Source organism: Onthophagus taurus, chromosome 10, assembly GCF_036711975.1.
Source record: "Onthophagus taurus isolate NC chromosome 10, IU_Otau_3.0, whole genome shotgun sequence".
Classification (NCBI taxonomy): Eukaryota; Metazoa; Arthropoda; class Insecta; order Coleoptera; family Scarabaeidae; genus Onthophagus; species Onthophagus taurus.
In genome coordinates this window covers 1,847,233-1,952,781 of record NC_091975.1, presented here as the reverse complement: position 1 = coordinate 1,952,781, position 105,549 = coordinate 1,847,233, and the positions used below count along the sequence as shown (strand labels likewise).

At 33.1% G+C, this 105,549-nt stretch overlaps 17 protein-coding genes and 1 non-coding gene across 25 annotated transcripts; 8 read left to right on the top strand and 10 right to left on the bottom strand.

The window, feature by feature from the left end:
* Positions 1-817: 817 nt before the first annotated feature.
* LOC111428302 (Leucine zipper and EF-hand containing transmembrane protein 1) lies at positions 818-4,216 on the top strand. The gene is made up of 4 exons (XM_023063766.2): positions 818-1,062; positions 1,128-1,613; positions 1,686-2,090; positions 2,366-4,216. The coding sequence occupies exons 1-4, from the start codon at positions 1,008-1,010 to the stop codon at positions 3,784-3,786; spliced, it is 2,367 nt and encodes a 788-aa protein (XP_022919534.2). The 5' UTR covers positions 818-1,007; the 3' UTR covers positions 3,787-4,216.
* Positions 4,217-6,036: 1,820 nt separating this feature from the next.
* Positions 6,037-9,901, top strand: LOC111428138 (RAS p21 protein activator vap). Its single transcript, XM_023063548.2, has 3 exons — positions 6,037-6,685; positions 6,815-8,326; positions 8,388-9,901. Exons 1-3 carry the CDS (start codon positions 6,203-6,205, stop codon positions 9,180-9,182), a joined length of 2,790 nt encoding a protein of 929 aa, XP_022919316.1. The 5' UTR covers positions 6,037-6,202; the 3' UTR covers positions 9,183-9,901.
* Positions 9,902-10,274: 373 nt separating this feature from the next.
* Positions 10,275-11,731, bottom strand: LOC139431491 (uncharacterized). The gene is made up of 4 exons (XM_071199355.1): positions 11,715-11,731; positions 11,013-11,597; positions 10,728-10,885; positions 10,275-10,680 (listed from the first exon to the last, which is right to left on the bottom strand). Exons 1-4 carry the CDS (start codon positions 11,729-11,731, stop codon positions 10,541-10,543), a joined length of 900 nt encoding a protein of 299 aa, XP_071055456.1. The 3' UTR covers positions 10,275-10,540.
* Positions 11,732-12,219: 488 nt separating this feature from the next.
* Positions 12,220-13,932, top strand: LOC139431490 (piggyBac transposable element-derived protein 4-like). The gene has a single exon (XM_071199354.1). The coding sequence runs from the start codon at positions 12,220-12,222 to the stop codon at positions 13,930-13,932; it is 1,713 nt and encodes a 570-aa protein (XP_071055455.1).
* A 511-nt stretch (positions 13,933-14,443) lies between these two features.
* On the bottom strand, positions 14,444-18,690 carry LOC111428137 (androglobin-like). The gene is made up of 4 exons (XM_023063547.2): positions 18,260-18,690; positions 17,206-18,208; positions 15,137-16,618; positions 14,444-15,084 (listed from the first exon to the last, which is right to left on the bottom strand). The coding sequence occupies exons 1-4, from the start codon at positions 18,536-18,538 to the stop codon at positions 14,444-14,446; spliced, it is 3,405 nt and encodes a 1,134-aa protein (XP_022919315.2). The 5' UTR covers positions 18,539-18,690.
* Positions 18,691-18,967: 277 nt separating this feature from the next.
* Positions 18,968-20,981, top strand: LOC111428140 (uncharacterized). The gene is made up of 6 exons (XM_023063549.2): positions 18,968-19,053; positions 19,435-19,838; positions 20,057-20,192; positions 20,247-20,371; positions 20,449-20,665; positions 20,716-20,981. The coding sequence occupies exons 2-6, from the start codon at positions 19,494-19,496 to the stop codon at positions 20,790-20,792; spliced, it is 900 nt and encodes a 299-aa protein (XP_022919317.2). The 5' UTR covers positions 18,968-19,053; positions 19,435-19,493; the 3' UTR covers positions 20,793-20,981.
* A 387-nt stretch (positions 20,982-21,368) lies between these two features.
* Positions 21,369-30,022, bottom strand: LOC111428394 (protein CutA homolog). Its single transcript, XM_023063895.2, has 3 exons — positions 29,963-30,022; positions 22,461-22,507; positions 21,369-22,406 (listed from the first exon to the last, which is right to left on the bottom strand). Exons 2-3 carry the CDS (start codon positions 22,502-22,504, stop codon positions 22,019-22,021), a joined length of 432 nt encoding a protein of 143 aa, XP_022919663.1. The 5' UTR covers positions 22,505-22,507; positions 29,963-30,022; the 3' UTR covers positions 21,369-22,018.
* On the top strand, positions 30,005-31,605 carry LOC111428393 (Seryl-tRNA synthetase, mitochondrial). Its single transcript, XM_023063892.2, has 3 exons — positions 30,005-30,097; positions 30,186-30,821; positions 30,880-31,605. Exons 2-3 carry the CDS (start codon positions 30,225-30,227, stop codon positions 31,549-31,551), a joined length of 1,269 nt encoding a protein of 422 aa, XP_022919660.2. The 5' UTR covers positions 30,005-30,097; positions 30,186-30,224; the 3' UTR covers positions 31,552-31,605.
* A 2,300-nt stretch (positions 31,606-33,905) lies between these two features.
* On the bottom strand, positions 33,906-42,450 carry LOC111428569 (Zinc-finger protein 72D). Of its 5 annotated transcripts, XM_023064145.2 has the most exons (17): positions 42,286-42,395; positions 41,891-42,000; positions 40,819-41,108; positions 40,640-40,766; positions 38,474-38,669; positions 38,160-38,314; positions 37,758-37,874; positions 37,588-37,691; positions 37,348-37,530; positions 37,118-37,294; positions 36,777-37,063; positions 36,226-36,566; positions 35,436-35,527; positions 34,828-34,923; positions 34,517-34,771; positions 34,362-34,464; positions 34,103-34,311 (listed from the first exon to the last, which is right to left on the bottom strand). In XM_023064145.2, the coding sequence occupies exons 1-17, from the start codon at positions 42,333-42,335 to the stop codon at positions 34,217-34,219; spliced, it is 2,778 nt and encodes a 925-aa protein (XP_022919913.1). In that variant the 5' UTR covers positions 42,336-42,395; the 3' UTR covers positions 34,103-34,216. The 5 variants fall into 5 exon arrangements, 4 of the variants coding, with proteins under 4 accessions (XP_022919912.1, XP_022919913.1, XP_022919911.1 ...); XM_023064144.2 differs by having other exon boundaries at positions 33,906-34,299; positions 37,588-37,874; XM_023064143.2 differs by having other exon boundaries at positions 37,588-37,874.
* On the bottom strand, positions 36,616-36,747 carry LOC111428617 (small nucleolar RNA SNORA79). The gene has a single exon (XR_002708082.1). It is a non-coding gene; the product is annotated as a small nucleolar RNA SNORA79 (small nucleolar RNA).
* A 150-nt stretch (positions 42,451-42,600) lies between the features above and the next one.
* Positions 42,601-43,115, top strand: LOC111428437 (transmembrane protein 167A-like protein ksh). Its single transcript, XM_023063945.2, has 3 exons — positions 42,601-42,682; positions 42,737-42,846; positions 42,898-43,115. The coding sequence occupies exons 1-3, from the start codon at positions 42,680-42,682 to the stop codon at positions 43,001-43,003; spliced, it is 219 nt and encodes a 72-aa protein (XP_022919713.1). The 5' UTR covers positions 42,601-42,679; the 3' UTR covers positions 43,004-43,115.
* Positions 43,116-43,463: 348 nt separating this feature from the next.
* Positions 43,464-54,484, bottom strand: LOC111428436 (uro-adherence factor A-like). 3 transcript variants are annotated; one of them, XM_023063942.2, is made up of 9 exons: positions 54,395-54,484; positions 53,783-53,921; positions 51,730-51,843; positions 49,026-51,676; positions 48,669-48,975; positions 47,705-47,922; positions 46,929-47,468; positions 43,770-46,874; positions 43,464-43,706 (listed from the first exon to the last, which is right to left on the bottom strand). In XM_023063942.2, the coding sequence occupies exons 2-9, from the start codon at positions 53,906-53,908 to the stop codon at positions 43,664-43,666; spliced, it is 7,104 nt and encodes a 2,367-aa protein (XP_022919710.2). In that variant the 5' UTR covers positions 53,909-53,921; positions 54,395-54,484; the 3' UTR covers positions 43,464-43,663. The 3 variants fall into 3 exon arrangements, with proteins under 3 accessions (XP_022919710.2, XP_022919712.2, XP_022919711.2); XM_023063943.2 differs by having other exon boundaries at positions 43,596-43,689; XM_023063944.2 differs by lacking the exons at positions 53,783-53,921; positions 54,395-54,484 and adding an exon at positions 52,637-52,716.
* A 313-nt stretch (positions 54,485-54,797) lies between these two features.
* Positions 54,798-55,853, top strand: LOC111428255 (protein OPI10 homolog). Its single transcript, XM_023063697.2, has 3 exons — positions 54,798-54,989; positions 55,046-55,367; positions 55,429-55,853. Exons 1-3 carry the CDS (start codon positions 54,960-54,962, stop codon positions 55,659-55,661), a joined length of 585 nt encoding a protein of 194 aa, XP_022919465.2. The 5' UTR covers positions 54,798-54,959; the 3' UTR covers positions 55,662-55,853.
* Positions 55,854-56,049: 196 nt separating this feature from the next.
* LOC111428252 (pre-mRNA splicing factor crn) lies at positions 56,050-58,299 on the top strand. Its single transcript, XM_023063694.2, has 2 exons — positions 56,050-56,192; positions 56,246-58,299. Exons 1-2 carry the CDS (start codon positions 56,154-56,156, stop codon positions 58,238-58,240), a joined length of 2,034 nt encoding a protein of 677 aa, XP_022919462.1. The 5' UTR covers positions 56,050-56,153; the 3' UTR covers positions 58,241-58,299.
* Positions 58,290-60,501, bottom strand: LOC111428254 (ATP-binding cassette sub-family G member 4-like). 2 transcript variants are annotated; one of them, XM_023063696.2, is made up of 8 exons: positions 60,427-60,501; positions 60,303-60,361; positions 60,130-60,247; positions 59,886-60,075; positions 59,692-59,837; positions 59,037-59,632; positions 58,884-58,984; positions 58,290-58,823 (listed from the first exon to the last, which is right to left on the bottom strand). In XM_023063696.2, exons 2-8 carry the CDS (start codon positions 60,346-60,348, stop codon positions 58,290-58,292), a joined length of 1,731 nt encoding a protein of 576 aa, XP_022919464.2. In that variant the 5' UTR covers positions 60,349-60,361; positions 60,427-60,501. The 2 variants fall into 2 exon arrangements, with proteins under 2 accessions (XP_022919464.2, XP_071055697.1); XM_071199596.1 differs by having other exon boundaries at positions 60,303-60,441.
* Positions 60,502-60,543: 42 nt separating this feature from the next.
* On the bottom strand, positions 60,544-64,311 carry LOC111428253 (ATP-binding cassette subfamily G member 4-like). Its single transcript, XM_023063695.2, has 10 exons — positions 64,016-64,311; positions 63,622-63,739; positions 63,382-63,571; positions 62,633-62,778; positions 62,448-62,571; positions 62,284-62,398; positions 61,845-62,234; positions 61,302-61,402; positions 61,089-61,244; positions 60,544-61,030 (listed from the first exon to the last, which is right to left on the bottom strand). The coding sequence occupies exons 1-10, from the start codon at positions 64,104-64,106 to the stop codon at positions 60,656-60,658; spliced, it is 1,806 nt and encodes a 601-aa protein (XP_022919463.1). The 5' UTR covers positions 64,107-64,311; the 3' UTR covers positions 60,544-60,655.
* A 480-nt stretch (positions 64,312-64,791) lies between these two features.
* Positions 64,792-68,726, bottom strand: LOC111428439 (ATP-binding cassette subfamily G member 4-like). Its single transcript, XM_023063946.2, has 7 exons — positions 68,180-68,726; positions 67,973-68,090; positions 66,400-66,735; positions 66,101-66,339; positions 65,650-66,045; positions 65,309-65,565; positions 64,792-65,253 (listed from the first exon to the last, which is right to left on the bottom strand). The coding sequence occupies exons 1-7, from the start codon at positions 68,259-68,261 to the stop codon at positions 64,855-64,857; spliced, it is 1,827 nt and encodes a 608-aa protein (XP_022919714.2). The 5' UTR covers positions 68,262-68,726; the 3' UTR covers positions 64,792-64,854.
* Positions 68,727-69,615: 889 nt separating this feature from the next.
* Positions 69,616-103,778, bottom strand: LOC111428590 (myb-like protein U). Its single transcript, XM_023064177.2, has 6 exons — positions 103,229-103,778; positions 71,981-75,423; positions 71,105-71,393; positions 70,924-71,054; positions 70,697-70,870; positions 69,616-70,509 (listed from the first exon to the last, which is right to left on the bottom strand). Exons 1-6 carry the CDS (start codon positions 103,299-103,301, stop codon positions 70,363-70,365), a joined length of 4,257 nt encoding a protein of 1,418 aa, XP_022919945.2. The 5' UTR covers positions 103,302-103,778; the 3' UTR covers positions 69,616-70,362.
* Between the last annotated feature and the right edge of the window lie 1,771 nt (positions 103,779-105,549).

The following is a 105,549-nucleotide window of genomic DNA, read 5'->3' as shown; positions in this document are numbered from 1 at the left end:
TCCGTGAATTCCGATTTATACATACATATTTTCCTTAAAAAATGACTTTATCGCGATTTTAAGTGGTTTATTTTTCAATGTATCTTTCCTGCATTTTTTTTAAAACTTAAATCGTGCGAACACACTCCAAATTCACTTAATTATAGGTTATCTTAAAAGAAAAATGTCAAATAACAGAATTATAGGTTATGTTTATTTTCTTTAAAAACTTAGTTGCCATCTACACAAAACATGTGGAACTTTTATTTTGTTATAATACGATATAGATGGCGATATCTGTAAATTAACAATATTTTTATTTTAAACCTCAAATTTAATTTGTTTATTTTTAGTATCAAATTGTATTGGGATATTTTTTTTAATGCTCTAAATCTGTTTCAAAGGTTCAAAGTCCAAATTAATTTTAATTTGGTGGACATGTTTCTTTTTTTGGAACATTTTTGAGTCATTTCGTTTTGAGGTTTCTTAAAGTAAAAGGTCAATTAAATAAAACGAAATTGATTGATTAACGTGATATAATAGATGCACGTGCCGCATCGATCAAAATCCATTTATTATTATAAAGTATTGCGAAATCTTATCTTTAAAAAGAACTGACTTCACTTTGGAGATTTTACCAACTAAAAATGACAACAAAATATAACCTAGAAAAGTTGAAAAGAAAAGAAATTCATTTATGATTACTTTATTTGTACTCCAAGTAATTAAATAATTAATTCAAGTAAGAAATTTTAAATTAAATATTAATTGGGTTATTTTAAAGTGATTTTTATGAATGAAAGGTGTTAATTACACACAGTAAATTTTATTTGATATAGTTGGTAAGATCTGTTGTCATGTGTTGATGTCATGCTCTATCTCATCACTGGAAAATTTCGATGTCAAAATTACATAGAACTGTTCGCGTGTACCTAAGGCACAGAAATTGGTATTTTATATATGGCTATAAACTGTCAACTCTGTAAAATATCCTCGTGAGATCTGCGACGAAAATCCACATCGCAAAAATGCACGTTTTCTTACGTTCAACCGTTGCCAATGGACATTACAAGATATTTAAATGTAAGTAAATTTTGTATATATTTTTTACCATGTTTACAATTATGTAATTTAAACATATATTATAGGTTGTCGTCATTGTCCACCAAATTTAAAATGCGTGTGCAATAGGACCCGCGTTGAGCACGACTTCAAATTATCACAGAGGCACTTGTCAAGTAGATCCCGAGTACTCGGCAGTTTTGATTTGGGCCTCCTTGTTAATGAACGACACAAACTATTAGTTTACCAATTAAATGAGGGCCCCACTTTATCAACAATTAGAACAATCGCATTTTCAGCACCTCTATTTGACAAAGAACCTCTCAAACCATCCTCGAAGATTGAAACAACCGTTCAGGAACTAAAGAAAAAGAAAGAAGGTGAAGGTGATCTCCCAAAACCTGTTGTTAAGAAACCTCTTAAACAAAGAATCATCGATGAGCTAGTGCATTACTATCACGGGTTTCGGCTGTTGTTCATTGACATGAAAATTTCCAGTGTGTTAGTTTGGAGGGTTTTGAATGGGAAGACTTTGTCAAGACGTGAATATCGGTTACTTTCAAGAACTGTAGGTAAGAAATTATTTTAATAATCGCAAAAAAATTAGGTTATATTCTATTATTTAATTTTTTTTTAATTTTTAGGTGATATGTTTAGATTGGTACCGTTTTCTGTATTCATAATAGTCCCATTTATGGAATTCCTTTTACCTGTTTTTATAAAATTATTCCCCGGCATGTTACCGTCAACGTTTCAAACAGCAACAGAACGTGAGGATAAACTAAAACAAAGTTTAAAAGTGAAACTCGAAATGGCTAAGTTCCTGCAACAGACTCTTGAGGATATGTCCGCTCAGCACAAGGATAGGAATTCGCAACAGGCGAAAGAATTCACCGAGTGGTTCCAAAAAGTTCGAACTTCAGGCGAAGAAGTCAGCAACGAAGAGATTTTAAAATTCTCTAAATTATTTCAAGACGAAATCACTTTGGATTCGCTAACGAGAAGTCAACTTGTCGCATTATGTCGTGTTCTCGAAGTTCAAACTTTAGGTAAATAATTTAAACTAACTTAAAAGAAATATTTTGAGGTTAAAAAATTGACGTTTAAAAGAATTTTGAGGTTAAAAAAAATTTGACATTTAAGAAAATTTTAAGGTTAAAAAAATTTGACATTTAAAAATATTTTGAGGTTAAAATGAATTAATATTTGTTTTATATAACGCAAAGGAGTAAGTGGTAAGTGTTGAAAATTAATTTAAATCAAAGTTAACCTCAAAAAGTTAATATAATTAAAAAAATTTTAATAATATTTTAATTTAAATAAGGTACAAACAACATGCTACGATTCCAATTGCGAATGAAACTTCGTCGATTAGCAGCTGATGATAAAATGATTCAAAAAGAAGGTATCAATTCGTTAACTTTAGCTGAAATCCAACAAGCTTGTAGAGCACGAGGAATGAGAGCTTTCGGTGTATCGGAAGCTCGATTGCGATCACAATTATCAAAATGGCTTGATTTAAGTTTAAATGAAAAAGTACCACCATCACTTTTACTTTTAAGTCGTGCTTTAATGTTACCGGAAGCGATTCCAACGGGTGATAAGTTAAAAGCAACAATTTCTGTACTCCCAGATACGATTGTAACACAAACTAAAGCTGCTATTGGAGAAAGTGAAGGTAAAGTTGACAATCGGGTTCGTTTGGAGGTTATAAAAGAAGAGGAAAGGAAGGTTATAGAAGAAAGGAAAGAACAAAGGGAGCTTAAGAAACAAGAAGAACAAGCTAAAAAAGAGGTTATTATCGATAAAGCTCCCACGCTTTCGGCGGCAGCCGAAAAAGAAATGGTTGATAAAGCTGAAGTTATTGACGTTAAAGCTGAAAAGAAAATGGAAGATGAACACATCCGTTCTAAAGATTTAGAGGTGTTGGAAGATGCTCTCGATACACTTTCGAAAGAAAAGAAAGCAATTGTTGAAAAAGTTGGTATTGAAGAACTAAAAGAACATTTAGCTGAGTATCAAGAGGATGTTGAAGATTTAAATAAAGCAATAGCCGATATGCCTAAACCGGAAATAAGAGAAAGTAAAGCTGCGCAAAGATTATTTAAAAAAGTCAACAGGATGATTGGTAAAATGGATAGCGTATTAAACGAATTGGAATTACGTGAAAAGCAATTGAAAAAGGATCTCGAAGTTGAAAGTACCGATAAGAAAAAGGAAGAAATTTTAAAAATTGATGACATCATGGAAGCTATTAAAAAAATTAAAAAAGTTCCCGATGAATCGAGACTACAACAAATTCATAATGTTTTAAGTAAAATCGATGATGATTGCGATGGATCTATAAAGGTTGAGGATGTTTTAAAAGTTATTGAATTTATTGGTAGTGAAAATGTTCAATTAAGTGCAAAACAAATGTCTGAAATTATAGATTTAATTGATAAAGAAGAGATACTCGAGGTTGAAGAGAAGATTGAAAAAGCACTTCAAAAAGAAAAACAAGGGGCTACACCGCCAATACAAAAAGAATTAAAAAAGGAATTACAACAGAAGGAACAACAAAAAAACGAGCTGGAGCCGCCGTTGATAATGAAAAGCGGCGGCGAAATGAAAGTAATGGAAAAAGTGACGGAGGAGACAAATAGAGCTACATCTAAACTATCACAAGAAGCACAACAAATGTCAGTTTCACCACCTTTCGAGAGTTTAGATGCTACTAAGAAGGATAACACGAAATCACTATAATAAAACAAGCCCTAATAATAACAATTTTAGTACAGCTTTAAAAATATAAAAAGTAACGAAACCTGAGTAATTTATACAACTATATTTGGTAATTTGAAGAGGTATATTTAAAACAAAAATAATAAAAAAGAAATATATAAGTGGTTTGCTTGTACAGTTTTTCTTTCTTTTGGAACTAATTAGTTTTTTTTAATTAATAATTTAGATTAATTAAAATAAAAAGTAACCCTCCGAGCCCCGCATTAACACAATTTATGTCATTTTTGGGTTTCTAGGGGATTATAAATTGGGGGAAAGCGCGACTTAGTTAATTTATTTTTTTTTCTGTGTCTTTTGCACAAAAATGGTGCATTGTGATAACAAAAACTGGATAGATATGGTTCGATTATTTCGTAAGGAATTTTTTTTTGCAATTAAATGTTATATTGAATTTCTCTTTTTTTCTATTTCCCTTACTCTTTAAATTAAAAAATACTTAAATTATATAGTTAGTGGCGTCATCTATCGATGGTTCTAATAAACTTTATAAAGCTAAGTAAATTGAATGCTTAAAACTAAATGATCTTCTATTATGAAGGAGTTAATATAATAATTTTTAATAATTGATAGTTTGCTTGTCATTGTTACATATTATTGCTATTAATGATAACGTTATCGCTTTTTTTATCCAAAAATATTAATGTATGATTTGACTTTTTATGTTGGCAGCCATTTTTAAATTCTTCATTTTATCCCATTTCGTGTTTATTCTGATATTATTAGATATTATGTTTATTTGAATCTTCAATTAGAAGAGGTGCGGTAATTTAAGTGTACTGTTGTTAAAAATTGTTTGGTTATGCGTTGACCCTGGTCACCTATACTCTGTTTTTAAACCAGGAGGAGTATTTTAAATTTGTCACCAGATTGACCTAGCACGTGATTGGTTGAATGCGAGGAAGGTTCACACACAGGCAATTTTGAATTTGAAGGTTAGGTAATTGATAATTCGACAGTTTCGTGTCATTATTGTATATTTTGTGTTCTTAAATCCTTTTTTATTATATTTTGAAATAAATACACTCATAACTTCAATGTTAATTTGTATGTATAGTGTTGACGATAACAAACGAAAATAAATACAATAATAAGTAAATAAATAAATAATAATTATTAATTTAAATTTACCGCCAAAATATCTAGTGATCTTTTCTGGCGATTTTTTCCAGTGTAAGTCTGACTTTCGCGTTTACTCCTCCTGGTTTAAAAACAGAGTATAGTTCTAGTGCAAGTGTTAGTTCTAGTTTTAATTGTTATTCAGCGCTAAGTTGTATATTTTTAAGTTTCGGGTTTAGCCCTGTGTCTTCAGACGCTGAATGTTAGGTAAGGTTAGTTTTGTTTACAAACATTAATTATACCATGAAGTATTTTTTGGCAATTAGTAATGGCAATTATAGCGTGAAGTTTTCTTTTGTAATGTCAATTATAGCGTGAAGGAATGTGAGGGAAGGTTAGTTTTGTTTACAAACATTAATTATACCATGAAGTTTTCTTTGGAAATTAGTAATGGCAATTATAGCGTGAAGTTTTCTTTTGTAATGTCAATTATAGCGTGAAGGAATGTTAGGTAAGGTTAGTTTTGTTTACAAACATTAATAATAATAATTATTAATTTAAATTTACCGCCAAAATATCTAGTGATATTTTCTGTTGATTTTTCCTAGTGTAAATCTGACTTTCGCGTTTACTCCTCCTGGTTTAAAAACAGAGTATAGCTAATTACTTCCTCTATTTCGTGGAGATAAAAATGAAAAGTTTCCTTGGAAAGACGGAATCTTTTCACGAATTCCACATCTGAATGCATATTTATCTGATTTAATCGTCTCGTTTATTTCCTCGAAAATAATTTTTTCATCCCCAACATCCATAAAATTATCCATTTTTAAATATTATTTGATTATAAAAACCGACACCATCGATTTTTACGTTATCTCTTAGATGACGTTAACTATGAGTGGTAGTTAATTTAGTTAACAATTCACTTACCTTCAATACGAAAGATAATTCCGAGATATTACTTATAATAATTCATTACATAACTCCTTATTAATTTTTTTTGTGGTTATATTGTTACGATTTAAACAAGTTATTTTCCTCAATTTAATGGAATAATAAAACCATTAATCTTACTTCGTATTAACTTTTTAACCATATTTAAATTTAAAAAAAATAAATAGTTTTCTACTTTACCCACAAACGTCAGAATATAGTAATGTTTTCCTCTCCATGTTCAAATGTCAAAACCAGTGAGTCAATACTAAGAGTTATTTTGGACAATGGATTAAGTTAAAACAATCATCCAAAAATAGTATTTCTCACTTAATACGTGTTCGAAAACGATGTTTTAACTGTTTGATCCCTAAAAACCGCACGGAAAATGGCCGATTTGATCAGGGGGAGCGCCTTGCAGGGTGCTGGTATCATGAAAGATAAACTGGGTTCTCCCAGTACAGGAAGTGAAGATGGTAACGATCAAGAGCACCCGCCGCCTCCTAAAACGGAGCCTGAAGACCCCGATCTTGGTGATTCCGCGACTCACGCGCCCCCGGAAACACAATGGTATCATGGGCGATTGGATAGGTATCAAGCCGAGGAGCGCCTTTGGGAGGAGAACCGATTGGGAAGTTATCTTGTAAGAGAAAGTGATCGTAAACCGGGATCGTACGTTTTATCTTATTTGGGAAGAACTGGAATAAATCATTTTCGAATAACAGCAGTTTGTGGTGATTTTTATATTGGGGGACGTCAATTTGATTCTTTAAATGATTTGATTGGATATTACACACAATTTAGTGATTTATTAAAAAGGGAAAGATTAATTCATCCAGTTGCACCTCCGGAACCAGTCAACGATAAAAAGGTATTTCTTTGTTGTTTAAATTGTTATCTTAGTTATAAATAGCTTTAAAACAGCGTTGAGTTGATAAAATTTTTTTTATCTGTTATAAAAAGTTTTAAAATGTAATCTTTATTTCTTTTATTTTATTAGAGAGTCGTTGCAATTCTTCCTTACACAAAAATGCCCGACACCGATGAATTAACATTTAAAAAGGGTGACATCTTTTTCGTTCACAACGATATGGGTGATGGTTGGTTATGGGTGACCGCTCATCGTACTGGAGAACAAGGAATGATTTTTAGAGAACTCGTCGAAGATTTAGACGATAGTATTGATCCAAATACGGTCTTCCCATGGTTTCATCCGAGTTGTACTAAAAGCGAAGCTGTTGATTTACTCGTTAAAGCTGGTCCTGGAAGCTTTCTTGTACGACCAAGTGATAACTCACCCGGAGATTACTCATTATTTTTTCATATAAACAATCAAATTCAACGATTTCGGATTGAAAAAAGAGGGGTGCGATATCTAATGGGGGGAAGAATTTTTGAATGTTTAGATGCGGTTATAAATCGTTATCGGAAAGAACAAATTGTTGAAGGTTATACTTTACAGCATCCTTTGGTTGTTGATGGCTCAAAACAATTGGATTGGGTACCGGATGGTAATAAAATGAAATCGGAGCCTGAAAAAATTTACGCCACTTTGAGGGAATGTCGAGATCAAGCGAGTTTTAAAAAAATGAAAGGAATTAAACACAAAGGTTATTTACATAGAAAACCGGATAAAGTTACAAAAAAATGGAAACTCCTCTATTTTATTTTATTAGTTGATGGTACCGATACCCTTTTATATATTTATGAAAATCCAAAACGCACAAAACCCAAGGGGCTCATCGATTTATCTTGCGCTTACTTGTATCAGGTACATGATAGCCTTTGGGAGCGACAATACTGCTTTCAAATCGTCGAAAAAGCTTTACCATGTATTTCAACAGTAACTCATTTAGCGGCACCTTCGTTAGAAGAGTGCCAAGAATGGATAAACGCTCTTAAACCGTTATGTGTACCACAAATGAGCAAAGCCACGTCAAAAGTACCCAAATTACGCGAGTTAAGATGTTTAACTTTGAACATTTTGGACGCCCATCGACTTCCAGTTAAATTCGTACCTCAACCCTACATCACAATTCAATTAAACAACCAAGTTCGTATCGGAAAAACCCGCGTTAAAAGTGGTTCAGATCCAATTTGGGAGGAAGAATTTGTAATTGACGATGTTCCTTGCGATATCGTCTCATTTACATTGACAGTTTATAATAAAGGTAAAAGGGGAAAAGACAATGAAGTCGCCGATTTACATATTGATTTGAGTAAATTGGGAAACGGGGAAGAACACGAAAAATGGTATGATTTAACTGGGGTTACTCCAATTGGGGAATGGGGATCTTTAAGATTACGAATAAGATATTTACACGATTTGGTTATGCCCGGAGAAGAATACAGCCCGCTTCAACAACTTTTATTAGAACCTGGGTTAACATCTGTGAAAACTTTGGCGGAAATTTGTCACGCGGATCGCCAACCGTTAGCAGTGGCTTTATTGAAAGTTTTTAGAGCGGAAATGAGAGAAACTGAGTTGTTGAGGGAATTAAATAATGCTGAAGTAAATAAAATCAAAATATATATGCAACCAAATACACATTCTTTTATTTTATTTTTTTTAGATTGAAAAAGAAACCGAAATTTCGACGTTATTTCGAGCAGCATCACTCCCAACGACCCTAATGGACCTATACATGCGAGCGGAATGCGGCGATTTTTTAAGAGCTGCATTAATGGATATAATTCAACGTCTCTTGGAAAGTAAACAAAGCGCTGAATTGAATCCGAATAAAATGGATTCGCCTGATGAGGCGTGTAGCAACGCAGAATTTCTTTTACAAATTCTCGATCAAGTCACATTAACAATATTTATATCGTTAGAAGAACTGCCTAGACCTGTTCGTTATATTTGCGGTTGTCTCCAAAAAGCGGTGGTAGCAAAATGGCCTGGTGAACGATTCGTTCGAACTCGCGTCGTTTCCGGATTTATTTTCCTAAGACTATTATGCCCAGCTTTATTAAATCCTCGTCAATTCAGTTTGGTTAATGAACAACCATCTCAAATGGCGACAAGAAGTTTGGTTATGGTCGCCAAATGCTTACAGAATTTAGCGAATTTGGTTGAGTTTGGTGGAAAAGAACAATACATGGAAGTTGTGAACCCGTTTATTTTAAAAAATAAAGAACGTATGGTGGTGTTTTTGGATCAATTATCGGCGATTGGCGACCCAGGTGAATTGGTTAATATAAATAGATTAGACACAGCGAAAGAATTGGCTACTTTACATCACATTTGTGTTGCTCATTTACCGGAATTACAAGCAATTTCTAAAGTTAATCCGAGTTTGAAAACTTTGGTTACTGTTACTGATATGTTAACAAAACACAAGCAAAAATATCTTGAGATGATAAGATAGTTATAAATCGGTGGATGATAAAAAGAGTAACCAACCAAGTCAAGTGATTGTGTCCAATTTTTTTCTTTTCATAACACATTGTCTCCAAATATTAGCCTTAAGGTCTCTTTATCTGTCTCTCATGCTTTTTTGAATGTGTCCCTTTTAAACCTTTCATTAATATTATTATTATTAGAGAAATGTGGGGAATAATCGCCCACACGGTATTTCGCGAAGACTGTATTTACTTAGGAGGTAGGGTTAATAACTAAGTCAGTAGGTTTTGTGCTTTAAAACAAGAATGATGAATTTCTTTTATGATTATACGTGTCCATAAACAAAGATAATGATATGAGATAATAATATATTTTGTTGTTGTTTAATCAGCGCCATTATTTAGTACAAGTATTAATATTTTTTCAAAATTAAATGTATTCATACCGCACATACTGTAATCTACATTTTTATCTTTGTTTATGCAAGTAACTAGAAAGTGTATGTTGAAGGACTTTTTAAGTTTTCCACAAATGTATAATTAAATTTTTAAATTTCCATTTATTTTTAATTTCAAGTATTGCATAACTTCCTTTTTATTGACTTTTATATAACCTCCCATATTTGTATTATTTTACTGATTTTAGAGGCGGTATTATTTATAGTAACTTTAAGATGACTTTTTATACATCAGCTATGTGTCATATAAGAGTAAGTTTTTTGTATAAATAAACTGTATGAAGTTATTCCTATTCTTCAATGACATTTTCATCTTGACATTAACATTTTAAACGTCAAAATGACATTTCTTATTCTTAAATTGACATTTTCAATTTTTATAGTTACATGTAGGCATTTGGATAGCAATTTGACAACATATAATGAAATTCCCTATGAATATTACCAACTGTTGCTAGTTTTGCAACAATTTGACGCATTATTGTACTACTAAATAACCTTTATAGTATTGAGGAAAAAAATGGAAGATTGTACTGGTTCAATGTGACTGTGGTTAATAATCACATATAGAAAAGTCCGAACACACTTTTCCTTTTTGATTTATGTCATCAAATTAATCTAAATTATCTAAAAGATTAATAACGAATTAAATTTATAACAACTGTTTAAATTTAACTGTATTGATTTCTTCATACAATTAAAATTCATCATTTATGACTAAATGAAATTAAATCAGCATAACGGGTAGATATTTCAATCAAATAACAATGTGAATGACAGCATCCCACCAATTTCCCAGAAATCCACTTTGCAAATGAGGGGTTTCGCCTCTCATTTTGATTGACAGACCGGCCATTATAATCCGGATTATCTTCGATCTATTCCAGAAATTAATTAACAGTTTAACGATCAAAAAAGAGAAAAAATTATTTCTTTTTTCCGCCTTTCTTTTTTTCTTTTGCATCATCAGTTGCACCACCACCCATAAGCGCCATTAAAACATTTAGGTACCTTTGTCGTGCATCGTAAGCTTTTTTAATCATTTCGGATGAATCATCTCGACATTCTTTTAAAATAATGTTAATATTTGGAATTTTTTTTTAAATAACTTACCGTTATACCAATCTCTAATGTGCGCACAAACTTCCACTTGCGTCTCCATGATGTACTCCATTCTATCGTTACATTCCGCAAATAATTCCGCAGCTTCCAAGGATTCTTTATCAACTTGTTCCTCGACATGAATTTCCCATTCATCTAATTTTGGATATCTGGAAATAATTTAATAGAATGTTTGAATGAATAACTTTAATGCACACAAAGCTATCCACACTTAGCTATTCTCGTTTAGAATTAGAAAATTTAATTCTAAATGAAATAAATTAATTAATTATTTACATAGGTTCTTCATATTCTTCTCGTGAATAATAATCACAAAGCGCAAATCTCGGTAACATTAAAGTTTCGGGTATCCATTTATGTAATAAAACATCTGAAGCGACGCTGTGTTCGGAAATAATTCCAACTTCAACTTCTTTCGATTCATTGCAATAATCGGCGGCTTTTTCGCAAATACTATGCAGATAATTCTCTCGGAGTTCGATCGATCTTAACCTTCTATCGGGGTCGTTTTCGTACCAAGCGTTTTTAATCGCGTTTATTTCCTCCCTCCGGGTTAAATCTTCGCGTAAAATCACCGAATCTTTCGAACCATGAATAACGGTTAATTGCCAATAAGGAGTTAGTTTGGTCGATTCCGATTTTAACATAACCGAAGCGGTTTTTAAATTTTTATAAAGACTGCTATCCGAAATTGTTATATCGGTCGGGAATAATAAGTACTTTTTACTTTCTAATTTCGTTGTGAGCCACTCAGACGCCGTTAAGGGCCAAGTGTTAGGTTCGACCGTTGCTTCAATAAAAAATTGTTTTGATTCCTCCGTTGAAAAAGTTGGGATTGATTTTAACCCTTCGTCTGTAAACCTGGGTATTTCGTGTCCGAGCTACAACTGTTTAGGCAAATAATTTTCTAAGAAGTGAATAGACATAGTTCGGACCCCCACCTAAAAAAAGGTAATGTGTGATAGGTGATGAACGCACAAGGTTAAAGTTTTCATTTTCTGTTGTACAGTTGTTGTTAACAGGTTAAATCTGTAGCGAACACAAAAGACCCAGGTTTACAGCCGGCGTATACTGATCTCGCAGGAAAGTGAAAATTTTTATTTTTGATATAAGATAGTGAAATGAAACTTTTACATTCGAGAACGAGCGCTATTGCGAGCGATAGCGAATTTTAAATGTCACAAATATACTATTATAAATTTGCATTTAAATATGAAATGATAAAACAATAAAATGTTAATTATTTTGCGTTTGTAATTTATTCAGTATCAAATTCTTTGATTATTGTAGCTGGACGTAAAAGTCTTTTACATATAGGACGTAGCGTGCTGTGGACAAAAAACAATTGTTTTGACAGTTGCTAAGTACTGTGTAAACGTCAACTTTTAAAGCAGTATCGAAAAATTTATTTTTTGCATTGACGTTCTTTTTTGACTACAAAAAAAAACAATCAAACAAATTTTTCTCAGTGCTATAACTCAAAATGGCACAACGATCGGCTGACGACGTAGCGCGCGTACTTCGCCAACGTCCAATAATTTCTTATTTTGGAGGCGAAGACAGTGAAGAAGAAATCGATAATGTTGAAGAGGCTGACAGTGATGATAGTGAAAGTCATGTTTCAGATAAACAATCGGAAGAAGACGAAAGTGTAGTTGAGGATGAGCCAGAGACTGTAGAAGGAAGCAGACGTCGAAAATTTGTTTACGGGAAGGATAAGCATCAATGGTGTCTCACTACGCCAGAATCTCGAGGCCGTAGGTCAAATATTACTATCATTTTGCCTAAAGTCATTGGTGCGGCTGCAAGATCACGTACAATTCTAGAAATTTGGAGCACATTATTCACTCAGGACATTTTAAACATTGTTTTGAAATATACTAACGCCGAAATCGAGCGATTTATACAGGACAACAATGATTGTGCATCGTTCCAACCAATTACTTTAAACGAGTTGAAGGCATTTATAGGTCTCCTATATTTTGGCGGCATGCAAAACAATAATCGTGTAAATTTAACGGAGATCTGGTCGCGCGAGTTTGGATCAAAACTGCATAAAGCGACAATGTCACAAAGACGATTCGAATTTATTAGTTGTCGGCTTCGATTTGATGACAAGGCTACACGATCTGCAAGACGCCTTGAAGACGCACTAGCACCAATTCGTCAAATTTGGGATATTTTTATACAGAACTGCCAAAATAACTATACTCCGAGCCAGTTTTTAACTATTGACGAACAGTTATTAGGGTTTCGTGGACGTTTTTCGGGACGTGTTTATATAAAATCAAAACCGGCGCGGTATGGAATCAAAATAGTTTCCATGAATGACGCAAAAACTTTTTATATGTACAATGCCATACCGTACACTGGAAAAGTACAGACAGAACAAGGTGAGAGTGTTCCTTCCTATTACGTGCGTAAATTGAGTGAACCAATTCATAACACCCATAGAAATATTACGTGCGATAATTGGTTCACTTCAGTTGAGATTTGTAACAAAATGAAAAAAAATTTTAATATATCAATGGTAGGCACACTTAGAAAAAATAAGCGTCAAATTCCGGAATCATTCAAAAGAAATGTTTCGATCGGCGCTGCAAGGTATGGTTACGACGGGCAGAACATTTTACTCTCGTATTGCCCAAAGAAAAATAAAGTTGTTTTGTTGTTGTCGTCAATGCATAAAACCGGAAAAGCGTGTGAAAATAATGGAAAGCCGGAAATTATAGAATTTTATAATAAAAACAAATGTGGTACAGATGTCTTTGACCAGCTTTGTGGAAATTATTCCTGCACCCGTACAACCAGCCGCTGGCCAATGCGCTTTTTTTTGGGCATGTTGGATCAGGCCAGTGTTAATGGGTGCATTCTATATAATTTTTTACCTGAAAATGAAAATAAAAATAAAAGAGAGTTTTTAAAAGAACTGTCTCTTGCACTTATAAAACCACATTTACAAGATCGCTTAACGACGAACGGAATGCACAAATCCATAGTCAATGGCATCATAGAGATTTTAGGTTTGAATGAGTTTGACAATCCAATCTTAAAAACAGATAAACTAACGAAGAGAAAGAGATGTCATTTTTGTAAAAGCGATAAAGATAAAAAAACGGGGTATTGCTGCATAAAGTGTCAAAAACCTGTCTGTGAGGAACATCGTTGCGTTTGTTGTGCTCATTGTGTACAATAGTTTTTTTTACTTAAGAAGTAATAATTTTGTTTAATGTTTGGTTAATATGCTTTAATAGTTTTTTGATAAAAAATACTGATATACTTAATAAATAAATACATTAAAATTAGAACAAATAAAATAATACTAATTCCTAACGTTTATTTTATTGTCTATTTTATCTGTACAAACTTAAGCACTTAATATTAAATAAATAAAAGAAAATATTTTTTTGTAAAAATTAGCATTATTTTCATTATCAATTTTCTTTTCAAAAATTTCGATATCTTACTTTTTCAAAAGTTATGATTTTTTTAGTAAATTACTCTTATTAACTGAATTTCTTCATTTGTATAAAAAAATATGTATGCAAAAATAAATTTTTCGATAATTTTATGATTGATTTATCAAGTTGAAGGTTTCGAACATTATCATGAATTGTTTATAAAATTTTTTAAGTGCATTAACAGGATGAAAAAACGGCCGGACCCGAAAGACCCACCTTTACAGACGGAAGGTGCTAGAAAACCGTTTACAGACGAAGGGTTAATTTCGATACGTTTTGTTTTAATTTGGCTGTAGAGGTTCGCGTCTTTTTATCTTTAACAATTGCCTCTAAACTCGGCGATTTCATGCCTTCTCCGATTCTCGTTAAAGGTAAAATAATATTTTGTATTCCTCTTATTTTATTCACCAACTTTTTGTTCTCATCGTACAAAGTTAAAGTGATATCCGAGTATTTCCCGGATGTTGCTAATCGAACTGTGATATAGGTGTTTTGATAAACTTCCAAAATGCAACGAAGTATAATATTTTTAACGTTTGGGCGATAAATTTGACATAAAGTAATTAAAGTTGGGACGTCTTCGTTTAATACGACCGTTTGGGTCGATCTTTTAAGGCACATCAACGAGATTTTCCACGATAATTTAACCGGCTCATCACATAATCCATAACTAAGGAGTGTATAACCGTTTTCATTTTTTTTGTAATAAGTTATTAATGGCATATCGACACTTTTCGGGATCTCCTCAAAAGTGTCGTTGTTGTAAACTTTTAAAATCGACGATTTCGACTGGCAACTAAAGCTGTATCTGATTCGAATCGGTTGCTCGCTTGTTACATTAAATTTTTGCCGAGTAAAGAACGTCCATGAATACCCCAATGTTGTACCTATTAAATTAAAAAATATATTAATCTAATTAAATTAATTAATTTTGATAACCTGTAACCGTGGTAAATTCGAGGACTTTTAATATATCAACGTAAAGTTCCGTAGACTTCAATAAATCATTATTGATATAGAAATTTCTTAACATAGTCAAACAAAAATTTTGCCTTTTTTGGGCCGAAAAATAATCGGTATAAATCTTTTTTAATTTCTCATAAACATTATTGGATTTTTGAGATTGTTGTTTATGTAATTGAAATAATTTTCGTTCGCAAATCATTTTAAAAAAGGATTGTAATTTAATGGCAGCGTTTTGCCTCATTTTTTCTAGCAAAATCGGATCGATTGTATCCCCGCTTACTTTATGATCAGTGACAAAGGATACTTCGCTAAATTTGTCTACATCTTTCGGGGGCCTCCTCAAATTAGGATCTAAAAATAATATCCCCAAAGCATACAATAAATCTTGATCCTTAATAAACTCTTTCAACGCATTAATAAACCCCTTGTACAAAGTTTCATTTTCTTTTTTAGTTAGTGGCATATTAGATCGATATAGTTTATGGAAATTTCTTGAGCACTCCACGTAATCCGCCGTCCCAAACGAATTTATTAACTTTCCAAAAGCCGTACAAACATCTTGAGTCATTTGTTGCAAAAGTAACGATTCTTGCGTAAACGCTTCCTGGATTTCGTTAATTAGCCCAAAAGAAATTTGGGTATTCGATAGGACCGTTATCACAAAATTCCTAGTACTCCTCAAAAACATCCTTAAAACCGTTTTACCCGGTTTTAAATGAAGCAAAGTTGATTTAGTACCGTCTGTTTTTAAGAAAGCTCTCGCCGGGCCATAATTATGGGTGTACCAAAAAAATTCGGTCATTAAAACATAGCCATATGAGGAATCTTCTGGTTCAATTTCAGTCGAAATTCTTTCAACCTTCCCAGCAATCGTTAAATTAATAGCAATGAATTTAGGCGATAAATTATTAATGACTATCATTCTAGATTGATTCGTTGATTCTCTTAGTTGGTACCCAACATCAACCCATGTTTTTTCATCACCACCTTTATCCTTTTTACCTTTATCTTTACCACCTTTTGGTGGTGGGGCATCCGATGCTAAAGGAAAAAAATCAGACACCCTCACAACACTATTAAACGCCGATGGGCGAAAATAAACCGATAAAGAAATTAACTTTTGTTGTACATCAGCGAAATCAACCCAAAGACTCTTATCGGCGACCGCTATTTTTACTTTAGCATTTTTTCCACCTTTTTTTCCACTTTTTATGGACGATTTGCTTATACTTTTCGCACTTTTCATGCTTTTCAAACTTAATCGACTGCGAAGTCTTAAATTTGATCGATTTTTATCTTGGTACATATCCGGTTTCGGTTGTCGCTCATCTGGGGATTTATTTAAACTGCTGAAGAATTTTAAACAACGTATTGGTATTGACAAATCTTCCGCGGGCCATAATCCTTTACTTATTGCCCATTTTAACCAACGGAAACGTTTCCAACGAGCTAAAACTAAAAAAGAAAAATATATATAATATAATTGTGTATTATAATTGTACAATTGCAATTGTGAAAATGATGTCTTCAGGCGCACAGTTAAAACCAAATGTTTCTAGTGCTAGGTCTAGTGTTAGTTCTTAGTTGTTAGATGTTGTATATTCATAGTTAGATTATTGTATACCGGTTTACGGAGGGAGAGAGGAGTAAGTGGTCAGAAAATGCTCCAATCCCGGAGAAGAGTAAAGAGGAAGAAAGTGGATACTACGAAGAAAACTCATGAGGGTGATTCCGGAGAAGACGAAGACAGGGGTTGTCCAAAGATGGACTCCAACCCCACGCTTGGTTGGGTTAATTAACCGTGCATCTTTAGAAGACAATAATTTCCACAATAATTTTGGGTTGATATTAATAGAAGAGTTTCGCCCGCAAGCGATCTCGGCTTAACCGCACAAAATCGTTAACTTTCACAACAAATTACATAAGAAAGTAAAATAAAAAAAAATTTTAAGAACTTCTATACCATCAGAAATTTCATCTGATTCTTTCCACCTGATAACATAACCAACTTAAGATGTTTAATTAATACAGTTAAACTTTACCTGGAAGTTCTTTGGGTCTTTCTAAAGGATGATCACGATATTGTTCGATTAAAATATCTTGACACCATTCTTCCGGGATATCATCCAAGGTAAAATCATCGAGAACACTTTTTAAATCTTTACATAATCCAACTAAGCAATATAATTTTGTGGTATCTTCTTCTTCTGGAACGTAAACTTCGTTGGCAGCACTTTTTTTCGAACTTTTCCCACTAGATTTTTTTGAATCACTTTTTTTTGCGCTAACCCCGCTCGCTTTAGCTTTCGCAATAACTTCGTCGGGGTATAGATATTTAGGAGCGTATCCTTGACAAACATCCCAAATTTCCATCGGACTCATATTATTCACTAATAACTTTTGATAAATCCACCCGGTTAAACAATGAATAGCACTGTAATCGTTGATTTCGTTATCGTTTTTCCAAGATAACGCCGCGATTTTTAATAAACCTTTACAAAGAATCAACGGCCATATTTCATATTGAGGATTTTCAACAACTGTCACTTTCTTTTTCGAACTTTTACTTCCTTTATCTTTATCTTTACCTTTACCTTTTTTTGAATCTTTGGCATCTTTTGGGTCTTTACCCGGTGGTGGTTTCGGTGGTGGGGGTGGCCGAGTAAATGGATACATTGGTAGAAGAGGTTTTCCTTCGGAATCAACAGGGACTGAATCATCAACGATTACTTTTCGCCAAAACCCCATCCAAAATAACCTCACGACGTATTTACCGTTTTTATTATATTTAGGTGCATGTTGTTGGCCTTTCCCAGCTTTGCATAGGGCGTAAATATGGTGCCAAGGTTTCCAGGGGAAACCATCGGTGTTTGGAAAATATGTTGCGTTAACTCCTTCAAGGGGCCAAACTGATTGTAAACTAAAATATTCTAGAATTGTTATTGCGCTGACGTAATCACGCATGAAGTCGCTGTAAAGGATGTGATTGGAACCGAATCTTAACTCAATCGGTTTAATGCATGTTGATGAAACGAGCAATTCAACCTAAAAGAAAATTTTAAATTATTTCAATTATTATTAAAATATTTGCCTCACGTCTCTAAATAATTCTGCGGGTCTTTTCCAATCAGCAATTGATCCTTCAAGACTCGGCGGCATTAAACACATTTGCGAATCTTCAACTTGATCATCTAAAATTAAGGAGGGTGCTTTAATTGAAGCACTCGATTGTGAACCGATCGTTTGTCTTCGGAGCGGCAACGTCTTTTTGACGTCTTCTTTTTTTGGATCTGTATCCCATTTCTCGCCGTTTAACTCGGCATCTGACCACTGAGGAAAAATTAAATAAGATTTTGGTAAACGAGCGGATGACATTTTATTAAAATTATTTTTTTTGTCGTTTCTTAGGTAATAATTGTTATAGTTATGTAAATTAGTAAAAAATGAACGTAGACAAAACGAAGATGATGTTTTGTAAGAAGAAAAATTGGGAATTAGAGATCTCAATCAAGGAACAACCAGAATAAGTATGTGGATGGAGAGAACAAGGATTGCTGGAGGATGTACAAACAGTAAGCAGATTTTAAGAGAAGGGGTGAGGAGCCGAGGGTGTTGAAATGGGGAAGGAGGGTTCCGTTTTTTATACTGGAGAAAATATTGTAAACAAATTATAAACAACAAGTAACAACCATTGGAGGCAATAAATTATTAATAATAATAACATTTTCATTGCGCAAACTCTAAAATTAGAAGCGCAGCTTTTTACCACGTTCTCTTCCGGGTTTAGTACGTGCGCGAACTCGTTTTAAACCACATCGGTTACCAAACAAGTTAACAAAAAAATTAAATTAGTTTCATTTTTAAGTCAAGGCAAATAATAATCGTTAAAGGTTAGTATTAAGCTCAAACTTTTTGTATTTGAAAATTATCTTCATAATTTAGTCATAAAAAAAGCGATGAAACCTTTTAAATTAGGCGGTTCGTAAAAGCAAAGCTTTTCGTTGAGATGAAAGGGTCTGAAAGTTCTTAAAAGGGAAAATGATGAAAATATCTTATCTTTTTGCTGATGGGGTGTCGCGATGCAAGCTTTCAAAAGGTTCCGTCGAAATTAGCTTTTCTAAAGTTGGTTTACGTTATAATTTGAGCGAAAACTCGCGTTTTAATCACTTTTACAAGTTGTAAAAGCGAGAAATCAAATTGAGTTGGAGTTTTAAAACAAAAATAAAGTTAATTACACTTTTATAATCCACATTATTTCGTTACTATTTTAGATAATCTCGAATAAACAATAAAAATGCGATTGAAAAAAAAATTAAATAAATAAATCGCGATGGATTTCGAGTTATTTAGAATTTTGTTAATAAAAATATTATTGGTTTTAAAGCCATCGCAAATTGAATCAATTAAATTCGCTGGTTTAAAGTTTATTTCAACTGCGAACGACGCCGCCAGGGTTATAAAGAAGACTGCGGATTATGGAAATTTAAGGGTGCGGGTAAGCGTGCCCCAATTTAAAGTGTACGATGAAATAGCCCAATTTCTTTGCGAGTACAATTTAAAACCCGAAAGTCTTTACTCGGTCAAATGGTACAAGGATAATGAAGAGTTTTATCGTTATGTGCCAAAACGAAAACCACCGGCAACAAGTTTTAAAGTTGAAGGAGTTAATGTTAATGTAAGTAATTTATAAACATTTAAAATTTATGATGGTTTTAATTCAATACAGTAAAACCTCGATGTAAGGAATTAATAGACATCAATCTAACGATGAATAACAACTAAAATTAGAACTAATACTAGCATTAGAACTAACACTTCACCTAGAACTAGAAAGTTTCGGGTTTAGCCGTGCGTCTCAGAGAGCTTAATTTTAAATATCCTTTTTCTTTGTAGATAAACGCATCTGATAGTAAAAGGGTCCTTTTAAAATCGGTTGGATTAAAAACATCCGGTTTATTTCGATGTGAAGTTTCCGCTGAAGCTCCTTCTTTCGCTTCTGCACAAAGCGAAGCTCGAATGGAAATTATTTGTAACTTAAAAAAAAAAAGAATTTTAAATTAATTTTTATATCATTTTTTTATAGATTTTTCTAAGCACCCACCAACGATTTCAAATATAGAAAAAAATGGGGCTGAATTCAATTTAAATTGTACTTCGGGAAAAACTTTTCCAATGTCAACTCTTTATTGGTACATTAATAATAAAAAAGTAGATTGTTTTTTAAATTTAATTAATTTAATTTGAATTAAATTTAGACTTCTGTTTTTTTTTTAATGTTATTTTAGATCGATTCTGGATCGAATTTGATTCAATATCCGCATTACAAGGACGAACAAGGATTAATAACGACTACTTTGGGGTTAAAATTTATTTCGAAACCGGAATATTTTAGTATGGAAATAAAATGCGTTTCGAGTTTATGGCCTTTGCCCTTAAAAGTATCAAGAAATGAACATTTGGAGTTTTGGAAATCGAAAGGAATTCAAGAAACCGTTTTAATTGGTGAAAAAAAATTTTTTTTTAATAATTAAATCATAATTTTTTTCTTTTAGTGACTAATTCATCTTTTTCATTGAGATTCTTACCTTATTTCATCACAATCTCCGTTTTGATTTGTCTTTATTTATAATAATTATAAAATTAAATACAGATTTGACATAAAAAAAGTTTTTGACATTGACAAGTATTAATTGTAATAGTTATAATGTGAAGTTAGCTATACAAATTTATACATCATAATTGTCTTATTGTTCTTTAAGTTTTATTTGTGAAATTACTTTAGGTATAATAAAAAGGGTGGAAACTACCCTTATCAAGATCTGACATCTAGTTAATTTTATACCCTCTCGTTATTAATATCTCACGGTCGGAAACTTCTCCCGTCTCAAGGGTTGCTTTAAATATTTCCAAGGGTACAATTCAACAAGAAACGGGTACCTACGGTATAGGGCCCATAACCTCGACCTTTACCACACAATTTCTTGTTGAAATGTTAATTTGAGTATCTTGTTGACAAAGATAACAAAACTTCCCTTTTACACAGTATTATTTTTTTTCGCGTTTTTTATGGAGGTCCATTAAAAGATTAAGCTTACCTTTAAAAGAGCGGATTTCGTTTATGTCGATAATGGCACTCTTTATTAGAATAAAGCGTTTTTTTAAACTCTTCAAACTATTGTTTTAAAATGACAAGAAAAAACGGTCAAATTTTTGACATATAGGTATTAAAAAAATTAATTTACAATTCTAATTAATTTAATGATATACTAAATAACAATTAATATACTAAATTTAATATATTCTTTTTTTAATTCGTGATTATTTAAATATAAAATACGCGTATTAATTAAAAAATTAAAGATGAATATTTTTTTAATTATATACCGCTAGAGGTCTCTCAAATACTTATTTTGAAGTTTTGTTGTCAAACTAACAACAAAAAGTAAATTTGCATTAGAATAGATGAGAGGATTGCTGTTTAACATGGTCAAAGATAAAATGGAGCGAGTTTTTGATGTATTTGAAGTGATGCTAACAGAAATTGATTAAACTGTTTATAGGGGAAAAAGGAACGGTAAAAGTAAAAGGCAAATTCGCCTACGGAGAAACTTTTCGAATAAAGCTGTCAAGCTGAAGGCTATAAATTTCCAATTCTAACTTTGTCCTACCATAACGACAACTTGAATTGGATTTTCTTATAGTACTCAAACTTTTTTCTCCAAAAACTTTGCAATTCCTCTTTATAGTTATGTTTTATTCTTGATATCTTTTATGATTATTGGTTACCTTAAAATAACATCTTTATTTAAAGATTTCTAAATTCTAAAACATTTATTTTTTTTCACATAATCTAATTTAATTTTTATTTGGTACAACATCCCCGATCCAATTCAAATATTGTTGATTTCCACCTTCGATGGGAATTGAAATCACCTCACAAACCGTATAAGGATGATTACTTTTTACAAATTCCGTTAATTCGGGAATTTTAGTACTTCTCGTCTTAATCATCATCAAAACTTCAGAGTCTTCTTCGATTTTACCTTCCCATTCATAAACGGACGTGATTTTTGGGATGATATTAACACAAGCAGCCAATTTATGTGAAACTAATCCATGAGCTATTTTTTTTGCAACTTCTTCGTTAGGAGCGGTTACATATGCCGCAGAATGAGTCCCCGAAACGTAGGAGTTCGACATTTTTTGTGTATTTTGGGAAGCTAAAGGAGATTTTTTAACTAAACTAAAATAAAATTATATGTGGTATAAATCTACGAATATTATTTTATTATTTTACCCTAATATAAGCGTTGAGAATAGTATAGAACGTTTAAAAATCATTAAGGTGGCCGTTCAATTTACTTGGGTTCTAAAAACTGATAAAAAAATTTGTATAGTTTCTTCTCTGATTTGTAGAGGTCGCAAAGTGTTTGGTTTAGCATCTTTAAAATACAGATGTTTCGCTTCTACTGAAAAGTGAGACAGAAACACATCGACTATTGTATAGACGTGTTTTTATACCGCTACGACCGGCCGATTATTTGTCATGGTATTATGAAAAGTGTTGGTATAGAAAAATATATTAAGGCTGTAGTCTCAGGGCTGAAAATTTAATTCCAACAGAACGCGTTTACCGTTTGATGTAGCCAAAAAACTTTCAAATAAAAAATGCATAGAAAGACGAACTCTACGACCGCACGGTGAGATATTTAGATAATTGTTGATAATAACGTAGATAAAGAAGGGATTTAAGAAGAGTTTCGAAACCGAGTTCTTGGTGCCGTGGATAATAATTCTCCGGTTACTTTTTATGTGTACATTTTTTTGATTTTTTTTAGTATAAATGAGTTGTATTGAAATTTCCCACGGTAAGAATATTCTAATTTCTTCGCTAATTTCAATTTAGCCCCGAACCCAAAGGGCGTATGGCGTGGCAAAACAGTTTGTGCGAGCGGTCTGTTTATTATATTGCATCTTTTACGATCTTATCGTATTTTTCGACCATTTCGTATGAATAGCGTTTTTTGAACTGCTTTAAAATAAAATTATATAAGTAGGTGAAGCTTAATACTAAATAAATGTATAACTACTAAATTAGGCCCGCTATTGAACTACTAGTAGACAGTGATGGGCGTTGGGTAAATACCCGGCGGGTAGGTATGTATTTATAAAATGGGTATTTATCCGGGTATTTACCCCAGCCCAAGATAAATACCCAAACAGTACCTACGTATAAAAATGATACAAGTAAAAATATAACAGATTCGGAAAAAAGCGAGAGCAAGATGATGAAATAGACAAGACGAGGAATTGTCAACGATCGAAGACGTATTATCATCAAACAAATTGTCGTAATTTAGATTATCAAGTTATTATGATTAAAACTTAATATATTATTTAACGTTTATTGTTTCGTTCAGAATCAGTTTCATCTTTCTAAGGCTATCCGAAATAAGGACTATATCATCTGCGTAGCGCAAATTACTTAGGTATTTGCCATCAATGTTTATGCTTTTTGGATCCAATTCAGTTGTTTAAATGCCCTCTCCAGGATTGTGATGAACAATTTGGGTTCAACATTGTATCACCTTATCTTACCCCACGACCTATGGCACTTTTATGCAATTCTACCGTCATTGTAGCATTCTTGTAAATGCTATAAATATGTTTGGTGTATCGATAATCGACTCTGCATTCTTGAAGTGGTTGCAAAACTGCCATCAACTCAATTTGAATAAAATTTTATAAATACCTCTAAATACCCATCTTGGGTAAATACCCCCGTATATATATTCAGGGAATCTTCCCTTGAAAATAAATATCCGGGTATTTAACAACACTGCTAGTAAGTAACTTCAATGTCTGGAACACTAGACCTAGAACTAGAAACTTTCGAACTTGTTTCTGAAGAAGGTTGCAACATGGCATCCGAGACGTTAAATTTTTTTTCAAAAAACGCACAGCTTAACCCAAAAGTTTCTAGTTTTAGGTCTAGTGCTAGATTTAGTTTTAGTTTAATTAACACCGTGAAAGCCTTCGTACTTATAATTAAAAGTATCCTAAAAAATAGGATACCGCACTAGGAGTTTAGCCATTAGATACAAAATACCCTTGATATAATAATAAAAGTAAAGATTCAGCCGTTTCTTGATCTTGCTCTATTAAAATTGTTGTTCGTATAACATCACATTGAAAGAATAGGGACCTTTTCGGATCTTATTTTGTACAATTGTCTAAATCTTAACTATGTACAATTTATGGGTAAATTTGTTATCAATATTTGTTATAAATAACTATTTTTAATTGCAGTACAATACCGCGTTTTACATACAATTTTTGATTTGTGTTCATCTGCATAATCCACAAAATTACCAAAATCCTTGTTCTATTAGATAATTACTGATGAAGACACCACTTACTGTTCACGTCTTTTTAAACGTTTTATAAAAAAACGGGTAATATAAACATATTCAATTCAAACGGATTACTTGGGCAGAAGACAAATAAACAGATTAAGAACAGCAAAAAATCTATTGTTCGTTATCTGTAAAAAGCTCTCTCTCTCGGTATTCCCCACCGAGAAATAAGCTCCGTTTTCTTGCTTCCGAACGTCCGTCTCTTCGGCCCCTCAGAAACTGTGTGACCATGAGACTACAGCACATTTATTTGCAAAGGGCATCTATATTTAATATTTTATTCGAAAGGATTAATTGCCCAAAATTGTTAACTGTTATATATTTGATTGATACACTGATAAAAACGGTATTAAAATTCCTTATAGGATGTTGTAAAAACCACAGTAAACGTATATTTGCAGTACTATGTAATAATTTTAATATGTTCCCTCTATGAGACGATTGACAAAGTTTTAAAATGTGTTAATTTACCGATTTTAGGTAGATTCCTTTACGCAATCTAGTGAAGCTTAAGTATATTGAGGAAATCCATAGACAAAGATAGTAATATAGATGAGGCTTGGTCTACTGCGCATCCAAAAAATCTTAACAGTTTTAATTGCGGCCATTTTTATCCAATATGACTGAGATAGCAATATACTACTGTCATTGTTTATGGCTGGGAAGTAGGGTGGAAGTAAGTTAGTTATTGTTTTGTCCTTTTTCACTTAAAACCTAACCTATAAGTGATATATTTAAAAATACCTATATCAATAACTTAATAGGCTAATTATATTGATTATATTGATAGATTACATTGTGTGTAATTGATTATAATCATATTAATATGGTGAATTGTTACGGTTGCAAGAAGGAGATTATTGTTCTTATTCTGAAATACTTTAAAACAATAAATTACTATAACAATATAGCAATTTAAAGAATTCTTTAAAAGAAATTAGAATAATTATCATTGAAGAAATTGTTTATTGTTTTCAATCACAGGGCATGTAATATATTGATATAATGGAATAAAATATTGAAATAAAAGCATTGCATAAAATGAGAAAAAAGAACTACCTGAAAAGAATAAGGTTTTTTCTTTGAAAAATGTAAAAATAGATTTGGGTCCCTAGCAGGTAAGAAAGGCCTACAAAACAAACATCTGAATGTATTTGTTGGTTGGGTAAAATATTTCTTTTAAAAGCAACATCACTCTTGATCTATCCGCCGTTGTAGTTGTTTCATTGTCTTAGCGTCTTCTTATTTTTCTTAGTGTTCTTATTATTTTTCTTAGTGTTTTTTAGTACATAGTTTATTTAGTTTATTTTTATAGTTGTTAGATTTTTGCGTTAGTTAGTGTTTCCTTAGAATAGTTTTTAAGTTTAGTTGTATAGCTTTTGGGTTTTAAATAGATTTAAATTAACGTTAAAACGTGTTAATTTACAAAGGTAAGTAAAACATTTTTCACTAGTTCCCATAATAATAGTGTATGTATAAACATTTATTGTTTTTGTTTAATTATTTTAATTTATTTTACAGTATGGCTTGTTGTGTGCCAAATTGTAAAAATGTTCAGAGGTTACTTCCTCCAGAGAGTGAAATATCATTTCACAGGTAATAATATAAAATTGTTTTAACCAAATATAAAAAGAAATAAATATAAAAATGAATAAAATTTTATGATGTAGATTACCTGAAGGCGAAATGTTTAAGAAATATTTGTTGCTTATTAGAATGGAACATTTGACATGGAAAAGTTCATTACGCATTTGTTCAGCACATTTCACTGAAGAAGATTTCATTGTAAAAGGTGGAAGAAAATGTTTAGGTCCTAATGCTCTACCTTTCCTTAATATTCCTGAGTCGGATCAAAGAATGGAAGATTCTATACTGCCGGAGATGAGTAGTTCGTAAGTTCGTTTTTATATGAATAAACTTTGCAATATAATTTATCTTTTATAATACAACTATTAATTAATTATAGAAGTGGAGATGGTAGTCGAAGAGGTTCTAAACGGTTAGTAATATTGATTTTTTCTAAAATTTTATTCCAATTATCATATGCTTTTAACATTTTAGGCAATTGGATTCATCTGGAAGCGGAACATCTAGTGGAACAAGAAGAAAGCGTGTGAAATTTATCCAAAGTATTCACAGTTACAGGTATACAGTCAATTTTGATTTAATTTTACTTTTTTTATTAACTCCCTAATGTTTTAGTTCTTCTTTAGAAAAATTTCGCAGCGTAAAACATAGAATAGGTAAAAAAATTGCTAAAAAGGATCAGAAATTAGCTTACCGAAAAAAAGTCATTAAAAGCCTTAGACAACAGATTCAGTCACTAAAACAAGTAATTGTAAAATTACGCAATGTTAATCTTGTTTCAACAACAGGCGTTGAGTATTTGGAAAGGTCATTGGATGGTGTACCGAAAAGTTTAATTTTACGCTACATAAAAAACAGCCAACGGGGCGCTATTACGAGAGAATTGTATCCCCCTGATCTGCGAAAATTTGCAATGACACTAAATTTTTTTTCAAGTAGAGCGTATGAATACGTTCGTAAAGAATTTAAATTGGCATTGCCACATCAAGCTACAATTAGAAAATGGTACACCGCTGTTAATTGTGAACCTGGTTTTCAGCAAATTTCATTAAATACATTGAATGCTATTACTAAGCAACAAGAATCAAAAGGCTTTAAAAACATATGTTCTTTAATGTTTGATGAAATTGCAATAAAGAAAAAAATAGACATCAATGGTTTTGGTTACGTGGATTTCGGTATACCAAGTGAAGATGATGACCGTGAACCAGCATCAGAGGCGTTAGTTTTTATGGTGGTTAGCTTGACGCAAAAATGGAAATTACCAATAGGATATTTTTTTATAAAATCCTTAAACGGACAAGAAAAAGCTAACCTCGTTAAAGAAGCGTTAATAAGATTAAATGAAGTAGGCGTCATAGTGCCATCAATTACGTGTGATGGACCAAATACCAATTTTGCAATGTTTAAAGAGTTAGGGTGTGACTGGTCAGATTTACGAAATATTAGACCATGTTTTAGTCATCCTACAACAAAAGAAAACGTTTATGCCATATTTGATGCAGCACATATGCTAAAGTTACTAAGAAACCATTTCTCAACATTAAATATTATAGTGGATGGCAGAAATGAAATGGTAAGATGGGATTACATTGTAAAGCTGCAAAAATTGCAAGAAGAAGAAGGTTTAAAAATAGCCGCAAAATTGAAAAAAAACCATATAAACTGGGAAAATCAAAAAATGAAGGTAAACAACATGCAGTAGAATTTAGAAAATGTTTTTTAACTAATTTTTGAAATTTTTTTAGGTCAATTTGGCTGCACAAGTATTTAGTAACAGTGTTGCTAAAGCCTTAGAATTTCTAAAAAACTGTTTGATGTTGGATGATTTTAAAGATAGTCAAGCAACTATCAACTTTTTAGAAAGAATTAATAATGTGTTTGACGTATTAAATTCAATTAACCCGTTTGGTAAAAATTTTAAATCTCCCCTTCGACAGGGAAACGAATTTTATTGGAGGCCATATTTATTAGGTGCCCAAAATGAATTATTATTATTAAGAGATAACTCGGGAAACTATTTATGCGCCTCAAGAAAAAAAACGCCCATAATTGGTATGTTAATAACAATAAGTTCAATTATTGGTATATACGACGAATTTGTAAAAACAAATAAAATTCCTTACCTGCTGACATACAAATGTAGTCAAGACCATTTGGAATTGTTTTTCTGTTGTGTAAGGTAAGCTAAGTAACTATATATGTACTAATAACTAGCTTAATATTGCTTTTTGTGTTTTTGGTAGGACAAGAAATGGGTGGAATAATAATCCTTCCTGTCAAGAATTTTATTATTCCTTTAAAAAACTGTTGTTACATGGCAATATTCCAAATTTAGAAGGAGGTAATGCAAAGGTACTGGATACGACAGTGGTATTAAGCATTCCATCATCCCTCGCTAAATATAATATTGTAACATGTAACACTAATCGATATAAAGAAATCGATATTAATTTATTGCAGGAACATGATTATATGTTACCAACTCAAATTCCTATAAGTATGTATGCAGAAAATGTTGTAACATACATATGTGGTTATGTAATAAGGATGACCACCAAAATTGTACATTGCAATATATGTTTAAATGCTCTCCATAATGACGATAGCCAGTCCAGCAACCAAAATTATAAATTTGTATTATTAAAAAATATGGGTAAATTATAAATTCCTTCTATTGAAACAGTACTAATTATATTGTTCATAATTTCAGGTGGATTGATAATACCATCGAGAGGGGTTGTCGATTTGTGTATGAACACAGAGACATTAATTAGAAAAATAATGTTCTTAACGGAAAATAAAATTCCAAGCGATAAAAACATTATAAATAATGTAACACAAACTATATTTGAAAAAACATCTGGAAATATTAATAATTTATTTCCGACATTAAAAAATCATTTTATGGAAAATGATATATTGGATGAACATCCATATTTTTTAATTAAAATAATTATAAAATCCTACGTCAAAATTCGATTGTACAATTTAGCCAAATTATACAATGAAAAAATGTTGGGTTCTCCTGTAAGGCAGAAGTTGAACAAACTTATATTATTTAGCCATCAATAAAAATTTTATAAAATAGAAGGCATTTTTATTATTTTCATATCTTATTTAATACTTTGACCGCCATTGCTTACCGAAACTAATCATTTCTTTGTTTTACTATTACAAAATGATCCTAGAACGAAAATACTTCCAATTTCTAAGTGCTAAAATGGTGTGAATATTACCTTGGAAATTAATTTACAAATTCCTATTACGGACCTGCTTCAACTGCTTTGCTAAATAGAGAAAGACGGTAAATGCTAATATATTCCTGTTGCAGTCACATTGGATAAAAATGGCCGCGACCAAAACTCTTAAGTTTTATTTCGTACGCGCAGGAACAAGCGCAATCTATATTCTTTTCTTTGTCTATGAGGAAATCGCACATTTTCACTTGGTACAGCTTCCCGTGATAATGACAAATTTTCTGCGCTTGTACTAGCGTGGAATCTATTCCTATGATACATGTGCAAAAAATGACACCTTTGTTCTCCCGTTTAAGTGTATAATTTTCACATAAATCGCATTTATACGAAGTCGTTTTTATGGCAAAGTTTAGCAATTTTTTGTGATTAACATTCTAATTATTTTACAACAAAAAATACGTCATTTTGTACAGAAATATGTTAACAACAATCCTATGTATTTAACTTTGAATAAAGATATGAGAGAAAGCCGGGAAGCTGCACCGAGTGAACCAGTGTCGGTTCATATAAAAATCGCCATTGAACGGCGGCCTTAATTTATTTACTTTTAGCAATGTTTTGACAGAATTCTAACCTTAAAGTTGAATTAATACCAACCTTAATTATTATTCGACAAATATCACCAAAATAATTTGTTTATCGCAGAGTGTTTATTTTTTAAATGTCAAAACGTAAGTTTTCAACAAATATTTCTTTTAAAACCAAATCTAAGCACATTTCCACGCTTTATTTAAATTAAATCCTTAATTTCCTTATTAGTAGGTGTTCTACAAAATAACCTAACCTCAAAATTTCATCATGTCTAAAGGTTTTTCACTTTTAAAGAGATGTTTACATTTATCTCCCAAAAAATGTTGGAGGGTATCTGCGAATCCCGACTTAGATTTCGCATATTTACTAAATAAAGATCACACCGCTGAAATAAAACAGAATATCGTAAGGAGGAAAGGTGTTGGGGATATAGAGCTTGTAACGGCTTTAAAAATGGAATTAGATAAAACAGATCCAAGGGCAGCTAATTACAGTGCGTTAAAGGCACGTTTTTACGCAGAAAGTCTTCGTATTCCCAATGAAACTCATCCTAAAGTTATACAATACGGGGAAGAATCTAAAATTATTCGCAAAACTGGTGAAAAAAGAAAAGTTGCTAAACCACTAGATTTTCAAGAGATTGCTAAAAAATTAAATCTGGTTCGAACGGAAAAGTTAGGAAGTGTTACAGGAAGTCGAAGTTATTTTCTGCAAGGAGAAGCAGCAGAATTAGAAAATGCTTTAATTAAGTACACTTTAGATACTTTAAAAAAGATGAACTTTAAAATTGTTACTGTTCCCGATGTTTTACATCGAGATGTTATCGAAGCTTGTGGATTAAATACTCGAGGTGAGCGAACACAGGTAAATTAATTAAGATAGAATAAATTAAAATTTTACAATAATTATGTTTTTAATCAAGGTTTATTCATTGGACGAAAGACATGGATTAAATTATTGTTTATCTGGAACGTCAGAAATGGCTTTAGCTGGTTATTTCATGAACACTTTAATCCCAGAAAAAGAAATTCCACAAAGAGTAGCAACTGTAAGTCGTTGTTTTCGAGCTGAAACATCAGCCCTGGCAGAAGAAAAAGGCATTTATAGAGTACACGAATTCACAAAGGTCGAAATGTTTATTGTGTGTCAACCGGAAAAATCAAATTTAATTTTAGAAGAAATCAGAGATTTTGAGGAACAACATTTCAAATCTTTAGGATTATATTTTCAAACGGTCGATATGGCCGCGCATGAATTAGGAGCCCCTGCTTATAGAAAATACGATATAGAAGCTTGGATGCCTGGTAGAAACATGTACGGCGAAGTTTCAAGTTGTAGTAATTGTACGGATTATCAATCGAGGAGGTTAAATATCAAATATAAAAATTTGAAGGGTGATGAATTATTTGCACATACACTAAATGGAACTGCGTGTGCTATACCGAGAATGATAATTGCTTTAGTTGAGACTTATCAGAATTCAAATGGTACGGTTAGTATTCCGAAAGTTTTACAAACTTATATGAATGATAAAGAAGTATTTGGGAAACAAAAACGGATTCCTGAATTACAATTAATCAAATCGAAAAAGTAATTTATAAGGTTTAATTTATATTTGAGATTTTAATATTAAAAAAATTAAAAATTATTTTGACGTATTTTAATTCCTTTACCTTAAAGTAACATTATCAAAGTACCGCGGTTTGTCGACAACAAAAAGAAATTTTTGGGAGAAAATCACGTTTTAATCAATTTTATTTAAATCATCCAGTACAATTTTTTGTTTAGCCGAGTTTCGAACCCTCAAAATATTTATAGGTAAATTGACTAGTTCCACTAATGCATAAGAGATGTCGCTAGAGGTAATTTGAAAAATTATTTCGGAGTGGTTTGCTTCTCGGCTAAGTAAAAAATTATACCGGGTGATTCAATCAAAAATAAAATTTTGTGAGAAAATCTCGATTGGAAAAATTTTTACTCGATTTTATTTGGATCACCTGGTATAATTTTTTGTCTAGCCGAGTTTCGAACCTTCAAAATATTTATAGGTAAATTGACTAGTTCCACTAATGAATAAGAGATGTCGCTAGAGGTAATTTGAAAAATTATTTCGGAGTGGTTTGCTTCTCGGCTAAGTAAAAAATTATACCGGGTGATTCAATCAAAAATAAAATTTTGTGAGAAAATCTCGATTGGAAAAATTTTTACTCGATTTTATTTGAATCACCCGGTATAATTTTTTGTCTAGCCGAGTTTCGAACCCTCAAAATATTTATAGGTAAATTGACTAGTTCCACTAATGAATAAGAGATGTCGCTAGAGGTAATTTGAAAAATTATTTCGGAGTGGTTTGCTTCTCGGCTAAGTAAAAAATTATACCGGGTGATTCAATCAAAAATAAAATTTTGTGAGAAAATCTCGATTGGAAAAATTTTTACTCGATTTTATTTGAATCACCCGGTATAATTTTTTGTTTAGCCAAGTTACGAACCCTCAAAAAATCATTATTAACTTGACTAGTTCCACTAATGAATAAGAGATGTCGCTAGAGGTAATTTAAAAAATTATTTCGGGGTGGTTTGCTTCTCGGCTAAGTGAAAAATTATACCGGGTGATTCAAACAAAAATAAAATTTTTCAAGATAATCTCGATTGGAAAAATATTTACTCGATTTTATTTGGATCACCCGGTATAATTTTTTGTTTAGCCTAGTTACGAACCCTCAAAAAATCATTATTAACTTGACTAGTTCCACTAATGAATAAGAGATGTCGCTAGAGGTTATTTAAAAATTATTTCGGAGTGGTTTGCTTCTCGGCTAAGTAAAAAATTATACCGGGTGATTCAAACAAAAATAAAATTTTACGAGAAAATCTCGATTGGAAAAATTGTTACTCGATTTTATTTGGATCACCCGGTATAATTTTTTGTTTAGCCAAGTTACGAACCCTCAAAAAATCAATATTAGTTAGACTAGTTCCACTAATGAATAAGAGATGTCGCTAGAGGTAATTTAAAAAATTATTTCGGGGTGGTTTGCTTCTCGGCTAAGTGAAAAATTATACCGGGTGATTCAATCAAAAATAAAATTTTGTGAGAAAATCTCGATTGGAAAAATTTTTACTCGATTTTATTTGGATCACCCGGTATAATTTTTTGTTTAGCCGAGTTACAAACCCTCAAAAGATGCATTAGTAACTTGACTAGTTTCACTACTGAATAAGAGATGTCGCTAGAGGTAATTTAAAAAATTATTTCGGGGTGGTTTGCTTCTCGGCTAAGTAAAAAATTATACCGGGTGATTCAATCAAAAATAAAATTTTGTGAGAAAATCTCGATTGGAAAAATTTTTACTCGATTTTATTTGGATCACCCGGTATAATTTTTTGTTTAGCCAAGTTACGAACCCTCAAAAAATCAATATTAGCTAGACTAGTTCCACTAATGAATAAGAGATGTCGCTAGAGGTAATTTAAAAAATTATTTCGGAGTGGTTTGCTTCTCGGCTAAGTAAAAAATTATACCGGGTGATTCAAACAAAAATAAAATTTTGCGAGAAAATCTCGATTGGAAAAGTTTTTACTCGATTTTATTTGGATCACCCGGTATAATTTTTTGTTTAGCCAAGTTACGAACCCTCAAAAAATCAATATTAGCTAGACTAGTTCCACTAATGAATAAGAGATGTCGCTACAGGTAATTTAAAAATTTATTACGGAGTGGTTTGCTTCTCGGCTAAGTAAAAAATTATACCGGATGATTCAAACAAAAATAAAATTTTAACATAACATTCTCTTACGTTCTATAGGATAAGAGCTTAAATCTTCAAAATAATGCTTATGACTGGTTATATTATTACAAAATATTATTAATATTTAAGGATAAAGTAGGAAGCAGTTTAATTGATTTTTCTGATAGGCAGATAGGGTTATTTTTATTTAAAATATGTTCCACAGAGAATGTATTTATTTATTCAACCACACATACAAAGTAACATTCTGCATTAAAAAACTTAAATAAGAAGATTAATTCGTAAATCCATACATCAATTATTTTGCTCAATAGGTGTTCTCTTTTTAAATCATTCAATTCAACAAAAACGTTTCCCCACAACGTTTACTTCTACACATTTCGTAGTATGATAGAAATAAATCGACGAGAAAAATGAAATCGAAACGGATTGGAAATTAAAATAAAACGCACTATTTCCAATATGGATAGCACGGGCGCTATTCGCTAAGATTCAGACGAAAGTGAGTTTATTTAGGAGCGGATGGATCCGGAACAACTGTGGGTGGAACAACTTCCGTTCCCTCCGTTTTCACCATTTTCCCACTGTCACCTGTCGAAAAGTCTATTAAACCCAAACGAAATTCGAAAATTTCAATTTTATTTTATACTTACTTTCGGAATCTTGTTGTTCACCACCGGAACGTCTACGTTTCCTGGCCGACCGATCACGACGGAACGTTTTTTGTAACGCAGGTAAAGGATCCATACCTAGTACCTAAAAAAATAACTATTTAGTACATAAATGGACTAATAAATGAGACTTTTACTTTGTGTATTTGCCTATATGCAATTAACCTAAGTGCATATTGCGCGGAACAAGTTAAATCTTCTCTTTGTTGAGCTGTTAATGCGGCTGCTGCATCCGGGTTATCCTTTTCGCAAGGATCTCCCAATCCTGGTCCTCCGGGTAGTAGAAGTCCTTCCGATACTGCTTCCATCACGCGGCGAAGTGCATCTCCAGGCGATAATTGAATTTGTCCTGGTACTGAAGATATTACTTTTTCCACCAAAAGTTCCATTGCCTAAAAAATAGGATCGTTTTATTATTTTCAATTAGTTTATGAAATATAAAACTTACCCAAGGACTTAGAGGTCCCCAAGTTGGTACACGTTGGCATAAATCTCGTAAAATACGAATAATGACCACGCAAGAATGCAAACCCAACGCCCTAGCCTAAGAAACAATAAATAATTAAATCCTACGCAAATTGATTTTAATTAATCTAAATGTTAAAGAGATTTTAAAAGGGTCCTGGATTTTTCGTCTTAAAACATTCTAATTTAATAAATTTATAAACAAAACAAAACTTGATGTTATAACAAATCTCAAAGATCTATCGCGTGCGTATCGCAGGACCCTCAAAGGATTTTTTTAATAAAAGAAATAAAATACCGAAACACGGATATAAAAAGCCGATTATACTTGTATTCGAAATGTTGGGAATAGATTAAAACAAAAATTAATTAACATTTCCTACTAAGTTACTTTAAATTAATAAAACTTAACCCATTAACACTTAAAAGAATTAATTTTAAACATTTGATTAATAAAAAAGCGTGGTAATGGGTTAAAAATTTAATCTCGCGTTCTATTCCCAATAATAAACGTTATAAGTCCCGAATTAAACCGATCGAAAACGTAAAATTGATTTTTTTAAATTTTTCGGTGTGAGAAGGGACACAAACCTGGAACCATTTGGTATGTCTGAGGGCTGCCAGCGCCTGGAGACACTTGCCGCGTGCGAGAACGTCCCGGTCCGACCCGCCGCTCGCAGCTTCTAGACACCACAGACAAAAGGGTGTTTGACCATCGTCAACATCGCTCGACGACCGGGGCCGACCGTCTTCGACATTCGGCGGCCGCGGCCCGAGGCGAGAGAATAAGTTGGTCAAAAATCCTTATCCCACACCACCTAGAATCAGCTCTAAATCTGGCAATCAGCAAACGTCGATGCAAAATTGAAAACGACGTGTTTAGAGAGTACGTCAAGTAAAGTATTAAAATAAAAATAAATGAGAAATTAAATTTTTTTTTGTTGATCTAAAAAGGAAAAAGAAAACACAATAAAAAAAAAACCATCCGTACTCTCACAAAAGATTTCTCTTGCTTGTTCGAAATCGTTAATAAATAATTAATTGAACAACACCTTCTTGACTTAAAAGGAAAAAACCAAATGGAGCTAAAAAAATCTCTTCTTACTCTTATAAAAAACAACACAACACAACAGAATCTTTTGCTTCCTCTGCGTGTTTTTCGCAGGTTGCTACAATTACCAGACTTGGACTTCTCGATCTAAAAAACTGTTCAATGCACATCATAAATTATTTTTTTTCTTTTTGGATGGGGTAAAAATGAAGGAGGCAGCCGGCCTTTTTTCAAAACAGACCACCCCCCATTAACCCTTATCAAAAAAAAAAACATCAAAGCAGTTATTCCTTCCCCTGACACATCTCAACCTTAACTAAAGAATCTAACCTTGCTCGCGCATCACCGGACTCGTCAACTGAACCAAAACTGTCAACGAATCAGCAGATACCGTAAATCCAGCTTCAGCTGCGTTAATCGTCACCGCGTAATTCTGATCGTTTTTCGGCAAAGGTGGTTGTTGTTGTTGATCGCCGTTATTGACTTGTTTCAAAGCGGCAGGAAGTAACTCGACTACTTTGCGGAGGAGGGTCAATGTCGGTTTATCGGAACATAACACGACCAATTCAACGTTTGTATCATCGCGAAGTAAGAGACCTTTTGCTAAATGACCGACGCGCATCACCCCTTTTAACATTCTCGCTGTATCTCGATCTTGTTGGAACGAAAATCTAGAAAATAATCAAAAATTAATAAAATAACTAAAAATTAAATATTTTGAGATGTTTGAAAGCGGAAAAACTCGACTTTTACCATCTAAATAAAGTCAAACGTGAAAACTTTCAATTTCTTTAAGACAACACTAAAATTCTAGCACTATTTTCTTAAAGTACTAGAAGGAACAAATTGTCTATTTCAATATAAAATCAAAAAATACTAACAATTGATTATCTCTTCCATCTTCTTTTTGTTCAATATTTTTCACTTCTTCACCCTTTTGTTCATCTTGTCCATTTCCTGTTGGTTGCACCGCTCCACTTTGATCATCTTTTAAAATAGTTTCTGCCATTTGATCCGAAACTATTTTTAGGGCTCTTTCAGTGTGAGATACGATACGTTGAATAGCTTGTAATTCTTCTTCTTTGGGGTAAATCTCTGAGTGTCGCGCCATCACGTGTCTATCATCGCTCGATTCCATTCGACGCGCCATTTGTTGTCCTTGATAAAACTATAATTTGTGTTATTAATTATAAATTAGCGATTATTTTAATTTTAATTGTACCGGTGGGGGTCCACTTCCAGGGAAAGGTGGTCTTCCCCTTGGAAAAGGTCCCATGTTTCCTCTACGACACCATTCCATGTAATCTTCTTCGTATCGTCGCCTTTCTTCCCAATACATACGTTCTTCTTCATCTTCGGCTGCCATGTGTCTACGTTGCCAATATTCTTCTCTTAATGCCTAAATTAAAATCAAAAATTAAAAAAATTAATTTGATTTAAGAAGAAACTTACAGCACGTCTCATTTTTTCTTCTTGAATCTTCCTTTGCCTGAGGGACGGTTTAACATCAACAACCAAATCTGGATTAACCTTCTTTTTGTATTGAAGCCGGTGTCTTCGACCTTTCATATGCATTTCTTTGGCATTTGGATCATTGAATCGGCACTCACAGAGTTTACAATTAAAACTAATCACCTAAATACAATAAAATAATAATTAATTAAGTTTATTGATTATCATGGATTTAATTACTTTTCCATCTTCACTTTTAATTTCTTCAATGTAATCCTGTCCGACTGGTTGAATATCGGGTTCTGGGGTATCATCAACTTCCTCTTCTTTTAGATCCCCGTTGCCTGTAGACATGCCCAAACTACCGCTCTGCACAAAATTTATTTTAGGAGTAGAGCTGACCGACTTACGTGGACCCCCAATTATTTCCGGCTCCTGGGGCGGAATCGGTTTCCCCAGCTTTGTGTGTAACATTACGACTTTCGAATGCTTTGCACCTCTAATATGGGCAGCATAAGCATCGTTACCTAAAAATACCCCAACAATAATTTAATTTAAACTAAAAATTATAACAATTACGTCCACTTTTACCAATTGCTCTAAAAACGTTAGATGTTTTATCAGGAGATTGGTAAAAGTGTCTTAATAATGTAAGGAATATTGGACTACAAAGTTACTAATTTAATAAAATGACTTTGTGAAAAGTTCCATTTATTAGTCTTTAAGCCCAATAGAAAACAATTAATCGAATTGAATCATCACAAAAATTGTCAAGCAATTTGGGCTAAAAAGAAAATTAATTTTTAATTTACCTGTGCATGTAACATCACACAGTTGACATCTTAGCGAATTTCCCGCGCGATTTTGATTCGTATTAGCTACTGTTGCCGTCATTTTAGTTGCGGCCTCCCTTTTTTTGTGTTTCTGACCCTCTAAATGCTCTCTATAAGTTTGCGGACCGGCGCAACTACACATTTAAAATAATATACATTAAAAATAAACTCTCTAAAATAGAACTTTTTATGAAATCAACAACAAAATCTCGTTTTAATAATTTCTTAAAAAATTATTTTTGAAATTTAAGTATTGATTTCAGGAAAAACACTTTTTTCTTTTCGTTTTTTACCTAATCTTACACACATCACAATAGTGTAATTGTTGCGGTTTCGGTGGCGCTTTCGTACGCATATTCTTTGCGCCCCCACCACCTTTTTTATAACCCTGCCAACCTGCAGCTTTCTGTTGATTCGCTCCACTTGATTGTTGAGCCACGTACATAGTGGCTGCGGAATATAAAGCGGCGTCGTATCCTGAATATGTCGCTAAAACAAATTAATGTATTATGATGACGTCATATAACTCGTTTAAAAATGGCGGAAAAAATTTAAAATTACACCAAAAAATTGCAAAAAAATTAAATCTTTAGACACCTTTCAGCGATTTTTTCAGAAATTGTTTGTAATGATTTTATCGAATTTATCCATTACTTTTGAAACGCACTGTATGAATGCAGTTACGCAACTACTACGTCCCACATAAAAATGCTTAATTGTACAGGCATTGGGTAATTTTGCAAAGGAAAGAGGCGACGTCCTTATATGATAACCCTGAGTTTTCGGCCGTCTTAAGAGACGCACGGCTAAACCAGCATATTTCTGGTTCTATAAGTAGAACTAACACTAGACGTTAGTTCTACTTATTGTTCAATAAAAATATACCACAATTTAACGCTGCATTACAAATAAAACTATAATTAATACTACACCTAGACACGATCGGGTTTAGCTGTGCATCTCTCAAGACGGCTAAACCACAATGATTCTAGTTCTAGATTTTGTGTTAGTTCTAGTGATAGTGTAAAAGTAGAACTAATACTATAGTTCGTTTTTTTTCTATAATACTTGTCAATGTAAATTATTTAGGGTTTCTGTTGGTATTATCTAGGACCCTTATAAAATTTATGTTGTTTTCATGGTTTTTAGTAACATTGTCAGTAACTAATTAGTTGAGGTTAAAATTCTAATAAATTTTTAGATAAATACGATTTTGACGAAGTACATATTTATTATAAAAACGTTCTACAAAGTAATTAAATAGAATAAAATACCTTTTCTAGGTAAGTAAATGGCAAATAAACACCCCACAACACTTTTTATGCACCTTTTCTTTTTGAATAACGAAAGCTCAAACGTCAATGTGACATATTTACTTCAAAACATGATAAAACAAAACTCCCTGTTAATTTTGCCAACTTTACAACAATTTGACAGGTATTATAAAAAAAAATGAACTATAGATCTAGTCACTAGACTAGACCTTAGTTTGTTTCTTTGCAAAAAATTAAACTGTAAAAATATTTTTTGTAATTCGCTACGATAATGGAAGCTATAACAGTACTCAAACGGGTGCTGTAATGAGACTCCTTACAGCATCCGATGCTGTAATGAGATTTTAGTAACATTTTATGGAACCAGTTCAAGTTGGTGACATTGGGTCATTAATTTTTCTAGTTGTCAATGTGACAATTTTTGTCTATGGATGTTTAAACACGTTCTTAGCATCGAATACAAGGTCCACAATGATGAGGACATTGACTCTGAGCAATTTCTCTTATTTTGGGAGGTGTACATCAAACATTTTTTTCAGGTGAATATATTTTGTGTTTTGACAGTTTCTAATTGTCAATTCAAAGTTTCTATTTTCAAGTGTTCCGGTGTTACCAACTGCTACATACCTATTTCCCTACATTGCCAAAATGTACTTTATTTTTGTTAAAAAAAAGTATAAAAACGCGAATTACAAAAAATAGCATAAAAAACACGTTTCATAAGACTTAAAGCACTCATTCATTAAAAAACTCGTGGCTTCGCCACTCGTTTTTCAACTTGAATTCGTGCATTTCAAGCGTGTCTTACGAAACTTGTTTTTTAATATACTATTATTACGCCTTCAACTAATATTTCGCTACTTGTGATGCCAGCAATTAACGTTACCCTAATTGTATATTGAGTGGACACGAAAGTGTTAAGTGAAATTCACTGTATATTTTGTTGTTAGTTATATGATTAGTTTTGAAAATAAATGTAAGGAATATTGGGCTGCAAAATTACTAATTTGATAAAGTAATTTTGTGAAAAGTTCCATGACGTTTATTTTAAGCCCAATAGAAAACAATTAATCGAATAACATTTTCAAAGAATTGTCAAGCATTTGGGCTAACACTTTATTATGGAGTGGTATTTGAATCCCTTGTTAAAAATAATAATGAAACGTAAGTTTATAAATTTCTTACGTTTAGCTTGAGTTGTTGGTTGAGCAGCTATGGTAGTCTGCGCGGCTGGTTGGGCGTAAGTCGCTTGATATCCGGTTGCGTTGGCCTGGTAAGTTCCTGTATACTGCGTCGGTTTTGCCGTCACGGTCTATTCAAGAATAAGATACAACTTGTTTTCTCATTTTTTAATGATTAATTACCGCGGCCTGTGCTTGTGGTTGAGCAGCCGTTCTCTGGGTGTATGTTGCAGTGTAACTTGTCGGTTTTGCAGTGGCGGCCGTCTGATCGTATCCAGCAGCCGTGTAACCAGCGGCTTGGGCTGCTTGTCCTGCGGCCGTCTGCTGATAGTAAGTTTTACCAGCGTCCGGATAACCAGTAGTCGCCGCTGCTGGCCTACCGTAACCGTACTCGTAAGCAGGTGTCGTACCTGTACCCACAGCGGCATAAGTTCCCGGCGTCGCCGCAGCCGCTTGGTACGCTGTCTCGTACCCTGCACAAACGTTTTTAATTACTCTTATTACGACTTTTTTTAAGTTTTTTTTGTTTAGGTGGTGCAAAATAAATCATCCCGTTTCAGCCTCTTAAATTTATTTTTTCGTTTTCTAGGAACTTTCTGCCAACGAACCCAACAACCGCGTAGACTACTTTTATTACCTTATAACAAGGGATTCCTATAAGTTAAAATTATTGTAGACAATTTTTATAAAATTTAATTGTCACTATTTTTACACATCGACTTCTAAATGGCAAAATAAAATAGTTTGAATATTTAATTTTTCAGATACACACATAGAAGCCAATGGGTACCATAAGATTTAATTAAAATACAACTTTTAACAATGCCAGGTGACATGGTGACAATGACATGGTTAAAAGTAAATGCCATACAATGGGTCCAACAAAATCGTCCCTGACAAATTCTTATTATTAAATAAATTTATCAGAGTCGAAAATTCAACCTACTTATTCACCTTTATGTTGGACTTTGATACATAATACATTTTTAACCTTAACCGTTTATTGCATTTCGTTGTAAACATCTATAACAAAACACAACAAAACGATTAAAGTTGTTTTAGAGTTAATGATTTATTTTGCTTCACCTTAACAAAAATCGGCAAAAATGATCCATCTAAAATGGATTTTACAATAATTGTTGGAACCAAAATATGGTTTTCGAAATTTTAGCTGAAGCAGATAAAGAATCTAATCTTTAATTCGTAAATAAATAAATATAGAAGTTTTTATATTTTTCTTTTAAGCAAATCTTACCTGCAGGTCGTTGAGTACCGTAAGTAGCAGCTGCAGCAGCAGTGGCGGGTGTAGCTACAGCATATCCAGCTTGACCTGCTTGATAAGCGGCCCCAGTGGCGGCCGCAGCACTGAAAGTACACAAAAATCGATCATAAGTATTATTACTTTAACGATTATGGAAAGAATGGGTGAAAGGACTTCAAAATGACCCCAAAATATCAGGGGGTTGTTTAAGCGTCACCCGCCTATGACGGGTACACGCCAAGTCTAGTTATTGATCGTGCCAATATGCCGGCGCCATAGCTTCAAGGACACCGGTACACAACGGCGCGTTTTTCTAAGGATTTCATAGATACGTATGTTTGAAGCATGGAAAACGTTCGAATACATTTCTAGATGGTTTTAAAACTTACCTATATTGAGTTCCACCATGTGCAAAGCCAAAATAATTATTCGTAGCCATATTACGAAGACGCACTCATTGACAAGTTATTCTTCGAACAGAATTGCCAACGGTAATTTTCCGGAAATGATTCCCCTTCCACCGCCTTCTTCGTAACGGAAGTGAAGTAAAAAAAACCTATTTATTAATTTATTTATTTACGAAAAGTTCTTATTTTATTGTATAAGAACGATTTTAATGATTTAAATAAATTCGACCATTTTTAAAGTGTAGGTTAAAAGAGTTTTTTTTTTATTGCGCGCCAATTTTACAGTGATACTAACATAATAAAATTTGACGTTTTAGAGATGTAAACGTCACTAATAAAATCATAACCTAAAATTATTTAATAAAATTAAAATAAAATGGTAAGTTTAATTAATTAACGATTGATAAATAAATAAAAACGTTTAATATTTTAGTCCGTGCTATTTAGCTTCCAAAGTGTGGTGATCATACTCCTACTATTAATATGTACCTGCACTTATCTTAGGTCGTTATTTCCAAGTATAATAGATCGAAATAAGAATGGGTGAGTTGTATTTATTAATTTTAATTTATTAATTAATTATCTTTTTTTTAGATGGTCAGGATCGTTTTGGAAATGTGCTAGAATAGGGGAAAGAATGTCTCCTTACGTAGGAATGTTTTGTTTAACGATAGCTTTTTATATTTTATTTTTAAGTTAAATATACTTTGAATAAATTTTTTTGTACATATAAAATAAAATTTCCACTTTATTTTTAAATAATTATATATAAAGCAATTTTGAGGTGTTTATGAAATACAAAATCAAAAAGATTTAAGCAATTTTATTGATCGATATAACACGTAAATACGTCATAAATAAATTTACCTACTAAAAATAAGAATAGATGATGCCAACAATGGTTAATGAAAAAATTAAAAAAAAAATATAATTATTACAGGAGTTAAAATGTCCGGTTCACATTCAATTCGTCGCCTTCGTATAAAAATTACAAGGTACATTATCTCCCGAGCTTGTTTAATTTTTTTTACTACCTTCTACAATGGAAGAAGAACAAGAATAAGTAGTAAATAAATGCTACAATGCAATATTGAAACATTTCCTTTTAAATAATGTTATATATTTACATTTAAATCCCTCAAATAAAATGATACACAGTCTTTTAACATACAGTTAATTATTTATATAAAAAAATGATTACATTACACATTGCAAATAAAGGACTAGAACAAAAAAACATAGACAAAAATTATAATACGAACATACAATGAGTACGCGAAAGAATTTCTTCTTGTTTTCTTTTATTAAATTAATTTTTTTAAGAAGATCCAAGAAGTTACTTCCGGTTTTTCTTAAAGGTTTACACGTTTGGTTCACCTTCCACTACTACAAATGATCCCAACCTGATTAATTTTAACACAAACAAATTTATTTTATATTTTTAGTAATTTAAAGTATTAAATTACCTCGATATCCTTTTTCCGGAATCTTGATTTCCATGTAATTCATCTTTATTATCAAAGGTATTACTACGAATCAATTTTTGTTGTTCAGGTTGAATCCAAACTCGTTTATCAATAGTTTTATTACTTTGCTTTTTACTTTCCTCGACTCTTTTCCATAAACTCGCGATTTTACTCGTAATTTGTTTCGAATTCGAACCGTTCGAAGCCAAACTACCATTACTGCCGTTTCGTTGTTGATTCGTACTTTCCGGCATCGACGACCGCTTAACAACACCCCCATTTTTTAAACTTTGACTCGAAGTAGACGGTTGTAAGCTGCTTCTTTTCGTGACATCTTTCGCATCGACGCTTGGGGATCGATAAAAAGTTTTTGGTTTCTCTTGGTTATTTAAAGGGGGTGTTTTTTGTGGTTTTGGAATTGATTTAGGTGGTGGTGGTGGGGTGGCTCTCGCGATTTTTGAAGGTTTCGGAATATTACTCGTTGATGGGATTTTACTTGGCGCCGATTTTGGAATTCCCGAAACTGTTTTCGGTTTTTCTTCTTTAACAAAAGTCCCTTGTCGTTCTAAATTCGGCGACTTTGTTGAAGTAGAATTCGAATGTTGTTTTGGTGAATTACTTTTAATCGGGCTTTGTTGTTGTGGTGGTTTGGAAGTAATAAAATTATTTTTTTGAGTTGGGATATTCGTCGATTTTGTTGATGGTTTAATTAATTTTGAATTAGTTAGTGGGGTTTTGTTAACATTTTTCGGTGGGGTCGTTTTTGTTACCAAATTTTTATTTGTAGGACTCATTTTATTACTAATCGGAGTTGGTGAAACGATTTTACTTGGTGGGGTTGTTTTAACGTTTCGATGGTACAAAGATTTTCGGTGCCCACGAATCGCTTTCACTTTTTCTTCATCTTTTTCTACGACATCTTCGGGTTTAACAATTTTTGGTTTTCCTGGTTTAACCTCACCTTCAAAATCAGACGATTCAGAATTTTCGATGTTTTCAATTTCAAAACTATCTAATTCTTTCGTTTTAATTGTATCATCTGTTGATTGTTGATCAACAACCGGTATATGAGGTTGATTGAGCCCCCAACTCTTGTGATACGTTCTATAATTAGAACCCCCAGAGTTTTGCTCGGATGAATCTTCTTCGTTTGATACCAAACTTAATGTTTCGCATTCTAATAATTCATCCACTTTCGTTTTAGTTTCATTTAAAGTTTTGAGCACTGTGTTAGCCTCTTTTTGTAGTAAATAATGTAAATCGGGCGAATTCGGTGATGTTATTAACATTACAGCTGAAGAATTATCTGTGATTACCTTTGTTTTGAATCGATCCCGGTTTTCTAACCTTTTTTGAATGAAATTTTTGCGAATATTAGATTGGGAACAATTTCCATTTAATGTACTCTCTGTGATGCACGTTGATGTTAAAGTAGAAGTTTCAGAAATTGTTTCTTTTGATGAAGAACTTTCAAAATTTTTTAAGATACTTTCATCAATAACTTGCGTTTCAAATCTAGATCGATTATTTAACCTTTTTTCTCTCGCCGTCATTTTTGGGCTACTTCTTGGAGGAGTTCCTGAAGTGCATGTAACGTAATCTTCGGAAGCTTGCAAATCAATCGTGTAAGTTTTATATCGATCTTTAGACAGGTTTCTTCGCTCTTTTGGGGTTAACATTTTTCTTTGCTTTTTAGGAGTCGAATCGTTACTGCTTAAATCACTTTCCAATGGGGTGCTACTATTTGCGTCGGAAAATAAAGTTGCATCATTGTCTAAGTGGGTGATGCAATCTTCGAAGATTTCAGTTTCAGTTCCCATGGCTTCAGTTTGAGCGTCAGCTAAAGAATTACAAATATCCGTAATTTCATTGAAAATCGATGGGGGATTAACATTTTCAATTTCCGAGTAGGGTACTTTCACATTAAACATCGGATGCGAGTTTTGTCGATTCTCAGAAACAAATCCGTTAATTAAAAAATCCGTTTTGACATCCTCGGCTTCGCTTTGTAAAGAAGCCACACTTATCATTGAGCCTTCAAGGTCTAAAAGCTCAACATCGCCTAAAATCGAAGGGGGATTAACATGATCTAAGTTAGATATACTCCTGTTTTCCAACGATTCAAAACTTGTCGCTTGATTTAGCGAGTTTGTAAGTGCTTTTCGTATCATTAAGTTCGGTAAAGATTTCTTTCTTACCGTTAATTTAGGACTTCGTTTTGTTTTATTAAAATCAAGTTCGTTTATCGAGCTTGTTAATGAATTCAAATGAGAAGGTGGTTGGATCATGTCCAATTCAAAAGGACCCGTGCTATGAGCCATCGCGGCTTCCATTTGAAAAGTGGTCGCGATTCGGGTTGCTTCTATCGCAATTAAAGTTGATTCCGTTAATGTGCTCATATCCGTCGTGAAATTGGCCTCTTTTCTCGCATAGTCATCGCTAAATGTTATTACTTGCGGAACAGAACCGGAAATACTCGGGAAGCTAACATCGTTTGGTGAAATATCCGTCCAAGTTTCACCACCATCGGTAACAGAGTTTTGTAAATCTTTTTCTTTTTCCATTCTCGATTGAGCTTGTAATACTAATTCGGCTGTAAATCGATCTAAAGATTCGATCATCGCATCCGGATCTAACATTCTATTTACAATCTTTTCATTTTCAATTTTTTCTTCAACATTTTCTTTTTCACACCCACTCTTCTTTGGTTCGATCAAAACCTGTTCTGTTGCGGGGGGTGTTTTCAAAGGTTCGTCCCTCGTCGCGTGACTTCTGCCTGCGTCTGACTCGTCTTCGCCTGCCGTTATTGGTGGTGGTGCGGGACGATGATCGTGAATCTGCTCGAATTCGAGCTGATGAGGTATGCTTGCGACAGCAGACGCAGCAGGTGCGTTTTTTGGATCTTTTTGTTCCGTATCGGGGTGTTGAGACGATTCTGAAGATTTACTTTTTGGCATTCCCGATGATATACATTGCTCCAACAACGCTTGTTCATTCTCGACGGATCCAACTGAATCGACACTTAATGAAGATAAAGATTCTTGGCCGGATAAATTTGAATTATTAATCGGTTTTTGTTGATTATTCGATGATGCTGGTTTCATACTAAAAAAAATTATTTAATATTTTAATTTAAAACATTAATTTTTTATGTTTTACCTTGCTAAACCAGCTACACTTCCATCGACGGTTAAATCACTTAAACTCGATCTTAAAGAAAACTGGCACGGACTATTTTCGACGGCGAATTTCTCAACTTCATCCTTAGCGATTAAATAAGTCAATTTTCGGTCTTTCCCATCTAAATAATTGTTATCTGGAGTTACTTTGTTAAATATTTTTGAGTTGTTATGTTTTGGTTTAGCTTTCGGCATCCCAGATTGTATACACTCAGCTAAAATATTTTCGTTATCCCCAGATAAATTACTTCCGCTATCATCTGACGTATAATCTTTTACGTTACTATTATTTTTCTTTTCGTTCGGCGATGATAATATGCTCAAATCGGATTGGGAGCCAGCATGACTTAAAATCGCCGGAGTATCTTCGGTACAATAAGTTTTCACTGTGTCACCACTCCCATTATTTTGCCCAAATCTTCTTGGTAGAGGTATTCCACTTCCAGATGCTGGTCGTTTTAGTGGGTAATTGTACGATTTTGCACCGGGGGTTGCCTGAACGGGTTCAACTTCTTTGTGCCTACACAATTTGTGAAGAGAAAAAACGTATGAAAACGCGACCACGTAGTATAAAGTGATTAAAACAAAAAACATCATGAAAATAAAAAATAAATAAGATGATAAAAGATAATTAATAATTTAGAACAAAAAAAAAATGGATTTGGTCGCGTTTAAAATAAAATTTTGACATATGACAATAAATAAATAAAAGAGAAAAAAGGAACTTTGATTTTCCACCAAATCAAAAACATTTACCTCCGATTTTGCATCCCAATATTAATACAATCCGCTAAAATGTCTTCATCGCCTTCATTTTCAGAGATGTGTATCTCCGAATCCGAACTGATATTCGCCGGTTTTTCAGGTTCAACATCTTTCTTTTCGTCGTTTTGTTTAACTTTTTCCTCAACATTGACATTCGTTGCGTTTGCACTCAAAGTACTCCCACTATTTTGACTGGTTGGGGGAGAAACCTTTATAACAAACAAAAATAATAACAAATATAAATTTTTAATAAAAAAAAGTACCTTTTTAAAAGAAAATAAATGATGTAACACAAACATATTAAAACAAAATCGTGTTTTAAATTGATTTAAATATTTTTTCAATTAAATTATTATCAAAGAAAATTAGATAAAATCGACTTTAATCTAATTTATCGAAAATCCTTTAATTTTTGATATCAAAGGTGATTTCTTAATAATCATAAACGGAGTTTAAATGATTTTTTAAACTTTTAATACATGCGCGCGGACAATTAGTATGCGCAATTTAAATTAGTTTTATTTTAGTTGTTATTTAGCGCTAAATAATAATAGTGTTAGACTAGATAGCTTGGCAATTTCTGGTGCAACAAGCACAACGCCAACTCTACTCTTGTACTGCCTGAACGGCAGTCCTGGATCAAAAACGAACATTCTCTGGATCAGGCAGATATTTGCAAGCTCTCAAACGCCGGAAGGGGTTGGGGCAGGAGTATACTGCCAGACACTTTGAATTAAGCAAGCTTACAGCCTGGGTACATACTGTACTGTATTCCAGGCGGAAGTAACAATCGAAAGCTGAATAACAAATAAAACTAGAACTAACACTACACCTAGAACTACAAAATACAGGGTTTAATCATGTGTCTGAAAATGCATGGTTAAACCCGAATATAAAACAAGAATTTAATCATTATCAATTTAAGATATAACACCCAAAAATAAAGTTAAGTTACCTTTGGCAATGTCAAATTTCGATCTTCGTGTTCATCAATAGTTAAACTACTCAAACTCGTTGCCGTGGAAAATTGTACTGGAGTACTCTCCTCTTTAAATTTAGTAACATTATCTTCAAAAATACTTGGTTTTTGAATACTTCGAGGTGCTGGTTGAGGTCGCCCATCAGCGGCCGTTCTTTGAAATAAAATAGCTGCTCGAGAAGTGGATGGGTATTCTAAAACTTTTCGAGGGCGCGGACTCGGCGGCATCGTTTGCGATGGAGAATCGGGGATATCCGGGGAAACAACTCCGCTTGTAAAACGACTAAAAACGAATCATTAATTGATTAATTACTAATGTTTATAATAATTTACCTAATTTCAGAAACGATTGAGCTTCGATCATCGTGGATAGAGTGTTGCTCAAAACTATCCAACGAAGCCAGAGAACTCGAACGCGAAAACATTAATGGAGTTTCTTCGGCGTAATTTACGGTTTGTTCGAATTTAACGGCTTTTTGATTCTCATTCGGGATTATTTCGCGTTTCGTTTCATCTTCTTGCGAAACGTTTTGAGAGATTCTTTCTTTATCTTGTCCTGTTTTACCTTTCAAATTTTCATTCGCTGGAATTGAAGTTAACGATCCAAAACTGCTCACTCTCGAAAAATAACCCGGAGTTCCTTCTTCGCAGTAATTAACCGGCTTTTCCGGCGACATCAACCCCGAATTAAATTGTAACTTTTCCGATTTCCTCGCCGTTTCAATCTCTGAAATATCTTCGGTTGAACAACGATCTTTTTCGTCGATAACATTTTCTTCTTTTTGAATTGAAGATGAATTCTGCGATGTTTTTTCGTTGTCGATTTTTTCTATTCTCAAATCGGACATTGATGTAGCCGTTGAGAAATTTAAAGGTGTCCCTTCCGTACAATATGTTTTAACGGTGTCTTGTACGTATTCGTTTTTAGGTATTTCTGAGTCTGAATCGTCTTCGGCGTATCTTAAAGAATAATCGGTTGGTTGATCTAAATCAGTTTCGGCGTATGATGTTGTAACATATTTTTTTTGTTTTAAATTATCTTGTTTCTCAGAATATTTTCGGCTAAAATCGATTGGTTGATCGTTAGAATCCGTTTCATCTTCAATTCGTTTCAATCTTTTTTGTGTTGTGTATGGAAGTGATGAAGATCCACCACTAAACGTTTTTTGATGGAAATATGAGTTTGAAGATGTTTCATTGAGGTTAATCGATGAAAACGCATGACACAAATCTTCGTCTTTCTTTTCTTTTAAAAAGGTTTTTTTGAAATCTTTTGGCGATTCTAAATTATCGTAGGTTTCTCTTAAGTTTTGATCTAAATCTTGTAATAAAGCTTTTTGTTTCCTTGCACCTAACGTTGGTAAAACTGGAAGATCCATAGCTTTAGCTGTGGCGTCCATTTGGGGTAATAAGCTATGGCTGGGGCGAGAACTTAATAAATTTTTTAAAGCAGCGCTTGAGCCCATAGCAATCATTTTATGTTTTGAATGATTTAAACTTCTCAACATCGCCGGAGCCCCCATTTGCCATAAACTTTCTTGATCTTGCCCATTTTTCGCTGAAAGATTCCATAAGGTACCACAAGCGTTACTAACAATGGTCAAACTAGGTGATTTTAATTGTTCTAAAAGTACTTGAAGACAATTATGTTTCCGTAAGATTTCCCGATAATCCTCTCTTACAGCGATTTGAGATGAAATGTTTCTAAGTATCCCACCCGAATTTTCAATAACAGCTAATGATTTTGATGGAGTTTTGTAAGATAACATATCAACTAAGAAACCTAACGCTCCATCTATAGCACAAATTTCCGCTTTATTTTCTGTACAATGAGCCGATAAATTCCATAAAGCCGAAAGTATTGATTTTAACGTATTCTCTTTACTATCAACCATCGCCGCTTTCATTAATCCAGTTACTGTCCCAACTTCTTTTAAAATTTCTTTGCTAACTGAATCAGCTCTCCATGATAAATTTCTAAGCACGCTTGCTGTCACTTGTCTTAATTCATCACTGGGACTTTGTAGTTGTACAACAAGAGCTCGCATAAATTCGCGAAACGAACAGAGAAGAGCTTTATTTCCGCTATCACCAAATGTAAGATTTGTTAAAGCCATACACGCGTAACGTCTCATTAAAATGCATTGACCATCTTCGTTCGTGCTACCATGAATTGAGTGTTCATTCTCAACTAAATTAGCGATTACGTAAATCCCTCCAAGTTGACAAATCGCTTGACGATGACCCTCATCAAACGAATGTTTCATTAAATGCGCTATCGTAGCGACGGGATGTTTATCGCTTGCGGTATCGTCACCGGAAGATATTGATGGATCAGGAATAAATTCGGTGTTATTTTTTAAAGCTTCCGTATATAATCTAGCTTGTTCTAATAACTTTAAAACCCTTGTTTCTCGTTTGCGAAGTTTCTCATCCGGTTGTGAATGCACCAAATTATGTAAAGCCTCGGATGCTTTCTTTCGTGAATCGGCGTCTTTATCCGATTGAACTAATTGCACCAGAAGGGGTATACAACCAGATTGTCGCATTGCTAAACAACTTTCAGGGCTTGTACTTAATGCCAAAAGGGTTTCTCCCATATCGGCGTGTTCTTGCCCCCCCAACATAGCTAATAAACTATAAACCATATCCATTTTTGCTTCTAATTGTTGTGAAGATCTTCGTGAATGATCTGGGCTACTTAATACGCGATCTAAAGGGGCGCCACCGGAACTTGAAGCAAAACTCATTACGCTTGTTTGATCCATTCGAATCGCGGTTAAATTATTTGTCATTGGACCTAAATTTGTTGGTTCTGAATTCCACATTGTAGTCGTTCTTTCAACCGGCCATGTTCCATGGTATAAACTAGCTCGACCCCTCGTTGGTTGTGATATTGGTTCACTGCTAACTGACATGTGAGTACTGGATACGCGGCCGCATTCATCTTCACTTGGAATATTTTCATGGTCAATTTGATCAAACTAAATTAATATAGTTTAATATTAAAAATTTAAATATATTTAATTAAATCTACCTCGTCTGGGGGTTTCGTTTCGTGTAAAAATTCCACGTCAGTTGAATCCATCGTCGGATTTAAATTTGTTTTACTTTTGGTTACATTATTGCTTAAAAGCGTTTGACATTTTCCCTATAACAAAAAATTAAATTAAACAATTAATAAATATTATAAATAAATAAAGTTTAAGGTGAAACACTTAAATTTAATGAGAAAACAAATTGACATTGCAAGTCCAAAAAGGGGACATTTAACCTTCATGCTGAGGAGAGTCGATGATTCTTTTGTGGAGGTAAATGAAAAGGCATCAGAAACGTTTGGGTCAAGGTGAACTTACTGTAGTAAATTGTATCAAAAGAAGGTGACTATTAATTGGATAATAAGGATTTAAAAACGCGAATATGACTTAAAATGGATATATTATCAATAAAAAATCTGGATAAGTTAATTGATAAGATACAGAAATTAGTAATTTTAGATTTATATTTTTTAAATTTCCTTTATTTTATTAACTTGATTTAATAATAGACATTATATTTGATTGGTAATAGATTTCAAAAGATGGCGCTTATGTAAGCCTCGATATTTCTTGACTCTAGCTTTCTGTTACATTTTCTAAGGTTGAGCTGCATAGACACAATGTCTTCTATTTCCAGAGTTTTGGATGCTATTAGTGATACCTAATCTCTTGGCAACTGTATCTAGAATTCTGGATAATTTGTCTATCATTTTGTAAACAATAAGTAATCTATGCAAACATTATTCCAACAGTGTTTAGTCTCGTACAAACAGTAAGTAATCGTTAACAAACAAATCCAGATTCCTGATAGTTTAAATAAAGATAAATGAATAAAACATGTGTCATAGAAAATCGAAGAAAGATGAGTTATAATTTGAAAAATTTGGTAAATTTTTTAATACAAACCTTGAGACCTTTAATTTTTTCTCGCGAATCTATTGACCTCGACCTTCAAAGTGTGATTTTCCAAGTCCCCACCCTTATTATCGACCGGTTAAAGCCCTTAAACGTCGAACGGTTGATATTTGAGAAACATCAAAAAGAAAAGTTAACTATTGAAAATAAAAACAACAGCAAATAACATTTTAATAACATCCCACGGAATCAATTTTTCTTAAGAAATCGTCCAATTAGCGTTTGTTGTTTTCAACGCCTCTTCAACGATGCAATTAATAGATCGACGGAACGTTTCACTTCCTCCACAATGACTAATTTGACTTTAAATAGATCGTGCGCGGCTATTAATTAAAATTGACCCACCACCACCATCACTCACATAAACATGCTGACCTTATTAATAATTTTATTTCCTATAAATAAATAAATAAAAAGTCTGAATCAAACCAAGAAGGAAAACTTTGAGTTTCGAAGCTGCTTGGCTTGAAGAGAATCTGTAGTGGTAGCAACAGCATGCGTGATGTGAATTTTTAGGAACCGGTCACGTAAACAAACTCAATTTAGACGACGGAGTGAGAAATTATTAGCCGAGTGTGTAGGGAAACGAAAACGAAAGCGAAAACTACGAAGAAACAAACCGATTTTCTTTTAAAAGCGGCTCGAACGGCGCCTATGGTGAAACTGAACGTCCGCGCTCGCTGACATATACACAAACAGAGTTTTCCCAAGCGCAATGCAGCACTGCGTTTGCCCAAAACGTAACCTTCCTGCATCCATCTCATTCAAAATTTCAACACTAATAAAAACATGTTTAAATTATACACTTATTAATAATATATTTTTAAATAAAGTAAAGTGACCCGATATGGACGATTGCGCAAACAAATTGAGAGAAATTAACCACTCGTTTTTAAACGTTTTCTCAGATACAAAAGAAGTAAAAGCGTCTCTTATAGGCTTAACGACCTGTTAAATTTATGTTAATACCAACCGTTTTAACCTACCGATTTCAAAATGATTTTAATCTAATCAAAAAGGAAAGACAACTTTTAAGGAATATGATTTCTTATCAAATTATCTTATTTACAAAGGCAACTAATTTATTTATATCACACTTAATAAACTTTTTAATCTTTATTACCTCATCTGACTTACCTGTACATCATAACGTTCTTCATTTGATATTAAAGGATCTGCGAGTTGTTGAACATGTTGAGTTCTGCGCCTAAGCAAACGTACTTCCTCAAGAAGTGCCTCATATTGTGACATTGGCACCGACATCAGAAAAGATCACCTGTAAATATTGTTACGAATGTTATTGTTGTTATTTCTAGTTCTTTAACAATCATTTTGAAACTAAAAGCTTTCAAATCAATTCCATTCATTTTAATCTTTTTATGGTGTTGTTTATAAACATTTCTGATAACTAAGCACGTTTCGGTTAAAAGAGTTCATCTTCAGAGATAAATTTAACATCTTTTTGTAACAAAATCGAAAGTAAAATACCTGAACACCTCCCCCATTATGAGGCTTTATCGATTTTTAACTCTCCGACGACATTTAACCTATCATGAAACCCTTCGAATTTAGGTGAACGATACAAAAATTTACTATAAGAGGATTATATAAAGTTATTTAAAGAAGGAAAAGTAAAAATGACGATGAAGATGTATTCTTTAAAAGGAGATGGGTAAAGGTTGTTTTTGGCGATTTTAAATCGTCGCAATCCGAATAGGGACGGTATTTTCTGAGGAAACGAATCCTTACCATGTTTTCCATTCGAAATGAAGGGGATTCGGGCCAAAACCGGCGTAAAATCGCGGAAAATACGGTTAGAATACGCGACCGACGCACACACAAAACAATCTTGAAGATAACTATTTTTATTTTTGTGTGGTTGGTTATTGACAGACCCCACGACTCGTAATAAATAGGGAATTTATTTTATCGGCACTCGTATAGTTGGTAGTAAAATAATTTTATTATTATTTTATTTTAAATTAAAATTAAATAAAAATGAAATAAATAAAAAAATAATTATTTTATGACATGTTAATTTTATTAATAAATAAAATCGTTTTAATATAACAATTTATTAATATTACTTAAGTATTTAATTTAAAGTATAGCCAACATTTAAATTTAAAAAATTCTTAAAAAGCTTTTAAATAATAATTCCAATTTCCATGCACCTTTTTAAAAATACATCTTTTTTTTTACTGCCGAAATCTGTTCATAATCTTATAATTCATAAATAAATTTCCTTAAACCCTCCCTTTATAACCTCTTAACATCATAACCTCACTTTATTATAAGATTATAAGCTTCTAAAATGTTTGGTATAATAGCTTCAGGTCGGCTTGTAAGTACCAAAAAATCATTTTGTTCTAATTATTTAACTTCAATTTCATTTTTAAGGTACAAACGGAATTTCAACAAATAGAACAAACAAAATTTATAACCACAATCGTTGATGCCGATAACATAAATCACATTGTGGTTTTTCTTACCGGTGTTATGCCATTTCCCGAAGGAGCCGCTGGTATGGTGTATTGGAGTTGGCCAGATCCAAATGCGCCTCCAAATTGGCAACTTTTAGGTTATATTTCTAATGATAAACCTTCTGTAATTTTTAAAGTATCTAACTTTAAGAAATTACATGAAATGGACGTCGGTAGTAACATTGCTCCGTTTGGACAACAAGCTATTTGTCATAACGCACAAATTGGAATATCTTTAGGTAATAATAATAATCTATATAAAAATGGGATTATGAAAAGTGAGGTTATGTTACTTTTCAGAGCCGATAGTGAATATACAAAACGCCCAACCGGTTGAAAACGCCAATACTTATGCTACATTCGCCCAAAAAATGCTGGATAACTTTACTAATTACATTTTAAGTTATGGAGTAACTCAACAACAAATGATTCCAGATCCTAATACGACTTACGTTCCATTACCAGCTATACAAAATTGGTTTACTAATTTTCAAAGAAGACTAGCAAATAATCCCAATTTTTGGAAAACATGAAAACTTAGTTTTTATAGAGCACTTTATATTGCATTTTAAAAATAAGCATTAAATCATTTCACCTTCCGTTACTCTCAATCTTTTGCACTACAATTTCGCTTTAAATATCAACTTATTTACATGTTATCATAGGTAGTGTTTTTAATTATAAAAATAATATTCTATATCAATAAATCATATAATAAGCATTAATTTTCATTATCTCAAAATTTATAACTTTTCATTACAACCAACAGATGTCTCTTCATGATGTTACAAATCTTAATTTTTAATATATTTGGCTTGTTTATTTATTGTAGTGTTTCTTTATAATGGATTACTATTAATAAACGAAAAGATAAATAAATTTGAAATTAAAAAAGTAAAACTTTATGATAAAAGATTCCTTTCATTGACAGCCCTATGTTCACCTATGTTAGTGAGGTTAGAATTCCTGAACAACTTCAAAACATTTCATCTTAAAGTGAATAATTTTATATTAATCCCAATAAAATGGATAATAAACCGCAAAAAATGCCTAAAGTGGCCAAGGTAATCTTACACATAAAAAATAAATTATTTTACTTTAAACTTAATAATTTTAGGTTAAGAATAAGGCCCCCGCTGAAATACAAATCACGGCGGAACAACTTCTTCGTGAAGCTAAAGAACGTGATTTAGAAATCCTTCCGCCTCCCCCTAAACAAAAAATATCAGACCCAGCCGAATTAGCGGACTATCAACACCGCCGTAGGAAACAATTTGAGGATAACATACGTAAAAACCGTACTGTGATGTCAAATTGGATTAAGTATGCTCAATGGGAGGAATCCCAAAAAGAAATTCAACGTGCGCGTTCTATTTATGAACGTGGTTTGGATGTGGATCATCGTAATATTACGTTATGGTTGAAATACGCTGAAATGGAAATGAGGAATAGACAAGTTAATCATGCCCGTAATTTATGGGATAGGGCCGCTACAATTTTACCGAGAGTTAATCAATTTTGGTATAAATACACTTACATGGAAGAGATGTTGGAAAATGTGGCAGGAGCAAGGGCTGTGTTTGAACGTTGGATGGAGTGGCAACCTGACGAACAAGCCTGGCAAACTTACATTAATTTTGAATTAAGGTATAAAGAGATTGATCGAGCTAGACAAATTTATGAAAGATTCGTTATAACTCATCCTGAAGTAAAACATTGGATAAAATACGCTCGTTTCGAAGAAAATCATGGTTTTATTAATTCAGCGAGAACAATTTTTGAGAGAGCCGTTCATTTTTACGGCGACGATCATTTAGATGAAAAATTATTCATTGCGTTTGCTCGATTTGAAGAGAACCAAAAGGAACATGATCGCGCACGAGTTATTTATAAATACGCTTTGGACCATATTCCAAAGGAAAACTCAAAAGAATTATACAAGGCATATACAATTCATGAGAAAAAATATGGTGATCGTAGTGGAATTGAAGATGTGATTGTTTCAAAAAGAAAATTTCAATACGAACAAGAAATTTTACAAAACCCAACTAATTACGATGCATGGTTTGATTATTTACGATTAATTGAAACAGAAGATGATTATGAAGTTATAAGGGAAACTTACGAACGAGCTATCGCAAATGTACCACCATCAAAAAATAAACAATTTTGGCGTAGATATATTTATTTATGGATTAATTATGCGTTATTCGAAGAATTAGAATCGGAAGATTTTGAAAGGGCACGCCAAGTATATAAAGCTTGTTTGGAGTTACTCCCTCATAAAACATTTACATTCTCAAAAATTTGGTTATTATACGCTCATTTCGAAATAAGACAAAAAAATTTAACAACTGCACGTAAAATACTTGGGATGGCTATTGGGATGTGTCCAAGAGATAAATTATTTCGTGGTTACATCGATTTAGAGATACAATTAAGGGAATTCGATCGTTGTCGAATTTTGTATCAAAAATTCTTAGAGTTCGGCCCAGAAAATTGCGTAACATGGATGAAATTCGCCGAATTAGAAAATTTATTAGGCGATAACGACCGAGCCAGAGCAATTTACGAATTAGCTATCAATCAACCTCGATTAGATATGCCCGAATTACTTTGGAAATCGTACATCGACTTTGAAATAGCCCAAGAAGAATTTGAAAACGCCCGAAATCTGTATGAAAGATTATTAGAACGAACTGTCCATGTTAAAGTTTGGTTATCTTACGCTAAGTTTGAATTAAATTGTCCAGGAGAAGACGATATTAACATAAGATTAGCTCGGAGGGTTTATGAGAAAGCTAATGAGACTTTAAAGAATAATCCCGAAAAGGAAGCGAGGGTTTTATTGCTTGAAAATTGGTTGGAATTTGAAAACGGACAAGGTGATGATACAATGAAGGAAAAAGTATTAAATAAAATGCCGCGAAGAACGAAAAAGAGGCAAAAACTTATCGCTGAGGATGGTACGGAACAGGGATGGGAGGAAGTTTTCGATTATATCTTTCCTGAAGATGAAGCAAGTAAACCTAATCTTAAATTATTAGCTGCGGCTAAAAACTGGAAGAAACAAAGTGAAGTTAACGAAGATGAAGAAACTTTAAATGATTAAATTTTTTAATAAAAAAACAAATTAATTATTTTATTATATAAAAACAAAATTAATTAACATTTTTCAACAACTTGTTTAATTTAGAATTTGGGTTTACTCTTCCTTTTAAGATAACATACGCCATAAGTCTGTGTAACACCAAAAAGAATAACACATACAAAATAGAAATGAAATAACCATTTTCACTTAATCCCATTTTCTTTAATAGATCCCTTGGACTTGAATAATAACAAAAAGCATCCTCGCATATTGCGGGTCCTCTCGCACGCAATATCGCTATTAAATTTGCTGAGTATGTGTGATAAACATAACTGAGTGAAGTCAAGATTTTCATTGTTGTGGAAAGTTGATCTCCGTATCCATTTGTGCAAATCGACAAAAGAACGAGAGCCACTCCGATTGTTGATCCAACAACAGCTCCTTGAGCTGGATTAAAAATTGTTGCTATTACCAATCCGAAACCTTGTGATGCAAAACCATAAAGAATTAATGATAGGGTGAACCAAAAAAATCTATAGGGTTCATCTGTTGGTTGTCCGGTCATGTAGTAAATTAATAAACATAAAATTGTGGTACCAATACACTAAATTAAGAAAGAAATAGTTTTTAATAAAAGTTTAATAAGTTTTAATTAAAAATTTACTGGTATTGGAAAAATCGATAAATTTAAAGCTAAATAATAAGCTTTCAAATTGTACCATCTATTCATGTATTCTCTTTGAAGAATTTTCATTTCAAATGGATCTAAAACGTTTAAAATAATTACACAAAACCATTATAATAACGAGTATAGTACATATTAAAATCATTGTAATTCCAAAGGTAAACATTAAATAATTATTTATCGCATAAAAGATGAAAATATTATTAACCAAAGTTTTCGCGTTGTTCCCCATTTGATAAAACAACAATCCTATAAAAAAACCAGTAAAAATATTATGTCCTATTTCAATCGATAAATGTAGTTTATTTCGAAAAATCTGTTTAAATCTTCTTGACATTAAGACTTTTACTTGATACCACAGCGGTGGTAAATCTTCATATGGCCATATTACACCATCATTTTGAATGTTGTTTTCGTTATATTTGCATTTTTTAGCTTGATTGGATAACGAGGCATGGAATTCATCATTTTCGGCTATTAATTCAATTAAATAATCGGCTGGGTTATAATTTAGTGGACACGATAAGTTAATTTCGTTTAAAAATGGTATAATTTCGCCGGGTTTCCCTTTGTAAACGCATCGTCCTTTTACGAGAAAGTAAACGTTATCAAATAAATTAAAAACGTTATCCGACGGTTGGTGAATTGTGCAGATTATTGTGCGACCTTCTCCAGTTAACAGTTTTAATAATTTCATGCAACTTAAAAGGGTAATTTCATCTAATCCACTGGAATGTTAAAATAATTTTTTGTATTGAGTGGGAAATATATTCTTTGGTGTACTTACGTTGTTGGTTCATCTAAAAAGATAACTGGTGGGTTATTAACTAATTCTAACGCTATTATAAGGCGTTTTCTTTGCCCACTGGAAAGATATTGAGTCTCCGTTTGTATACATTGTTCTAAACACATTGATTTTAAAATTGTTTTGAGCTAAAATTAATTTTAATTAAAGAGAAAATTTGATAACTTTATGATTACAGTTTTTTCTTTTTCGCAATCAGAAAGGCATTTTCCTAATTTTAGATTAATTGCGATCTGAAGACATTCTTCAACTTTTAGATGGTGTTGAACAACGTCATCTTGCATGATGTAAGAAGAGATTTTGTGAAACATTTTGTTGTTTCTCGGCTTATTATTGATGTAAATATCACCTTTAACACCATCATGACTGAAAATAAAACGTGTTTTAATCTTTTATGAGATTAACGTTGATTTGTTTTACATTAATCCAGCTAAAATATTTAATAATGTTGATTTTCCCGCCCCGGAAGGACCTAAAATTCCTGTTAATTCCCCACTGGCGAATTTACCGTTTAAATCACTCAAAACCTTTTTATTTTCTGCATCAAAACGAAATAAAAATTAAAATAAAATTGGTTTAGAATCAAATTTTACCTGAAATGAAGTAGGTCAAGTTTTTGAATTCGATATCAACGTACATTTTTTTAGTGAACCTGTTGAAATGGATGTAAAAATGAAACTAAATTGGCGTTTGCGTTATTAAAAGTAAATTTGTTACCTGTGGAGGTTTATTTATCAAGAATAGAGGATAATTATTCATTTTAACAAAAAAATTGATTTGTTTTCAGTCACAGGGCCACTTAAATGTTATAACAGGTTATTAAAATCGTTTGAATTCCATTAATTTTTTATTAACGACTTCGTTAAAAAATTTCATTCTGCATATTAAGACATATAAAAATAGATTTCTTAAAAAGAGACTAGACAACAAATTATTTCGTTTACTTTCATTGTAATTTCTTAATATATCTCATAACAGGATGATCGGGTGTTAATCGTACCCGCAAACAAAAGTAACTAAACACCCGGTGCAACAATAAAAAGCAAATTAAAAACCCCGCTTCGATTTGATAATTTTTTCCACTCATTCCCATCACTTTTAAGACGCGGTTTGGGTCGCTAAAGTAGCAGAAAATCGTTTCGCACTCGATTAACCCGCGATTATTTAAAATGCTCGTTGATAAGCCGACGAATGCATGATAAGGAAAGCTAATTGACATCATCAATTCGATTTTTGAGTCGACAACTTCCCCTTGTTCGACTCCATACATTCCTAAAAGAATTAAAGGGATTGATAGAGCTGAACCGACACAAGCGCCGATCTAAAACGAAAGAAACATATATAAAAATTTAATAATTAACAAATAAATCGTTAATTACCATCGGGCTAAAAAGTGAACCGATCGCAAAACCAAATCCTTGTGATGTAATTGCCATTAATAGACTTATTAAGCAAAACCAAAGAATTCTTTCGATTTCAATAGGTTGACCCGTCATTGGATATGCGATTAAAAGAAAAATTATTGTTGTTATTATCTAAAAAAAGGTTTATATATATATGTATTATAAGTAAGGAATTTATTAAAAACTTACCATGATTGGTAACATCGCTATTGTTAAAGCAGTGAAATAAGCTTTTAAACTGTACCAGCGGTTGAAATACTCCCTTTGAAGAATTTTAACTTCGAAAGGATCTAAAAAAGACATCAAAGTTTCTTAATTTGGAAAAAGGAACTATTATAATAAAATATAATTTTAAAAACTTTTTTTAACATCTAATATACACCATTGTTTATAGAAAATATATTTATTATATATACATTATTTATATACACCCTTCTTTTCGTCTTTTTTATGGAAAGGCTTTGAATTTTTTAATGAATAGAAACAAGGTTAAGGATAATCTAAAAGAATAATATTCAAAAATAGGATAAAGTTATCCCAGATGACATAATTATTAAATGCACCATTATAAACAATAAGATATTTCAATGAGATAAAACCGTTTTAAATTCTAAATTTAAAATATTCAAGTCATCCTCTTTGTATACAATTTTTATCGATAAAATTGATTCAATCGATTAAATCAATAAAAAATACAATTTTAATCTGATAAATAATACAATAAATACTTACATAATAAAATCGGTGCCATAATATGGGTAAACATAAAATAAACAACAATTCCATAAAACAATTTGACGTTACTTAAAAATTCTGATCCGGAATTTCCGATGTTATAAAATAGAATTCCAAGAAATAACCCACAAAAAATATGATGACCAAATTGTAAAAAAAGGCCCGTTTTGTTTCTTTTTAATTGGAGAAGCATTCGTTTAAACAAAATGAAAAATTGGGTGAAGAAACTGTTAGGAAAATCCGTTTGATTATCGAAATCGTCATCAAAATCTTCGATTGTTGCTAAATAATTTTTGTTTATTTCGTCTTTAAAACATTCAGCACCATTTTTTGTTGCGGTAGATAATTTTTTTGTGACGTTGTGGTCTGTTTGTACTAATTCAATAACTAAAAATAAAATTTTGATTTAACTGTATTCATTAAAAGTCAAATTTACTATAATCCGCTGGGCTGTAAGTTATCGGGCACGGAAAACCAGCGTTTTCTAAAAAATTCACCAAATTTGAAACGGTTCCGTTATAAATACACGATCCACTGGACATAAAATAAACCTAAAACATCTTTTTAAGCAATAATTTTTAAATAAAATGATGGTTTAACCATATCGAAGAGTTTAAATAGTGAATCAGATGGTTGATGAATCGTACAAATTACAGTTCGTCCTTGTAAAGCTATTGATTTTAATATTTGAACGCAAGTTTTCATCGCAACGTTATCTAATCCACTGAAAAATTAAAAATAACAATATTAAGAAAAGTTAAAATGAAATAATATGAATTATTTACGTTGTTGGTTCATCTAAAAATAACACAGGTGGGTTATTAACCAATTCCAAAGCGATTGATAATCTTCTTCTTTGTCCACCTGATAAATTTTCAACTCTTACATTTAAACATGTATCCAAACCTATTACATCTACAACTTCTTTTAACTAAAATTTAAAAAAAATAAATAAAATTTAAAAAATTTGTTTATAATTATTGAAAAATGTACTTTTTTTCTTTACATATATTTATTCTTTATGAAAGCTTTAATAGAATTATCATCTCAAGCTGCACGAGCTGCACCTTTCCATTTCTGCACGACATAACTGCTATAAATATAGCAGCTAATGTGATCATCGACTTCAAAAAAGTTGGCAGAAACGTTGTAATCTGCACTAATAGCAGGCTATGCTGGCGCTTAGTAGGCATCGAATTGCATCATCGTTAGTGAGATCTGTTTCTAGGTCTATGTCTAGTATTAGTTCTTGTTTTAATTCAATAAAAAAATATACAACAATCTAACTAAATGTCAATTTGACGTTGATTGTCAATTTTGACAGCTGTCAATTCGAATTGGAAAAATTTTGATAGCGTTGCTTAGTTACGGCTTGGTTACCTTAGTTACCAACCATTGGCGGCCATTTTGATCGAAATGGACCAATAAGAATAGTAGCGGTTCGTAAGAAATTTTGGCGGGAAAATTTAAACATTATTTAAAATTATTTAAAAAAAATGAGTACATTTTTCAATGATAATCTTTATATACATACAACATTTTGTTTATCATCTTCTGTATATTCTTTCCCCAATTTTAATTTAGCCGCGATATTCATAGATTCTTTAACAGTTAAAAGTGGTTGTAATAAATCTTCTTGCATGATATACGATGATAATTTATGAAATTTTTTCATTTCTCTCGGATGATCGTTTATTAAAATATTCCCAGTTACTCCATTATGACTAAAAGTAATTGCTTTAATGTCTAATTAATTTTTATTATCTTAATTTACATTTGTCCGGCTAAAATGTTCAATAGAGAAGTTTTTCCGGCTCCACTTGCTCCTAAAATACCAATTAATTTTCCCGATGGAAGTTTTCCATTCACTGAGTGAATTATTTCAAGATTCCCTGTGAATTAATTGAACCTAAAGTGACTTATAAATGAGTTGCTTTAAAAATTAATTTGAAATGTTAATTTGTTAATTAAAGGTTAATTATTTCAATTGCTTAATGAAAATTTGAAACGAAATATGGTTCATAATAAAAATTATTAGTTCCTTATCTGAAAGTGTTTTTGTATACTTAACGATAAGATTTTTTTATGTTCTTGATAACAACCTTTTCAATAATAACAATCAACAATACCCTTATTATTATCATAAAACAGATTCAATTTAAACTTACCTATTTTATAAGTTAAATTTTTAAATTCTATATCAACCGGAGGTCTTTTAGTGACCTTGGTTAATTTGATGCCCTTTTCCTGCACGTTCATTTATAAAAAATAGGTCACTGTCGCAATAACAAACCACAAAGCTTCTCTGTTTAAAGCCCACAAATTCCGATTTAGAAATGATCAACTTTTGTTCCGTTTTGCACTTTTAAAAGGTCACTATCTCTCGTTTTTTCGTTGTTAAATTATTTCGCCAATATCGTCTCTGCATTCCCATGACGTTGAAATATTCGTTGTGCGAATGTATAGCTTTAGAACATGCGCCCTGCGGAAAATCGAATCTAAATTTAGTTTTCACGAAAAATCAAAAGTTAAACATATTAACTTTTGTTAACTGATGAAGAATGTGGAACAAATTAAAGACCAATTAATATATGAATATATAATATGTGAATATATTGAATTTTTCTACAAACTAATAAAAAAAGCCGAAAAGATTCCGATTCCGACAAAATTGTCTGTACTGTAATTACAAAGGCACGCATAGTGTAGTTATACATTAATGTTGGAACTCTTGGACGAATTTCCATTGGGGGTATTTTTAATGGATGCTTCTTGGCAAAGAAACATGCTAATGATAGTTTAGGTTTTCCAAAACCTAGATCACTACCAGAGCGAACTAAGCCAGTTCCCTTTGTTGTCGTAGCTGATGACACTTTTTCCATGAAACTATACCTTATGAAATCATATGCATTTAGAAATCTGTATAGTGAATAAAAAGAATAAGTTTTATATTAATATTTTTATTAAACGTTAAAAAAATATATAAAACAATTTTTTTAAAAACTCATCATTGATCTAAATTAAAAAGTTTAATCAACGGTCTCAATTTCATTTCGATAAGAGAATACTTTTGCGATAATCGAAACCTTAACGAAACATAACTAGCCAATTTGAAAGCGACCAAAAATCCCACCAAAACCAAAGTGGGGATGTATTGATCTCTCTCATCCATACCCATTTTTTTCAATAAAAACTTTGGATCTCCAAAGTAACAAAAAATGTCTTCGCATTCGAACGGTTGTCGTCCGTTTAACATGGAAGTGGTTAAAGCAACCCAAGCGTTGTATGGAAAACTGATTGACATCATTGTTTTTGCAGCTTCCGAAGCTTGATCCGCATGGCCGATGTTGTAAACGGCGATTAAAACTATTGGAACTGAAATCGCTGAGCCTAAAGTCGCACCGTGCTAAAAAGATTAACAGTAAATTAATTAAAGAAGTAAATAAGTAGTGATTAAGTACCCAAGGGCTTAAAATTGAACCGATTGCGTAACCGAATCCATCAGCAGTTAATGACATGATTATGTTAATTAACAGGAACCAAAAGAAACGATCGGATTCCATTGGTTGTCCTGTCATCGGGTAAACGATTATTAAGTAACAAAATGATGTTAAGATCATCGTTGGCAAAATTGAAACAGATAATGCCAAGAAGTATGCTTTTAAACTATACCATCTATTAAAGTATTCTCGGTGGAGAAGTTTCACTTCTTCAGGAACTAAAAAAATATCAAGGTAATTTTATACTGTGAGTTAGGCAACCAATCAAACTCAAAAATTAAGTATACAATTTAAATACTTACAAACTAAAATTGGGCTAAGCATATGAGTATACATTAAATAAACGATTGTTCCAAAATAAAGTTTAACATTTGCATAAGAATTAACTCCAGAATTGCCAACATCATAAAAAAGCATTCCAAGGAATAAACCACACATTAAATGATGTAACATCTCCAAGAACAACATAACTTTATTCCGTTTTAATTGAATAAATTTCCTGTAAAGTAAAATTCGAAATTGATCGAAGAAACTGACTGGATATTCGTTTGAGTTGTCGATGTCTGCGTCGTCTTGAGATAAAGCTGGTTTGCAAAATTTTTGGATTTTTTCACCCGTTATTACTAAAGTTTTTCCATTTTGCATTTCTTTACTTAATATGCCGGTGCTTGTTGGATTAAAATAGAGTATTTCAAGAACTAAAAAATAATAAATTTTATTTAACAATTTTGATTTTTTAAAGATTTAATTTACTGTAATCTGAAGGACTGTAGGTTAAAGGACAATCAAATCCTAAATTAGATAAATAGGGCACGATTCCATCTACGGTCCCATTATAAATACAATAACCTTCAGATAAGAAATAAACGATATCGAACAACTTAAAAACCGAATCTGATGGTTGATGAATCGTACAAATTATAGTTCTTCCTTGATTTGTCAATGATTTTAACATTTCTACACAGTTTTTCATTGCGACATTATCTAACCCACTACAAAAGAAAATTTTTAATGTGTTCTCAAAATTTATCGATTAAATTGTATTTATTTACGTTGTTGGTTCGTCCAAAAAAATAATCGGTGGATTATTAATTAACTCTAAAGCTATAGTTAATCTTTTTCGTTCCCCACCCGATAAATTTTCCACTTTGGTGTGTAAACACTTTTCCAAACCCATAACTCCTAAAACGTCCTGAATTACGACCGCTTTCTCTTCTCGCGAATAATTATTGCCTAGTTTTAAATGAGCGGCGATCGTCATCGATTCCTTTACGGACAAAAGCGGTTGAAGAAGATCTTCTTGCATCAAATAAGCGGAGATTTTACGAAACTTTCGCATGTTTCGAGGTTCTTGGTTTACTAATACTTCACCGGAAACGCCTGATAATCTATAAATATATTCAATTTATATTGAGAAAATTTTGTTTTTGTGCACAAATTTTAAAATGTTTCATTGTTTTAGATTAAATTAAGAATATCTCAAGATAGCTTTCCTACCTAGATAAAGTGGCATTTACTGAAGGGTATTTGACAGTGTCAGAATGCGACTGCACGTTTAAAGGATGTTTTGCCAGAAACGTGTAAACACTCGCATACTCTGGAACCAAATAACATTTCCTATTCTTAATTTAAATTCAAATCTTAATTTATGGCCAGCAACATAAATTACAAAATCCCAATACTTCCTTGATAATACTTTATCTTTTATTACTAAGTCTAGCTTTTCTAGTTTTTACAAGTAATATACAGTCTAGTCTTCCATTGGTAATATTTTGCTTTCTGCGAACAGTATTTGATCATCTGCCAATATTTATACTTTTACAAGCAGTATCTACTCTCCTATTAGCAGTGTCTAGTATTCATTTAGGAGTATTTAGTCTTTCGCCAGCAATACCTAGACTTCTGCCAACAGTATGTAGTCTAGTTTTTCATTTGCAGTATTTAGTTATTATCAGAATTAGAAAAAAAAGTGAGTCATGTCAAACAAAATCGCAATTTTCAAAATCTAATTTAGCTGATAACAATTTTTAATGTTATTTCTAATAACTGTAGATACATAACATATTGAGTCAGATTTATTTTTTCTATATATTCATCTCTTTGTTGTTAGTTTCCTAGAAACAGCTACGATAAAAATGACCTTCACTCGAAATAAAGCAGGGACGTATTGTGTGGATAGACATTGATTAAATTTTAATCGAGAATTTGAACATGACTATCACAAAACGAAAAGTGTCAGTAATTATGTTCAAATTTCCTGAATAATTTAAAACAAATTGTTTACGTCCAAATTAGAGTCTTTATTTTGTCGCGAATCGTGGACTTTTTATTTATCTTATCTTTCTACGTAAATTCCAAATAAATTTTTAAATAATAAACATTTCGCGTTTTATTAAATTATACGTTGTTGACTAAATAAATTTAAATCCAACTCTGATTTCTTTTTTCAACTTAAACGTCTGGAGGTTTTCAAATTTGCATTTATTTCAAATTTTATTTACATATAATTTTGTTTATTTTGTTTTAAAATAGGTTAGATGTTGAATTGATTGGCATCAAATTAATGGTGTATAAATAACTCGATTTGATGGTATTAACAGATAATAAAATAAACATGGAACTTACAATTGGCCGGTAAGCACGTTTAATAAAGTTGTTTTCCCCGCTCCACTAGCCCCCAAAATCGCCACTAATTGACCGGGAGAGAATTTTCCACTCACAGAGTGCAAAATTTCTTTATTTCCTTTCAAAATTTATAAAAAATGATATATAATGTATAAGAATAATAATAACAAAAATTATAAGAAATTTCAGTTAAAATCGTCAACTTACCGGTTGCAAAGGATATGTTGTTGAATTCGATTTCAACCGGTGGTTTTCGGATCACTTTCATTAATTTACCTTTATCATTCATTTTTAAATAACTTTTTTATCACAGTAGATTAAAATTATATTAAATGCATCACCACAAAAAAAAAGAATTATTTAGAATTTCTCTTTTAATATATTGATTTAAAGATAGACTCTGCTACGTTCAGTGTGGTTCTTCAGTTATATTAATCACAGCGAGACTAGGCGAGGCTATTCAACTTGTAGGATTCGCACAAGTTGTGCAAACCGAGAACTGTAGCCGACTGCCGCATTCGCGCTTGAAAAACTTTTAAATGTTCATTAAGTGGTTCCTCTTTAAGGTAAAAAATCAGTTCAATCCGATAATATTGATTATTTATCGTAATAAATAGATAAAAACAAATTTTTATTATGGAGAATGCAACTTATTTCACTGATACCGTTAGATTTTATTTTCCAGCAAAAAGTGTTGCGTTAAAGAAACTCCAGTGAAAGGCTAAAGTGGGCATCATCGTTACAACACTTTCATACACTGACGGCTTCTTTTGTGTGCGAATCATTTCCTTTCGAAGCGAGTCTAAAACGTTCATTGTGTTTTTTTTTGAGGACAATGAACCTTGAAATAATCGGTTTATTAATAGATCTTATCATTAATTGCTTTTTTTTACCAAAAATTAATCAAATTTGTGCAATACAAAGTTTTTTTTATTTTAACGAAGTATTAAGTTGGTAATTCTTAAGTTGGTACAAATACTTTCTTTAAAAAATTATTACCTAATTGATTTTTGATTTAAGGTTAGCCAACGTTATAATAATTAAATCGTTAATGTTAAAAAAAGGATTTCATTTTTTGAATTTATATATTTTTAAATACGTAAGAAATAACTATATAAATGATCTAAATAAGATTCTATAATCGCAGATTATAGGTTAAATTAGAGTTGGTAATGCAGAAATCATTTTTAGTCATGTATTAAACTTGGTACATTACAACTAGATGGGAGCAAGAATCAATCAAATTTAAAATCAACTGGTTTCTTGTGTTAATTTATTATTAACAAATTAATTTCACTCGATTCGAAGGAGTCTATATTGCACCAGTGATAGAAGCAGATGAAATACGGAGAAGAATGAATTTTGAACTCCAAGATTTGATGGAGGGTGAAGACGTCATACGGTTTGTAAGGTCGCAAACACTTGGATGGGCTGAACATATTATCAGAATATCCAAAAAAGAAGACGAGACGGTAAATCACATTGTTTATAATTGTCCCAACCAATAAAGAATTCTGTTCTATATTAACATTCATTAAAACCTTAAATATTTTAAAATAAATGAAAATATTTAGCTGTCAAGTTAATTTGGTTGCCTATTTAACAAAAAGGATAATTTTTTTCTAAAATAAATTAAAACCCAATTTAACATAATATATTTATTGTATAATTTAACATCTTTTGTTAAGATCGGAAATAATTTAAACGCGGAAAGTCTTTTTTAAAAGTAAATGCGTCGAAAATCATTACATACTACAATTATGTATATTTACAAATTTATATACAAGATTTTTTTATTTTTAAACCTATGTCACTCTTACATTTAAATATAGTTTGGCGGGATTGTAAAATATTACATACGAGAGAAAATATCCACCGGGGGGAAAACGATCTCGGTAAATATTCTTGTTGTTTCAAGTTTATTTAATTGTCTAGAATACGTAACACCTCGAAACTTATTTATTAATCCCGAGAGTTACACTTTCTTTTAAATATATCTTAAGTCGCATCTAATTGACAATTTGAGCATTTGAGGAGAGGAATGGAAGAATTGCGTACGGTTAATTACGAGTATTTGTTCTTTCTTGCACTACTCATAATTTTTAATTTAATACAACAAAAAAGCGGTATAAACAGTAAATTTGAGAGATACATATACATAAAAAACTCATCCATCAAAAAATCATGCTTTAATAATCCATTTCTGAGATTCTTTCCTTTTACTCATCTTCATTCACAGCCGGTTAACAACGACATTTCATCGTTTTACTGTCGGCTGTTTGACTAGAAAGTACAGCGCCTATAGCCAATAACTGTTCGGGAAAAAGAGCTTCTATTTTTTTTTTATTTTTTTAATTACATTTATAGATTTGTCTCGTTATTTTTTAATTTTAAAAATTCGTATCGTAATCGGATCTTCTACGACTACTTCCTGGATTATTCGCGTAATAAGCGTTGTAATAATATCCATTCCATTCCGAACGCCAGCTATCGTATAGATTCGACATGCTATTATCGTGAATCGACCCTGATGATCTCTGAAAGTAATAAATTAATTTTAAAGTAATGTTGAATCAGTATTCAAAGACAGTCTCTCTAACGTAGTTACCTGAACACATTAATTTAACAAGTAATTACATGGAACACACATGGTGTAACCAAAACTTTAACTTAGGGGACGTTATTATGTGAAATTACCCAATTTGGTTGAAAATTTAAACTTACCTTCTTGGGCTTTGTGTCGTAGGGTCTGTCATTCCAAACGTCTTCCATGTTATATAAATCATCAGCTCCATAATTATCTATTCCACCCATGTGATTTTTATTTAGTTCGTTAATCATATCTTCAGTTAGCGGAATTGGTTGTTTCTTCTTGTTATTTTTTTGTCGATTAACCAGCTAAAAAAAATAAATCATCAACAAATTTTATTAATTATTATTGAAATACTTACAACAGTGACTCCAAAGATGATTACAAACAATAAAGAAGCTAATCCAATTACAATCACTGCAATAGCCCATTGAGGAAGCAAAACATCGTCTTCGGCGTATCCAACAGTTGGTACAACGATAGGTGGTAATACTAAAAGATAAACAATTAAAATCTTTTAATTAATTAATTTGCAACTTTACCGATAAAATCGGTGTATTTTGGATCAACAATAAAGTCTCCTAAAGTTAATCGATCGTCTTTATCGGAATCGTTCAAATCGGTCGATTTCGGTTCTCTATTGGAGGTTCTTAATCCATCATCCAATGAGTCGTGGAAGATTTTCTTTAACTCCTGGGTATTTATCTCTCTCCCTATATCGTTCAAAACGACGACGTAATCGACTAAAACGCTTCCTTCGCTGAAACCATCGATACGAATTTTCGTATACCATTTATTTAGTACGTTGGATTTACTATAAACTCGATCCAACTAAAAAAATATCGAAAAAAAGTAAAGTTCAATATACAGTGAATTTCACTTAAAATACAATATACAAAAATATATTAATTCGGGTTTAGCTATGCGTCTCTTAAGACGGTTAAACTTGAATGTTTCTAGTTCTAGATCTAATGTTAGTTCCAGTAACAGTGCTAGATAGCGCTAGTTAGCATTACATATCACTGTGTTGTATATTTTTATTGAATTAAAAGTAGAACTAGCACTAGATCTAGAACTAGAAAGTTTTGAATGTTTTTAGTTCTTAGTACTACTCTTCTACAGTGTTACCGCACCGAAGAAAATAAATGTACCAAAAATCGTACTGAAAATGAACAAAATGTACTGAATTCTGAGAGGAAATATTGGAGACCTCTTTTTTTTAAGTCATAAGCTTAAACAAGACTTGTAAAATGTATTACTTTATCACTTATACACTATGTACCGATTTCAGTACAATTGTACCGAAACGGCAACAATGCTCTTCTAGTTAGTTTTCTTTTGTAATGTCAATTATACCGTGAAGGAATGTTGAGTAAGTTAGTTTTATTCCAAGAAAAAAGATAAACAAATTTTTTTACCTGCGATTCAACTTCATTAGCTAAAATTTGCCACTCCTTCGTATTCCTATCCAATAATTCCGGAACCCATTGAGCCCCACCAACCAACTTAATGGTTCCACCAAGTTCGCAATCATCATTGCAAATTCCGGGGGTGGTCGGTTTAATAGTAGTAGTTGTGGTTGTCGTTGTCGTAGTCGTTGTGGACGTCGAACTCGTTTCTGTTTCCGTCGTAGAAGACGACGCCAAATCTTTAGCGGCAGCCAACAATTTCTCGATAGAAATAGGAGTAGTCGATGGTGTAGGCCACCCGGTAAATTCCGTCGTCGCCCTCGATGGCCACCCTTTTTGTATCGACGGAACCGTCGGCGGCACAAACTCATTCTTTTCAGGCGATTTTGGCGTTGTCGATCGAGTTGTTTTACGATTTTGACCTGGTCTACTTGGAAACACCACTTTGAAATTGTTCGAAGAAGGCGAAGTAGATGGCGAAGAAGAAGTAGGCGATGATGATGTAGATGTAATAAGCGAAGTTGATGGAGATTCAGTCGTGGATGTGGTTGAAAATTTTCGATTAAATTTAAATTTAAAGTCAGGTGGAAGGAATTTCGATAAATCATCACTTTTAGCGTCATCAAAAAGTGTCGAGATATCTTTCGATTTGGGTTGAGTTTTATTTTGGCTTGCTTCCGGGGTGTTCATTACGCGCGGTTTTGATGTAGTTTTACTCGAATATCCAGGTGGGAGGAATTTCGAAATATCTTCTTCGAAAATTTGGGTTTTACCTTTACTATTAGTTTCCGTTTCTTTATTTTCATCCGGTTTATATCCTTTCGGTAAGAAGTGACTAACATCGGTTGAAACGGTGTTTTTAAATAACTCATCAACTTTTGATTTTTTAGTTGTTGTTTTTAATTTTTCGGTTGTAACCTCAGTTTTAGTTGTTTTAATTGATTCAATTTTGTATCCCGGAGGTAACAATGAGGTGGCATTTTCTTTATAACCGGGCGGTAATAAAGCACTTGGATCTTGAATTTTAACCTTGCTTAATAATTCTTCGAGTAATTTTGAACCAGTTTGTTGGGTTTCTTTGGATGGAGGCGGTTTATATCCTTCCGGTAGCAACGAGGAAATATCTTGAACGGTAATTTTACCTTGCGAACCAGATGACCTCCCGGTTGTGCCATTTTGTTGGAAAGGTTGATCACCTTGCGGCAGCTCAAACTCAATTTTCGGTGATTCTGTGGTTCTTGGAGTTGGTTTTGGGTAAATCCGCTTTGGTTTAACAGTTGTTGGTCTCGCCGCAGGGGAGAATTTTCTTATTTTAACTGGAGGAAGACTGGTAGTTCTTATTGTTGTTGAGGTTGTTGAAGTTGTTGAGGGAATTGATGTGGTTTCAACAACCAACATATCATCATCTTTTCCGTTACTAATAATATAATTATTATCATCATTTTTGAATTGGCTCGGTAAATATTTACTCGATAAATCTGATTGAACCCGATCTAATTTATCGATTAAGCTCTCCGTTGATGATTTCACCGTTGTTATATCATCGTTATCAGGTTCGAGAAGCCCTCGATCCTTCCCATTAATTAAAGTTTTTCTTTCTTGTTGTTCAACAATTCCAGATGGAATATATCTAGCTCCCGAAACACTCCGACTCGTTTGCACGGAAGCAATTACGATCCAAGAATCCGTACTATTTTCGCTTTGCACCATCATTTGTTGCGTAGTCATCGGAAGCGGAGTTACTGTTCCAATTATCGTGTTATTTATAACACTTTTTGTTGTTACAACAGAGACTGAAACAACACTTTCATTATTCAAGCCCGGTTTTGTCTCGCTTATTTGAGTTTCTTCATTTGAATTTGTGCTCAAATGAGATGGATCGGTTGTATCGATGCTGTCTGAATCCGTGAAATCTTTAAACTCATTCTTTTCGGTTTCATTTTTTATGGGGGGTTTCATCGTAATGACTTCGAAGGTTTTATTGATATTTGGATCGGGAATTTCATTTAAATCCTCTTTACCACCATCATCCTCGTATTCCTCTTCATCTTCAACATGGTCGTTTAAATTATTTTCCGCGCTTATTTCCTCTTGGGCATCCGATGTAATTTCTTCAGTTTCTTTTAAAGATTTATTTAACGGTGATTCTGTTGGAGAATTTGTCGTGATTTCTTCTTGAGCTTCCAAAGAAGAATTATTTTGATCATCATTTTTCACGGTGGTTTCTTGAATCATCATCGTTGTAGTTTCTTGGGGATTTGTTTTCGTTTCATTGTCGTAATCCTTTTTGATTTCTTCGGTTGAATCTTCCGTTTCTTGATAATCTTCGTATTCATAATCCTCCTCCAATTTCTTAGTTGGGGCTAAATCATCATGATTAGTCTCATTTGATTGATCTTTCTTTGTTATGTTAATACTATTATTATTTTTTTCTTCGTTTTCTGTTATCTCATGCTCCTTATTCACTTCATTTATATTTACGCTCGAAGTTTTATTCGAAATTGGTTCGTTAGTGTTCGTTTCATACTCCTCGTAATCCTCGCTAGATAACTCCTCTTCGTAATCTTCTTGTGGCAACGTATACAATTGATCTGGAGGTACGGTAACCGATTGGATAACTTGGACATCTTGTTTTCCATGCTTCGAGGATTCTTTACTATTAATCGGTTCTTCAAGTAAAGATTCTAAATTTGATTCCGTCGTGGTGCGATCCCCATTTGTAATTTTAACAAATTCAAAAGCTCCTTCAGTTGTTGTTGCTTTATCATGTTCATTTTTGGCATTAACAACATCCCCGCCATCAGTAATAAAATAATCTTTAGCTATCGGTTTTTTAATTTCTTCGTTAGATGGGGCAAATATTCTTGTGCGATGATTTAAAAATGTGCTTCGCGTGGGTTTTCCAAAACTCACCGAATTCGATCTAGCCCCAAAATCCAAATTTTGATTGACGTTATTTTCTTGGCTATTTATATACTTTGGTTTCGGCGACCACTCAGCTGGAGGCGGCGGGGTTCTTTGAAATCCAAGAACCGATTTGAATCGATTAAATTCCGGCGGCAACTCCGCCGGGCTGTCCACGGTTATTTGTCCCAAAAAAGTTTCCGTTTTTGGATCGCGATTCTTAAAAATGTGGGAATAGTTCGGTCGATGTGTTGAAGGTGGGATATTTTTTGAACTTTCTTGATAGTTATTGTTGCTGGTGGTGAGTTTAAATCCGGATGGTTCTTTTGTGGTTAAAGGTAATCCAGAAAATCGATATTGGGGTAATGTTTGTTGTAAATGTGGCGGCAAATCGGAAGTTTGCAGGTCAGGTTGTTGGAGGAACGAGTCAAAAGGCCGAAAGGTTTCCGACGGGCGAAAGTGCGTGACGTCTTGATTCCCGAAATCGTCCTGGGTGGGAAAATTCTGTAGGAAGCGCGGTTGTTGATCGGTGAAGAAGTAGTTTGAATCTGTCAACAAAATATGTAATTAATACAAGAATGGAAAATAAAAGTTAAAGTAAAAGTTAAGTTTCCCGCTTCTGCACAATACTGTACAGGGTGGTTCAAATTCGATGTCCGAATAGGCTAACTCGAAAACTATAAGAGTTAGAAGAAAAGTAATGCCGAAAACCTCATAGCGCTATCGTCTTTTGTTTTTCCCCTAGAGGCCAAAATTGAAAATATCGTAAAACCAATAAGTGCAATTATCTTTGTTATTATTATAGGTGGAGTATTATAACTAAGGCATTATATGGACACTTTTTTAGAGAGAATTTGATGACGTAGTCAAAAAAATTTTGTCGGTTTTAGATTTTGAGATATTATCACAATTTTCGTTTTTTTAAATGGAAGCACTGATTATTCGCTTAATAAATTCGTTATTTTTTTCTGATTACAAAAATATAGGGTTTGACAGGCCTATTTCTTATTGTTTTAGAATAAAACTAAAAATAAACTTTTCTTTTAGTGTCGTCGAAGAAATTAAATTTACAGTTTCCTGTATATTACGGTTTTATAACTAAAAATTAAAAAAACATATTTCTGATATTTGAAACAAATATATTTGTGGAACTGTTTAATTTATATATGTTTTACACAATAGTTGGAATAGATTGCATTATTTCACATTTTTTATTACAATTTAATATTATTTTTAAATGACTTAATAAATTATCGATAGATGGCGCTGATATGTTTTTTTTTAATTCAAATAAACATAGCAACACTTGTTTGTATTCGAAAATTTTCTGAAGTGTCACTTTAAAAATCCTGTTTTTAAGATCAATTAAGAAAATTTTGAAAAGTTTGACATGTTAGAATGTTACATATTAAAAAATGATTTGTTTTTAAATACTAGAAGTTATCTTCGTATTTAATTGTTAACTTTTTAGATTTTACCTACCGCCCCGTAATTTACAGAAAACTGTAAATTTAATTTCCTCGACGACACTAGATGGAAATTTTATAAAAAAAGTTTATTTTTAGCTTTATTCTAAAACAATAAGAAATAGACCTGTCGAACCCTATATTTTTGTAATCAGAAAAAAATAACGAATTTAATAAGCTAATAATCAGTGGTTGTTTCCATTTAAAAAAACGAAAATTCTCAGTATATCTCAAAATCTAAAACCGAAAATTTTTTTTTGACTATGTCATGAAATTCTCTGTAAAAGAGTGTCCATATAATGTCGTAGTTATAATACTCCACCTATAATAATAACAAAGATAATTGCACTTATTGGTTTTACGATATTTTCAATTTTGGCCTCTAGGGGAAAAACAAAAGACGATAGCGCTATGAGGTTTTCGGCATTAGCAGTTTCTCGAAAAACGAGATCATGACATGTCAGCTACTTTTTTTCTAACTCTTATAGTTTTCGAGTTAGCCTATTCGGACATCGAATTTGAACCACCCTGTACAGTAAAGTTCGAATCTATACTTATTAATCAATTAAGTTAAGAGGATTCAGCTCAAGTTATAGAAGAGCGGTGTGCTTTGGGACTCTTCAAGTAAATATTGATAATGTAGTATACTGCTTCATTACGAGGCATTTTTGTACCCTACTAAAGTGGTTGATCTATATTTGATACGATTTTATACTTGACACTTGAGGAACACAGCAAAACAGGCTGAACTTACCAAGGTCCACTAAGAAAAATTTGTGGAAGTAGATGAAATTGGTGTTTCAATGTTGATATAGGAATTATACAGCGTTGCCAACCTAAGCCGGCCAAATGTCTTTGGGTTTTTAAATGGACCACCTTGTTTAGAAGATTTTAATGGTAATACTCGGGAATTGGAGGATACTATAAAAAAAGCTTTGGAATGAAAGTTGTAGCTAATTTTGTTCTTAACAGTATTGCTCTCTTCCACTTTTGCTCTCAGATACATAGATATCAAGAAAAATACCAAAATATGAAACTTTGATGAATTTGTTGCATTTTTAAGATATTAATGGTAAGTGGAGTTTTTAATAATTATTTTATTTTTATTAATTTATAGTATTAATTCTTGATTAATTTATTTTTTGATCAGATTGTATTAAAATAATTAATACTATAAAATAATATGTTATTAATGGGTTATATAAATTTGGTTATTATCCAAATTGGTCGTTCGATCATCCGTTTTGTGTTTCCATCGTGTAAAATATAGGTATCAGCAATTTCAACAGATTTTAATAGAGTTCCATTGGCAATATTTTATTCGATAACCGCGTGTTATTTATACCGTGCTGTATTGACGTTAAATGTTACGCAAAATCTCCCTCGTTTAATAATATTTATTTTCGTCATAGCAAACGATATGGTTAAAATCGCCCCACTCTAAATCAATAATAAGCTAAAGTAAAGTTGAAATACGGTTCTGGCAAGTTCTCTAGACGTAACAAAGCGCCGGAAAATTTAATTACGACTAGGAACGAACTACTACCGCGTCGCGAATAGCGTGTACTTTAATTAAAGCTTAACTCGGTAGAAAAATATCGGCGAAGAGTGGCTACCGTATAAGTTTATAGCGACGAAAAATAACAAGTTGTTTTTTTACTCAGCCGAAAAATGTACTCGGCGTTGAAAGTAAAAAAAAGAAAATTTAAAAAGAAAACTAGCAGAAAAAGCTTCAAAATTGCTCGAAAGCTCACTTTTTGTTGCCTTTTTAGTCCACGTTGTACAGGACAAATTGATTTGCATATTCATGAGAGTTGAAATACCAACAAACATGCACTTCACAACTTGTATAAATTATCTGTGTAAAAAAGTTAATAATTAATTTCCAAAATTTGAAGTTACATGTTGAATAATAGATCGACTTCATCAACTTTAATATTTTTTTTTGTGTTACCCCGATGATGAGAGTGCAAAAGGTTTCCAAAAAAAAAATTCAGATAGAAGTGTGCCAAGCGAAGCGTGAATACAAATGGGCGCAAAAAATCGAACGAAACCCTTTGTGATGATCTCGTTTTCGGGTGGTGGGCGTTTCTAGTTAAATTCACCATGATTTTAATACAATCATTTTTTATTAAATATTCAATCACCAATAATCCACGAAATCATTCACGAAAGACTTAATCGAAATTATTCACACCTGTCAGTACCATATCAGTAGCAATTTGCATAAACCCATAAACGTTCTATATTACGAAGATTGTAGAGACAAGCGTAAGCTCGCAATTTCCATCATCGGGTAATTAATACTTGGCATACGTTCCACGTTGAGATCCTTTATCAACGTCCGTTTTTAACTATTAAAAAAGTATATACTAATTGAAATTGAGTGTAGAGTAAAAATTTTCAAACTTTTCCAATGAATAACACTTTTTAGTCGTTTAATTAAAAAGTCCAAATGTCGGGAAATCCCATAAACTTTTTGATACTTTACTCAACCAACTCTAATTTAATTTCATGGTCGCAACGAGATTATAAGTTACCAAACAAAACGAAAATTCTATCATTGTCTACCTTAAATCGTATTTAATTCTTGCGGTAAATTAACACGAAATTTACTAAATTAATATAGATGTAAATAAATAAAAAATAACTCGGTTACGGTTGGAATGAGTTCGTTTCACAATGTTACGTTATGGCACGTGAAGCAGAAAGTGAAAGTTACGCCATGTTTTCTCTTTAATACACACAGCTGTCTGCTAAAAAGTAGAAAACGAGAGCAGACGGAATGTCAAGGTAAATATAACTATTTACAAAAAAATAAAATTTTGATGTCAACGATAAATATAAAACAATAAATTTAATTTTGGAGTTGAGATTTTGACAGTTAGGAAATAAGTTATGTCTCAAATTAAAGCTGAAACACTTTATTTCATAAAAAACAAATAGGTTTGATAATAAAAATTAAAAAAAAAAAATTGAATCTAAAAGAAAGATAAAACATTAAAATCCCGACCTAATTCAATCTTATTTGGTCTTACATAGGTTGTAAAGTGGCGCTGAGGCGAATTTATCAGGTCCGTAAGGGCGCAAATACCCCGTAAAATAAATTTAACCATCTCGACGCGGCGTCGGCGGAGCCAAAATTAATCTATCTGCACTTGCCTCTCGCATTTTCCGCGTTGTTTTATCTTCCAACGAGTTTTCCACGGATTCAAATCCTTTATCACACTGGAAAACAACGGATCAACAAATTTCACGGCTGTACTGGAAATTACATTTTCAACTCGAAAATATATTACGTAATATTTATTAGTTAAACCAACATTAGAAATCATGATCTATTCAGTTTCAAGTTCAAACCAAATACTATTAGTAATTCGATATTGACGCAATAACACAAAACAAGCTACAATTACATCAAGATTGAAATTGGCTATTTTTAATTTTGTATCCCCAAAGAAATGATACGCGAACAATCATAGCACAGATTGTAATTTATCGTTCCGGTTTAAAATGGTATAAATACCAAGTTTATTGCGGATGTACTTTTTATTTTCTCTTGAAAAGTAAAAGTAAGATGAACGAAGTAGTACACAAAACGAAATGAACGGTGTGAGAAGTAGAGACGAACGGTAGCTGGTGAAGGCGAGGGCGTTTTCGCGAGAGAACGGTCTAATCGTGCAATCAACGTAACGAGATCTATAAGTTAGCGCCTCTACTACGTTTCATTTATTTTTTTTATTTCCTTCGGCAACACACTCACACACAATGCGGGACTTCTTTGGTCCTTTCCCAAGGTGAGCGCGTATCGCAGGTGGTAATTTATAAGAATGGACCACGATAAGTAGGTGTGGATAGCGCCTCGTAAGTAGTCTACGCCACGATGGAGGATCGACGGCGGAAAAACGAACCAAAAGAAATCTCTCCTTCACCACTTCTTCTTCTTTGCCGAAGAAGAAACGTTACCATAAACATCTCTACTTAATGGCTTATGAAATAACGAATGACCGGTTTTGGTATTGTGCCTTCAGGGATTAATGGTACAAAAGCGAAACGAGCTTATGATCGAGTGTACTACCGCACTGTTTTGACACTTGATGGAATAATAACAATAATATTAATTATTCCCTTCGAATAAAACGATTAATTATTATTACAGAAATCTAATTGTTCTCCATCCCTTTACGGAGTTAACTTGTGTGTGAGATTCCAATCGCTTCAAAACCATTTCCATTCCAAGTCTGTCTTGTGTTTAATCTTAGTAATTATGTTTGAGTTAGATTTCGATTCAGCTCTGTTAGCACAATGATATTGATTAAATTATATTAATTATTAAAAATGTTTTGTTATAACTTCAAGTTTGGGAATCACTGCTTTAAAGCGATTAAAGATTTAAGTTCGATATTGCGTTTCTTTGTTGGGATTCGAATTAATTGCTTTTAAAGTTTTACTACCGTGTGAATATAGTGTATTATTAAACAATTTATTAATTAATTTACTTTCAAATACAATCTATCTTTTAAAGGTCGACAAATTCCTTTATTTTTGAATCTGTTATAAAAAGCCTTTTTCTTGCTGCGTACGAATAAGGCATTTTTCACAGTCGGCTGAAGCCGGTTCTGCACAGAATACATCCGTTGAGTTATGACACTATTCGAGAGGGAGAGAGTAGTACATGGAAGCATAGTTGACGACGCAGTGGACCGGATATTTAACGGTGTACACGTAACGAAACACGGGGATGGAGAGGGCGGAATAGGAAATTAAAACGAAACTGCCACGTTTCAACCCGGTAATGTGCAGAGCCGTACTATTTATTTTGAAACCTTCACTTCACCGCTAAATTAACGCGATTGCTTTTAATTGTGTTTGTTCCAAACAATACAACGAATATGTAAATTATAAATAACACAATAACGGCTATATTTGGATAACTAACGTTTAATAACTGTTTGAAATTATTAATGGTTGTTTTGAATTGTTGCCCAACCGAAAACGAATTGATTCCTGCTAATATCTAGTTTTTAGATGAACAAAATTAACGATAATCGAAAGTCGATAACGATTTATCTCGTTTTAATTCGAAAAATGTACCGGATAAATTTAATTTCAATTTAACGCTAATTTTAAGCGACAAATAATATTTTTAAAAAAAGGTGGAGGCGCCGGGTAAAATTATAATCTACCGAATCTAATCGATTTTGTAACGCAATTTCTGCCATAACCGGATAAAAACTAATAGGATAATAAACAAAAATAGGTATTTCTCCGCGGTAGCGAAGTGATAAAAGGAAAAAGCTTCTTAAATCTCAATCCGTAAGCTAACGTCGTTAGGTTGGATAATATCCTCGCCCGGTCCCAGCCAGTTGGGTCATGGTCCATAACTCACCGGTGTTTACGTTGTCCTGGGGCACCGCGATCAATTTGCCACAGCGTTTTGTAACCGACTAAATTATTGTTTTGTCACAGGAATTCGTTTAACTGTTTCGCTCATTATACAATCGATCGAATTAACAATACCAACCGCAATAGCAATTAACAATATAAATTTTATCTAAACATATAGTAATCTTCTATAACAATCATCACAGATTATAGTGATATTTTAGGTTTAACTAGTAAATCTTAAGATTTACCAACATGAGTTGGTAAATGTGAGGATTTTTTAAACAAGAGGTCATTTTTCTGGATTTTACCAATAGAGTTTGGTACATGCTAAGTTTTACCAACAAATTCTCAATATAATTATAAGTATCTATATTTTACGTTCATTAAAGTTTAAAAAAATTTAATGGTGATTACAGTCTTCTTTAATAGCATTCTTTCGTGTAATATGGCTTTGAAATATCCCTAAAGGTCGACCTAAACTATTTGGGCGTAACTTTGCAGGAATGAAAATTAATCGCCGAGCAATTTTCCAGGAGGCCCAAGGGAGATTGCCTTCGCTCCTTATTAAACCTTTTCGCGACGGCACACCGCCTTTTTCCTTTTCACGGGCGCGCTTTTTGTCCGACGTTTAACCGCAAACTTCCGGCGCCAAAGACGAAAACGTGGCAATATTTTACGAAGGCCCCAACGACGTCAAGAACAGCAAAGGGAGGAGGGGATTAAAACGCCATTTAAAATTTAATTAACGCGACGCGACGGTAAAATGTTAACTCGAATTAATTAATAACCTCGAAAATATTTTTATTTTTGCTTCACATCTAATTACACTTTAACAACGATTAAATATCATTAATAATAATTAATAAAAAAATTCTTATTGACAGCGAATAAAGTTGAGTTTGTTTACAAACAAGTTAAGTGGCGTCGAAAAAAATTTAAAACGACAAGTCGTCAAACGGTGTGATGATACTAAATCCTTTGATATCTTAATGGCTCAGTGGTGAGCTTTTTTTCACATCCAAATACAGGCACGACAATCCAGTCACGACGCCTGCATGGTTGGTCACTGTCAGAGCTTTAACGGAATGTATTACACCATCGATAGGTTTTGTTAGGCACGTGTGGGCCGAATTGAAGTGGGTAGGTTGCAAGCCCATAGACCGCAGATTGATGGTTGCCCTACCAGATAGGACTTTCTCTCTACGGGCTCGTCGTGTAACCCATAGATAACGAAGTTAAGGGTAATTGGGACGGTGTTATCTGGTTACCCAGCCGAGGGAGGGTGGATTGGGTTTACCGAAAGGTTTATCGTCTAATTAATATATTTTAGAAACGTAACATAAATAATTTTAAATGAACCGTAATAATAACGATTACTACTTGCAAAAGTTGGAAAGAGTCCAAATGTATCTAAACAAGTTCAATTCGCTCACAAAAATACCTACAATTTAACCCAATTCAACTTTGAACTAATGTAACGGATAATTGATGGACAGATAAATCAAATTTGTCGGTTTGAATAATGGACAAAACGAGTTATAAATTAACAATGTGATGGACAGAAACGCTGAAGATATAAGTTAAAGTTTATTCAAGTCAAATTAAGTTAGGTTATTTAAATTAACTCATCAAACGAAAATACGATTTTGTAAAGTGGTTAAAGTTCGAAATAGGCCAAGTAGCACTAATAAAAGCGAACGTGGCATCTTGAATAACCCTCGAGGGACGAATCCCCCAGTTCGTTAAGATTCCACTTCTAAGAAACTTATCACAAATAAACTTAAATAAATAATTGACAAATATAAAAAGTCATTTCATTAATTATTAATTACCTCTTGTAACCTCTTTAACAAATTAGGAAATTACAAATCAATTGATATTGTGGTCGCGACGCGTGCCGTATATCGTGACCGTTTGCGAAAGAAGCCAAAGAGAAAAGTCCCATCTTCGCATTACATCGAGTAGATGTGTGTCAAGATCTTCGCCGTCTAAAGACTCGTTTTCTGAGTGCCCGCGGGGCTGTGAACAGTGAAAGTGAGCGCGCATCACTTGCGTCACAGCAACCGTTACCACCGTAATTTTAACGCCTCGACGGTAGCCCGTTCACGTTATTAGGTCGTTCGTCTTGATGTGTCTATAAAACCCGCCATACAACAACGACCAAGTGGACGAAGACTTTGGCGTGAAAATCGCGTGGGTTTTCCACTATATGCAGGTCTATTCAATATGCTAAACAACAATAAATTAACTTAACTTTTAACATTTTATTTTATTATTAACTTATAAACCTAAATTTATTTATATCTTGAATTATAAAAATGTAAGAGGTTATTTTCAACAATATATGTCATTGAATATAGCAACGTTGTGGTTTCAATTGTAGCGCCTCGGTCCCAAGTAACCTCGGCTTTTGTATAACCATACATTTTGAATTGTGGGTTAATCGAAGGGCCATTGTATTCACATCATTGCAATATATTGCATCAAAATGGTATCAGTTCTAAAGCCTCGCCCGCAAGCGACCTCGGCTTAAGTGTAACCATACATTTTCAATTGTGGATTAACCCAAGCTCCATTTTATTCAAAGCACTACAATGTATGTTGTGCTATATTACATCAAAATAGTATCAATTAAAAGTCTCACCCGTGAGCGATCTCGACTTTAGTATAAATGTGCATTTAAAATCTTCTGGGTCAAGTTGTAGGTTTCTCTAGGTTAAGGCCATTTAAATGAAATTATAGATAATGTATTTAAAAACAGTGTAAATCAAATAAAAAAGTTTAGTAAAATATATTTCATTTTGTGGTTTAGATTTCTCTCAAGTGAAACGTGCGCAGCAACTATCATCAGCAGGTTTTGTGGTATACACTTTGTGTTTACGATAGTTTCAACTAGTTTCTCGTCGACGGGGAGAGATCAGAAAGCCGTGCAATGCAATTTCCAATGGTATGTTACAGACGTATCTAAAGCCGCAGTGACACATGTATTTCAAACTAGATGAAAACCGCCGAAATAATATAAAGGGGAAGAGACGAGGGGTATTTCGAACGTAATCGTCAAGAACGTATAAAGTAGTACTTGTAGTACCTTGGTAGTCTGTACAAGTTAAATAAAGATAAGGGAGCTTTGGTAAAGTTGAACTTTAGGCCGACGAAGTTACCCACTGAATTATAATACATAGAGTGACATAGTGTAAGTGTAAGACCTGTAAAATGCATGAAGTGTAGAGAATAGATACTGGAGGTACATTAAAGTTTAATCACAATAAATTCGGTGCAACACGGTGAAAATGGATCGCCTGGGTGTGTTCAATTACAAAACCGTTCGTTTTCGGAAAACCCCATTCTCGAAGCACTTCCCAGACTTATTTGTCACTATACGTTACCAAAGAATTGGTGTGTTGCGAGTTTCGAGCTTGAGAAAAATAAAGGAGAAATAGTGACAAGGTCGCAAGTGTTGCAAATTTCCTCGCAATACTGTGCAACGATTACCGTCGCCTTGCTAACCGTATAACGTTTGAACGGGATTCTATACGAAACTTGCCATTTATAGCCGGGCATATTGCGTAATTATCCTTTGTGGTTGGGTACTTCTAATTTCCGGACGTAGCAAACGGTGTGTCTGTGCTACGATTAATCATTAATAATAATACCGCCTCGAATTGTGCTAAAGCGGCGTGCCTTTGTCGATTACTAGGTTTCTGACGTTCCCTATTGCATATTCATGTCTGTTTATTGTATGTCCGAGCCAATCGATACAACTTTGTACCAATAGAATTCGATGCTATTTACAACTTGATTTAGAACGACTTTGCTTGTTTAGCGGGGAAACTAAAGAGACAGCTTCCGGATTCACCACTCATTGTTCATCATGTATTCAATTCTAAAATTATTTATGGAATTCGAAACTCAGCACTCCCTCTATCAATAGGTGAAGGCTAGAAAACGTTGAATATTCGCAATTAGCCGCTCTACGTGCTCTATCACGATCATTCGAAAGATGCAATCGATCGTGTTTGTTTACCGCGTGATGCCCATTTCTTCTACATTTTCATTTACTTCATATACACAAAACCAAATTAATTAGTTTGCTTTTTTACTTCTTGTGGAAATAAATGGAATTTAATCTGTCAGGGGAGGGTGGTAAATCGATAAAAAGAAAGAAAGAAATATTTTAACCACCTCCTTAGAGAGAACTTAACGCGATGAGCATCACCGAATTTACGAGGCGAACAAGTAAAAACAAACAAACGGTTAAACGAGAGGCAAACGGTTTGAAAAAGAAAGAAGGTGGTTGAAACGGTTGCGATCGTTCTCGTTAGTCGTAAGCCGCGCGATGTTTCGTTCCCGATTAGACATTGTCCGCCAACACCTTCGCACCCAGGGCGTCACGACGCAAAACCAACACGATCTTGCCTAATTGGGCCAACTCAAACCAGCTTCATGTATCCGATAAGGGAATCATTTTAATAACATTGTAAGGTAATTATTATATATCTGGGCATCACACTTGACAATAAAATGACATGGAGAGCCCACCTAGATAATAGAGTAAAAAAAGCGTACGTTGCATTCGGTCAATGCCGGAGGGCTATAGGTAAGACATGGGGTTTGTCACCCAGAAATGCCCTCTGGATTTACACGGCTGTAATCCGACCTATGCTTACTTATGGTGCAGTAGTATGGTGGTCAAAGACCCTTCAGTCTACATCCACTACTGCACTTAATAAAGTACAGAGACTTGCGTGTTTGTATGTTACAGGTGCGCTGCGGACTACCCCCACTGCAGCCATGGAAAACATGTTAAACCTAACGCCACTTCATTTGTTCATCCAAGAGGTGGCATTGGTGACCATGACTCGACTGCGAGCAGCAGGAATTCTAATGGGTGAGAGAAATAGTAAAAATGCCAATCTCTGGAATGAAATGGTGGATTACTCACCAATTCTGGAGTGTGTAACGGACTTTACACCCCTACAACACATTTTTACGAAGAAATATCTCACCCACCCAAGCTCCACAGAAGTAGAGGTAAAAAACAGCCTTAAAATCTACACTGATGGTTCAAAGAGACGGGAAGGAGCTGGAGCCGGAGTCTTCTCGTACGATCTCCGACTCCACGTATTTGAACCTTTAGGTATAAGTACCACCGTCATACAGGCGGAGTTAATCGCCATACAACTTGCCGCTGACGTTATTGTCAGATCCAACTTGGTAGGTAAGACTTTTACAATTTATACTGACAGTAGACAAGCTATTTTAGCCCTGAGTAGAATAACAATTACCTCAGGACTTGTTATGGGTTGTCATCTGACATTGGAGAAGGCCGCAGTGCATAACTGTGTCATCCTTCAATGGATAAAAGGACACTCGACTTGTTCAGGTAACAAGCACGCTGATAGGCTTGCTAAAAGGGCTGCCAAGCGAGCGCCATGTTCGCCTGAACCGATAATCGCTCCGTCCTTATCAACTCAGATTGAGATAATTAAAGGTTTTACCCACAAAAAGTTCATGAACTGGTGGGATAGGGTTAAGGGTTGCCATCTGTCTAAGGAAGTATTACATTATCCTTCAGCAGAGGCAGCCTTGTCTTTCGTAAGACTTGGTAGAAACGCTCTACGAACTGTAACGGGACTCGTCACGGGTCACTGTAAGGTAAACAAGCATCTTTATAACCTTAAGGTTGCTATTAGTCCTCTCTGTCGCCTCTGTAAAGAGAGCGAGGAGACGGTCCGACACATCTTGTGTGAATGCCCTACTCTGCAAGACCTCAGAATGAGAGACTTCGGAGAGGAATGGCCGACCACAGATGGCATCAGGAACACACCTCTGAGCTGTATCCTAGCCTTCGGAAATTCCTTAGGCTGGTTGATGTAGCCGGAGACAGTGTAGGAGGATGTACAAGGGGCCCGTTGGGGCCTAGGTGCTGTGTGCGTAGCATACCCTCCGCTTTCCTACATACATACAAGGTAATTATTATAATATGAGTTTAATATTATCTTTAAAAGCGGATTTGGAACCCGAGAAACTTGTTTATCTTCAGACACTGGTGCAAAATTACCACCTTAGAGATCTAGGACTGGATGCAAAAGACATGAGATATGCAGCACGTCTTTGAAAACGGATAAACCCGAATGATTCTAGTTATAGGACTTGTGTTAGTTCCAGTGATAGTGCTAGTGTAAAACTAGAACTAACACTAGACCTAGAACTAGAAAGTTATTAACTAGCGCCACTAACTACTGTCACTAGAACTAACATTAAACCTACAACTTGAAATATTTAGACATATTGCATTTTGTGTGGGCCAAAGTAAGTTTTATCATCACAAGTAAGTATTTAATTACCACAATATATATTTGTTAAAGAAAATGTTTTTGATAATATCTTATATAAAATCGAACAATACCCGGAGATAAATTTAATAGAGAAGCAGCACTTGGGTTATACGGTTATCGCCTTAAAGTGGTATTACCGCAAGTGCATAATCGTTGACCCAGATTATAAACGTGCTCCTTTCCTTTCACTTTTCACCGTTTGATCGAAGGTGCGGCGTCTCTTTGCCGCGGTCCTCTTAACCAGTATCGAACGCTGCGGTAGAGATCGTATGATATAGATTATTGCTGCAGCAATTACCTCAAATTGAGTATCTGTGACAATAATCTGGGTCTATGACGTAATCGCGTAATCCAGCGAGCTCTCACAGCTGCGGTTTTAGAGAGTTTAATCCCTCGCGGTGTTATGTCAACGAAACGCCCGGAATTAGCTAACTTTGGACCTAAATCGCCTGAAGCCTCCCGAGAGGAGAGTGAGTCCCAGTTGTGTTGAACTATAAGGCGGTCGGGTTCATTTTAAATTTAAGAGTATTAACTGTTGAATACAATTCGAAAGTGTTTTTGTTCGTCATCGATCCTGGCTCAATGCAAAACGAGATAAGATACCGAATAGAAAGAGCCCAATTTACGACTTCCAGTGACCTTCTGTACACATATCCTCGCGATTTCCCAACCCGGCAAGAGCTTCCTTTCCTCCGTCCACCAAAACTTGGAAATACGCGCGAGGAACTTTTAATTGAGTCCAAAACTTTGATCGTTAATACAAAACTACGCGAATTTCGAACCGGATTCAGATAACGAATAAAATTTAATAAAATAACAAATTTAAGTTTTTAAAAAGTGCTTGGAATTATATTGAAAGAAATAGGTTAGAATGAAGATGATTTATTAAAGCACTCCGTGGCGACACAATGGCTTCGATGAACCGGTACGAGACGGTTCTGTTTCCGGTCGCCATCATCTCCCTCCCTTGGAAAGATGGGACTATCTAGGAGGTCGGCACATTTTTATCAAAGGCCTCATCCATCACTGACACGTTTCACGGGACGATGGTAAAACAACGTAATCCATCAAGATGGCAATTTGTACGTTTCGTTCGTGTTTACATATCGCGCCTCCTATATCGCTCCATACCGGTACTACAACGAAAATTTATAGGCGTTTATATGCGGTGCAATTACGCGGATTAGATCCGACTACGACGAGTCGCACAATTGAATTTCTCTACTAGTCTCCGAATTTGTCGCAGTTTGCGCCCACTCGCCACCTCCTATCTACACGACCAAGGCGTGGACACACCGGGGCTTGTCTTGTACCACGAACAAGTTACAAGCGCCGGGAACGCAAAGATGTGGGGCGTGTTAGATAGCCCGCGTCTAGTTTCCTCGCATTGTAATCGAGTTTATTCGTTCGTCTTACTGGGCGATATACGTAAATTTCACACACGACATTTACCCACCCGATAGATAAAATTTAAAATATATCAACATACAACCACATATAGACCCAACCCTTTTTACTTATCCTGATATATTGTATTACCATTACTGTTATTGCTATGTCTTAATATAAAAATTACAACAACTATTATCTTATTATTATTATACTATTAGGAATATTGTTAAGAATAAAATTTGTTACAACTTCTCTTCTAAAAGATTGTAGCAGCCTAACACAACCCAGCTTTTTGAATGAAATCTAGAGAAAATGATGCTATTTAGAGCTAGCCGTGTACAAAATGAAGAATTAATCTGCTCCAATTATTTAATCAACAACAGAATTCCAAAAATAAAGATTTTGAAATTATGCTACCAATAACAAGGCATATTTGTTTGTGGCACCATCTATGAATGAATAGCTTAAACATTGACGTATATATGAGATAAATTATTTTGCTTAAATCTTAAATTAAATGTTACTTACACTGAAAGTTGAATTGGATAAAGGGTATTTACCTGTAACGAAAAAGAAATAAATACAACCTTAAAACGTCACATACTAAACATGGCATATATCTTGTATCTCTTCCTTCGTCGAGTTTTATTTATTTGTGTTCTTTAACATTTTTTTGGGACGTTTTTTTGAGATATGTCACAAAGATAAACTCTCTATCCTTTATCTGTAAACGAGGACGAGAGAGGTTCGTAAGCATAATAAATGGTCCTTCGCAATTTAAATATCTGTTTGGGTTCCCCCAAAAAAAATCTTAGAGTTTATCTCACTAATTGGATCTGGTGGGATCCAGTTTTTTTTTGTTTTTTCGTGAACCGGATAATGAACTGGTCCGAATAAAAACAAAGGATTTAATTAAAAACACGTTTTTAAATGAATTTTTTAACAATTTATTGTAATGTTGGTTCTTATGTAAATTTTAGAAATTCCTATTCGAGTATAAACGTCAAAGTGCTCGTTTAGTTTACTACGAGGAAACCAAATTTGTCCTGAATTGTGCGGGTTCTGCAATTTACCGAGTACACTCTGAGTAAAAGGACAAAAGGGAGGTCCTTCGACGTTGTGATGTCGTATCATGCAGACGTGGCATAACAAGGTGTCCCAATATCGATCCGTTCGAGTCTTTATTATCTAAGGAGAAGGGAGACTTTTCTATAATATTATCACATCTACATTTTCTTATACTTTAAGAAGAAATGGAGTAACAAATTTGGTTGTTTTAAGATTGCCGTTAAATTATTTCGGATTGTTTATATTGAGATCAAAATATTTGCTGAAATTTAACCCCCAGGGACCAACAGATTGTTTATTTTCGGGTAGGAAATTTAAATTCAGAGCTCGTCTTTCTCCGGGAGCAATTTCGAACCCGGAGTGTTGCCAACGAAAGAAAACAGTTGGCTCGGACGGGTTCCCCCAAATATTTTCACGTGAGATATGGCTCTCTTTAGTCCTTATCTCCCAAGCTCCAGATTTTCCATATGATATATTATATGCACGTCTAAAGTGCACACTTATTATCGAGCGAGATCTCAACTTGAAATACAAATTGAAATGAAAAACTTCTTGAAATCGTGATAAAAGTGATTTTGAAATCACCCCACGTGGTAATCTTGCAAGAATCTTTTTGAACGTAAAGAGTCTGGAAAACGTAATACAATCTGATCGTAAATACTTGAGAAAAATGGTCGCGTGGAATACCTCAATAAACCATTCTTGTACGACAATACAGGTTTATACTGGCCGGTCGGACAAATGTTTCTCGGCCGGAGGCTGTAGGTCAATAGGTATTTACAGTTTGCGACCGGCTTTATACCGATGATATACGCCCATGTAAAATTGTTTTTCTACACCGGTATTGGTTCGAGTGAGCGACTTGATTCACTTCTCTTTTTCTACTTCTTCCACGAAAATGGACGAGTACGAAACGTAGGGGGCGATAGGAATAAGACGTTCTTCCAATATCGCGTTCCGCTCGACCGACCTAATGGCCGACCATTTTTCCAAGAATCTCGAGTACTAGAAACTCCAACCCTTTCCCCGTCGTGATTTATAAATCTTTATGAAAGAGAACCTTGAAACCCCCCTCGCAATCCTTGTCGAGACCCCTATAACAGTGCGGTTACAGCTGTTAGTTATCGTCCCATAACACGTTGTTGTAACGAATCTAGATTGCATCGTAATTAAACTCTATACTCTAATCAACGTTCGCCATACCAACAACCACTCCTCTTTGCTAATCCAATCGATGCGATGCAGTGACATAAATAGTAATAAACTAATTCTATAATAGAGAAGTTGTTACGGAAATTGAAACATAAATAAATAAAATATAAGCTAATTTGAAACACCCCAAAGACCATAATTACGTAAAACATGCATCCCTTCGTTTTATTATGCACAGAGTGTACCCAGTTTTTCGAGCTTTTCGTCGTCCCGTGAGCTTTTACGTGTCCCTCTCGACGTTTAATTTTTAAAACCACGCTCCGGATCTTCACTCCGTGACTTTAATATTTTATCCGGGGCTTATGAAAGATCAAGACACGAAAGCCCCCGCCGGAAAGTTTTAACGTGATTTGAAAAAGTTAAAAAAATATTTTTTAAGAATAAAGTGTTTTCTTTAATTCGCCCTCTTCGCAACAATATTAATTTCATAAGGCAAAACGCTACACGTCGACGTTGTTGGCGCGGAACAACAAGAAGAAAAGTGGAAGGCGGAAGAAGTTATCGAGTTAAAGACTCCAGGGAGCGACTTCGGGGTCGGAAAGTTGTGTAGTATTTAAGTGTCGAGAAAGGACGGCAGAGTCGTTCCAGTTGGCAATTAACGTTTTTCCGGCGGACGGCGACTAAAAACCTCGAAGACGCCGTTTATTAAGTGCGCTAACCCAATCGTAATTCATCTAGAAGGAACTGCAACTAACCCAACTAAAATCTCATGTTGTTGACATTAATAACAGGCTTCAGTAACCTTCTATTACAAAAAAAATTATCATATAAAGAATCTCAAGAACGAATTGGAATATTGCGATGAAATAACCAACATTTTAAAGCAAATTTAATCGAGATTCAATGTGCAATAAATAATTTCTTGCTTTCCATAAACTTCGTAGTTATGATTTTTTAAACCTAACTCTGCACATTTTGTTATTCTAGACGTAAGATAACAAACTTAATCGTATCTCAAGAATGAATTGAGATATCATGATGAAATAACCAACACTTTAAAGCGAATTTAATCGAGATTCAATGTGCAATAAATAATTTCTTGCTTTCCATAAACTTCGTTGTTATATTTTTTTAAATGCAACTCTGCACATTTTGTTATTCTAGACGTAAGATAACAAACTTAGTCGTATCTCAAGAATGAATTGAGATATCATGATGAAATAACCAACACTTTAAAGCAAATTTAATCGAGATTCAATATGCAATAAACAATTTCTTGCTTTCCATAAACTTCGTAGTTATGATTTTTTAAACCTAACTCTGCATATTTTGTTATTCTAGACGTAAGATAACAAACGTAGTCGTATCTTTAGAATGAATTGAGATATCGTGATGAAATAACCAACACTTTAAGGCAAATTTAATCGAGATTCAATGTGCAGTAAATAATTTCTTGCTTTAACTAAACTTCGTAGTTATGATTTTTTAAACCTAACTCTGCACATTTTGTTATTGTAGACGTAAGATAACAAACTTAGTCGTATCTCAAGAATGAATTGAGATATCATGATGAAATAACCAACACTTTAAAGCGAATTTAATCGAGATTCAATGTGCAATAAACAATTTCTTGCTTTCCATAAACTTCGTAGTTATGATTTTTTAAACCTAACTCTGCACATTTTGTTATTCTAGACGTAAGATAACAAACTTAATCGTATCTCAAGAATGAATTGAGATATCATGATGAAATAACCAACACTTTAAAGCGAATTTAATCGAGATTCAATGTGCAGTAAATAATTTCTTGTTTTCCATAAACTTCGTAGTTATGATTTTTTAAACCTAACTCTGCACATTTTGTTATTCTAGACGTAAGATAGCAAACTTAGTCGTATCTCAAGAATGAATTGAGAGATCGTGATGAAATAACCAACACTTTAAAGCAAATTTAATCGAGATTCAATGTGCGATAAACAATTTCTTGCTTTCCATAAACTTTGTAGTTATGATTTTTTAAACCTAACTCTGCACATTTTGTTTTTCTAGACGTAAGATAGCAAACTTAGTCGTATCTCAAGAATGAATTGAGATATCGTGATGAAATAACCAACACTTTAAAGCAAATTTAATCGAGATTCAATGTGCAATAAACAATTTCTTGCTTTCCATAAACTTCGTAGTTATGATTTTTTAAACCTAACTCTGCACATTTTGTTATTCTAGACGTAAGATAACAAACTTAATCGTATCTCAAGAATGAATTGAGATATCATGATGAAATAACCAACACTTTAAAGCGAATTTAATCGAGATTCAATGTGCAGTAAATAATTTCTTGTTTTCCATAAACTTCGTAGTTATGATTTTTTAAACCTAACTCTGCACATTTTGTTATTCTAGACGTAAGATAGCAAACTTAGTCGTATCTCAAGAATGAATTGAGATATCATAATGAAATAACCAACACTTTAAAGCGAATTTAATCGAGATTCAATGTGCAATAAACAATTTCTTGCTTGCCATAAACTTCGTAGTTATGATTTTTTAAACCTAACTCTGCATATTTTGTTATTCTAGACGTAAGATAACAAACTTAGTCGTATCTCAAGAATGAATTCAGATATCGTGATGAAATAACCAACACTTTAAAGCGAATTTAATCGAGATTCAATGTGCAATAAACAATTTCTTGCTTTCCATAAACTTCGTAGTTATGATTTTTTAAACCTAACTCTGCACATTTTGTTATTCGAGACGTAAGATAACAAACTTAGTCGTATCTCAAGAATGAATTGAGATATCATGATGAAATAACCAACACTTTAAGGCAAATTTAATCGAGATTCAATGTGCAGTAAATAATTTCTTGCTTTAACTAAACTTCGTAGTTATGATTTTTTAAACCTAACTCTACACATTTTGTTATTCTAGACGTAAGATAGCAAACTTAATCGTATCTCAAGAATGAATTGAGATATCATGATGAAATAACCAACACTTTAAAGCGAATTTAATCGAGATTCAATGTGCAATAAATAATTTCTTGCTTTCCATAAACTTCGTTGTTATATTTTTTTAAATGCAACTCTGCACATTTTGTTATTCTAGACTTAAGATAACAAACTTAGTCGTATCTCAAGAATGAATTCAGATATCGTGATGAAATAACCAACACTTTAAAGCGAATTTAATCGAGATTCAATGTGCAATAAACAATTTCTTGCTTTCCATAAACTTCGTAGTTATGATTTTTTAAACCTAACTCTGCACATTTTGTTATTCTAGACGTAAGATAACAAACTTAGTCGTATTTCAAGAATGAATTGAGATGTCATGATGAAATAACCAACACTTTAAAGCTAATTTAATCGAGATTCACTGTGCAATAAACAATTTCTTGCTTTCCATAAACTTCGTAGTTATGATTTTTTAAACCTAACTCTGCACATTTTGTTATTCTAGACGTAAGATAACAAACTTAGTCGTATCTCAAGAATGAATTCAGATATCGTGATGAAATAACCAACACTTTAAAGCGAATTTAATCGAGATTCAATGTGCAATAAACAATTTCTTGCTTTCCATAAACTTCGTAGTTATGATTTTTTAAACCTAACTCTGCACATTTTGTTATTCGAGACGTAAGATAACAAACTTAGTCGTATCTCAAGAATGAATTGAGATATCATGATGAAATAACCAACACTTTAAGGCAAATTTAATCGAGATTCAATGTGCAGTAAATAATTTCTTGCTTTAACTAAACTTCGTAGTTATGATTTTTTAAACCTAACTCTGCACATTTTGTTATTGTAGACGTAAGATAACAAACTTAGTCGTATCTCAAGAATGAATTGAGATATCATGATGAAATAACCAACACTTTAAAGCGAATTTAATCGAGATTCAATGTGCAGTAAATAATTTCTTGCTTTCCATAAACTTCGTAGTTATGATTTTTTAAACCTAACTCTGCACATTTTGTTATTCTAGACGTAAGATAGCAAACTTAGTCGTATCTCAAGAATGAATTGAGATATCGTGATGAAATAACCAACACTTTAAAGCAAATTTAATCGAGATTCAATGTGCAATAAACAATTTCTTGCTTTCCATAAACTTTGTAGTTATGATTTTTTAAACCTAACTCTGCACATTTTGTTATTCTAGACGTAAGATAGCAAACTTAATCGTATCTCAAGAATGAATTGAGATATCATGATGAAATAACCAACACTTTAAAGCGAATTTAATCGAGATTCAATGTGCAGTAAATAATTTCTTGCTTTCCATAAACTTCGTAGTTATGATTTTTTAAACCTAACTCTGCACATTTTGTTATTGTAGACGTAAGATAGCAAACATAAAAAGTTGTATCTCAAGAACGAATTGAGATATAATGATAAAATAAACAACATTTTAAAGCAAATTTAATAGAGTGTCTTTAAAAATATTTGAAATTGATTAAATTTTAACTATATGCGAAACTGCAAGAAAACACTAAATAAATATTTGATGAGTTTTCCTTGATGACTCATTTCCTAACGACAACAATTAAACAAAAATCTTTCCTTAATACTCCCGTTTAAATGTTTAGGTCGATAGACCGTGTGGGAGTACACAGCTCCGCGACCTTAATTGAAAATCCATTGCGTATATTTGCGTAGTATTTTGCGCAAATCCGCCCTCGCATTTCGTCCCGAAATAGTACGTAATAGGGCCGTAATTGGGACCTCGGTAAGTCGTTTCTCGTGTACCATCCGCGATGACAACGACTCCAATTACGATCCGCAAACCGAAGATGGCAAGAACTACTTCCTGTGTGTCGCAAAGTGTTTGGTAATTCCGATTTTTCAATTTTGCATTTCAACTTATTTGTATACCAACATAAAAAATAATCTTTTAACAAATATGTGGGATGATACCATAAAGAATTTCACGTAAAGGAATGATTCATGATCGTCACTATTACCTCGGCGAAAGTTTAAGGTCGAGTACGTTATGAAATTACATACTACACATCTTGGTCAGTTGTTGTTGTATAACAACTTTGTGAAGAAACTTAAGATGACGTGGACATGTATATTTGTTAATCATATTTTCTTTATTTTTAGAGATTGGGTTTTTGATATTTTTGAGTTTGAACTTGAGCGGTACGTTTAAACGGGGAATTGTAGTCGAAGAAGAGTTGAAATCCGGGATTTTTCCTCTAATCGATAATCATCCGGCGCCGTCCAATGCGCGCATTAAATTAATAACAGGGCAATTATAATCGGTCACGTGGAAACGGGGGATTCTGGTTTGATTTAGAGTCGGTAGCAACAACAGTGGCAGCGCGCGAGTTCGATTAGTAGAGAAATTGAAACGTGGGCGTAGTACCTCGTTTGTAAACTTCATCAAGCAACAGCAAGTTGGTGTTCTCCTTTGTAGTAAAGGTCTCTCCGTTTTCGCTGCTGCAAATACCGACAAGTAGGCTCTTAATTAAGCTCTTGGATTTGTTTTCGTGGAAATCGTTCCGCGTCGTATCGCTTTTAATAAAAACTTAAAACAAATACTTATAAAATGAGCATTTTCTCCTCTCAATTAAATTTCGTCTTTCGTTATTGAAGTAATAATATTGCAGCAACCGTGTTATTACTAAGAAAATGTTTTATGTAACGCGTCTTTCACTTTGTAGTATTTGAGGTAGATATAATAAAGGTGACGCTATAATTAACATTACCAAATCACTTTCAAACATAAATATAGACGTAAAGCTTTTTTTACGTTAACCAGTTAAAATTTTTAATTGAAACCCTTTCAATTTGGGTCAAAACGTAATAACTTGTCGTTGCATGTTGTGTAAGATGAATCAGTGCGTGAAAGTAACAAAGTGAATTGTATATCTATTTCAAAGCAAGAAATATTTGGTTAAAATAAGTTGTTTGTTGGAAATTTCTTAGACGTGAGTTGGATGAAGTGTTTTCCGAAGGTCGACGTGGATTAATTTCGAAACAGCCTCGTCAACGACCAAGCCCCCGTGCAATGATACTTGACATTTTCGCGGAACGAACCGGTCAGAACTCACTCGGGTCGGGTCCAATTTAATCGACTTTATGGCGCGGTAAATTCCTCTCGAAACCAGGGAAAAATAGCGCTGAAGAGTCGTCGTCTTTCGAACAAAGCAATCGATATGCAAATTTTTGAAAATCCCCACTGGAACAAGAACTTTCTGGATATATTAATATCGACCGGAATATTTCTTGACTCGATTTTTTTTTGATTTATTCCCATAAAAACTGAATACGAACCTGGAACATCATGCACACATCGTCGAAATTCATCAAAATTGAAATGTATTCAACACGGATGCGATTCGTCCCGTCACAAACAACACACACAATATGCATCGGCTCACAAACAAATGTTGTTGTCGGACCGTCCACTTAAATATTAAAATGCACGTGCGACAAAGCGTACGTTAGTACGTGAAGGTATAAAGGGAAAAATGGACGCGAAGCACCGGTCGTGAATTGAAATTCATTCGCTGAATGGATTTCCGATAAACACCCAGACTGACAGTACTTTTGTTGAATAGCTTTTCCGCTTTTAGGTCTATTAGTTCATTCTCTCACTACCGTTACACAAACCAAAAGATTTCATTTTATTTTTTAAATGTGAAATCATATCCAAGTCACATACAGTTATAATTCTAGCTGTATCTCCTTATTTTACCTTGCAAATTCCCAACAAGACAATTCGGATTACATCAACGATATTTCGGTCACTCAACTTTCTGCGTGGGTTTCTTAAAGACTCACAAATTACATACAACTCACAGTGATCAAAACAAGACGGTCCATAACATTATTTTAATACTAGTTTTTAACAAAATCCTCTTTTTATATTCACTAAAGTCTAGAATTTATTGAAATGTTTAACCCTATAATGTATGATGTTCCGCAGTTATTATTCACATGAATAAGTAATTTAGGTCGATATAACAACGCAAACAAAGCATAAAAGGCTTAAAATTGAATTACTGGTACCTATAATTGATTGAAATGAAATATTTTCGATAGAAACAATAATTTAGCTTGAAAAGCTGCGATTTGCCTGATATAAATACACCGTAAAATTACAAATTACGTAGAAATTGTTGATAATTAAATTTTAAACACATATCATACGAAAAATTTTTCTATAAAAGCAATAATTTAACTGAAATAAATACAACATACTATTTGTTCTGCAGATCAGGTGCTTAGCAAAAGAATCGTGAGTAATCTATGTGTTAAGCTCTTTTATGGTATCGAAAGGCTTCATAAGCTTAATTGCACTGCCTACGTACAGAATTGTATTGTCATTGGCAAAGAATAAATCTAGCGTCTTCTGCTTTGGAAGCAACTCATTTCAAAATATTTCGAAACGCTTCATTCTATTCAGCACCGTACACGGAGGATTAGATCCATAATTTGCATCACAGACTACTTCTTTGTATTATCAGCATCTAAATTGATTGAGTTTTTATGCAACTAGAAAATAAATTTCTTCATTAATAAATAGATAACGTTTTTCGAACACAACCATAAAGTGAACAATAAAAAGAAAGCAGAATCGCTTTCTACACCTGAACCGTCCATTTGGCAGCGAATTCCGTTTTGAAAAGAATAAACCCGAAGAAAGAAAAGACTGATGATGACCCATTCAAACATTTACCGCGGTTTGTTTACTGCGTGAAAAGGACTTGCCACGATAGCGAACAACCGAGCACGTTAGTTCTTTGTCGTATTATTTGCTCTCTTCTATGCCGAGCATGTTCGTTATGACCGAGGATATTTACGTATCTTTTCGATGTGGAATCTCCAGGTGAACTCTAACAGGTGTGTTTCCCCGTTGTTATAAGACCTTATTATTTTAGTTAGTTTTCTGGGTATTGTTTGGGTTCTAATTCTTGCTCGTCAAGGTTGCTTTCTATTTAACTCCATCGTGACGTCGTAAAGAAAAAAACTTGACTCTGACTTTCACTATCTTTCTAAGCCCGAGGCTTTATTAAGTTGCATCAAGAATTTTTGTGAAATTTTATTTTATTTTTATGTTTTTAATCTTTAGGATTTGAAATTCAAATTGATTCTTGCAGTTATCTTTTAAGTGGTATGATGAATGGATTAGTTGGTAATAAATGAAACGTTGATCGATAGTTGAGGACTTTTGCACTTGGTCTTTGTGTCAGAGTGAGGGTAGGAATTTCTGAAAATCGATACAAAACGAACTTTGTAGGAGGTGGGGAGTTAGAACGATTTCTCATTGGAATCAGTGGAGTTGCAACAGGTCAATGTAGGAATCGAAGTTGTACGTTTATTACTTAATTAGCCGATTTCGTAATTATTTCTTTTTAATTTATTGTATAGTACTTTAAAATCCCTCTCAGCTATGTAGAAACAAGTCACAAGAGATATTTACGAGTAAACCGTTGATGAACACTGATTGCAGAAAAGGTATCTTCGCCGGGAGGTTCGAAACTGTTTACAACCTTAAAGTGTAAAAAATAACATTTCTTTAGTTCGAGAGGCTTTAATTATATTTTGGGACCCTACCAAAATGATATGGGATGACAGAACATAATAAATCGACTTCTTGGTTGTTATAAAGATTAAAATAAGTAAAAATAATTTTTTATTATTGTTCCCCTTCTTAAAAATTCTCAAACGCGCAACTTTAAAAGGTTACCACACCAAAGAGACTTTCTCTGTCTGCCCACTTTCTTGAATTACGTAATTTTGAAACGTATGTGTGCAAATAGCTCTTTTTAGAGATAATAATATAACGAAAAATGTCGTTTGAACGTATTCCATTTTGTGTCTTAGCCGTTGGTGTTGCTAAATGACCTTTCAAAGAAATTCTGTTCCGTTCACCTTATTAATTCGTCCAAGGTTGACACCAAGACACGTTGCTTACGACAAGAAGTCGACGTGACTCAAGGAAAAAGACAGAAATATGTTATAAAACTAGGTGTGTTTGTGTTGGTTGTAACAAAAACTCGATTAATTTTATTCTTATTTGTATTATCTTAGTACAATAATTGCTTCTCCCACTATTATTCAAGATGCAAAGGTAGAAATTGCACGAATTCCAAAAGACAATATTTTCAAGGATCCAATAAAGGCGGTGGCATTTAATTTAACATCAACAAGTTGTGTTCTCATTTTAAAAACGAAATAAAAAACATCTTCACCTTATAATTTACATCAACCTCTTTTTTTATTTACTTTTAGGAAGATATAAAAAAATTATAATGAAACGTCAATTTGACAAATAAACGTCAACTTGACATATAAACGTCAAATTGACAGTTAAAACATCAATAAATAAAATTATCAGAAACGATAGAAATTCGTAACAAGGTCGCTCACGTAACTCGTCTTTTAAAGCAGTCAGAATTCCAATGTGTATATCTGATACCATATAAAATACAGGTTGTACGGTATTTTAGCCTTTGTTACGGTACATTTTGACCTATACACGCCGTAATCTGACTTTTGTTAATGGTTTATCATGGATAAGAAATGTTTACAACAATCACTTTGTCCTGTGTGAGATTAATAAAGAATCTTTAATAAAACGATGAGTTAAAAATAAAAAAAAATTTGAAACTAACAAATTGAAACGAAAATGAATGCAAATTGCAAAAAAAATGAGGAAAACTTAAAGACGAAAAAGAGAAGGAAACGTTAAAAACTAATAACACGTCTCCAGTTTCGAAAACCTCAAAACTTTTCTTATTACGTCCCCTTTAGTAGCCGAAAAGTTTTTCGCGAAAATATGAACGGTAACCTAGAAAAATCGAACACCGCCAGCGGGGGGAAAGCTTAAATAACATCCTTCTTGTATCGGAAATACTTACTTCTTTTTATTATCCCTTTTGTAAGAAAAAAAAAGTCAGCGAAGATGAAATCGAACGAAAGGAAATAGAAATAAGCGGATTCCTAGATTTCCGGATTTTGATGACGTTGTCGTTGTAGATTGGAAAATCAATTTAAAACCGAAATGTACAGATTATAAGAACGATTATTTCCAAAAAAGTCAAGTAATTCTATTTTTATTAATAAAATTATATAAATTAGTAATTTATTAATAAATTTTAGGTTAGATTTTTTTGACAGCTGATATAACTATCGTAAAGTTAAAAGAATGCCAACGTTAAATAAAAAAATTAATTTCTATTTTGAGACAATCAATTAAATACATTTAAAAACCTTGAAATAACATATATTAAATTAAAATTATATTAAAAAAACATTTCTGGATTACTATAAAATTAATATTTCGAGTTTATAGATATTTTTAAATTACATTTACGATGTGTAGATGGCGTTCGTTTTGTTAGTATTGATAGTGAATTTTTCAAAAAAAAATTAACATTCAAAAGTTTAATTACTCTTGAAATAACGAAAAAAAAGCGTTAATAACGAAATATGGTTGGATTTAAATTGGATGCTTTTAGTTTGTTAATTTACTCGCTTCTCTAATTACACGGTTTTATTGAGATTTAAAAGTATTGAATTTAGTTATTTATATTTTTATATTATACGACATCATTTCGCCAGTTAATAGGTTATTTTATTGGTTGAATAATAAGAGATAATAACAGGTATGAACGGTATTAAAGCACAAAATAAATGAATGATCAAAAACTGGATTTTTGCCAGAGAATGAACATTCTATGAACTCTATTTGTATCATGTATCATTTAACCGTTCTCTAGTTATAATCAATGTGAATCGTTTTGTTGTTTAACCACCGAGTTTTTTCATTACAATTTACGGCTAACCAGAGAGATAAAACATAAAATAACTGAAAGCAGGAAAATTATGGGATGCCTTAACAGTCTATGGTGGGACAAGAACATGAGAAGAGGAACTACAAAGATACTAGAACGAGAGTCAATCCTGGGCTATGCTAGTGAGATATGGGTCGTAAACGCAGATCTAGAAATATGTATATAATGTATATAAAAAACAAACCGAATACAAAACCGTTCAAAAAAATAAATGAAGGTATGGCCAGACTACCAATTTACTGAATACAAGGTTAGTTACTGTGTTCAATGTCTTGTATTAAGATGTTAATTTAGATTTTTTCATTCGAGTGTTAAATTAAATATTAACTATATGAAATAAACAATGATACTATTTTATATCAGACGATGAACACATCGCAATCAAATAAATACTATTTGACCGTTGTGGTATGCCAAATACTACATCGAATTTGCGTACTTCTCGTTAAATGTCAAGGATCCCATCGCGTTGCATATCTTTTCTTACCGAGCCTCCCATTACCATATTTAACCGTTTATTCGCGCCGCTTACTGTTACTTTCCGTTTCGAGCACAGGCAAAACTTTTAGTACTTATTATTATGATAAAAGATCAAAAACGAAAATTGTCTGAAAAGTTCTTTAGGACTCCCATTTAAGTAAAGAACTTTCAGTTATAATAAATGGTGGAGGATACATTCGTTTAAGAAATAGACTAATAAATGATTTAAGACTATTTTAATCCTTACCTTGTGATTCCACTCCCACACACATCAACCAGAAAAGACATGTATAGAAAACGGTTTTCCCCAAGGAAAACATGTCCGGAAACTAAACGAAAAGCTCCGCGACACCAAAAGTTTTTTTTTGTTCTTTTCCACTAAAATTTCAAATTATTATTTAAGATTATTTATTTATTTTTGATTAAACTTGTGTTCTTCCCCGATTAATTTTTTTTTATCGGATTAAAATACAAAACCACACACACAGCTACCTGGATAGTTTAGTTATAGTAAAGATAGTAAGCAATAAACGGTACTTTATGGTTACATCACATGTCGAGAAGATCTCTCTTAGTAGTAGCGAGAGCTTAGATCTTCTCCTTTTCTTACACCTGGTTGTCTCTTTTGCGGCGCGGCTCGGACAAACACTTACTATATCTGTATACTCTTTCAGAATCTCGCGAAGACTCCTCCGGGTGGAAAGTGAAAAGCGCTGACGCGGCTTCACGAACGGCGCGGTTACGACTGGCGAAAGACGCAGGAATCGCCGGACCTGCTGCTCACGCAGCCTTTCACCGGAGCTGCTGGTGGGCTTATGCTGAACAAACTACGTTTTAACCAGCAGAAGCAGAACCAAACCCCCAGATACATTATAAAGAAACTCCCCTTTCTTTATTAATAATGTATACGTTATTCTTTTAACAACTAATTTTTTACTTTACTCTCATATTTTTGATATTTATAATTTTATATGATACATAAAAATATATATATGTACAAATGACTAAAAAAATAGGACGATTCTGCGTGTTTTATGCAAATAGCCCGCTAAATAATAAGCTTTTCGTGTTGAACAGAAGGGATTCAGTTATATAATTGCATGTTAAACAATAGCTAAATCGATGAGATTATACAATTCAATAAGCAGTAGATTCACAATATTGTTGGTTCTCGATATCCATACTGTTTCGATGTTAAAGATATGGATAATTAATAGATCTGCCTTCCCAACCTAAGACAATTCTAATCGGTTAACCTCAACTTTTTGTTAACATCAAATGAGGTTAATTTTTATTAAAATATTTATTTATTTTAAGTGAAGAGTTGATGGTTTACGTTCAAAGTGGATAATTAAGATTTAGTGCCGTCCCGGACGAAAGCGGCGGCTTCTCGTTCCATTGAAAGTATCACAACTAACGCCTCGTAATCTAACGGAAAGGGACATCCTCTCCTCTGAAAATGCGCCGAGGATCGCGCCGCGCATAATTCAGCCAGCGACAAAACCGCCAGCTAGTAATGAAGCCCATTCAACTGGGGAGTTGCGTTGCGAACGCGTTTTTTTCTTTATCCAGAGAACCAACCAGGACCACACGCGTTTCTACCAGCAGTAAGAGGAATGAGCAAATCTCTCTCAAAAGGAAACGCCCAAAACGAAAAACATGTTACATAGAGAAGATAATCGAATAATAAATTTACTAAGTACTGAGTATATCAAAATTAAGAAATAGTTGATTTATAACTTTTTATCGAATACCTTTTCAGGTAGTTGAACCAATATAAATGGGTGGATGTTTCGAATGAAACATATCCCATCAATCACCGGAATACCTTCTTTTTTAACATCCTCTTTCGGTTATTATTATTTATTTATTTTCGAATGTGATGAATTGAGCGGGTTCCTTTTTGCAACGACGTCAACCTTCTTCTGGGGAATAAAAGGAGATTAATAGCTGTTTGGCTGTCAAAACCCTCTACTAATTAATATTGTCAACTTCCCTTTTTCACTCTTATTCAGCGACGACACGAAACAATATAAGCTGTTTTGTAAAGGATTAAAACCGTTTGTAATTATTAGTTGATGTGGAAAATTTAGTTTGCTTGGACCATCTTAATTGGTCCTGTTAAATATAAATTTGGTTTTAGTAATAGAAAATTTGCATAACAGAATTAGTTCCGCGAAAGTATTTAGAGGTAGTAAATTATGATTTATTCTCGGTCCTAAACAGAAACCGCACGGCGCGTTAACCGTTTTCGTCGAAACGTGATTAACGATAGCGATAACTGGAAATTAAGTAGCCGGTAAATCAACTCTCCTCGGTTTGAAATTATTACCGGTTTGTTTGGGATGTGTGGTTGGGTTTAAGTTCCTTCTTAAACCCCTCAGAAGTAATAAGTAGCTTCTCTGTTAGACGTCTAATACTTCCTCATGGCTAAAAGTTAAAACCACCGTCAACATCCACGCGGGGATTCTAAACATTTACCTCCTTTAAATCGATTTTTAATTTTAGCTTAAATAATTAATACGAAAACTTTTAAAGCCCAATATTTAAAATGTTAAATAGGGTGTC

Coding starts and splice junctions, on each gene's coding strand:
- LOC111428302 (XM_023063766.2), top strand. CDS start 1,008: ATGCACGTTTTCTTACGTTCAACCGTTGCCAATGGACATTACAAGATA. Junction 1,063..1,127: donor ACATTACAAGATATTTAAAT/GTAAGTAAATTT, acceptor CATATATTATAG/GTTGTCGTCATTGTCCACCA. Junction 1,614..1,685: donor GTTACTTTCAAGAACTGTAG/GTAAGAAATTAT, acceptor TTTAATTTTTAG/GTGATATGTTTAGATTGGTA.
- LOC111428138 (XM_023063548.2), top strand. CDS start 6,203: ATGGCCGATTTGATCAGGGGGAGCGCCTTGCAGGGTGCTGGTATCATG. Junction 6,686..6,814: donor AACCAGTCAACGATAAAAAG/GTATTTCTTTGT, acceptor TTATTTTATTAG/AGAGTCGTTGCAATTCTTCC. Junction 8,327..8,387: donor GGGAATTAAATAATGCTGAA/GTAAATAAAATC, acceptor TATTTTTTTTAG/ATTGAAAAAGAAACCGAAAT.
- LOC139431491 (XM_071199355.1), bottom strand. Junction 10,886..11,012: donor GAAGAATATGAAGAACCTAT/GTAAATAATTAA, acceptor AATTATTTCCAG/ATATCCAAAATTAGATGAAT. Junction 10,681..10,727: donor CATTAGAGATTGGTATAACG/GTAAGTTATTTA, acceptor TTATTTTAAAAG/AATGTCGAGATGATTCATCC.
- LOC139431490 (XM_071199354.1), top strand. CDS start 12,220: ATGGCACAACGATCGGCTGACGACGTAGCGCGCGTACTTCGCCAACGT.
- LOC111428137 (XM_023063547.2), bottom strand. CDS start 18,538: ATGTCATCCGCTCGTTTACCAAAATCTTATTTAATTTTTCCTCAGTGG. Junction 16,619..17,205: donor AAGACCCAAAGAACTTCCAG/GTAAAGTTTAAC, acceptor TTTCTTTTTTAG/TTTTAGCTCGTTGGAAACGT. Junction 15,085..15,136: donor CGAATTTACCACGGTTACAG/GTTATCAAAATT, acceptor TTAATTTAATAG/GTACAACATTGGGGTATTCA.
- LOC111428140 (XM_023063549.2), top strand. CDS start 19,494: ATGGATTTCGAGTTATTTAGAATTTTGTTAATAAAAATATTATTGGTT. Junction 20,372..20,448: donor GGTACATTAATAATAAAAAA/GTAGATTGTTTT, acceptor ATGTTATTTTAG/ATCGATTCTGGATCGAATTT. Junction 20,666..20,715: donor TCAAGAAACCGTTTTAATTG/GTGAAAAAAAAT, acceptor TTTTTCTTTTAG/TGACTAATTCATCTTTTTCA.
- LOC111428394 (XM_023063895.2), bottom strand. CDS start 22,504: ATGATTTTTAAACGTTCTATACTATTCTCAACGCTTATATTAGG. Junction 22,407..22,460: donor TTCTCAACGCTTATATTAGG/GTAAAATAATAA, acceptor ATTTTATTTTAG/TTTAGTTAAAAAATCTCCTT.
- LOC111428393 (XM_023063892.2), top strand. CDS start 30,225: ATGTCTAAAGGTTTTTCACTTTTAAAGAGATGTTTACATTTATCTCCC. Junction 30,822..30,879: donor CTCGAGGTGAGCGAACACAG/GTAAATTAATTA, acceptor TTTTTAATCAAG/GTTTATTCATTGGACGAAAG.
- LOC111428569 (XM_023064143.2), bottom strand. CDS start 42,335: ATGGCTACGAATAATTATTTTGGCTTTGCACATGGTGGAACTCAATAT. Junction 37,875..38,159: donor GTGTGATGTTACATGCACAG/GTAAATTAAAAA, acceptor GGGTATTTTTAG/GTAACGATGCTTATGCTGCC. Junction 36,567..36,776: donor GATGGAAGAGATAATCAATT/GTTAGTATTTTT, acceptor ATTATTTTCTAG/ATTTTCGTTCCAACAAGATC.
- LOC111428437 (XM_023063945.2), top strand. Junction 42,847..42,897: donor ATAGATCGAAATAAGAATGG/GTGAGTTGTATT, acceptor TCTTTTTTTTAG/ATGGTCAGGATCGTTTTGGA.
- LOC111428436 (XM_023063942.2), bottom strand. CDS start 53,908: ATGTCGGTGCCAATGTCACAATATGAGGCACTTCTTGAGGAAGTACGT. Junction 46,875..46,928: donor AGTGTAGCTGGTTTAGCAAG/GTAAAACATAAA, acceptor AATTTTTTTTAG/TATGAAACCAGCATCATCGA. Junction 43,707..43,769: donor TCCGGAAAAAGGATATCGAG/GTAATTTAATAC, acceptor AAAATTAATCAG/GTTGGGATCATTTGTAGTAG.
- LOC111428255 (XM_023063697.2), top strand. CDS start 54,960: ATGTTTGGTATAATAGCTTCAGGTCGGCTT. Junction 54,990..55,045: donor TAATAGCTTCAGGTCGGCTT/GTAAGTACCAAA, acceptor TTCATTTTTAAG/GTACAAACGGAATTTCAACA. Junction 55,368..55,428: donor ACAAATTGGAATATCTTTAG/GTAATAATAATA, acceptor GTTACTTTTCAG/AGCCGATAGTGAATATACAA.
- LOC111428252 (XM_023063694.2), top strand. CDS start 56,154: ATGGATAATAAACCGCAAAAAATGCCTAAAGTGGCCAAG. Junction 56,193..56,245: donor AAATGCCTAAAGTGGCCAAG/GTAATCTTACAC, acceptor TAATAATTTTAG/GTTAAGAATAAGGCCCCCGC.
- LOC111428254 (XM_023063696.2), bottom strand. CDS start 60,348: ATGTACGTTGATATCGAATTCAAAAACTTGACCTACTTCATTTCAG. Junction 59,838..59,885: donor ATTGCGAAAAAGAAAAAACT/GTAATCATAAAG, acceptor AATTAATTTTAG/CTCAAAACAATTTTAAAATC. Junction 58,824..58,883: donor TATCGATTTTTCCAATACCA/GTAAATTTTTAA, acceptor TTCTTAATTTAG/TGTATTGGTACCACAATTTT.
- LOC111428253 (XM_023063695.2), bottom strand. CDS start 64,106: ATGAACGTGCAGGAAAAGGGCATCAAATTAACCAAGGTCACTAAAAGA. Junction 63,740..64,015: donor AAATTTAACTTATAAAATAG/GTAAGTTTAAAT, acceptor ATTAATTCACAG/GGAATCTTGAAATAATTCAC. Junction 63,572..63,621: donor AACATTTTAGCCGGACAAAT/GTAAATTAAGAT, acceptor AATTACTTTTAG/TCATAATGGAGTAACTGGGA.
- LOC111428439 (XM_023063946.2), bottom strand. CDS start 68,261: ATGAATGATAAAGGTAAATTAATGAAAGTGATCCGAAAACCACCGGTT. Junction 66,046..66,100: donor CTACAGTCCTTCAGATTACA/GTAAATTAAATC, acceptor ATTATTTTTTAG/TTCTTGAAATACTCTATTTT. Junction 65,566..65,649: donor GCTTAGCCCAATTTTAGTTT/GTAAGTATTTAA, acceptor ATATTTTTTTAG/TTCCTGAAGAAGTGAAACTT.
- LOC111428590 (XM_023064177.2), bottom strand. CDS start 103,301: ATGTTTTCCTTGGGGAAAACCGTTTTCTATACATGTCTTTTCTGGTTG. Junction 71,055..71,104: donor AAAATACACCGATTTTATCG/GTAAAGTTGCAA, acceptor TTTATCTTTTAG/TATTACCACCTATCGTTGTA. Junction 70,871..70,923: donor TCATCTTTGGAGTCACTGTT/GTAAGTATTTCA, acceptor TATTTTTTTTAG/CTGGTTAATCGACAAAAAAA.